At 42.6% G+C, this 109,709-nt stretch overlaps 1 protein-coding gene and 1 long non-coding RNA gene across 3 annotated transcripts; both read right to left on the bottom strand.

Annotated features, from left to right (window-relative positions):
* Positions 1 to 214: 214 nt before the first annotated feature.
* LOC116978611 lies at positions 215 to 81,101 on the bottom strand. 2 transcript variants are annotated; one of them, XR_004413479.1, is made up of 4 exons: positions 80,859 to 81,101; positions 34,961 to 35,105; positions 6,912 to 7,001; positions 215 to 1,822 (listed from the first exon to the last, which is right to left on the bottom strand). It is a non-coding gene; the product is annotated as an uncharacterized LOC116978611 (long non-coding RNA). The 2 variants fall into 2 exon arrangements; XR_004413478.1 differs by lacking the exon at positions 34,961 to 35,105 and having other exon boundaries at positions 80,859 to 81,091.
* Positions 81,102 to 85,175: 4,074 nt separating this feature from the next.
* On the bottom strand, positions 85,176 to 87,063 carry pou4f3 (POU class 4 homeobox 3). Its single transcript, XM_033029884.1, has 2 exons — positions 86,840 to 87,063; positions 85,176 to 86,604 (listed from the first exon to the last, which is right to left on the bottom strand). Exons 1-2 carry the CDS (start codon positions 86,957 to 86,959, stop codon positions 85,717 to 85,719), a joined length of 1,008 nt encoding a protein of 335 aa, XP_032885775.1. The 5' UTR covers positions 86,960 to 87,063; the 3' UTR covers positions 85,176 to 85,716.
* Between the last annotated feature and the right edge of the window lie 22,646 nt (positions 87,064 to 109,709).

The following is a 109,709-nucleotide window of genomic DNA, read 5'->3' on the forward strand; positions in this document are numbered from 1 at the left end:
AGAAATACAAATCTCATTAATCTAAATTCATTGAAAAGAAATAGTAATTTGAAATTATATTTTAAATTGAGAATCATTTCAACGCTATTTGCTATTTTGGTATATTTGTTCAATGTACAAGAACTCAACCATCTTACTTCACATTGTGACTAAACCAATGGATTGCAAGATGAAAAGTTACATTATTTTTAAAAGTTTTTAATTTGTCTTTGTATAGTGTTTTTTTCTACTTTTCTCTCTTTTCGTCCAACTGCAATTGTTTACCTTATTCAGCCAATAGTTTTAGGTCGTCGAGGATGACAATTACAGGATTACTTTGAGATCATTGGACAGGAGAGATACACAGAGGACCAAACCTGCTTCATTTTGATAATGTTGCATTGTAACTTATTACATAATTGTTATCAATTAGATTCAGGTCTTGTATCCATGGAAAAGATATATGAGACAATTTCTGAAGCGTTATCTTTTGTTGGTGATGCTCCTTTAAATGTAATTACGTCATGAGATTAGTTCTCTCCAAGGTAATCACTATTATATCAAGAGCATTGCTTTCAGCAGATCAGAACCTCTTATCCAGCTGTAGTAGTACTGACATTGTAGTGGATAGCATGTTGTAAAATAGAATAAAGGGCATTCACATTAAGGCAGTCTTGTTTGACATTTTCCAAACTGCTCCTTCTTGTGGGCACCAACTTGTTTACTGTACTTTATATTTTTGCTTCTTTAATAAGAAGTGTTTGGATTGAAGATGACTTTGGCAGTGCTGAAAATTCCACGCATAATACAGTTGTCAGCCAATTGCTGGATATTCTGTGCTCTTTCCACCCACCATCCTTTCTATATAACATAAGTTTTTGTTGTATCTTGGCTTTTAGATGCCTGAGGATGTGCCTTTCTCTCTTGAGCTATGTGGGTGTTTTCAGTCCAAGAATGCCAGGCATTTATGATGTAGTAATTCCTGATCTTCTAGTAATGACATCAAACTGGTTTCATTGTTTTGAAGTAGAACAGTAATGAATCATTGCACCATGTAAGTTGATGATTCTTACACAAAACAGATACAAGACATAGAACCTTCTTGTCCCAGCACTAAATTACCCATCCAACAATCAGGATCGATAATGAGATCTTGTAATGTGATTCATCTTCTATCAGGAGGGTCTACTGTCAGTGATGAAACCCACCAATGCCTCCAATACAACCCTCTGAGTGTTGGAAAATCAAGAATCCAAACCTGCCACCAATCACATGGTCTACCAATAAGAATGATTCCTTTTATGTATTAGAAACATGGACGACTCACAGTTAAAACTTCAAAACATTGGAGATGTACCACAATTATTGCCTGGGAAAAACCTTCCAAATCCATTTGCAGGATAGGCAAACCAACAATATCTCCAAGCCCAACTTACCTAACTTTAAAGCTCTGACAACATTCAACTAAATCCGATAAATGAGCCATATTGACCATATGCCAACTATGCCAAGGCAAAGCAATTCTCAGGTGGATGGAGAAAATACCTGTCAGCCCTTCTTATGAAGTTTGGCATCCCCAAACCAGCAGAAAAACATCCTAGAAGTCATCAAGCGCGTCAAGTCTCTTCAACAGAGGACATGGTGACAAAGTGCTTGCAGTGGAAGGGATGCACAATGATCCAATAATCTGTCCACCCCAATAAAATTCATATGTGCCACTTCTGCCAGAGTTTGCAGATCCTATTGGTCACTTCAGAAGCCACCGATTGTTGTAGAACGACGATATTCTTGTCCGCAGGAACTGCCTAAGCAAAAGGAATAAGAGTCAATTTATAGAATGTACCTTGAGGGGGTAAACACAAAAAAATTAAACTGTGCCATCATTTAATATTTAATTGAGACATTTATTTACAACCAACAATTCATGAACTTTGCTAGCATGCTTCTTTGTCTAACTGAAATGCAAGAACAGATTCATTAATTTTGAATTTAGAGATTGAGAAATACTTTGTATAAGTTCTAGGAGCAGAATTAGGCCATTTCAAGTCTACTCCGCCATTCAATCATGGCTGATCTATCTTTCCCTCTCAACCCCATTCTCCTGCTTTCGGCCCATAACCCCGGACACCCGTACTAATCAAGTTCCAATGATAACCATAATCAAGTGCATTTAAATAATTGTTAAATTCCAAAAATAGTACCCGATTTAATGTTTATCTCAATGAATCTCATGTGAGCTCTACATGAATTGGATGGATTGATTCTGCTTGGGACAAAGTGATCTTATAGCAGCTGACTGTTGAAACTGATCAATAATAATAGAAGCTTGATTTTATTTGTAACTCTTCCAAAGAGGTTAGGGTGGGAGAGGTGGTGTGGTAATGGTGGGAGCGGTATGCAGTTACGGTATCTGTGGCACATCATGACTCCTATCAATTGCACAAGTGGAGTTAAGACTGTGGATGGCTCAAATATAATCATGTATAGTCTTTCCGCTGACTGGTTAGCACGCAACAAAAAAACTTTTCACTGCACCTCAGTACATGTACAATAACTAAACTAAACTAAATTAGAATTAATGTCATATTTTAGTCAAACATTTTAAATATAGCAGTATTGGTTTGCTTGAAAAGGTGAGCAAAATATTCTGCAATAGTCCATTAAGTATATTTATGTTTACAATGTCAAGGTCATCCGAACAAAATTTAAATAAAATAAAATATAGAAAATTACGCATTTTCTTTGCATGCAAACTGTTATCCCCGGTGCTTTGAAATTTTCGTCTTAATCTTTGCGTGAATTTTCAATCTCTTCCTCACCATTAAAATGGGTGAGATTGAGGATTGAACAAAACCCAACTCCTAGTGGCGGCGCGGCTCTGGCTGCAGCGGCTCTCCGGCAGTCCTGTTTGTTTTGTGTTTTTTGGGTTGTTTATTTTCGTTTTGGTTAGTCTAGTTTTGGTTTTTAGTTTGTGTTTTTTGGGGGGGGGGTTGAAACGGGGCTTGCTGTCTCTCCCTGCGGGGGAATGCGACTTTTTTGTCGTATTCCCCTTCTCTGCCTCCGTCTGCGCTGAGGCCTAATGGCGGAGCTGGCGACCTCGAGGCTCAGGAGGCAGAGCCCGCCAGGACTCGCACAGCCGCTCCCGTGAGGACGGCCCGGCTCGGGGCTGGAACAGGGCTTCCGTGAGGGGCTGTGACGGCCGGCCCGAGGGAAGGAACGGTGCTCCCGTCGGAGTGGACGAGCTGCGGTGGAGGTACGTGCGTTTCCCAGACCCGAGGGAGGAGCGGAGCACGGTCGGGGCGGCCCAGACCCGAGGGAGGAGCTGTGCCCGGCGGGGCGGCCAAGACCCGAGGGATGGAGCGGTTCCGGCGGGGCGGCACAGCCCGAGGGAGGAGCGGCGCCCGGTCGGGGCGGCCCAGCAAGAGGGAGGAGCGGCGCCAGTCGGGGCGGCCTGCGCGCGAGGGAGGAGCGGTGACAGGTAGGGGCGGCCCAGCCCATGGGGAGGAGCGGTGACCAGTAGGGGCGGACAAGCCGAGGGAGGAGCGGTGGCCCAGTCGGGGCGGCCTGGCGCGAGGGAGGAGCGGCGGCCTGGCGCGAGGCTGAGACGGTGGCAGTACTCACGTGAGGGCGATCCGGCTCGGGGCTGGAACGATGCTCTGGGGGCTGGGACGGCAGTTCTGGTGGCGGTGGCCTGAGACCGGGGTTCGGCCGCGGGCCAGCGGCTGCGTCAGCAGGTCTGGTGAGCGGCAGCTTCGACTACCCCGGGCCGCGGTGTTTGAGCCGTGGGACAGGTTTTAACATCGCCCGGGGGGTATCGCCTCAGCGCAGAAGGAGAAGAGGAGGGAAGAGACTGCAGCCCTAAGACTTTTGCCTCCATCACAGTGAGGAGATGTTGGGTGGACTCACTGTGGTGGATGTTAATATGTGTTTATTGTTGTTTTTTTATTGTATTGTATTGTATGTATGACTGCTTCAATTTCGTTCAGACTTCGGTCTGGATGACAATAAAAGGCTATCTTATCTTATATGCTTATCTTATAAGCATGTGAGATCAGAAGCCAATTGTCACAAGTGTGCCAAATTTGCATCATTGGGTTGCCTAAGTTAACTTATCTGGAAAGGTTGACTGGGATGTTTCTGGTGAGACCCTCGTGTTTGAATCCTGTGTAGTCAAACTTGTCATTCCAAGGTCTGGGAAACTCAACAGGTCTTAGAAGGCAAAAATAACAAAACCCAAAAAGTAAACGTGTTTTAAGAAAACTATACTTGGACTAAGAAGAGAAGTGTTGCCTCTCTCCCCACTACTTGCTTAAGAGTTCTATTGGCAAACATTCTGTCACAATCAGCCTACCACCCACCTCAAATACCTATGATCTTTGCTGGCACACTGATTACAACCCTCCAGGTATTGATCTGATTGCCCTTGCCTTGCGACCAACCATTATAAAATATTCCCTAAATGCTTGGGGCAGCTCCAAAGACTTCCGCCAGTGACTTTCCAAACCGATATCTAGTCTCTGTCTGTCAGTGTCTCCAAAACTAAACTGCTTGGTGTTATTCATTTTTAAAAAAGAGTGCTTGTTGTTATGTTTCTGACTCATTCAGGCTCTCCTACCCCTCCGCTTTCCCCATATCACCCCATTGAAAACACGTTGCACATAAATATCAGGGCAATGATTTTTTTAGACTTTCTCAGTTGATAGGAGGAAACAAATCCAGGCTACATTGACAAAGATTTAGCATTTCCCAAATGCCCAAATCTAGTTTATTATTGTATGTATTCACAGAAGTAAAATGCTTAAATGATAGCTAAGTAGATTTAGTGAGAATCTTTCGGGACCCCTGTTGAAGAGATCATAAATGAAAAGCAATGAAGTCTGTATACTCCTAGGAAATTTATTGCCACAAAGGTCCAAAAGACCTTGTATTAGGGGCCTGCCTATGCCCTGAAGAGCTGAGACTGACATTGTGTATGTCTCGGTGACAACGTGTGTCTAATTGCCTTATCTTTCATGTATTTCATGCATAACTCCTCTCTTTTAAGTAGATGGTAGTTTTGTGTGTTATTCTCTGATGATTCCAAGGAATCTGAGCACATCTGTTCAAATATCAGTCATCAGGCGGAATGCTGGTCAACATTAATTACCACTTCTAGCTTTGCTGCTGCATAATCAGCATAAGATTTACTTTCAACAAGTAGTAAATATATTTTCTCAGTTTGTTTATCGGTATTGATAATAGTCCAGACAATCAATTCCAAAATGTTTTCTAATATAAATATGGAATATTAGCTTATAGAATCAGCTAAATAAATGAATGTTTAATGCATTTGTTTAATACTTCTTTATCTGATATCTTAATTTATTTTAAATGGAGCGTACCTTTGTTAAAAATGCAGACTGGGGGAAATCATACAAACCTATCATATTCAAGCATTAATATTTGTAACAGTAATTTATAATGTATGGTTAAAGTAATTTAGAGGACATGGTTAAACTATAATGGTCCATGACTGTGTGCAGGATGGTGGCGCAGCGGTAGATTTGCTGCCTTACAATGCCAGAGACCTGGGTTAGTTTTTGACTGCGGAGCTGTCTGTATGGAGTTTGTACGTTCTCCACATGACCACGTGGGTTTTCCCTGGGTGTTCCAGTTTCCTTCCACACTCCAAAAACGTACAGTTTGTAGAATGATTGGCGTCGGTAATGATTGTAAATTGTCCCTAGTGTGTAAGATAGTGCTATGTTATGGGCTGATTGCTGGTCGGCGTAGACTTGTTGGGCCGAACAGTCTGTTTCGACGATGTATCTCTAAACTAAACTAAAAGACTGATATTTGTAGAGTACTTTACACTATGCACAGCTCTGAGTCTTATCGTCAATTATAAATTGTGTCATTTCAGTGACAATGAATTGCAAAATATTCATGCTTGGACAGCTGCAAACGTCCACACCTTTTGTAGGTACTTTTCCGTATTGTGAGATTGCAAATGGTCAAGTCCACTTTCTCATCATTAAACAGCTATTCGTACTTGAGGAGAAGCCAAAATAGCATGTATCTACTCAAGGTAAGCCTGCATTTTTAGCATGAGCATGCTTGAATGTCAGCATGCCACGTTCATTTGTGAGTTATATTAGGTTTTCAATGATTTAAGCCAAAAAACACTTGCATTGATGCTAAAGTAACAGCACATTTGTGCTCAATGAATCAAATTAATCTAAATTCTGATAAAACAACAAATTAATGTTATTCTCATGTTTGTGGCCAGAGAAAGAAATCTGACATTCTATTTAAATCTCAGTGAGTGAATACCAGTTATATTGAATTGCATCCCAGCCTCAATCACAACCCAAATATGTACACATTTGCAATTGCATAGCTATGCATGATTTTGAAAATATCTTTATAAAAGTGTGAACAATAACTATCAAATAAATTACTTGGGCAATTCTTTCAGAGGTGCAGGCAGACTAGGCCAAGTAGTATTGTCTATTCTTCATTGTCTATTCTTCATTGTCTATTCTATCTAAGCATTATAATTCAGTTATTAATCTAACAAAAATGCATAAATTCCATTTTTTGTTAGGTTTTTTAAAGGAATGTTGTCGTTATACCTGGTTTTAGCAAAAAATAAAGGATTATGTTCACTTCCTAGAACAGTACAGTACAACAAGGACCTTCTGTCCATCATGTTTGCACTGAATGCGATGCCAGTCTAACTAATCGCTTCTGCTTACACAAGGACCGTATCCTTCTATTCCCTGCCTATTCATATGTCTACTTGTTTCTGAAAGTTATATCATATTGACATTGTAAACTGGCTAATATTTATCTTTGGTTAGACAAACTGCACAACTAAGAAGTTAGATATTAATCCTTATGCAAGACAGGAACAGTGTGGTAACAGCATTCAGATGGAGTTGTAAACCTACCTTCCCAATTCAGCTCCACTGACATTTCTCCTCGGGTCTTTAAATGGGTAGCTGATGCACTTGTCCAAATGAACAGGATGTTCCATTGATCTGTCCAAATCAATAACAGATGGATATAAAAACCCAGTGCTTTTTTCAATACCTACTTTAAAACTTGATCAGATACACTTCTCTGTGAATGAAAATAATGTAATTCCAGAATTACTGACCCAACTAGCGTCATGGCCTGTTATCCAAGACCTGCCCTCATTGTGCCAGATCAACCTCAGTCATAGAGTCATAGAGTGATATAGTGTGGAAACAGGCCCTTCGGCCCAACTCCCCCACACCGGCCAACAATGTACCAGCTACACTAGTCCCACTTCCCTGTGCTTGGTCCATATCCCTCCAAACCTGTTCTATCCATGTACCTGTCTAACTGTTTCTTCAATGTTGGGATAGTACCAGCCTCAACTACCTCCTCTGGCAGCTTATTCCATACACCCACCATCATTTGTGTGAACAACTTACCCTTGGATTCCTATTAAATCTTTTCCCCATCACTTTGAACCTATGTCTTCTGGTCCTCGATTCCCCTACTCATAGAAACATAGAAACAAAGAAAATAGGTGCATGAGTAGGCCATTCGGCCCTTCGAGCCTGCACCGCCATTCGATATGATCATGGCTGATCATCCAACTCAGTATCCCATCGCTGCCTTCTCTCCATACCCCCTGATCCCTTCAGCCACAAGGGCCACATCTAACTCACTCTTAAATATAGCCAATGAACTGGCCTCAACTACCTTCTGTGGCAGGGAATTCCACAGATTCACCACTCTGTGTAAAAAATGATTTTTTCATCTCGGTCCTAAAATACTTCCCTCTTATCCTTAAACTGTGACCCTAGTTCTGGACTTCCACAACATCGGGAATAATCTTCCTGCATCTAGCCTGTCCAACCCCTTAAGAATTTTGTAAGTTTCTATAAGATCCCCCCTCAATCTTCTAAATTCTAGCGTGTACAAGCCGAGTCTATCCAGTCTTTCTTCATATGAAAGTCCTGCCATCCCAGGAATCAGTCTGGTGAACCTTCTCTGTACTCCCTCTATGGCAAGACTCTTGGCAAAAGACTGTGCATCTACGCGATCCCCAGTTTGACAAGGCCAAGGGGAAGGAGAGGCGCAGGCTGGTCCAGGAGGAAGTGAGGGCAGTGGTGGAGGAGGAGAGGTCTACCAGAGCAGTTGGATTGAGGCAGCAGGGAGCCTGGACAAGGTGGGAGCAGGCCATGGACCGAAAAGTCACATGGACTGAGCTCTGGCAGGCTGAACCACAGCGCATCAAGTTCCTGGTCCAGGCAGTGTATGATGTTCTGCCCAGCCCATCGAACCTCTTCATCTGGGGCAAAGCGGAATCTCCAGATTGCCCGCAATGCTCAGGCAAGGGGACGTTGGAACACATCCTGAGCTGTTGCCCAAAGGCTCTTGGGCAGGGCCGGTACACATGGCGTCACGACCAGGTTCTTAAACCCATTGCAGAAGCCATCAGCATGGGAATCAGCAGCTGCAGACGAGAACGCCCCACCACCCAGATGATCACCTTCGTGAAGGCCGGAGTGCAGCTGCCAAGAACCACAGCAGCCAGGAATCAGTCAGGAATCCTGGCAACTGCGCAGGACTGGCAGCTTTCCGTAGACCTGGTGAAACAGCTGAAGTTCCCACAGCACATTGCCACAACCACCCTGAGGCCAGATATCCTCCTGGTCTCAGAGGCGACCAAAAATATTGTCTTGTTGGAACTGACAGTGCCGTGGGAGGACCGTCTGGAGGAGGCCCACGAGAGGAAGATGGCCAAGTATGATGAGCTGGTCATAGACTACCACAAGCAGGGCTGGAAGGCAAGGTGTATGCCCATCGAGGTTGGCTGCAGAGGTTTTGCAGGGCAATCGCTCTACAAAGCCTTGAATGCACTGGGCATCAACGGAGTGGCGAGGAGAAAGGCCATCAAGAACACCACAGAGGCAGCGGAGAAGGCCTCGAGATGGCTCTGGATCAGGAGAGGAGGTCCATGGGGAGGAGCGAATGCCACCTGAACACAAGTCGTGGTCTGATCAACCACGGCTGGGTCGCCTGGGTGAGGGTGTCTGATGTTGAAAGACCCGAAACACCCAATGACCCCAGGTTACATCACTGATGATGTGTTCAGGAGCATCTATCGATGTATTTGTATTAAGATCTCCCCTTACCCTCCTGCACTCCTTCGAATAGAGACACAGCCTCCTCAACCTCTCTCTACAGCTCACACCCTCTACTCCTGGCAACATAATCATAAATATTTTCTGAACCGTTTCAAGTTTGACAATATCTTTCCTATAACATGGTGCCCAGAGCACAATATTCTAAATGCACTCTCACCAACGTCTTATACAACTTCAACCTGACCTCCCAACTTCTATACTCAATACACTGACTGATGAAGGCCAAAGTGCCAAAATCCTTTTTGATCACCTTATCTGCCTGCAACTCTACCTTCAAGGACCATGCACCTGTACTCCTAGATCCGCCTGCTCTTCACACTGCACAGAGGCCTACCATTCACAGTGTAGGTCCTGCCCTTGTTCAATGTCTCAAAATGCAACATCTCACACTTCTCTGTATTAAATTCCATCAACGATTCCTCAGCCCACCTGGCCAATCAATCCAGATCCTGCTGCAATCATTCACAACCATCTTCACTATTTGCAAAACCACTAACTTTTGTATCATCAGCAAACTTGCTAATCTTGCCCTGTATGTTCTCATCCAAATCATTGATGTAGATGACAAACAGTAAAGGGCCCAGCACCGAACCCTGAGGCACACCACTAGTCACAGGCATCCAGTCTGTGAAGCAACCTTCCACCATTACCCTCTGCTTCCTTCCATGGAGCCAATTTGCTATCCATTTAGCTATCTCTCTTTGGATCCCATGTGATCTAACCTTCCAGAGCAGCCTACTATGCAGAACCTTGTTGAACGCCTTACTGAAGTCCATGTACACAACATCTACATCTCTGCCCTCATCAACCTTTTTGGTCACGCGTTCAAAAAAAATCAATCAGATTTGTGAGACGACCTCCCACAAACAAAACCATGCTGGCTATCCCTAATCGGCCCTTGCCCATCCAAATGCCTGTATATCCTATCCCTCAGAATACTCTCCAGTAACTTACCAATTACAGATGTTAAGCTCACCGGCCTACAGTTCCCAGCATTTTCCCTGCAGCCCTTCTTGAAAAAAGGCACAACATTTGCCACCCTCGTCTTCCAGCACCTCTCCTGTATTTAAGGACGACTCGTAAATTTCAACCAGTGCTTCCGCAATTTCCTCTCTAGTTTCCCACAATGTCCTCGGATAAATCAGATCAGGCCCTGGAGATTTGTCTATCTTCAAACACGACAGTACCTTCAGTACCTTCAGTACTTTTTCGACAGTAATCCTCAGTGTGCCCTGAAACTGTGCCAGGTTACATGCAGTGAAGCTACAGAGACAATAATTGAAATGCAATATACTGTACATGTGCTTCCCAATGGCTAAAATATGCTTCAACTTACCCTCAACCAGTTTTATAAACAACAAATGAATAAGTGAGTACATAATTCTGTTAGTGTTGGTTGGCAGAGATCTGTTAGCCAAGACACAAGTAAATTAAGCATTCATCTGAGAATAATAGATGCAAGTCAATTTATTATATTTTTCATGAGGTAATATCTCTGGCAATATAATGCTCCCTTTGTTAGGACATTGATTTGCCATTCTAATTCACAAGCTTACATTATAGTGGAGCATAAATTTAATTACTGTAAATTTGTTTTTCTCTGAACATTATTAATTTTGACCATTTTGGATATGGAAATTCATCAATTAGTTAAGAGTTAACCCATCTTTGATGAAGTCTGGTGTTTTTCCAGCTTTCAAAATCAAGGAAATCAAGATCTACCTGAGTGAAGAAGGGTTCCCTAGTTCATTGCTGGGATTGGCTTATCTGTTGAAGATGTAAGGACGTACTTTCTACGAGATTTCTTTCATTTATGGATGTTGAAATATAACACTAGCTCCTATTAATGACCCAACACACTTTTAATTCACTTTTTGATCCATGAATATGTACATTTAAAGGAACCACTGGAAAGAGGGCCCTTGTAATTTTAAGAATAATGCAGTTAACAGCATCCTATCAAGTTTAAAGAGAGGCAGGAACAAGCAACTACAAAAGGAGCAAAAACAGGACCCTGTTGAGTTTAAAGGCAACGTGGGAAATGGAATGCTGATGTATTTACAGAGAGTGCTGGAAATAGGATCCCAGTAAGTTAAAAGAGAGTATATGAAACAGGGCCCTCATGAGTTTAATGGAAGTGCAAGACAGGGGCCCAGTTACTTTGCAGAAACAAAAGAGACTGCAGATGCTGGAATCCTCAGTAAATGCAGGGAAATGGCCACAAAGAGCTTAATGGGAACATGGAAAGTAGGGCCCAATGAATTTAAAATGAGCTCAGCCAATATATACCTTCATTTTCAATTGTGCATTCCCGTCACCAGAATCAAAGGCACCCCATTTATATTTCAGATTTCCAGCACACCCCTCGATTATTTTTGATATTGAAGGATAGTTAAGGATAGTTAATGGGCATGATGGTCTCCAGATGTTTTAACAATTAAGTACATGGGCCTGAAATTGGATCACATAGCACCATATGTTTATGCTGTGCCGTTCAATTTCAATTAGCCTTAATTGCGAGAGGATTTGAGTTTAGGAGCAAGGAGGTCCTACTGCAGTTGCACAGGGACCTGGTGAGACCGCACATGGAGTATTGTGTGCAATTTTGGTCTCCTAATTTAAGGAAGGACATTATTGTTATCGAGGGAGTACAGCGTAGGTTCACCAGGTTAATTCCCAGGATGGCGGGACTGACATGATGAAAGAAAGGGTCGATTGGGCTTGTATTCACTGAAATTTAGAAGGATGAGAGGGGATCTTATAGAAACATATAAAATTCTGGGGCAGGCTAGATGCTGGAAAACTGTTCCTGATGTTGGGGGAGTCCAGAACCAGGGGTCACAGTTTAAGAATGTGTAGGCAATTTAGGGCTGAGATGAAGAAAAACATTTTCACCCAGAGAGTTGTGAATTTGTGGAAATCTCTGCCACAGAAGGCAGTGGAGGCCAATTCACTTGATGTTTACAGAAGAGAGTTAGGTTTAGCTCTTAGCGCTAAAGGAATCAAGGGATATGGGGGAAAAGCCGGAACAGACAACTGATTTTAGATGATCAGCCATGACCATATTGAATGGCGGTGCTGGCTCGAAGGGCCAAATGGCCTACTCCTGCACCTATTTTTCTATTTCTTTGTTTCTATGTAATTTTTTTAAAAGCACTAAAGAAAATCACGGCTTTCGGCATTTTCCACAAAGCCCACAGTTTTCCTTCTTGGTTTCCTTAACACTGATTTGTAACAGCACAGAGGATTCCTGTATGGAGATCAGTGTCCAAAACCTGGAAGACCCACATCTATGCTCTTCCATGATTTTAGATCACGTTGATGATTTGTGAAAATGATGCAACCCACTCATAACTAAGCAGACCTTCGCAGCATTATTGTCACTTGCAGTAGACCTGATTGATCAAATCCCAGGCCATAGCACTGGACTCTTTAAATAAGATACCTGCTTGGTGCAGTAAGAAAGTAACAAATCACTGGATGGATTTAAGAGAGAGTTAGATAGAGCTCTAGGGGCTAGTGGAGTCAAGGGATATGAGGAGAAGGCAGGCACGGGTTATTGATAGGGGACGATCAGCCATGCTCACAATGAATGGCGGTGCTGGCTCGAAGGGCCGAATGGCCTCCTCCTGCACCTATTTTCTATGTTTCTAAAGCAACTGGCCTGGATGGGCTGAGAAATCAACTGGCCTGCTTTGCCGTGGAAAGCAACTGGCCTGGATGGAGTCTGCAACCACGTCCTCACAACCTATGCGGATCAGCTGGTCATAGTGTTCCTGGACAAATTTAGTCTGCCTACTCCATTCTGAGATCCCACATGCATTAAGAAACCACTATCATAGCAAAATAAACGCCAGGTAGCCTACATTAATAACTACTGTATAGTTGCTCTGACATCCACCATTATGAAATGCTGTAAGAGGCTGGTCATGGCACACATTAACTCCAGTCTCCCCGACAGCCTTGATCCATTGCAGTTCACCTACTGTCACAATAGCGCCATGGCAAATGTCACTTCCCTAGCCCAACCCTCATCCTTGGAACATCTGGATAACAAGGACACCTATGTCAGGTTTCCATTTATTGACAATAACTCTGCCTTCACACCATAATACCAACCAAACTCATCTCCAAGCTCCCGGACGTAGGAGTTAGCATCTGCCTCTGCCTCTGGATCTGCGACTTCCTGACTCATAGAACGTAATCAGTGAGGATAGGCAACAAAACATCCTCCACGATAATTCTCAACACTGGTGCCCTGCAGTACTCTTGCTGACTAGGGTTTTATAAAGTTATCCCAATTTCTTTATTCAATGCCCCAACTAAAGGCGGCAAGGATCCCATAAGCATGTCTAATCATGTTGTCTCCCTTCATTACCATCTTCAATGATATGTGGAGGTACTCTGATGAAGTTTGTCTGTTCCTCAATATTCTCAAAATAATCCTACCATTCATGATGTATGTCCTAATCTCATTAGTGCTCCCAAGATTCTTCACCTCACATTTGTCTGGATTAAATTCCATCTGCCATTTTAAATCCATTTCACCAGAACATCAAAACATCTCTGCAGCCTAAGACTACCTTCTACATTGTAGAATACAGTATATTACAAACGACAAGGGTCCCAGCACTGATCCTTGTGCAACACCATTAAGGACAAGTATTCAATTTCAAAAACAACCCTCAACCAAGTGGATTTTCCTTTCCTTCCAAATTCTTTTGTACGGGTTAGGTTTGTCCATTAATCTAGCATTGCAGCCTATTTCATAGGTATAGGCGATGATATTTAGAATAATTTTGTTCTGTTCTTTCCCCACCAACCATCTTAGGACAGTCCTCTGATCCATTGTACTTCGATAAGTATTGTATTGTCATAAGTACTCTACTCATCTTCACCAGTTGCAATTATATTCTACCTTCAAGGGCAGCACATTGGTGCCGCGGTAGAGTTGCTGCCTAAAAGTGCCAGAGACCCAAGTTCGATCCTGACTATGGGTGCTGTCTATACAGCGTTTGTACATTCTCCCAGTGAGCTTGTGGGTTATCTCCGGGTGGTCCGGTTTCCTCCCACATCCTCCAAAGACGTACAGGTTTGTAGTTTAAATGGCTTTGGTAAAAGGTTGTAAATTGTCCCCAATGTGTAAGATAGTGTTAGTGTACTGGGTGATCACTGGACGGCATGAACTTGGTGAATTTCCACTCTCTGTGCCTAAAATCTAAGGTCTAACCTATTAGACAGAACTAATATCTGTGGGCTCAACTTCTCAACCTCTACCAAGGCTCCTTTACACATCTTGTAGTCAGTTAGAGCATTATTTTCCTTAACATGGGATTTTTTTCTGAGATTGTTTGGATGAACTATCCAGAAATTATTCCTCATTTTTATATGTTGGTGTATGTTTAGGAGATGCTCTAACTGAACATCTATGAACTATAGTAACTGAAGAAAGGGGTATTTCCTTTGACGTGGGAATCTAAGACTGTATGCTTCTGTAAAAGCTCCCAAATATTGCCCTCCCAGCACATAGAGTGCTATCTCTGGTCTTGTTTATATTTTCTTAATATTAGCCTGATTATTATTAGTTAGAATGATTTTGTTATAAAATCAGGTTGCTTACTTCAATTGCCTTGCCCTGCATGGCATTACTTGGCTTCCAGAAGATCCTTCAATCTGTCGAGGGTCATGTTACTAGAATCATAGAGATAGAGTTATGCCCCTGTCCCACTTAGGAAACCTGAACGGAAACCTCTGGAGACTTTGCGCCCCACCCAAGGTTTCCGTGCGATTCCCGGAGGTTGCAGGTGGTTGCCGAAGATTGCAGGTAGTGGAAGCAGGTAGGGAGACTGACAAAAACCTGCGGGAATCGCACGGAAACCTTGGATGGGGCGCAAAGTCTCCAGAGGTTTCCGTTCAGGTTTCCTAAGTGGGACAGGGGCATTATATATCATGGAATCAGGCCGTTCGGACCAACTTGCCCACACCAACCAACATGTCTCATCTACACTAGTTTGTGTTTGGCCCATATCCCTCCAAGAATCAGCTTTGAAAGATTGAGAGGTTAAATTGTCAACCAAATTCAAGGGGAATAAATTCATAAATCTAAAGCAAAATGGAAGCTACATTCAAGATAATTTCAACAGTTTATTGAACAAGTTCACAAACTAATATTATCTACAAAGTAACTCAATGCATGGCATTGAAGTTGGTTTTTAATTCCTTTCTCAGAATTCTACATTCAACTCATGATCTATATTTTTGCTTTCACTATCCCTTGCACTATTTAGCCTCAGGTTGCTCTCTCCACTCTTATTGACTTTCTGTAGTCAGTTATATTATTTCCCCTCGGGGGTTCATTCTCTCAAACTATCTCTCATCCATATTTGACTTATTTACAGGTATCTATTTTTCTCCTATACTGTTTCACTACAGGCTCTGCCCACACTTATTATTGTCTGAGCTGGATTTTTGGTGGAGCTACCCTCCTTCCCAGTCATTTTTATTCAATTTTCTTTTGAATGTCACTATAGAGTTTCACCCTTCCTGAATTAATATTGCATTCTGGAATAAAATGAGATTTTTTTTTTTTTTTTTTGAAAACCTGCAGATGCTCTATGTCCGAAATAACAACAGGAAGCATTGTAAATGATGGGGTAGGAGCATTTACGGAAGGCGTAAACGAGTTAACCTTTCAAGTCAATGACCTTTCATCAGGATTTAACATCTGCGACAGTGACTGTGGGTTGTGGTGTGCCAAAAGTGTCTGGGTAGATAACGTCATTCCACCGATCTTCTGATCAAAGTGGGCATAGAATAAGCATTGAGCTCATCAGGGAGGGACACGATGTTGCAGCGATACAGTCCCACCTCACTTTGCAGTGCATTATAGCATGCAAGCCTTGCCACTATCAATGGGTGGCCATGCGGTTATTCTGGTGATGAATAAAGCCAAGTGACCCCAAGAGCTGGAAGGTGATTCATCTTCTCTTGCGCTTGTAAATCTAATTCTGACTGATTCCAGAGCAAGTTTAAGGGCCTGTCCCACTTGGACGACCTAATCCGTGAGGTCTGGCGAGTTTGCCTTCAACTCATACTTGCAGCATGGTCAACACGAGGTCGTAGGAGGTCTTCGTAACTCTCCTTCATGCTCAAGAGTGGTCTCCGCGTACTCGAGGCCTTAGCTAGGTCGCGGCGGTTTTTTCAATATGTTAACAAAATGCCCGCGAGTAAAAAAAGGTCGCCATGGAAAAAATCGATACTTTTTTTACTCGTAGTTTTAGTCATAGTAGGTCGTAGTAGGTCGGCATGTTAGCCGTAGGTAATCGAGGGTAGTCGAAGATAATCGAAGATAGTCTTCATCATATCGAAGGGCGGTCGAAGGAGGTCGTCTTCATTCTCCACCATTCGGTGGCTAGTCGTAGCTAGTCGAAGCTGGTCTTCAACATAGTCGTAGGAGGTCGAAGGAGGTCTTCAACATGTCATTTTTTCAAACTCTTCTAAACTCGCCAATTAGATCGCCCAAATGGGACAGCCCCTTTTAGCACAACTTTATTTCTGCCTGAACGCTGTCTGGGAATTCTGCCAAAACTCAGGAGCATGAGTTTAATTTAGAGATACAGCGTGGAAACAGGTCCTTCGGCCCACCGTACTGATCAGCGATCACCCCCCCGTACACTAGCACTATCCTACACACTAGGGACAATGTACAATCTTTACCAAAGCCAATTAACCTACAAACTTGGACATCTTTGGAGTGTAGGACAAAACCAAAGCCCCAGGGAACACCCACGTGGTACAAACTCCGTACAGACACCACCCGTAGTCAGATTGCACCCGGCTCTCTCACACTATAAGGCAGCAATTCTACCGCTGCACCACGGTGTCGATCAAAAGAGAAATACCTTGTACACAACTTCCTGGAGAAGAAATCTAAACAGATTATCACTTTCTACAAGTTAATCCTATTGGAAACTAAAATTATTTTATTAATTCCATGTGGAGCGTGTTTGGCCATGAAGGCAATGGCAGTTGAATCTAAGACAGCTTTGGAAAGATTTCTGAAAAATCCATTTTGAGCCAATTGCACACATGATAGTAATGGAAAATGGCCATTGAAAGCCTATGTGCATTTTGTACAGTATTTACTTTGTGTTGCTGCTGGCATGTGATGAATCATTAATGCTTTGATGATTCCTTTGCAACTGTTTCTTCCTTACTAGTTCCTGCATCATATCCTGCCTACGAACTGCAACAGGATGTGGCCAGGGACCAAATGTGCCGAACCGAAGCTCACTTTCATCAATCATACGGCATTACATGAACCGGGCATGTGCTTGAAACGTCCCATTTGAACAGTGTAAATAATTAACACACGTCTACTATGCAATCAGTAAGTCTTGCATTCAAATTTATTCATCTCTCTTTTTTGCAATGTATTTTCTTGTTTCTTAGGATGACAGATATTAGGTGAAGCTCTTTCCCTTTCAGACTTTAAGTGTGTATTTTTAACCTAAATGGCTCTTCAGCACTTTTTCTGTTTGGATCCCTCTATTTTACTTCATTTAAGTTACATTTATTTATCTAAGAAATTAAATATACAACTCATCAGTTTGTACCGATTACAATTTGCTACATAATTTATATTGGTATATATTTTTATAATAGACAATTGCATAGAAATGCTACAGCATTGCAGTACACTTTAGATGGTTGTTAGAGCGGTCTTAGGGAAGTGGTTGAGGATTAATGCCTGGTTTTAGGGATGGATATTCGATACACAGAGAATGATTTGGTCCTGGGGTTTGCAGTGGAGACTGGCTAAGTTGTTGTGGGTCATGGGGGGAGGACAAGAAATCATCTGGGATTTGAGAGGTTAGAGGTGGATTAGGTATCGTCATCAGGTAAATAGTTGAGGATTGTGACTTGGGTCAGGGGCTTGGGCCTCAGTGGTACTGTGATTATTAAGAACCAGAGTTGGTACAGTATAGTACAATTTCAACTTAAGGCAGAGTAGATCACATTGGTATTGGTTTATTTTATCAGAGATACAGTGAAAAACATTGTTTAATGTGTTATCCAGTCAAATCATACCATACCACACATGAGTATAATCAAACCATACATGAATTCAACAGGTATTGACAAGAGAAAAATAAGCAGAGGTAGAATATAGTGTTGCAGAAAGTGCAGATTTTTAAAAAGTGCAAGGCCTAAACTAGGTTGGGAGATCAGATTACACCCTTAGTATATGAGCAGTCCATTCCATAGTCTAATAATAGCAAGGAAAGAAGTTGGTAAACTTGGTAAACCAGCATCTGCAGTTCCTTGTTTCTAGAAGTAAGAAATTGTTCCTGAATCTGGTAGTATGAGCTTTCAAGCTTTTATATCTTCTGCCCAACAGGAAAGGAGAGAAGAGGGGATCAAGATCACCAGGGTGTAAGTGGTCCATGATTATGTGGGCTGCTTTCCAAAGGCAGCATGGTGTAGATTGAGTTGTTTTGATGCCAAATTGTCTTTGTCATCTGAGGAAGTCAAGATATTGGTGTGCTTTCTTGGTCATAGAGTCAATGTGGTTGGACCAGGGAAAATTGTCAGTGATATTTATGCCTAGGAATATTTCGAGGTGAAAGTATGCCAGGTGTGAAAATAGACTCTCCCTTGCACTTCAAGTTATTTTACTTCGGAGTCACGTGAGTGACTACGTGAAGACCCCGCCAGCACGCATGCGTGACATATTGTCTCACGCATTGCACAGCGATGGGCGGGGGAAGTGCTCTCCCACGGCAACGTTTAAAAACGGGACCTACAGGTAAGTTTCTCTTATTCTGAGGTCGTATTTCTTTCCCTTGTTGTGATTTGTGTTATAGCAACTATGGACAAGGTGAAGAAGACAAAGAAGGTCGTGTCTCGTGTGGCTGCGGGGGACCGTGAAAGTTCCGGCAGTCGGGGGCGACCAGCGGCACCTGGACCGCAGTCTCTGCGGTCCACAGTCACCGACGTTAATCCTGCTCAGCTGAGTCCAGCGCCGCGAACTGCACAGCCCGAACCAGCGCAGCGGGCTGGAGGCAAAGCCAAGCAGAAGTCGGTCCGGCCGGTTGACTCGGATAAGTCGGACCAGGAGGACTCGCTGCCCAAGAGAAGTGGAGGTGACCGCCTTTCCCGCATGGAGCGGTTGATGGAGCAAATGCTCCAACGTGACTTGCTCCGGGAGATGGAGCAAGCTCACTATGGGAGTCTTCGCACTCCCATAACAGTACCTTATCCAGGGCTGTCCAATGCATCTCCCTCAACAGAGGGGAGCATTGCGGGCCAGGGCTGGGATGGTCCTGAAGAAGGGTCGTGGCTGAAGAAACCGGCAGTGTGCTGGGGGTGCAGGATCCTAAAGAGCTTTTGGGAGTGGTCACCAAATTTGCAGTACCACCGCAATCGGGACAACCGTTGCAGACCAAACTGGCGGTCAGCATCGACTACCTGTCCTTCCATCCTCTGCAGGAACAGGTAGTTAACGAAACTACGGAGAAGTATATGCCTCCTGAGAACTGCATTTCGTTAAATGTCCCTGCAGTAAACAGTGCGATCTGGGGGTACATTGGGACTGGCATAAGAGCCCAGGAGGTCAAACTACAGAAGTTTCTAAAGCTTCTGACATCGGGCATAACATCGTTCGCTCGTTCTGTCGATGGTACTGAGATGACGGACACTCAGCAGGACACACTGGCATTGCTCTGCAATACCCAGTATGAAATCAATTGCTTAAGAAAGAGGGCAATAAAACCTGCACTAAACCCCAAATTTGCAGGGTTGGGTAAAACAGTTGCAACACAACCACAGATACTGCTGTTTGGGGGAAACTTGTCTAAACGAGTAAAAGAGCTCGATGAAGAGTCTAAAGCCGTCGGGCTCATGAGGGCGTCATCAGGAACGAGCAAGACCACACACCCCAGACGGCAGCACCCCTATGCATCCACCAGCAGGCATCGACACCAGGATGCTGGTGAAAGCATGAGGGCCGCGCAGCATCCACAAAGGTCTTTTTTAGGCCAAGGCCCAGAGCGACCCTCATGGAAAATGCGCCAACCCCGCACTCCGGCGCCTCATCCGCAGAAGAGGCAGAAGCCGAAGAAGTGAACGTACCACCGGTAACCATGGAGGTAGGTGGGTCTGGTTCCTTCCAGAACATAAAAGGTGTAGGACCTGTACTAACAGGGGGAAGGTTACACTTGTTTTGGGAAGCATGGAGGTCAATTACCACTGATAAATATATACTACAAAGTATTCAGGGATACGAAGTTGAGTTCATCCAAAAAGGTATGCCACCAGTTCAACATGTGCCTAACCGGAAGTTTGTACTCTCACAACAGGAGAAGTTGGAAGGACATGCAGAACTGGTGAGGTTATATGCCAAAGGTGTAATAGAGAGGTCGGCACATGACTCTCTAGAATTTGTATCCAATATATTTATGTAAACCAAAAAAGATGATCGATGTCGCATCATTATTGACTTAACAAAACTGAATACTTTTGTAAAGTATACTCATTTCAAAATGGAAACATTTGTTACTGCCAAACAATTAGTTTCTGAGGGACACTTGATGGCATGCATCGATCTAAAAGATGCATACTATTCATTACCCATACATAGGGATCATCGTCGATACCTAAAATTTAACTGGATGGGGCAAATTTGGCAGTATAAAGCGTTGCCGAATGGCTTAACATCAGCCCCAAGACTATTTACCAAGATATTAAAACCGGCCTTGGCAATACTTAGGAAAAAAAAACATATTGTCATGGCATATCTTGATGATATATGAATTGTGGGGAAAACCCTGGAACTAGCTAAATCAGCAGTTTTAGCTATCAAACATTTGTTTGAAACACTAGGGTTTATCATCCATCCAGATAAATCTAAGTTGACGCCATCCACAACTATGGACTATCTGGGATTCACAATTAACACTATCCACATGTCTGTAACATTGCCAAAGAATAAAGCAGCAGACTTGGTGGAAGCCTGCAACAAATTGGTTGTTACTAATCAACCATCCATTCGACAGGTGGCAAGAGTAATTGGGAAGCTAGTAGCAGCATTTCCAGCTACTCAGTTTGGACCTTTGCATTATCAAAATTTACAAAGGGCAAAGGTGCAAGCGCTAAAACAACATGCAGGTCATTTTGATCGACCTATGCAGTTACCAGCCAAAGCAATTTCGGAGTTACAATGGTGGAAGGAAAATATTTGGCACAGTTCCAGCCCCATCCATTATTAGTAACCCATCATTCACATTACAAACGGATGCCAGCGCTCATGGCTGGGGAGCTACTAACACTATATCCAGTACTGGTGGTAGTTGGAACATACAGGAATCATCGTTACTACAAACACTGGGTATAAACTATTTAGAGATGTTGGGTGCGTTTCATGGGCAAATAGCCTACTGTTCAACAATGCACCATCTGCTGTCCGCCTACAAATTGATAACACCACAGTGGTGGCTTATATTAATCATATGGGTGGAATAAAATCGATATCATGTGACAATCTGGCCAATACAATCTGGCAATGGTGTGTCAATAGACATATTTGGCTATCAGCAACTTACCTACCAGGTCAAGTCAAGTCAAGTCAAGTTTTATTTGTCACATACACATACGAGATGTGCAGTGAAATGAAAGTGGCAATGCTCGCGGACTTTTGTGCAAAAGACAAACAACCAAACAAACTATAAACACAATCATAACACACATATTCTTTTACATAATAAATAATGGAAGGAAAATACAGTGGCAGACACCTAGCTCAATAAAGTGGCAGACACCAGGTCACGAAAATTTAATGACAGCACCGAAAGGATGTTGGACCACAAAGTATTTGCTGATATTACTATGCGATGTGGTACACCAGATATCGATATATTTGCATCTAGACTCAATCACCAGTTACCAACTTATGTCGCTTGGGAACCAGACCCTGGGGCAGCAGCGATGGACGCTTTCTCGCTGAATTGGGGGAAATTGGTTTTCTATGCTTTTCCCCCCTTCTGCCTCATCAGTTGGGTCCTACGCAACATACAAATGGACTCAGCATCAGGTATTTTGGTAGTACCCGATTGGCCTACACAGCCATGGTTCCCTGTGGTCCTCGACATGGTCTCTGAACCATATATGTCCATCACTAAATGACCAGATCCCGTGGTCCATCCTGTAACGGGCGAGAGTCATCCGTGCCATGACAGGATCAATCTGTTGGTTTGCAGAATCTAAAAAGACCATTGCTGGATCTGGGATTGGCAGACAGGACCATGAACATGATCACGGCGGCCTATCGAGAGTCAACAAGGAATCAGTACCTCTCCAGTATAAGAAAATGGGAATTGTATTGCTCAAGGACAGGTGTAGTGTATACTACAGCTACAGTCAACAATGTCCTGGAATTCCTGCCCAGCCTTCATTTTGATGAAGGACTGAGCTCCAACGCTATCAATTGCGCTAGGAGTGCCCTGTCAGCATACTTGTGGCAGGGTCCAGGACAGCATTCCATGGGATCCCACCCTCTAGTTGCCAAACTCATGAGGGGTATTTACAACACAAATCCTCCTAGAGCGAGGTACCCCCAGATTTGGGACGTCAGTATTGTACTAACATTGCTAAGGGGTTGGTCACCAGCAATGTCCCTGTCCCTGGAGAAGCTCACATTAAAAATAGTAATGCTGATGGCACTGGTCTCAGCTCAAAGGGTCCAGTCCCTACATAAACTGAGACTGGACAATATGATGGTATCAACAGACAAGATAAACTTTCGGATCTTGGAGTTGGTTAAACAAAATAGACCAGGAACATCAGGACTGAATTTGGAATTCCGGGCATACCCATCTGATACCCGACTGTGTGTAATGACACACCTTCTGCTATACCTTAAGTCTACTAAAACCTTAAGAGGTAGTGAATTGGCGCCATGGGTCAGCTATAAACAGCCTCATGGCCGGGTATCAGCACAGACCATCTCTAGATGGCTCAGACAGGTTTTGGGAGCTGCTGGGGTGGATACTGACATTTTAAAATCTCATTCCACCAGGGCAGCAGCAATATCAGCAGCTAGAGACATGGAAGTGCCTATGGACCATATCCTGGCAACAGCAGGATGGTCTAGAGAGAAGACCTTCCAACTCTTTTATAATAAACCGATAGCCAAACCTGCGGTGTTTGCAGAAACAATTTTAAATTCTGTAATATAATTTAGCCCAAGGGAGCATTATTTTTTGTTAATATAAATTGTTATTGTTTGAATTTTGATTCATGTCTGAATACGCCCTCTCCTGAAGTCCAGACACAGGGCATTCACCTCCAATGATACAGTGGCCTACATGAAGACCAGATACGACCTTGGTAAGGCCATCAAAAAGGCCAAAAGGGACTTCTGCTCCAAACTGGAGGACGAGACAGATGTTCGGCAGCTGTGGCAGGGCCTGAATGCAATCACCTCCTACAAGGCAAAACCAGGAGGCAGCTCGAATGTCGGTGTAACATCACTCCCTGACGAGCTCAATGCGTTTTACGCACGCTTTGACAGGGAGAATACTGATGTGCCTTCCCGATCCCCCATTCGCTGTGATGGCATTTCAGTCTCAGTCACAGAGGCCGATGTCAGGAAATCCTTCAGAGGGGTGAACCCCCGAAAAGCACCTGGTCCTGATGGTATACCCGGTCGTGTTCTAAAAACCTGTGCGGACCAACTTGCGGGAGTTTTTACGGACATTTTCAACCTCTCACTTCTGAGTTCTGAGGTCCCCACCTGCTTTAAAAGGGCATCAATTATACCGGTGCCCAAGAAGTGTAAGGTGACGTGCCTCAATGACTATCGACCAGTGGCACTAACGCCGGTGGTGATGAAGTGTTTTGAGAGGTTGATCATGGAGCAAATCAACTCCTACCTCGACAAAAACCTGGACCCACTGCAGTTCGCATACCGCCACAAAAGATCAACGGTGGATGCGATCTCGCTGGCCCTCCACTCCGCACTGGACCACTTGGACAACAAAAACTCATATGTCAGGCTGTTATTCATTGATTACAGCTCGGCATTTAACACAATCATCCCCTCCAAGCTGGTTACCAAACTCGCAGAACTGGGTCTCTGCGCATCCCTCTGCAACTGGATCCTCGACTTCCTCATCCACAGACCACAGTCTGTTCGTATTGGTGGAAATGTGTCAGCCTCGATAACAATCAGCACGGGAGCACCTCAAGGCTGCGTGCTCAGCCCCCTGCTGTACTCACTCTATACCCATGACTGCGTAGCGAACCACAGTGCGAACTCCATCATCAAGTTCGCTGATGACACCACTATTGTGGGGCGTATCACTGATGGGGATGAGTCAGAATACAGAAGAGAGATCGAGCAACTGTCCATATGGTGCCAGCGCAATAACCTGGCCCTCAACACCAGCAAAACCAAGGAACTGATTGTGGACTTTGGAAGGAGTAGGAGGGGGACCCACAGCCCCATTTATATCAGCGGGTCGATGGTTGAAAGGGTCAAGAACTTCAAATTCCTGGGCGTGCACATCTCTGAAGATCTTTCCTGGTCCGAGAACACTAACGCAATTATCAAAAAAGCTCATCAGCGCCTCTACTTCCTGCGAAGATTATGGAGAGTCGGATTGTCAAGGAAGACTCTCTCTAACTTCTACAGGTGCACAGTCGAGAGCATACTGACAGGTTGCATCGTGGCTTGGTTCGGCAATTTGAGCGCCCTGGAGAGGAAAAGACTACAAAAAGTAGTAAACACTGCCCAGTCCATCATCGGCTCTGACCTTCCTTCCATCGAGGGGATTTATCGTAGTCGCTGCCTCAAAAAGGCTGGCAGTATCATCAAAGACCCGCACCATCCTGGCCACACACTCATCTCCCTGCTACCTTCAGGTAGAAGGTACAGGAGCCTGAAGACTGCAACAACCAGGTTCAGGAATAGCTACTTCCCCACAGCCATCAGGCTATTAAACCTGGCTCGGACAAAACTCTGATTATTAATAACCACTTTCTGTTATTTGCACTTTACCAGTTTATTTATTCATGTGTGTATATATTTATATCATGGTATATGGACACATTTATCTGTTTTGTAGTAAATGCCTACTATTTTCTGTGTGCTTAAGCAAAGCAAGAATTTCATTGTCCTATACAGGGACACATGACAATAAACTCACTTGAACACTTGAACTTGATAACATACTTCCTCCCTTGGATGACTATGGCAGTGAGTGAAGCATGGACTCGTTCCACGGCATGAAATCACAGATCTTTAAAATCTTCACGTAGTCACTCACGTGACTCCGAAGTAAAATAGTAAGATTAAACGAGAACATACCAGTTTGAAGTTTGATCTTTATTTTATGAGGAGTTACGTCGAGGGATTACGTGCCCTCCACGCCCACCCTCCCTCCAAAGGTCAACTGGTATTCTAGTTCTTCTTATCTTACTATGTTTATTTCACTTACTGTTGCCTGTGATTTCACACCGCTGCTTTGAAGAATGTCGCGCATGCATGCTGGTGGGGTCTTCACGTAATCCCTCATCGTAACTCCTCATAAAATAAAGATCAAACTTCAAACTGGTAAGTTCTCGTTTAATCTTACTATTTTGTCTGATTTTCCCAATATCATATGAGCACGTATTTTCATAATTATTCCTGTAATGTCCATTTCTGCATTCACCAAGATAAATTGAAGTAGAAAACTTCAACCCATAGCCACACTGAATATTCTAGTTGGGACTAGTTCCATGTTGTGCTAGTTTCTTGTTTTATTTCCTGATTTAAAAGTACACTTTTCAAATATTGGGAGACCTTATTGGGCACCACCAACCATTCTCTTGTGCTTAGGGTGTTCCTTCTATAAAGATCAAGATTATACAGGTTTTTTTTAAACTTCCTCACCACAAAATCGTTTGAAGTAATCAAAACAGCTATCAGTCAAGTTAAATATTGCTGCTCACTGTTGCATCTGATTAATCAACTAAGCTTCCAATTCCCAAAGGAATTATTTCATCCACTGTTATTTCAGTGAGGAACGGGTGGACCTCAGGCACCGGAACTTTTCACATTAGCAACTGCTGATTACATTCACAAGGCCAGAACATCTCACCTTCGTAATTAGGACTCTTTTAATAAACAGGAACGTCTTCTATTCTCTCAGTGGGTAAAATGATATGGATTACAAGAAATACTTCCATACAGTGTCTAAGAAACATTATGCATCATTCATCTTGAGTGATTCTGCATTGATGGGCGTTTTCAGTACTTGGCAAAGCCCGGAGAGATCAATTCTCAGGGATAAAGTCTGCACTCTATTTCCTTGTCATCTCACACAAGTGTGCTCTCCCGACTCCACACCAGCTGAACTCAGATAAAAAAATCCTAGTACTGGGACAGTAGAAGAAAACATAAACAACATCAATTCACTATGTCTTGTCACACGTGTCAAAGAACCGTGGAGACATGATCAGTGTTTGCTGCATGCAGCACAATCTTGGCAAGCAAAGATGGCAAACAGTGCCAGAAGTAAAGCAAAGAGTCCCAGAGCCTTGAAGCATGTTCCACAGCCTGGGATTACAGCAGAAGCAAGAGGAACAGAAGGACGTGCCTTTAGAAAGGAGATTAGGAGGAATTTCTTTAGCCAGAGGGTAGCAAATCTGTGGAATTAATTGACAAAGACAGCTGTAAAGGCCAAGTCATTGGGTATTTTTAAAGCAGAGATTGACAGATTCTTGACTTAGTAAAGGTGACAAATGTTACGGGGAGAAGGCAGGAGAATGCGGTTGTGAGGGAAAGATAGATCAGCCAAGATTGAATGGCGGAGTAGACTCGATAGGCCAAATGGCCACATTCTGCTCCCATCACTTGTGAATTTATGAAGAAGAGAACTATGAGGGGATGTACTTGATCAGTATCCCAAATTTTATCTCCTATCTGAGTGGAAGACCCAGGCACTGGCTACACAGGATAATGAAAATTTGTCAACCAAATCTCCACAATATAAATAGTATCAATATAGCACACCAGGTCAGATGAAATAATGATTACCTGACTTCAATAGCTTGACAACACATTCTCTGCATTTCCTGATAAATGCAACTTTACTTGAACAATCATGACCTCTGCACAAAATACACTTCCATCAGATCAGTTTCACTCTAAACATTGATCAAGAAACTGAACATTATGAACTTCTACTCAATTTTATTATTGCCTTGTCAGTATTATAGCCACAGCAGTTAACAGTCAATAGTTCAGGCAGTATCCCTGGAGACGTTTCAGGTTGGGGCCGTTCTTCAGACTTTTTATGTTATTGTATGTTGCCCAAGTCTATGTGCCTGTGATGCCGCTGCAAACAAGATCTTGATTATAATATATTTTAGAGTTTCGAGTTTCCTTTATTGTCATTCAAACAATAGTTTGAATGAAATTGGGTATCTTGCAGTCATGACAGAAAAAAAAGCAACAGAACACACAATGAACACAGTTTAACACAAACATCCATCACAGTGAATATCCAGGCACGCCCTCACTGTGATGGAAGGCAAAAAGTCTTAAAGTCTTATCTCTTCCTTGCTTGTTCTCCCGCTGCGTTGAGGCGATCCAGGCCCTCGATGTTTGGGCCCCCGCCGGGTGATGGTCAGTCCCGCGGCCGATTCAAACTCCACGCTATATCTCGCCATAGTTGTGCAGCTGACAATAAACTCAACTTGATTTTGGCAACTAACTAGCCTCGCCTTCTCACCCTGAAATAACTTGTTTACTGTACAAAATCCAAGTCCATATATTGCCACCAATCCCATTTGTTAAATAAATTCTTGCATGAAATGTTTTCAGAGACTTTCAGAAAGACTAAATACCATCATTTCCACTAGTTCCTCCTTATTTCTTCCACTAGTTACAGCCTCAAAAAACTCCAAAAGATTTGCCAAGCATGGCTTGTTTTTCATGTGCCTCTCATAGAAACATAGAAACATAGAAAATAGGTGCAGGAGTGGGCCATTCGGCCCTTCGAGCCTGCACCACCATTCAATATGATAATGGCTGATCATCCAACTCAGTATCCTGTACCTGCCTTCTCTCCATACCCCCTGATCCCTTTAGCCACAAGGGCCACATCTAACTCTATCTTAAATATAGCCAATGAACTGGCCTCAACTACCTTCTGTGGCAGAGAATACCACAGATTCACCACACTCTGTGTAAAAAATGATTTTCTCATCTTGGTCCTAAAAGACTTCCCTCTTATCCTTAAACTGTGACCCCTTGTTCTCGACTTCCCCAACACTGGGAATAATCTTCCTGCATCTAGCCTGTCCAACCCCTTAAGAATTTTGTAAGTTTCTATTAGATCCCCCTTCAATCTTCTAAATTCTAGCGAGTACAAGCCGAGTCTATCCAGTCTTTCTTCATATGAAAGTCCTGACATCCCAGGAATCAGTCTGGTGAACCTTCTCTGTACTCCCTCTATGGCAAGAATGTCTTTCCTCAGATTAGGAGACCTAAACTGTACGCAATACTCCAGGTGTGGTCTCACCAAGACCCTGTACAACTGCTTGACTCTGCCCAATCCTATTATCATTGTGTAACACCCAGCCACCATTTCCTTAATAATAAATTCTAGTGTTTTCCCACTTGATGTTGTTAACTGATCTTAACTTCTTCTCCTTCTCCCTCCATTCTTAAATTACAGTGTTACATACCTGTCTTCCAATCTGTGGGAACCATTCTCGAACCTACAGTATTTTATTAGATGATAACCCATTCATCTTATATTTCTTTCAACACTTTTTGATATGGATCAAGTCATCTGGATGCTTAGGTTTCAGCCCCGTTTCTCTGAAAGAGATTTTAATTTATTTAGAGAAACAGCATGGAAAAAGGCTACTGTGACCAGGCCGAACGTCGTTCACCCATTCACACTAGTTCTATGTGAAGCCACTTTTTCATCCACTGCTCATACACCAGTGGCAACCTACAGATGCCAATTAACCTACAAACCCACAAGTCCTTGGGATGTGAATGAAACCCACGTGATCGCAAGGCAAATGTGGCAACCCCACGCAGACTGCTCCTGAGCTCAGGATCGAACCTGGCACTTTGGTACTGTGAGGCAGCAGTTCTACCGGTTGCCCCACTGTGTCACCCCTGCAGAACTGCAAGCTGCTTTTTTGACAAGTGATTGTTGATGAGAGCACACAACTCGTGAATAACATATCACAGCATTTTGAAATTATTGAACTGCCTGTTCAATGAAGACTTCATTGAAGACTGTTTAATGAATTCTGCTGCTCCCCGGAGTCATATTACTGTTCCCTTAGGTCTTCTGCATGGCAAATACCAATCTTCTAAATCAGTCAGATTGATACTACAAAGAAGTAGTTAGATGTATCTTGCACCAACAGGTGGTGTGTGACAGGATGATTGCTTTTAAGAAATGTGCATCACCTCCAGAACAATGGTCATAATCTCCTGACTCCACATCGCTTCCCATGGAGATGAATTCTCCCGGCTCCTTGCCACTTCCTGCATTCTCCAACAGGCTTGATAATACACTCATCTTCAAGGTGAATCTGGCATCCATCTACCTGATTATGAATACATTCAAATCACAGCCTGAATCTACTGGAATAGGTTGGATGCCTGAATCTCCTGAGAGCCCTCGACCTGATTCCCTATCCCTACTGACATCCCACTAATGCCTCGTGTGTGTCTGTGTGACATGCAGCCCTCAATGTGTGCACCTCGTGTAGTGCAAGTCTCTGAAGCACTGCTTGAGAAATCAAGTTTTGGTCATTAATATCAAGCTCCTTCTGTTACTTACTTACCTCTCTCTGCAGTCTTTCTGCCTCTTCCTTATGCTCCTCCTGTACAGAATAATGGTTTTCCTAGGGAACTCACTTCATATCCTTGAAGGCAGAAACGGGAAGTAATTACAGGTTGTGCCCCAAACTCCTTTACACTGATGCAACAGCACAGATGATTATGAGGACGTTCAGTTGATCAAATCTAATCTTTGCTCCCACAGAAGAACAAATGAGGAAAAAAACATGAAGTAAGCCTGGCTTTCCCACGTTTTAAGGCTTGAAATGAGAATGTGTTTGCCTGGGGGCAGGTAAGCATGATGTTGTGTTTGTGTGAGGGTGTGTGTGAGAGTGTTTGTGCAAGAATCTGTGGGAGTGTGTGTAAGGTTTATAATTTTAAACATGTCTGATTATGTGCCTGTGCATTGCTGCATCCTGTAGAAATTTGCTTAAGCCACGTTCTTAGAGTCTCGCCTAACCATGCTTCTGCTCTCTCCTCCATGTATACTCTTATCATCTGACTGCCGTGAGGATGTCCCTTTAAGAACCAACATTTTGCTTTGATTTGTGTTCAAGGTGTTCAAGTTCAGAAAGTGCATTTGTCTGACTCCGGTTCGATCGGGATCCGGACAGCCCCAATATAAAACACATTCATACAGTAGGTATAAATTATCCTATCATTGTTTCAAACTAGATATTGACCAAGTTGACAATTATTTGTTGCAAATCTGACTTCTTCTTGTGTAAGGCGTGCACAGCCTAAAGTTGTACACACCAAAACACTACATCTATTTGTTTGTGCACGTCGGGTTGATTGCATTAGTCGAAACGGGGTGGACCACGTGAAGGTTGCAATCTCCCACCCCGCAGATCTGACTGACTGACTACATGGAACCAAGTTTTAGCACATCACATAAAAACAGAAATCAGAAAATCCTTCAGTAAGAATTGGCACATTCATATTATTTGGAATATTGTGAGTAATTTTGGGCACCATACCTGAGGAAGGATGTGCTGGCTCTGGAGAGGATCCAGAGGAGGTTTACAAGAATGATCCAAGGATTTAGTAGGTTAACCTATGATGAGCGTTTTTCGGCACTGGGCCTTTACTCGCTGGAGTTTAGAAGAATGAGGGGTGAATAGTGAAAGGCTTGGACAGTGGGATAGAGTGGGTGTGGAAAAGATGTTTCCACTAGTGGGAGAGTCTAGGACTAGAGGTCAATAGCCTCAGAATTAAAGAACGTTCTTTTAGGAAGATGAGGAGACATTTCTTTAGTCAGAGGGTGGTAAATCTGTAGAATTCTTTGCCACAGAAGGTTGTGGGTCAAAAGTCAGTGGATATTTTTAAGGCCGTGATAGATAGATTCTTGATTAGTACAATTGTCAGACGTTATGGGGAGAAGGCAGGAGAATGGGGTTAGGAGGGTGAGACAGATCAGCCATGATTGGACTTCATGTGGGCCAAATGGTCTAAAGCTACTATCACATGACCTTATGGCATGATGTGTTATTGTCAGCAAAGTATTTTTTTTACTAAAGAGGAGACAATTGCAGATAAAAAAAACAAATATTAGTTGAAAATGACATATTAGCAAAGGTTATGTACCAAAAGACAGGGCACTAAGACAAATCATGACATGAGTAAACATGTACAATACATCTGACACCCATATTTCAGATGCTTGAGGCTAAAAATTAAAACATGAGCAAAATATAAAAAGTTAGAAAAAAAAAGATCCAGCGAACTATCTAGGTAGGATCAATTTAAAGCACCAACATTTGTTGACTGAAGCATTTCTGACAGTGCAGCAATTGAATAAATTAGTTACCAACTAAAGGCTCAATATCATTTTCTATCATAAGCTCTATAAATTTAATTATCGGTTGAAATGATAACTGGTAAGCTTACTGCAAAATCATGAATTCACCATTAGTCTGGAGTTACACCTGGCACCAAGACGTAATGTTTTACTAATTTAACATTGCAGCTCCAGGAAAACAATGTTTCTTAGGAATGTGTTTTCAAATCATTCACCTTCATCTGCTTCATCAATAATTTACTTTTGCTATTAAGGCTTCAATTGCAGTGCCGAGCTCAAACTGCAACCACTAAGACAACGTCACAGCCATGGAAGCCTCCTGGAGTACATAAGCCATATCCTGGCAGTCTGCGTTGACAAGTAACACATACCAAACAAATGCCAAGTGACGGCCATCTCCAAAATGAAGCGGACATGGGCAAGACCAGTCCAGTCTCATGAGCAATATGCCAGGTTAGTAATGAACCTGATCACTGGAGCTATGAGGCACAAGAACCATCTGTAGTTTAGTATTGATTTAGTTTAGTTTATTGTTGTCACGTGTACTGAGGTACAGTGAAAAAGTTTTGTTTTCATGTTATTCAGTCAAATAAAAGACTATACATGAATGCAATCACGCCATTCACAATGCACAGACAAAGGATAATGGGTACAACAATTAATGCAAGAGATAACACTGAAGTCTGATTAAAGATGGTTCAAATGTCTCCAATGAATGGGACACATGCCAAAGAAAGGTAACTTTGAGGGTATGAGACGTCAATTGGCCAAGATAGACTGGCGATTGATACTTAATGGGTTGACGGTGGATATGCAATGGAAGGCATTTAAAGACTGCATGGATGAACTACAACAATTGTTCATCCCAGTTTGGCAAAAAAATTAATCAGGGAAGGTAGTGCGTCCGTGGATAACAAGGGAAATCAGGGATAGTATCAAAACAAAAGATGAAGCGTACAAATTAGCCAGAAAAAACAGCCTACCAGAGGACTGGGAGAAATTCAGAGACCAGCAGAGGAGGACAAAGGGCTTAATTAGGAAAGGGAAAATAGATTATGAAAGAAAACTGGCAGGGAACATAAAAACTGACTGCAAAAGCTTTTATAGATATGTGAAGAGAAAAAGATTAGTTAAAACAAATGTAGGTCCCTTGCAGTCAGAAACGGGTGAATTGATCATGGGGAACAAGGACATGGCAGACCAATTGAATAACTACTTTGGTTCTGTCTTCACTAAGCAAGACATAAATAATCTGCCGGAAATAGCAGGGGACTGGGGGTCAAATGAGATGGAGGAACTGAGTGAAATCCAGGTTAGCCGGGAAGTGGTGTTAGGTAAATTGAATGGATTAAAGGCCGATAAATCCCCAGGGCCAGATAGGCTGCATCCCAGAGTACTTAAGGAAGTAGCCCCAGAAATAGTGGATGCATTAGTGATAATTTTTCAAAACTCTTTAGATTCTGGATTAGTTCCTGAGGATTGGAGGGTAGCTAATGTAACACCACTTTTTAAAAAGGGAGGGAGAGAGAAAACGGGGAATTACAGACCAGTTAGTCTAACGTCGGTAGTGGGGAAACTGCTAGAATCAGTTATTAAAGATGGGATAGCAGCACATTTGGAAAGTGGTGAAATCATTGGACAAAGTCAGCATGGATTTATGAAGGGTAAATCATGTCTGACGAATCTTATAGAATTTTTCGAGGATGTAACTAATAGAGTGGATAAGGGAGAACCAGTGGATGTTTTATATCTGGACTTTCAGAAGGCTTTCGACAAGGTCCCACATAAGAGATTAGTATACAAACTTAAAGCACACGGTATTGGGGGTTCAGTATTGATGTGGATAGAGAACTGGCTGGCAGACAGGAAGTAAAGAGTAGGAGTAAACGGGTCCTTTTCACAATGGCAGGCAGTGACTAGTGGGGTACCGCAAGGCTCAGTTCTGGGACCCCAGCTATTTACGATATATATTAATGATTTGGACGAGGGAATTGAATGCAACATCTCCAAGTTTGCGGATGACACGAAGCTGGGGGGCAGTGTTAGCTGTGAGGAGGATGCTAGGAGGCTGCAAGGTGACTTGGATAGGCTGGGTGAGTGGGCAAATGCATGGCAGATGCAGTATAATGTGGATAAATGTGAGGTTATCCACTTTGGTGGCAAAAACAGGAAAGTAGATTATTATCTGAATGGTGGCCGATTAGGAAAGGGGGAGATGCAACGAGACCTGCGTGTCATGGTACACCAGTCATTAAAAGTAGGCATGCAGGTGCAGCAGGCAGTGAAGAAGGCGAATGGTATGTTAGCATTCATAGCAAAAGGATTTGAGTATAGGAGCAGGGAGGTTCTACTGCAGTTGTACAGGGTCTTGGTGAGACCACACCTGGAGTATTGCGTACAGTTTTTGTCTCCTAATCTGAGGAAAGACATTCTTGCCATAGAGGGAGTACAGAGAAGGTTCACCAGACTGATTCCTGGGATGTCAGGACTTTCATATGAAGAAAGACTGGATAGACTCGGTTTGTACTCGCTAGAATTTAGAAGATTGAGGGGGGATCTTATAGAAACTTACAAAATTCTTAAGGGGTTGGACAGGCTAGATGCAGGAAGATTGTTCCCGATGTTGGGGAAGTCCAGAACAAGGGGTCACAGTTTAAGGATAAGGGGGAAATCTTTTAGGACCGAGATGAGGAAAACTTTTTTCACACAGAGAGTGGTGAATCTCTGGAATTCTCTCCCGCAGAAGGTAGTTGAGGCCAGTTCATTGGCTATATTTAAGAGGGAGTTAGATGTGGCCCTTGTGGCTAAAGGGATCAGGGGGTATGGAGAGAAGGCAGGTACAGGATACTGAGTTGGATGATCAACCATGATCATATTGAATGGCGGTGCAGACTCGAAGGGCGAATGGCCTACTCCTGCACCTATTTTCTATGTTTCTATGCCACCCATAGTCTTATTAAATGGCAGAGCAGGTGTGAGGGTTAAAATGAATGACCACTACTTCTATTTTTTATCTATTAATGTAAAGTATTGATGTATAACTGATATTATTATTTTAAAAGGTTCTTCAAACCAAGTAGACTCAAGGTTGTCCTGGCAGTATATCCTGATCTTTGAAGGAGGGGGCATGGCGATCTCAGGCTTCTTCCTGCAATTTACCCTTGCTTCAAGTGTAGGCGGTGACGGTACCGATTTCGTCCCTGCAGCTCAGCTTTGGGGTTGACGAGGAGGTACTGATGGTCTCTGGATTATCCTGGTGGCCAGTCTTTGCCTGTTTGTGTGTGTGGGCACAGTCTCTCGCTATCTGTGGGCATGAAGAGAGTTTTGCATGTCAGGCTTGACCCGGCCACTCAATCAGGCACTGGATATCTAGGTTTTTTTTCCTGGCAACCTAGTCTTGACCACACAGTGGCGCTGATGGCCCCAGGCTTGGTTCAGTGTCTCAGGTGCAGTGCCTCAGTTGGTTGACAAGGTTCAAGTGGCCAACCAATATCAGCTAATTGGCACCAGCTATTACCAACAGTGCTGGAGATTGGCCTCTGCTGGTCAATCAGCCAGTGATTGGTATCAAAGTGACACCTAAAGGAGAGCAGCAGGATGGATGTTTGCAATCGTTAATAAAATCAGAGATATTCCCTATCGGAAGCAGAACAATTATAAATTATAAATGACGAATCTTTAAAGCATTCATAATAAAATATAGTTACAACAATTTAACTAAAATCACCTACATTAATTTTTTCTTTCATTAAAAATTCCAGAATTTCACAGTCTTTCCTTTTTCTATTTAACCCGTGCTAAATTAATCAAAGTGTGCATTCTAATTATAAACACGTACTTGACTTTTGTGCAATACTATGCTCAACAACAGATTACAGATTGAAACTTTCTAGTCTGGCAACTCACATGGTCGGACATGTTTTGAATCTGCAGTACAGATCTACACTAATTAATTAAATTCTAACTAAGATCCAACAGATCTAACTAAGAACAGTGCAACCAGTACAACTGTTATGATCTTAAACAGCAGTGTTCCAACTTCATGAAACTTTGGGTTAGACATTTCTACTTACATAATTGAAGAATACTATTTAAAAAGACCAATTTTCCTGCTCATATGAAGAAATTGCCTCAATTTCTGTGGTCCGGATTTTCTGTAGATTTTCAGTTCCCGAAGATTGGGATCTGACTGGTGTGTATGAAGGAACTGCAGATGCTGTTTAAACCAAAGATAGACACAAAATGCTGGAGGAACTCAGCGGGACAGAAGGAATGGGTGACGTTTCGGGTCAAGACCCTTCTTCATTCTTTCTCTCCAGAGATGCTGCCTGGTTTCGCTGAGTTACTCCAGCATTTTGTGTCTATCTTTGTTTTAAACCAGCATCTGCAGTTCATAGACATAGAAACATAGAAAATAGGTCCAGGAGTAGGCCATTCGGCCCTGCGAGCCTGCACCGCCATTCAATATGATCATGGCTGATCATCCAACTCAGTATCCTGCCTTCTCTCCATACCCCCTGATACCTTTAGCCACAAGGGGCACATCTTAAATATAGCCAATGAACTGGCCTCAACTACCTTCTGTGGCAGAGAATTCCAGAGATTCACCACTGTGTGAAAAATGTTTTTCTCATCTCGGTCCTAAAAGATTTCCCCCTTATCCTTAAACTGTGACCCCTTGTTCTGGACTTCCCCAACATCGAGAACAATCTTCCTGCATCTAGCCTGTCCAACACCTTAAGAATTTTGTAAGTTTCTATAAGATCCCCCCTCAATCTTCTAAACTCTAGAAGAGTACAAGCCAAGTCTATCCAGTCTTTCTTCATATGAAAGTCCTGACATCCCAGGAATCAGTCTGGTGAACCTTCTCTGTACCCCCTCTATGGCAAGAATGTCTTTCCTCAGATTAGGAGACCAAAACTGTACACAATACTCCAGGTATGGTCTCACCAAGACCCTGTACAACTGCATTAGAACCTCCCTGCTCCTATACTCAAATCCTTCCTTCATACACACCAGTCAGTTCCTAATGGTTCTGGACACAAGAGCATCAATCTGTAATATATCTCATGGAAGAGAAATAGAAGTTTAATTTTGAAACTATGAAATGGTCAAAGAATGCTTGTTGCTTTACAAAATAGCATAATTGTTGTAACTGACAGAACATTGTTTCAGGGATGAGAGCCCAGACTCTTGACCCACATATATCTATTCCCTCTGAAGCAGCACTAGCTGTACTTACGGGAGCTAACCGCCAAACTTCCTTGCCTAGCTTACATCATCTTTTCCTACCATTTCCCTTATATCTTGAACTTTCCCGGCCTCTGTCTCCATCCATTTACTTTTCATTGTCTCGTCCTCTCTACTGATTCCTACCTTTTCCCCTCCACCCTGTCATCTTCTCCCATCACTCCTTTACTTTCAATCCCTTCCTTCTTTCATTTTTCCTTCTCCTCCTTCCCTTTCTCTCTGTTGTTGTTTCCAAGCACTCCACCCAAAGTGTTCCCACTCTACCCCATCCCCTCAAATTTTGAAGGATAGTAATAAACTGTCTAAAAGACTCATGATCAACCGGACTGATACCAGTTTTCTTTACTCCAGATGTATTCAATTAGAATTTTTGTTTAGAGATTTTGTTTAGAGATACAGCATGGATACAGGCCCTTTGGCCCACCGAGTGAGTCCATGCCGACCAGTGATCGTCCCGTACATTAGTTCTATCCTACACACTAGGAACAATTTACCATTTTTACTGAAGCTAATTAACCTACAAATCTGTGCATCTTTGGAGTGTGGGAGGAAACTGGAACACCTGGAGAAAACCCACGTGGTCACAGGAAAAACATACAAGCTCCGTACAGACAGCATTTAGTTTACCAAATGCCATGCCCGGATATAAATTTATGTCCCTTGATCAATAATCCACATTCTGGAACATTGAGGTCTGGATCGATACTCTTAGTTATTGGGATTGACTGAACCCAATCTGTGTTCTGGTCCCTTGACTTCGCCTGGTAATCTAATACCATAACACATAACTAGAGAGTATAATATTTTATCTTTGTTTAGTTGAACAGACTTCTCAATAAAGAGAAATTGTACTGGAAACCTGAGCTGCAGAAATGACATGGTTCTGCAGTAGACAATTCTTCCGAGCAGGTATTAAAGTACCGTCTTTTGTCTTGCAACTACCTACACTCCACAAACAAGGATAAGGTAAGATCATGACAGAAACACATCTGAAGGAATCAATTTAATTGACTTTTCACATACTGTTGCATAGAGTATACTTTTATCTCATCCCCATCCATTTCTCTCCTTTCTCAAGTGAGGAAGATTAGGTTCATGTGCCTGTATAATTTGATATGTTTTCTTTCAGGTGTCAACATAATATAGAGATGTCTTCATGAGTGCTCCAGAGGTTGTGTAGTATGTCTCAATAGGGATCAGTCCGCATGCAAGCCTAGTTAAATAGTCCTTTAAGTTTCAAAGTGACAAACCTGAAACCATTTGAATAAGTCATTATTTTCAAACTGATATTGTGTTTGTAGCTTTGAAAATGTATACATCTGTCTTGGGATATAGTCTCCCATCTCCTGAATATCTTTGTAATGTTAAACCTTTCATCCCACGCACAGAAGTCTCTGGCTTTTTTCCAGAAGAAAAATGTGAAATTCCTTTGAGAATGGCAAGGGAAGTTTTCTATTAGTTCATTAAAAGAGAGTTTGACAATTTTATACTTTGGATCCACAAAAAGCCTTTTGCTATAAAGGCCAAATCGGCACTGTTGAAGCTGTCAAAGTGAAGTTTCAGTTTCCACACCCATCCATACACATGCCAAGGGGTGAGTTGACCACACAAATCAACCCAATCTTGATGATAACAAAATTGACAAGTTGACAATTTATTTTTTCCAGTTTTCACAAAGCATGAAGCATCTTGATCTCAAAGTAGTAGTCATCAGCATGAATTATGCACAGATGGAAGTGAGTCCAACACTTCCACCTGAATGTTTTTGAGGAATTCTTGGCTTATTGGTTGGATGCCACTGTTAAAAACATCAATCGGTAGATGAGATTTACAAAACCCATCCTTGAGATTTAAAGGGATGTGGCATGGCTCTTTTTTATGCCCTGACTATAGATCATTCGTCTTCCAAATTTATATCAAACATATGGATGTTTCCAATCTGTCCAAATCTTTCGGAGGACCTTTTAAGTTAGGATTAATATGCTCCACAACACTAGACCGACAACTCAATAGCACATCTTTCACATGTACACAATAAAGAATCCAATCTTGTAATTGAATAAGAATAAGGTTTCAGAGAGATGACTCTGTCATGACTGAGTTACAGGACTCTTGACTCTGAGCCAGCTAATTATGAATTTAAGTCCCACTTCAAATGATTAGGTACCAAATGGAAGAATAAAAAGTTTACAGATGTTGGATATCTGAATTAAAAGCAGAACGTTCGGGAAATAGCTCAGCAAGTACTGATGGAGTATTAGGGAAACAAAGTTAATGATTCCGGTCAAAGACCCTTCATCAGAACGAGAAAAGTTAGAAGGTAGACAAAAATGCTGGTGAAACTCAGCGGGTGAGGCAGCATCTATGGAGCGAAGGAAATAGGCAAGGTTTCGGATCAAAACCCTTCTTCAAATACAAGTTAGTTTTAAGTTGCAGAGAGGGTGTGGATGGGTTGGATAGGGACAAAGGGAAGATCTCTGGAAAAAGTGAGGGAGAGGGAGAGAGGGAGAGAGAGAGAGAGAGAGAGAGAGAGAGAGAGAGAGAGAGGCCTGCTCTCTCTCTCTCTCGCTCTCTCTCTCTCTCTCTCTCTCTCTCTCTCTCTCTCTCTCTCTCTCTCTCTCTCTCTCTCTCTCTCTCTCTCTCTCTCTCTCTCTCTCTCTCTCTCTCTCTCTCTCTTCTCTCTCTCTCTCTCTCTCTCTCTCTCTCTCTCTCTCTCTCTCTATCTCTCTCTCTCTCTCTCTCTCTCTCTCTCTCTCTCTCTCTCTCTCTCTCTCTCTCTCTCTCTCTCTCTCTCTCTCTCTCTCTCTCTCTCTCTCTCTCTCTCTCTCTCTCTCTCTCTCTCTCTCTCTCTCTCTCTCTCTCTCTCTCTCTCTCTCTCTCTCTCTCTCTCTCTCTCTCTCTCTCTCTCTCTCTCTCTCTCTCTCTCTCTCTCTCTCTCTCTCTCGCTCTATCTCTCTCTCTCTCTCTCTCTCTCTCTCTCTCTCTCTCTCTCTCTCTCTCTCTCTCTCTCTCTCTCTCTCCTCTCTCTCTCTCTCTCTCTCTCTCTCTCTCTCTCTCTACTCTCTCTCTCTCTCTCTCTCTCTCTCTCTCTCTCTCTCTCTCTCTCTCTCTCTCTCTCGCTCTCTCTCTCTCCTCTCTCATCACGCTCGCTCTCTCTCTCGCTCTCTACTCCGTCTCTCCTCGCTCTCGTCTCTTCTCTACGCTCTCTACTCTCTCTCTCTCTCTCTCGCTCTCTCGCTCTCTATCTACGCTCCTCTCTACTCTATCCTTCTGCTCTCTCTCTCGTCTCTCTCTCTCTCATCTTCTCTCTCTATCTCTCTCTCTCTCTCATTCCTCTCTCTCTCTCTCTCCCCTCTCTCTCTCTCTGACCCACTCTCTCTCCCTCACTCTCTCTCCCTCTCTCTCTCTCTCTCTCCCTCTCTCTCTCTACGCGCTAAGCATTATCTCTTCGCGGATCTAAACCAACACCCAAAATGATGTGTAAGAGCTGTGTGAAGTACGTCAGAGCTGATTCAGAGAACTGGCTCTAAAAGAAGACTGTTGAAAATGCCCAGAACTTGAGGCAGTATCTTTGGAGATGGACTATCTTACTGCAGAACTGGCCAGTTCTTATACATCTAGAGAATCTTAATAATGTCAAGAAATACTCCTCCTTCCCTGAGAAAGTTCAATACTGAGAACCTAAAATTGACACTATCCATGACAAAGCAGTCCCTTGATTGTCGCTCTGTACATCAATCTAAATGTTTGCTCGTAGCATCAAAATGCACCTACAAACGTGCTGAAGTTGACACCACTATAAAATACAATATGAAGTACAAGGGCTGCAGACCCAAAGGATTACCACCCATATGCAGATGGTACATTTTCCTATATAACCCATATTCGGGTTGCTCACAATTCTAGAGAAGTCATGTAGAAATATTTCACTGTTTCTTCATTATCACTGAAACTTCATCCTAGAATTTCTCACACAAACAGAATGTAGGAATACCAAAGAAAGACTGAAGTGGTTTAAAAAGACAGGTCACCACCAACTCTACATGGGCAACTTGGATTGAATGATGAATGCTGGCTCTGCCAATAATGCCATATCCCTTAAATGAGAGAAAATGGAGAAAGCACTAATGACTTCACAGATTTCTGACATGAAATAGGTTCATAACATCAGGCTGCTCTGAATAATTTATTATTTTGATGCTGCAAGTAGCAATAGGGAATTGATTGAACCTCACAGGAAGATAATTTTATGTTTCTTCATTTACTTCATATAATAATAAAGTGGTTTGTTGTTCTATGTTTGGTCATTCCTCACTAAGTGCTTACCCGTCTGCCTTTCAATGGACTAACGGACAGACATGACAGCCACACAGTTTCCGATTCATATAACGAAGCATCCAGTTACCAGCCCCACAACACACGTCACTTGGGCAGTAGAGTTCACATTCATCTTATAAAGAATAAAGATCCGTTTACAGGAGTTGCTGATGATACTAAATATGAGAATATATCCACTGCATTTCTCAACTTGTAACATTAGTAAGGATCCATAATTGTAAGTAGCATAAACCTCAGATGTTGTACCTCTACTAACTGTACGTATGCATATGTCAATAAACTTGGCTTAAGATATTGGCAGATGTTTTCTTTATGTCCCAGCATTAGTGAACATTTGGAGCTTCACCCTCAATTCAATTGCAATGATGAATATCTGCCTTTAAAATCAGGCAAACCATTAGGCATATCCAAATTATGAAAATCTCTGCTCTGTAATATATGATGCTTAAAAAATAACCTGATATTAGTTACTTGCAGAATCAAACATTAATCCTTGCGGTCGCAGTGCCTGTTTCAAGTACGTTCAATGTAGACTATAATTCTTTCTGGTTTACACCGAAGATAGACACAAACTGCTGGAGTAATTATTTCTGCTTCACCTGAACTATGTGCCATAATTTAATCATCCGGCACCTTGTCAGTGTGAATTTGTCAAACGTCGAAGTCAGGTGACCTTAGAAACACTGTTCTAACTTTAGTCAGATTGCCAGGCCTATTTTAATGAACAGTGACTGGGAATATTGGGTTGCTACATTCAAATGTTGACTATTGCTATGAATGGGGCATCAATTATCCATAGCGGACCTACGTTTGCTGATGAGGACTAGGGATTGCATATTTGATACACTATTGCCATTAAATGAGGTACAAGTTAATACTATACATGAACTGTTCCTTCCTGTAGGGTATGTATGTACTTCCAATAGTGACATCGTAGCTTAGTTCAGTATAGTTTAGAGGTACAGCGCGGAAACAGGGTCTATGCCAAGCAGCGATCCCTGTACAAGAGCACTATCCTACACACTAGGGACAATTTACAATCTTCACCGAAGCAAATTAACTTACAAACCTGTACGTGTTTGGAGTGTGGGAGGATATCGGAGCACCCGGAGAAAATCCACGCAGGTCACGGGGAGAAGGTGCAAACTCCGTACAGACAGCACCCGTGGTCAGATCGAACCCGGGTCTCCAGCACTGTACAGCAGCAACTCTACCATTGCGACACCGTTGCATGTAAATGCAACATTTATATAAAGGTGTTAACATAGCATTATACCCTCAATATTTAAAATGATTTCACATCACCTGGATTGACTGAAATGTTGCCATTTTCACTGTGTCTCAGATCATTAAAAGAAAATTTCATAAGCTGGATTGGAAGTTACCACGGAATTTATCAAATAACTTGTTACAATAGTTTGCTGCATAAATTTTTTTTCTCTAAGGCAAAACATGCACACGTTATGACAAAATTCAGCATATCATCATAAACAGTTTGAGGTCTGCTTGCTGTTTTAAATTCTAACATTTCCTGTTGTGAATAGTATTAGGATAGAATAGACTGGCAAATTATACTTAAAGGGTTGACAGTCGAGATGCAATGGCAAAGAATTAAAAACCGCATGGATGAATGTCAGAAATTGTTCATCACTGTCTGGCGAAAAGATAAAACTGGGAAAGCGGCTCAACGTGGCTGACGAAGGAAGTCAAGGATAGTGTTAAAGCCAAGGAAGAGGCATATAAATTGGGCAGAAGAAGTGGCAAACCAGAGGATGGGAGAAATTTAGAACTCAACAGAGGAGGACAAAGGGATTAATTAAGAGGGGGGGCGGGGCGGGGGGGGGGGGGGGGGGGGGAGAGCATGAAAGAAAGCTTGCGGAAAATATAAAAACTGACTGTAAAAGTCTCTAGAAGTATGTAAAAAGGAAAAGACTAGTTCCCTTACAGTCAGAGACAGGTGAATTTATAATGGGAAACAAGGAAATGGCAGAACAATTAAATGAGTACTTTGGTTATATCTTCACTAAGAAAGCCACAAACAATCTCCCGGAAATACTAGGGTACCAAAGATCTAGTGGGAGGGAAGAACTGAGGGGAATCCACATTAGTCGGAAAATGGTGTTAGATAAACAGTTGGGACTGAAGGCAAATAAATCCCCAGGGCCTGATGGTCTGCATCCCAGAGTAAAGGAGGTGGCACAAGAAATTGTGGATGCTTTGGTGATCATTTTCCAAAGTTCTCTCGACTCTGGATCAGTTCCTGTGGATTGGGGGGTAGCCAATGTAACTCCACTTTTTAAGAAAGGAGGGAGAGAGAAAACAGAATTATAGACCAGTTAGCCTTACATCGGTTGTGGGGAAGTTGCTGGAGTCGATTATTAAAGATGTTATAGCAGTGTGTTTGGACAGCAGTGACGGGATCGGTCAAAGTCAGCATGGATTTATGCAGGGGAAATCATGCTTGACTAATCTTCTGGAATTTTTTGAGGATGTAACAAGTGGGATGGATATGGTAGAGCCTGTGGATGTGGTGTATCTGGACTGTCAAATAGCCTTTGACAAGGTCCTAAAGAGATTAGTGTGCAAAATGAGTGCACATGGTATTGGGGGTAGGGTGTTGACATGGATAGAGAACAGGTTGGTAGACAGGATGCAAAGAGTAGGAATTAACGGGTCCTTAGGTGCAAGACCACCAAATTCAAGTGCAGTTTCTTACCACTATGAGCAGGGTGCAAGGCCACCGAATTCAAGTGCAGTTTCCAACCACTTCAAGCAGGGTGCAAGGCCACCGAATTCAAGTGCAGTTTCATACCACTTCAAGCTGGATCCAAGGCCACCAAATTCAAGTGCAGTTTCATAACACTTTCAGCAGGGTGCAAGGCCACCAAATTCAGTGCAGTTTCATACCACTTCAAGCATGATGCAAGGCTGCCAAATTCAAGTGCAGTTTCATTCCACTTCAAGCAGGGTCCAAGGCCACCAAATTCAAATGCAGCTTCATACCATTTCATGCAGGGTGAAACCAAAAATACACACAAAACACCAAACTCAGTTCAGTAGACATTCAGTGTGTTCAGTTGATTCCCAGCTCAGACAGAGTCATGACCTCTCCCTCCCCCATCATGCAGAGACTGAGCCACACCCACCATTCCTGGTTTATTAACCCCTCCCCCTCCCACCGGAAAAGGTGTGGCTTTCAGGGCGTGATTGACAGGAGAGAGATTCTCAACTTTTTTAAACACTAATAACACTTTTATTTTCATTGATGGGAAGAATTCTCTGCACCTGCTCAGCAGAGGGGGGACTGAGTAAGATGGCCAAAAATCACAGCCGTAAGTGGTAGCGTTTTAATTAAAATCAATATACAATGCAAACAGGAAGTAAGTGCATTTGCAGTAGTGCCTTTTAACTTCAAGCCAAAGCACCCAAGCCGCCATTTGCAGTAAGTAGTGCCTTTCAACTTCAAGCCAAAGCACCCAAGCCACCATTTGCAGTAAGTAGTGCCTTTCAACTTCAAGCCAAAGCACCCAAGCCACCATTTCCAGTGCCTTTCAACTTCAAGCCAAAGCACCCGCCACCATTTGCAGTAAGTAGTGCCTTTCAACTTCAAGCCAAAGCACCCAAGCCACCATTTGCAGTAAGTAGTGCCTTTCAACTTCTAGCCAAAGCACCCAAGCCACCATTTGCAGTAAGTAGTGCCTTTCAACTTCAAGCCAAAGCACCCAAGCCACCATTTGCAGTAAGTAGTGCCTTTCAACTTCAAGCCAAAGCACCCAAGCCACCATTTTCAGAAAGTAGTGCCTTTCAACTTCAAGCCAAAGCACTCAAGCCACCATTTGCAGTAAGTAGTGCCTTTCAACTTCAAGCCAAAGCACCCATGCCACCATTTGCAGTAAGCAGTGCCTTTCAACTTCAAGCCAAAGCACCCAAGCCACCATTTGCAGTAAGTAGTGACTTTCAACTTCAAGCCAAAGCACCCAAGCCACCATTTGCAGTAAGTAGTGCCTTTCCACTTCAAGGCAAAGCACCCAGGCCACCATTTCCAGTAGTGCATTTCAACTTCATGCCACCATTTACAGTAAGTAGTGCCTTTCAACTTCAAGCCAAAGCACTCAAGCCACCATTTGCAGTAAGTAGTGCCTTTCAACCAGGCCAAAGCACCCAAGCCACCATTTGCAGTAAGTAGTACCTTTCAAATTCAAACCAAAGCACCCAAGCCACCATTTGCAGTAAGTAGTGCCTTTCAACTTCAAGCCAAAGCACCCAAACAACCATTTGCAGACAGTGCCTTTTTACTTCAAACAAACCATATTTTCATTTTCAAACCACATTAAGGGTACTCACATTTGTGTAGACATTTGTTCAGTGTTATCCAGAGCTCAGAGAGACGTGACCCTTGGCTTCATCCATAATGGAGAGACTGAGTGAGGCACACCACTTCCTGGTTTTATAGTCTCTCTCCCTCCCTCCAGCAAGGGCAGCAGAGAGAATGGTGAATTTATTAAACTTCAAGCCAAAGCACCCAAGCCACCAGTTGCAGTAAGTAGTGCCTTTCAACTTCAAGCCAAAGCACCCAAGCCACCATTTGCAGTAAGAAGTGCCTTTCAACTTCAAGCCAAATCACCCAAGCCATCATTTGCAGTAAGTAGTGCCTTTCAACTTCAAGCCAAAGCACCCAAGCCACCATTTGCAATACGTAGTGCCTTTCAACTTCAAGCAAAGCACCCAAGCCACCATTTGCAGTAAGTAGTGCCTTTCAACCTCAAGCCAAAGCACCCAAGCCACCATTTGCAGTAAGTAGTGCCTTTCAATTTCAAGCAAAGCATGAAAAAAGCCTTTGGCAACGTCCCACACAAGAGATTGGTGTGCAAAATTAGAACACATAGTATTGGGGGTAGGGTATTGACATGGATAGAGAACTGGTTGGCAAACAGGAAGCAAGAGTTGGAATTAACGGGTGATTTTTAAAATGGCAGGCAGTGACTAGTGGGGTGCAGCAAGGCTCGGTGCTGGGACCCCGGTTATGTACAATATATATTAATGATTTAGACAAGGGAATTAAATGTAACATCTCTAAGTTTGCGGATGACACAAAACTGGGTGGCAGTGTGAACAGCGAGGAGGATGCTATGAGTTTGCAGGGTGACTTGGACAGGTTGGGTGAGTGTGCAGAAACATGCAGTATAATGTAGATAAATGTGAGGTTATCCATTTTGGTGGCAAGAACAGGAAGGCAGATTATTATCTGAATAGTGTCAGATTAGGGGAAGGGGAGGTGCAACGAGATCTGGGTGTGCTTGTACATCAGTCACTGAAAGTATGCAGGTACTGCAGGTAGTAAAGAAAGCCAATCATTGCCAGCATTGCGAGAGGATTTGAGTTTTGGAGCAAGGAGGTCCTACTGCAGTTGTACAGGGCCCTGTTGTGACTGCACCTGGAGTATTGTGTGCAATTTTGGTCTCCTAATTTGAGGAAGAACATTATTGCCATTGAGGGAGTGCAGCGTAGATTCACCAGGTTAATTCCCGGGATGTCGTATGATGAAAGAATGGGTCGACTAGGCTTGTATTCGCTGAAATTTAGAAGGATGAGAGGGAGTCTTCTGGAAACATATAAAATTCTTAGAGGATTGGACAGGATAGATGCAGGAAAAAAATTCCCGATGTTGGGGGAGTCCAGAACCAGGAATCACAATTTAAGAATAAGGGGTGGGCCATTTAGGACTGAGTTGAGGAAAAACCTTTTCACCAGGGAGTGTGAATCTGTGGAATTCTCTACACAGAAGGTAGTGGTGGCCAATTCACTGGATGTTTTCAAGAGAGAGTTATATTTAGCTTTTAGGCCTAAAGGAATCAAGGGATATGGAGAAAAAGCTGGAAGGGGGTACTGATTTTGGATGATCACCCATGATCATGTTGAACGGTGGTGCTGGCTCGAAGGGCAGAATGGCCTACTCCTGCACCTATTTTCTATGTTTCTATGTTTGTATCACTCATTTTTAGTTTCCTGGTTTGGATGAAGTCCATCTGTATGTGTATCTTTTTTATGTCATCTCGCCATGTCTGTATGAGTAGAGACACAATAGACTGCTGATGCTGAAATCCCAAGGAAGAAAAACTACAAGAGGAACTCAGCAGGTCATGCCACCAGACCTGTTAGTTCCTTTTGTTCAAAGTCTGTATGAACACTTGATTATTCAAGCAGACCAACCCTCATCTTGGCCACATCGTCAACCACCACAATGGAGAAAGACAATACTGTGTGTGAATCCCAATGAGGCTATTTTCACAGCTTTCCATATGTGACCCAAGAGAAGCCTTGGCAGGAAGCTTGTGACAAATTGTTTGCCCATTCTCCCAATTCAAGTTAGAAAGAGCACAAGAGGATTTTCATTGAGGTTTCATTCATTCGTAGTCATTAACTCGGCATACACAAGTTCAAAACATCTATTTAAATAGGACGATTAAAATGACCCTGAGATGTTTTCTTCAACTTGCAGCCTCTTTAGCACAGGTTATTGTTAAAACAATCATGTATTGTTGGAATCGTTGTTCCCTGCATAGAATTATTCATGTAGGTATAATAGTTCAACTGCATGCACGTTGCCAATTTAATTTCATTAGCTAGCTCTGGTCCTTAATGTAAGGCTGGGTTCTGATGTTAATAAATAAACTAAAAACATGCAATGAGAATGACACTGTACCTAGCCCTTTCTATTCATGAATCAGATTATGGATTCATTCTGTTTCAATTCACCATGCCATTCTTTGCAAAGTTACAGTCCAATTGTAACTAAAATTAAAAAAATAAAACTAAACATTATGTCAGTGGGACCATTTTACATTGGTTTAGAATCCTAAAGGGTTCTATTTGAAATTAAAATGTAACACCCACAAAACATCATTAATATTTCATCATCTTCCACTGTCCAAATGCTCCAGCTTTTCAACAAATGCTCTCCCTTTACCTCCTGGCTGTTTTTTTATGACATTTAATAGCTGACTGAATATTCCTCATCAATAATGGAGCCAATTTAAACCAAGCTCAAAAGCATCTTAAAATATAGTGTTGTTGGTTAACAAAAGGAAACCCAAATGGTGCCTTTAACTCTTCGTGTTTTGGAAACTAAATAATGAATGGTTGGGGAGGGACACATGCGCAAAGACAAGGGGTGTGTTCTCATCATCTAAATAGTGACGTCAAAAATTAGTCCTATGTTGAACTTTGGGCCCAATGTTATTAGGCCTTGGGCCCAATGGTCACAAAGAATCCAGCCCCGGAACATCACAGTGTAAGACAGGAAGGGAAGTGTGGTGACTTGTGGGAGAGTGTTTAGGCTTTGGTACAAGTGGTATGAGATGGGTCCATGCAGATGGAGAGGTGGTAGGGGAAGGGAGTGTCAAATCAAACTTGCAAAACAGATCACAATACATCCATTATTCTTCACCCTTAATGCCACCGCATGCCTTGCTGTCTCCAGATGAAAGGAGGTCTCTTATAATCCATTATGTGTGCTGCTTCGTGTCCAGTCTATTGGAGGCTTTGTAGGCAACATGAGCTTTTCATCTGCAATGGAGCATGGTTGACTCAGTGGGTGTAAGGTTTCCTTGTGTAAGATCCATGTCGTAAAATGTAACCAGTAAGACTGGCAAAAAATATAGTTCAGGTAAAGCCGAGAGTTTCTGTGTTTCATTTTGATAATATCATTTTTTTAATATACTGAAATCTGAGGGCTTCAATTCCACACAACTCCTCATGACACATTCCAGATCTTTCTTTAAGTATAGCAATTACTAACTGCGAATTGCAGCGTTATTATTTAAATAACTGATTTTAATGTTCAATAGTGGGAGAGTTTTAAAGCCTGGGAAATAATAATATTTCAATGTCAGGTACTTAAGGAGAGCCTCCTAGATCAAAATAGCAATAAATTAGTTCCAAACTCCACCTGGTTTAGCACCCAATGTCAAAAACTGTGGCCACTATTCCCTTACAAATTTTGTCTCAAAAGTTTGAGGAACCCAAGATAAATTTGCATTTACAGTAACAATACTTCTCACTGTATTGTTTATTTTGTACTTCATGGGCCTGGAGGTTTCTGAAGGGTAGGGCATTATTGGCAAATCTGTACACAAAGGGTGACACAGTAATAGAATTGCTGCTTTACAGCGCCAGAGACCCGGGTTCGATCCTGACGATGGGTGATGTCTATATGGAGTTTGCACGTTCTCCCATGCCCACGCGAGTTTTCTCCGTGTGCGCTGGTTTCCTCCCACACTCCAAGGACGTGCAGGTTTGAAAGTTAATTGGTTTTGGTAAAAACTGTAAATTGTCCCTAGTATGTGGGATAGTGCTGGTGATCGGAGTAATGGCTAGCCGGTGCAGACAAAGGGCCTGTTTCCGGGCTGAAGCCTAATGTAGATCCATCTCTAAAGCCTAATGTAGATCCATATCAGATTAGCCAGATTTTAAAAGAATCGGCACCTGCCAATTTGGTCACCTGGTCAACACTTTACTAGTAATATTAGAACAGTGGTTATGATCGTACTAAATGAAAGGGATAGATTGAGGGGCTGAGTGGCTTTCTGCTTCAAATGCATTAATATTTCAGAGACGTGAGTTGAAACACCTGCCTTGGCACCAGGAGAATTTCAAATCAATTAAATAACACTGTAATAAAAAAGTGACCTTAGTAATTGTGTCAATTCAATTCCTGAAATATAAAATCTCAATGGGAACGCAATCCCCTGCTCTTACTCTATTCTGGGTGTATCGTTGACTCATATTGATGCGGTTCATTTTTAACAAGGTTCTGAGTTGATCAAGTCATCAGTTTAAAGATAACTAGAATTGGCAATAACTGCTGGTCAGGTGAATTTAAGGAACTGCAGATGCTAGTTTATAAAACAAGACACAAATTGCTAGAGTGAAGGGCCTGTCCCACTGTACGAGCTAATTCAAGAGTTCTCCCGAGTTTCCCCTGATTCGAATTCGAAGAATTATGGTAATAGCCGCTCGTAGGTACTCGGGGGGTCTCGTGGACATTTTTCAACATGTTGAAAAATCTTCACGAGCTTACCGCGTTTCCCGAGTACCAGCCGTTAGCGTTAAGAGCCGCTAAGAGATGTCCCGAGCTCCGACGTACCCGCTACGTACATTCTACATGCTTACCATGTGTTTGATTTTTTTTTAAACTCGGGAGAGCTCTTGAATTACCTCGTACAGTGGGACAGGCCCTTGACTCAGCGGATCAGGCAGCAACTCCAAAGAACATGGATAGCTAATGTTAATGGCTGTTTTTGAAATGGATTGTGATTGTAGAGCATGTAAAATAGTTCAGAAATGTGAACATTTAAGCTACAAACATTCAGATATTTAAATACTTATGCATAGTGTTATTTTTCTGTAATTACCTAAAACAGGAGACAACCGATTTTTTTAACTAACCAATGGTCCTAGTTTATAAACATTCTATCAGCTTGAAGTGACATTGAGGCACATGTGACCATGTCATTACATTCTACTGTTATTCCCACACAAAGTAAAGTGCAGTAGGAAATCACAACTCAGCCACTTTTCCATTTATTGCTGTGACAATTATTTTTTTTAACCTAAGAACAGATCTGAAGGATGTTTTTGTCTTCTCCGGGCTCATGAATAAATCAAATAGATGTTTTCATTTTCCAAGGCTTTTCTACAAATGGCGTCAAAATCCATCTGCAAACCAAGTTGCTTTTATTTAATAAATCTATGAGATCATCAGATATCGAAGATTCACCTGACACAGCCATACTTTGCAAAGTCTTTTCAGATTCAAAGATATAAGCACTGTTTCCTGCACAACAGTTTGAGACAAAGATAACTAAGTTATATAGAATACAATTGTTACCACATCAGTCCAAAAGCTTTGCTGACTGCCTATTCCTGACCTGGCATGTAATGTAGGCATAATTATCATTGCCAGTCTCATAATCAATCCTTGACTATCAAGGACAAGCACATTATGTTTGCCAAATCACCACCATGAATATTCATTCCATCACCATCACCCAGAAAGTTAATTAGTTCCAACATATAAATACTGTGGCTGCAACATCACCTTCTGATTCCTTAAGTTATTTCACCACTAACAAGTTATGTCAAGAGCCTGAGGGAATACGGTCTACTTCCCTAGATAAAATTGGCTCCAAAAGCACGGAAGAAGTGTGCCATTAATTCAGGACAAAGCCAATGTCTCATTGGCATGCAACCACCACATTAAAATGTACTTATTTCACCCCAGAGCGTCACGATTCCAAGACATCTACACAATGTGTTGCGGTAAATCAACGAGGTCACTCGAACAGCATTTCCTATACCCAAGACCGTTATGGTCTGGTAGCACAAGCACAGCAAGTGCATGAGAAATCCACCATTCCCCCAAGTTGTCCTTGGACACATTCACCTCGCTTCTTCTTTGTTCAGTATCATGGAACTCCTCACTGAATGACACAATGAGAGTACCTTCACTGCAAAGTCATGAAAGGACATTTGTGGATGGGCATTTTGTTGTTCGTGTTGCTTTTGACACTAATTCCCTGAGCACAACAAAAAACCTGGGGTTAAGAGAAAAATTGATGCACTTGGTGATTGAACTCACTTATAACTAATGGCACATGAACAAAGCTCTAAACTTTACTGGTGTATAAAGCAAAATGCCAATGCTCCCAGAAGAGATAAATAGAAGATGAGGCAGATGTTGGGTGCTGAAACAGAATGGAGAAAATATTTTTTTGGAAGGTTCTTGAAATTATGGAATGATATTATACCATTTAAATCCATATTCAGTCTGTGCTCTGACCAGATTCAATGTGCCTTGGACAGCCATTTACTCTCAAAGTTAAAATGTGCTGGTAATAAAGAGAATTACAATTAAAACACAAAGTATTTGTGCTGTAATTCCAGGATAAGCGCTCGACTAAGAAAACTAAGCCCAAAGCTAAAGAATTATCTAACTATCTAACTAAATATACCAACTTACAATAAATGACTCTATATGCAAAAAAACAGCTCCCTACATTAATTCTTTTTTTTTTAAACGAATCCAGTAGATGCATGTATATCATTGGGGTTATCAATGGGGTTGCCTTCACTGGTGTTTCGTTGAGTTAGGCCCACGACACCTCGGGAAGGTTCAACAGTTGGTTTTGGCATCCCAGATCAATCACTGTACCTCGGTACACATTACAATAAACCAAACTAAACTAAACACATGCTTATTACTAGTCTTTATGAAATACAAAGACAATTATAATCTTCCCCTCCCATAAATTATATGAACAACAGCACAAAGTTCCACTAATCTTTGCACAGCTTGACATCTGGATACAAAGTGTTACAATGACGCCAGGGGCAGTTCAATAATATCCATTAAAATTTCAAGAACTCTCCTATATTTTTGTTATCTCGGTTGCATCGTTTAAATAGTTTAGATGCAGTATCAAATACAGTAGACATCAATCAGTAGACAACCAACTCATCTTGTAGTAGTCTTGGTCCAGCTGCAAATAGAAATGGGTTGAGCTCAGAGAGATTCCTGTTCCCAACAGTCTTCCCTTTCATTCGCTTCCCTGAGCTATTGGCCCTCCACTTCACATCACCACACACTCCAGACGAATTCAGAGCCAAGTCAAAGAAAGGCCAAGCCAATATTTACAAGCAAGCCCATAAACTATGAGTCTATTCAAATGCTCAATCACAACAACATCAACTTGCAACCATGTAGTGCCTTTAACTTAAAAACCTCAAGGTGTTACAAGAAGATAAAGCTGCCGGCAAAAATAAAATAAAATAAAAAATCATGTCTTGTGGCCAATGCTCTCAGCTCTCTACACTTTCTATCAGAACCAGAAAGTCTGTAACGGAACTGAAGTGGAGTCTGCACCACCAGTGAAACAGACTGTTTCAGTCTGGTGTTGGGCAGTGGTTCAGACATGTTGACCACTCTTTACATGGTCCATGTATATTTAATGTGTGGTAACTGTAACTGTGATTTTATAGATAGACCTCGTTTGCATTTCCATCCCAATCTTATCCCTGGCCACCCCTTCAAGTTCCCTTTGTTGTCAGAATATGGACATCAATCTGCACTGTGCAGCATTGGAGCTCACAATATGTGAACATCGTGACGGTAAAGCTGAGCCACAATCAATAAATGTAGACATTATTGAAACCCATCTTTGGCAGTTTCACTTTTATAAATCAGTCCTTGTGCTGGGTGTTTGATTCATCTAGATTTAACTGCAGCCATTCCTGAAATATTCTAATTTACAAACAATAGTACCTGTGTGATCACACTGAATACATCTATAATCTATAAATGTCTACACCATAAGAAATGCAGAAGTAAAATATCACTGCTCCAGGGATCAACACAAATTTCATGCAGGGCTTCAAAGAAGCCATTTCCTTATGATCATTACTTCTAAGGCACTGAGGACATAAGTATCGTAAAATGATGCACCTTCTATGTTTGAGTGCAATTAATGAGCAGGATTGCCAAAACCTTGCATCAAGCACTTTAAGGCGGCATGGTGGCGCAGCGGTAGAGTTGCTGCCTTACGGGTTCGATCCTGACTATGGGTGCTGTCTATACGGAGTTTGTACATTCGCATTGTAGAAATGTAAAGTTGTGTGCAGGGTAGTGTTAATGTGCAGGAATTGCTGGTCGGTGTGGACTCGTTGGGCCGAAGGGCCTGTTTCTGTGCTGTATCTCTAAACTAAAATTAAACTAAACTCTAGATCCAACGTGGAAACAGGCCCTTCTGCCCACCATGTACGCGCTGACCAGCGATCATCCCGTACACTTACAGTATCCTACACACTAGGGACAAATTTACAATTTTACGAAACCAATTAGCTTACAAACCTGTATGTCTTTGGAGTGTGAGAGGAAACCGGCGCACCTGGAGAAAACCCACGCGGTCACAGGGAGAACGTACAAACACCGTACAGATAGAACCCACAGTCAGGATTGAACCTGGGTCTCTGGCGCTGGAAGGCAGCAACTCTACCACTGCACCACCGTGCCGGCCTTTGTTTTTGCGGCCCACACCCTCCATGGCTCACCAATCATGATGAAGTTGGAAATCGCAAGAGAAAAGAAAAGCAGTCAGAAGAATGGTCCTGACCCGAAACCGCGCCTATCCATCCCCTACAGAGAGGTTGCCTGACCCGATGAGTTCCTCCAACACTTGCTGTTCTGCTCCTGTCTATCATTCGCCTTTCTCTCCTCCTACTGGATTCAGGATTCACTTCAGAAAAGGAGCAGTGGATAAATGAAAGCAACCAATCGCTAATGTTGGAAGAATTAGATAAGCATAAATTCAAAGGTTGGTGCTTCTCACATCTATGTCACACTTTCCATGTATCTTTTGAACCAAATGTAACAGATTTGTACACCATGAATCAGCATAATCCTTTCACCAGGGAATCTCTTCTAATGGTGACCACCACAAACTGAAATACTAATGGATTTTAATTTATCTCCTTTATCTCAATCCTCCAGTTCTATCTCGAGACTATTTGAAGTAGTATGTTGTGCATCCAGAGTTTTTAAGAATATTATTTGTTTATCGAACTAGGCCTCAGTAGCAAGTCCAGCAAGTATACTCTGTACTTAATTGCTATTGAGAATGAGTTGTCTCAAATTGCTGGAATCCCTCCAGTATTCCTCCTTACTGATGGGTAGGGAATTCCAGCATTTAAAAACATACCAGATAGAAGACACAAGGAAGTGCAGATGCTGGAATCGTGAACAAACACAACGTGCTGGAGGAACTCAGCAGGTCGGGCAGCATCTATAGAGGAAATGGATAGGCAATAATTTGGGTCAGGACCCTCTTCAGAAAGATATGGGGATTTGTTTGAAAGTCAGTGAAATGTGGAAAAGAGCCATTGGCTGGTGTTTCCATGTGCCTTCTGCACCTGTGCTTGCTAATAGAGGTCATGGATTTGAAAATGCTGTTGAAGATAATTCTTCCAAATGTTCAATGAAGGAATATTGATTCATCAGCGAGGCATCCACTAGTCCAGCAGAGGCATTTATAGCTCTTCTCACATTAAATGTAGTTATACACATATGTCAATAATATTCAAGGCAATGCCATAGTCCACAGAATACTTGCAATACATTTTGTCATGATCCAGTATTAAATTAAATAAAATGACAGGAAAATGCTTTTCTCAAATGTCATCTATTATTTAATTCCCTCAAATAATATCTTGAATGAAGAATAGGGTCAGAGGTTGGAGAGTGGGAGAAAATTGTATTATTTTCTGGGGGCAATAAGATTTGGGAATAGTCTTCCCTTGGGAATGTCTATAGTGTCAAGGTGCATTTATATAGAATTAGGAGAAGAATTAGGCCATTCGGCCCATCGAGTCTACACTGCCATTCAATCATGGCTGATCTATTTTCCCCTCTCAACCCCATTCTCCTGCCTTCTCCCCATAACCTTTGACACCCTTACTAATCAAGAATCTATCAATCTCTGCTTTAAAAAATATCCAATGCTTCGGCCTCCACAGCCAACTAGTGCAATTAATTCTACAGATTCACCGCCCTCTAACTAAAGTGCCAATGCGCCACATACAGCAGGAGATTCAGGTGAGCCGTGCAAGGCAGAAGGTTTTTGTGAACCGCGTGCAGCAGATGGTTTCGGTGAGCCATACCCTGACATCAGGCCTGGCTCACCCGCCATGGAACCGGGAGAGTGCAGCTGCAGAGCCCAGCCACTGCTGGTCGACCTGGTCAACAAATTTCAACAAATTTCAACAAATTTCTATGTAAGACCTGGTGGAGGGAGTCAGCAAAGGTGGGCGTTGGACAAGGGCTGGTAGGATGCATTGGGGGCGGGGGGGGGGAGGGCTTGCATTCCATGCCTCAAGGTCGGGGCGCCCCCGGGGAACCAAGATTGAAGATGGCCTAGTATGGAGAGGAGCTATGGTTCACGGAACAACTGGATGGAGGCAACGGCTGCAACAGGCCTTTAGGGCCAGCTGCAGTTGGAACTATGAGATGGTGCCAAAACCTGGTGACTCTTGCATATAGAACAATGGGTAATAGAAACATAGAAACATAGAAAATAGGTGCAGGAGTAGGCCATTCGGCCCTTCGAACCTGCACCGCCATTCGATATGATCAGGGCCGATCATCCAACTCAGTATCCCATCCCTGCCTTCTCTCCATACCCCCTGATCCCATTAGCCACAAGGGCCACATCTAACTCCCTCTTAAATATATCCAATGAACTGGCCTCAACTACCTTCTGTGGCAGAGAATTCCACAGATTCAACACTCTCTGTGTAAAAAACGATTTTCCCATCTCGGTCCTAAAATACTTCCCTCTTATCCTTAAACTGTGACCCCTAGTTCTGGACTTCCCCAACATCGGGAATAATCTTCCTGCATCTAGCCTGTCCAACCCCTTAAGAATTTTGTAAGTTTCTATAAGATCCCCCCTCAATCTTCTAAATTCTAAAGTGTACAAGCCGAGTCTATCCAGTCTTTCTTCATATGAAAGTCCTGCCATCCCAGGAATCAGTCTGGTGAACCTTCTCTGTACTCCCTCTACGGCAAGAATGTCTTTCCTCAGATTAGGAGACCAAAACTGTACGCAATACTCCAGGTGTGGTCTCACCAAGACCCTGTACAAATGCAGTAGAACCTCCCTGCTCTTATACTCAAATCCTTTTGCAATAAATGCTAACATATCATTTGCTTTCTTCACTGCCTGCTGCACCTGCATTCCTACTTTCAATGACTGGTGTACCATGACACCCAGGTCTCGTTGCATCTCCCCTTTTCCTAATCAGCCACCATTCAGATAATAGTCTACTTTCCTGTTTTTGCCACCAAAGTGGATAACCTCACATTTATCCACATTATACTGCAACTGCCATGCATTTGCCCACTCACCCAACCTATCCAAGTCACCTTGCAGCCTCCTAGCATCCTCCTCACAGCTAACACTGCCCCCCAGCTTCGTGTCATCCGCAAACTTGGAGATGTTGCATTCAATTCCCTCATCCAGATCATTAATATATATTGTAAACAGCTGTGGTCCCAGCACTGAGCCTTGCGGTACCCACTAGTCACTGCCTGCCATTCTGAAAAGGACCCGTTTACTCCTACTCTTTGCTTCCTGTCTGCCAGCCAGTTCTCTATCCACATCAATACTGAACCCCCAATACCGTATGCTTTAAGTGTGTATACTAATCTCTTATGTGGGACCTTGTCGAAAGCCTTCTGAAAGTCCAGATATAACACATCCACTGGTTCTCCCTTATCCACTCTACTAGTTACATCCTCGAAAAATTCTATAAGATTCGTCAGACATGATTTACCTTTCATAAATCCATGCTGACTTTGTCCAATGAATTCACCACTTTCCAAATGTGCTGCTATCCCATCTTTAATAACTGACTCCAGAATTTTCCCCACCACCGACGTTAGACTAACTGGTCTGTAATTCCCCGTTTTCTCTCTCCCTCCCTTTTTTTTAAAATGGGGTTACATTAGCTACCCTCCAGTCCTCAGGAACTACTCCAGAATCTAAAGAGTTTTGAAAAATTATCACTAATGCATCCACTATTTCTGCGGCTACTTCCTTAAGTACTCTGGGATGCAACTTATCTGGCCCTGGGGATTTATCGGCCTTTAATCCATTCAATTTACCTAACACCACTTCCCGGCTAACCTGGATTTCACTCAGTTCCTCCATCTCATTTAACCCCCGGTCCCTTGCTATTTCCGGCAGATTATTTATGTCTTCCTTAGTGAAGACAGAACCAAAGTAGTTATTCAATTGGTCTGCCATGTCCTTGTGCCCCATGATCAATTCGCCTGTTTCTGACTGCAAGGGACCTACATTTGTTTTAACTAATCTTTTCCTCTTCACATGTCTATAAAAACTTTTGCAGTCAGTTTTTATGTTCCCTGCCAGTTTTCTTTCATAATCTATTTTCCCTTTCCTAATTAATCCATTTGTCCTCCTCTGCTGGACTCCCAGTCTCTGGTAGGCTGCTTTTTCTGGCTAATTTGTACGCTTCATCTTTTGTTTTGATACTATCCCTGATTTCCCTTGTTATCCACGGATGCACTACCTTCCCTGATTTATTCTTTTACCAAACTGGGATGAACAATTATTGTAGTTCATCCATGCAGTTTTTAAATGCTTTCCATTGCATATCCACCGCCAACCCTTTAAGAATCATTTTCCAGTCTATGTTGGCCAATTCACGTCTCATACCCTCAAAGTCACCTTTCTTTAAGTTCAGGACCCTTGTTTCTGAATTAACAATGTCACTCTCCATCCTAATGAACAACTCAACCATATTATGGTCACTCTTGCCCAAGGGGCCACGCACAACAAGACTGCTAACTAACCCTTCCTCATTACTCAATACCCAGTCTAGAATAGCCTGCTCTCTCGTTGGTTCCTCTACATGTTGGTTTAGAAAACTATCCCGCATACATTCTAAGAAATCCTCTTCCACAGCACCCCTGCCAATTTGATTCACCCAATCTATATGTAGATTGAAGTCACCCATTATAATTGTTTTACCTTTGTTGCACGCATTTCTAATTTCCTGTTTGACGCCATCCCCAACTCCACTACTACTGTTAGGTGGCCTGTACACAACTCCCTCTAGCGTTTTCTGCCCCTTAGTGTTTCGCAGCTCTACCCATATTGATTCCACATCCTCCAAGCTAATGTCCTTCCTTTCTATTGCGTTAATCTCCTCTCTGACCAGCAACGCTACCCCACCTCCTTTTCCTTTCTGTCTATCCCTCCTGAATATTGAATATCACTGGATGTTCAGCTCCCAGCCTTGGTCACCCTGGAGCCATGTCTCCATGATCCCAACTATATCATATTCATTAATAACTATCTGCACATTCAACTCATCCACCTTATTACGAATGCTCCTTGCATTAAGATACAAAGCCTTCAGGCTTGTTTTTACAACACTCGTACCCCTTATACAATTATGTTGAAAGTGGCCCTTTTTGATTTTTGCCCTGGATTTGTCTGCCTGCCTTTTCACCTTGTTACCTATTGCTTCTACCCTCATTTTACACCCCTCTGCCTCTCTGCTCTTGCACCCATCCCCCTGCCATATTAGTTTAAATCCTCCCCGACAGCACTAGCAAAAACTCCCCCAAGGACATTGGTTCCATTCCAGCCCAGGTGCAGACCGTCCTATTTGTACTGGTCCCACCTCCCCCAGAACTGGTTCCAATGCCCTAGAAATTTGAATCCCTCCCCCTTGCACCATTTTTCAAGCCACGTATTCATCTACAATATCCTCCTATTTCCACTCTGACTAGCCCGTGGCACTGGTAGTAATCCAGAGATTATTATCTTTGAGGTCCTACTTTTAAGTTTATCTCCTAGCTCCCTAAATTCACCTTGTAGGACCTCATCCCTTTTTTTACCTATATCGTTGGTGCCAATGTGCACCACGACAACTGGCTGTTCACCCTCCCCCTCCAGAATGTTCTGCAGCCGTTCAGTGACATCCCTGACCCTTGCACCAGGGAGGCAACATACCATCTTGGAGTCTCGTTTGCGGCCGTAGAAACGCCTATCTATTCCCCTTACAATTGAATCCCCTATTACTATTGCCCTTCCACTCTTTTTTCTCCCCTCCTGTGCCGCAGAGCCACCCATGGTGCCATGAACTTGGCTGCTGCTGCCTTCCCCTGATGAGCCATCTCCCCCAACAGTATCCAAAATGGTATACCTGTTTAGGAGGGAGATGACCGCAGGGGACTCCTGCACTACCTGCCTACTGCTATGCTGGCTATTGGCCACCCGTTCCCTTTCTGTCCTCTTACCTTTTACCTGTGGTGTGACCAACTCATTGTACGTGCTATTCACGACTTTCTCAGCATCGTGGATGCTCCAGTATGAATCCAACCGCAGCTCCAATCGTTCAATGCGGTCTGCCAGGAGCTGCAGCTGTACACACTTCCTGCAAACGTAGTCACCAGGGACACCGACCATATCCCTGATCTCCCACATGTTGCAGGCTGAGCAAACCACGGGGCCAATCTCCACTGACATAGCTTACTCCCAAATTAAATCAACTCCCTCACACTATAAAAATCTTTGTCCTTTAAACTGTACCTTTACTGAACCCTCAACTCACAGAACCCTTAACTCACTGAACCCTCAACTCACTGAATCCTTAACTCACAGAACCCTTAACTCACTGAATCCTTAACTTACTGAACCCTCAACTCACTGAACCCTCAACTCACTGAACCCTTAGCTAACAGAACCCTTAACTCACAGAACCCTTAACTCACTGAACCCTTAACTCACTGAACCCCCAACTCACTGAACCCTCAACTCACTGAACCCTTAACTAACAGACCCCTTAACTCACAGAACACTTACTAACAGAACCCTTAACTCACTGAACCCTTAACTCACAGAACCCTTAACTCACTGAATCCTTAACTAACAGAACCCTCAACTCACTGAACCCTTAACTCACAGAACCCTTAACTCACAGAACCCTTAACTCACTGAATCCTTAACTAACAGAACCCTCAACTCACTGAACCCTTAACTCACAGAACCCTCAACTCGCTGAACCCTTAACTCACTGAACCCTTAACTAACAGAACCCTTAACTAACAGAACCCTTAACTCGCTGAACTCACTCAACAAATTTCAACTCACATATCCATTATGTACTTAACCGGGATTGTATTGATGTAAAGCAATAATATTACTGAACCGTATGCAAAAAAGAATCACACTGTACCTTGGTACATAAAGGAACCATTGAAACATTGAGTAATTCCTCCTCATCTCCATTCTGAAGGTACATGAACTGAAAGCCATAAGAGAGAAAATATTGTACAGGCTAATGGAACAGATGCTCTACATCCTTTATTAATCCAAGATATCTCATTTTGTTTTGTACAGGCTGGTCCAAGCAATATCTTCATCAATAGATGAAATACATCACCCCCCTGGTGATAATTTATATAATCTCATGAAGAAGATTAAAATGATTCTCCAGGATATTAATAGGAGAAATTTATTTCTGCCATCATTCATTTGTTCACTTATCTTCCCGAAAAGGGTTGAGAATGCCATGTAGGACACTAAGAGATTCTCGTGTTTCCCAGAAATTGTTCCATACAGAACTGTTTTCCCAATGAGAATTCCAGATACTGTGAAGGGAATCAGTCCACCCATCACTTGGAGCAATTAAATCTTCCTAGAAGCTGGTTGTATAAAACAAGTTGCCTTCTGCTGCGTCATCCAAATGTCCTTTAGGTATGTGCCTGGAGGAGGAGAGTGTGGCAGAGGGCTTCTTATTTTCAACAAATTTCAATGTAAGCCATCATAGGGTCATACAGCACGGAAACAGATTCTTCTGCCCAACTCATCCATGCCGACCAATATGCTCCATCTAAGCTTTAGAGAGAGGTGCTGGCCCATTGCTGTTTGTAGTTTATATCAGATTCAGATTCAGATTCAAACTTTATTGTCATTGTGCAGTGTACAGTACAGAGACAACAATATCCAGTTAGCATCTCCCCAGATGAGCGAACATAGAATATGAGCAATATATATACGTACATACAGTCCTAGTAGTGCAATTTTTCTGGGGGAAGGAGTGTCCGGGGGGGGGGGGGGGGATTGGCAATCGCCGAGGTACAGAGTTAAGTAATGTAACAGTCGCAGGGAAGAAGCTGTTCCTGGACCTGCTGGTCTGGCAACGGAGAGACCTGCAGCGCCTCCCGGATGGTAGGAGGGTAAACAGTCTGTGGTTGGGGTGCGAGCAGTCCTTGACGATGCTGCGCGCCCTTCGCAGACATCGCTTGCTTTGGACAGACTCAATGGAGGGGAGTGAGGAACCGGTGATGTGTTGGGCTATTTTCACCACCCTCTGCAGTGCTTTCCGGTCGGAGACAGAGCAGTTGCCATACCATACTGTGATACAGTTGGTAAGGATGCTCTCGATGGTGCAGCGGTAGAAGTTCACCAGAATCTGAGGAGACAGAGGGACCTTCTTTAGTCTCCTCAGGAAGAAGAGACGCTGGTGAGCCTTCTTGACCAGTGTTGAGGTATTGTGGGTCCAAGAGTGACCCCCAGAAACCTGAAGCTGGAAACAGATTCCGCCTCCGTCCCCTTAATATGGATGGTGGTGTGCGTGCTGCTCCTAGACCTTCTGAAGTCTACAATGAGCTCCTTGGTCTTCTTGGAGTTAAGGGCCAGGTTGTTGTCAGCGCACCATGCTGCTAGGAGCTGGACCTCTTCCCTGTAGGCCGACTCATCGTTGTTATTATTATTGTTGTTGCTGATGAGTGATGATGGTGTTAGTACCATGTACAGGTGTGCAGTCGTAGGTGAAGAGGGAGTAGAGGAGGGGGCTCAGCACACAGCCCTGTGGAACACCGGTGTTCAGGGTGAGGGTTGAAGAGGTGTGCTTGTCTAACCTAACAGGCTGGGGTCTGTTGGTTAGAAAGTCAATGATTTAGATGAGTTATACATTATTAGTAAGTTTGCAGAAGACATTAAAGTAGGTCATATCGTAGACAGCGAGACTGGTCAAAAATTACAAAGGGATTTAAATCAGCCGGGCAAGTGGGCTGAGGAAAGGCTGATGGATTATAAGGCAGTTAAGTGTGAGGTGTTGCTTTTTGGGATGTCAATCAAGGGCAGGAACTACCCAGTGAATGGTAGGGCCCTGGGAATGTGCTCCCAGCCTGTCCAATCTCTCCCTGTAGCTCAGGTTCTACTCTTCACTGTGAATGTTCAGCCCCGGTTCAACTTCTCTATTCTTCAACCCACTCGCCTATCTGATAAAGATCCCACTGTAATTATTGATGACCATCTTCATTGTCCACCATTACACTTATTCTAGTGTCATCTGCAAATCATGCCTTGTACATTGTCTTCCAAATCTCACCAATGGTCTCAGGCCTTACTTTTACCACCACCCTCTTCCTCCTTGCATGAAGCCAATTCTGTATCCAGTAAGCTGGCCCTCCATGGATACCATGAGATCTAACCTTCCAAGGCAGCCTACTATGTGGAACCTTATCAAAGGCCTTGCTACATCTATGACACCACCCACATCAATTTTCTTTGTTGCTTTCTCAAAAAATCATTGCACTTTGGGTAATAATTACTGAATAAGATGCAAGTAAGGTGCCTGGATAATTTTGGGATCCTAACTCAATACAATGTACTTGATTGTAATGACTTCAATTCCCTCTCAGCAACATTGGATAACTCAACACAGACTGAGATGCACTGGTCGCAATAACTCAGTTAATTAATGTGTTAACTGGATGAAAATGACAGCAAAATGTGCCTTTTATAATGTCACCTTGACTTAGCGGCAGTATTTTCATCCCTGGTTTATAAGGTCACGGATTCCCTCCACAGACGGGATACTTGAGCACATAATCCAAGCAGTAACTTGAGCGCAGAGATGAGAGCAGTGCATCGATGGAGATGCTGAGGTAGGTTTTCACCTCCATTAACTGGATGGTAATTACCTGGACGGTCAAGAGGGCTAGAATACAAAAACAGGGATGTAATGCTGAGGCTCCAGAAGGCGCTGGTCAAGCCGCATTTGGTCTATTGTGAGCAATTCTGGGCACCACATCTGAGGAAGGGTGTGCTGGCTCTGCAGAGGGTTTAGAGGAGATTTTACAAGAATGATCCCAGGAATGCGTGGGTTAACATATGATGAGCATTTGAAGGCACTGGGACTGTACTTGCTGGAGTTTAGAAGGATGAAGGGACACCGTGTTGAAACTTACCGAATAGTGAAAGGCTTGGATAGAGGGAATGTGGAGAGGATGTTTCCACTCGTGGGAGAGTCTAGGAAGAGAAGTCATAGCCTCAGAATTAAAGGACATTCCTGTAGGAGGGAGATGAGGAGGAATTTCTTTAATCAGAGGGTGGTGAATCTGTGGAATTCTTTGCCACAGAAGGCTGTGGAGGCAAAGCCAATTTATATTTTTAAGGCGGAGATAGATAGATTCTTGATTAGTACGCATGTCAGAGGTTATCGGGAGAAGACAGGATAATGGAGTTAGAAGAGACAATAAACAATAGGTGCAGGAGGAGGCCATTTGGCCATTCGTACCAGCACCGCCATTCACTGTGATCGTGGCTGATCATCCACAATCGGTACCCCGTTCCTGCCTTCTCCCCATATCCCTGGACTCCGCTATCTTTAAGAGCTCTATCTAACTCTCTCTTTAAAGCATCCAGAGAATTGGCCTCCACTGCCTTCTGAGGCAGAGAATTCCACAGATTCACAACTCTCTGGGTGAAAACATTTTTCCCCATCTCCATTCTAAATGGCCTACCCCTTATTCTTAAACTGTGGGCCCTGGTTCTGCACGCCCCCAACATTGGGAACATGTTTCATGCCTCTAGCATGTCCAATTCCTTAATAATCTTATATGTTTCAATACGATTCCTTCTCATTTTTTTAAATTCCAGTGTATAGAAGCCCTGTCGCTCCATTCTTTCAACATATGACAGTCCGGCCATCCCGGGAATTAAATTCATGAACCTATGGTGCACTCCCTCAATAGCAAGAATGTCCTTCGTCAAAGTTGGAGACCAAAACTGCACACAATACTCCAGGTGTGGTCTCACCAGGGCCCTGTACAACTGCAGAAGGACCTCTTTGCTCATATCCTCATCTCCTCTAGTTATGAAGTCTAACATGCCATTAGCTTTCTTCACTGCCTGCTGTACCTGTTGTACTCGTTGTACTTCCCATTTTCCTAACTTGACGCCATTCCGATAATAATCTGCCTTCCTGTTCTTGCCACAAAAGTGGATAACCTCACATTTATCCACATTAAACTGCACCTGCCCACACACCCAACCTGTCCAAGTCACCCTGCATCCTCATAACACCGTCCTCACAGTTCACACTGCCACCCAGCTTTGTGTCATCTGCAAATTTGCTAATGTTACTTTTAATCCCTTCATCAAAATCATTAATGTATATTGTAAATAGCTGCGGTCCCAGCTCCGAGCCTTGCAGTACCCACTAGTCACTGCCTGCCATTCTGAAAGGGACCCATTAATCCCTTCTCTTTGTTTCCTGTCTGCCAACCACTTTTCTAACCATGTCAGTACCCTACCCCCAATACCATGTGTTCTAATTTTGCCCACTAATCTCCTATGAGAAGCTTTTAGATAGGCACATGGGTATCTAGGTAATGGAGGAGTATGGATTGAGTGCAGACAGATGAGATTAGTTTATCTTGGCAGTATGTTCGGCACAGACATTGTGGGCCAAAGGGACTGTTCCTGTGCTGCACTGTTGTTCTATGATCTAAAATATTAAAAGTGACTTTCTACATCGAAATAATTTCTGCTAAAAAATCACATAAAATAATGCTGGAAATAAATAGAGGAAATAAACATCTTCCTATTAATAAATGTTTCTCTATTACTTTACTGCCTTTTAATAAAACCAATTGTAGACATTCACTGAGTAAGGATTCCTTCTCAATGACAGGAAGAGGTCTCAGGTGCCCCTTTTCAATTTAGTAAGATCACTGTGTTGATATCCATAATTAGGGGAGAAAAGCAGAAGCTATGGTTTTGGAAACATAATGACACTTTGTGCACTGCCCCAGTGAGGTCTACTATTCTTACATTACAATCATTGTACTTTTATACTTATTTATCATCACCTCAGTGAAGTCTCCTGTTCTTATATTACAATCATTACACTTTTATATTTATTTATAATTGTGCTTATGTATAGTATTATTTTATTGAATTGTCTGAAAAGCAAAGAATGTCACTGTATCTAGGTATATAAGACAATAAAGTACCATTGAAGTATTGAACCGTAAATGATATTGATAACTAGATACTGAAACACTAAAGGTCAGGATAAAATCCGCCCGATTCCAAATACAACAGAAGAGACAGGAAATCTAATGAATAATGTTGTTCCCACAATATCACCACTTTAAATAAATCAGCACTCATTTCCTCACTCTCGGAAGTGCAATTTTACAGGTTAAATATCTCTCTGTGTTATTATTCGTCAAGACAAAGGGTAAATTCATTCGTTGCCGCACTGTCCACTCAGCTCCCTTGTGCAGTCAGAAAATATTAAGTGTCCACAAATGCTAAGTATGCCTACACATGCTGCTGACTATTGGCACCCTGGAGGACAAGTGTGTGTACACACCACAATGAGAATCCACCAATAGGTGTGACGCAAGGCTCTGGCCTTTCAGATGCTGAAAGCATGATCCCTGTATCAAATGGCTGTGGTGCAACCATTCTGGTTTGTTGCCGGTTTTAATTTGTTTCTGATACCAAGAGAGCCCCTATCGATTTTCTCCCTGCTTTTGTTTGCGTTCTGAATAATTTATGGGATAATTTTTCCATCAACATCATCTGTGAAGACAATTTTTCTATAAAATGAAAATCAATCTGATGAATGCCATGGGTCTCTTTGCTCAGTTTTGCTGCTTTCATGTTAAGCAACTCCAGGGGCTGTGTGGAGATGATATGAAATGCAGAGAGGAATCTAGATCATTGATTGCTGATAACACATCCTAAAATATTGGGCGGCATTATGTTGCTGACACCCAAAATCATTTTCAGTGAGTAAGCGAGATGTACTGTATTTAGTGCAAAGCTTCATGATCACTTCAGAATAAGATCCAACTTGATCACCTTAAGGAGATATTTCCAAAAGCTTATAGAAACATAGAAACATAGAAAATAGGTGCAGGAGTCGGCCATTCGGCCCTTCGAGCCTGCACCGCCATTCAATATGATCATGGCTGATCATCCAACTCAGTATCCTGTACCTGCCTTCTCTCCATACCCCCTGATCCCTTTAGCCACAAGGGCCACATCTAACTGCCTCTTAAATATAGCCAATAAACTGGCCTCAACTACCTTATGTGGCAGAGAATTCCACAGATTCACCACTCTCTGTGTGAAAAATGTTTTTCTCATCTCTGTCCTAAAAGACTTCCGCCTTATCCTTAAACTGTGACCCCTTGTCCTGGACTTCCCCAACATCGGGAACAATCTTCCTGCATCCAGCCTGTCCAACCCCTTAAGAATTTTGTATGTTTCTATAAGATCCCCCCTCAATCTTCTAAATTCTAGCGAGTATTATTCAATGCCCTCACCCACATCTTCCACACCTTCATTTTAGAACATTCACATTGAACATTCAACAGAACATACTGTAAAATATAGAACATAGAACAACACAGAACAACCTTACGGCCTACAATGCCTGTGCCAAACATGATGCCAAGGTCATCTCTTATCTGCCTGCACATTATCCGTATCCCCCCATTCTCTGCACATGTGCCTACCTGAAAGTCTCTTGAATGCCAGTATCATATTTGCCTCCTCCACCACCACCTTGGCAGCACGTTCCAGCCACCTACTGCCCCTGTATTAAAACAAACTTGCCTCACACATCATCTTTAAACATTGCTGCTCCCACCATAAACATATGCCTTGAAGTACTTGACATTTCATTCCTGGGATGAAGGTTCAGACTGTCTACACTATCTATGCCTCTCATAATTCTCTATACTCCTCTCAAGTCCCCCCTCAACCTCCAGCGTTCCAGAGAAAACAAGACGGTAAAGCTGCTGCCTAACAGTGCCAGTGCCTTGGCTTCGATCCTGACCTTGTCCGAAGTTTGCACATTCTCCCTGTGACCACGTGCCTTTACTCAAACATCCTAAAGATGTGGGTTTGTAGATGTAAACCAGCATCTGCAGTTCCTTCCTTCCACAGCCAGTTATGAATGTAATCCAATTAAAGAGAATTCAACAATAAAATTACATTAAAAAGTGCCTCTTTTCTGCAATTTACAGATCTAGATTTTATTGCCTGCTCAACTCATTGTCTTTATAGATTTGGAGTTGGATGAATTAGGACTAACTGTAGCAATGTTACAAAATTTTGAGATTTTAAAAATCAAGTCTGTAATTTATCCCATCAGATAAAGCATAAAAATAAGTTTAATTTGACACCTAATTCACTTTCATATCTCAAGTATTTAAAAAGTTATGGCCATTTTCATACTGGGAAATGAGCATCTTGTTCCCTATTGATTTTCTATGGACATAACAAAAAAGCTGTGATCGTGAACAGTCAAAAGCCCATAACTTTCTTAAAAATTAAGAGAACTGAATGAAATTTTCAGTTATCATAGATTGAAGCATTCTGAAACAAATATAAAATAATCTTACTTGGATGACCTGAAATTAAAGCATATAATTAGTTAGTTACCTAATTGTAGCTAATTTCAGACTTCAATTACTAGATCTAAACATCTATCCATTTCTTAATAAATGATTAACATTTTTAAATAGCCTAAATGTCCAAATAATATTCACAAATAATTCACAATAAAACATGATTTTTAAATCTCATTTACATTAATTTATAGGCCAAATGGAAGGAATTTAGTGTTTAATTGCTGTAAATAAATGCCCATTTAAATCAGCTTTCCAGTGGGTCTCTGTGGAACGCGCTGGTTTAGAACGTTCACATTGCGGTAGATTTGTGCCCCAAATGCCGAGAAAAATACTGCGCGATATAATGGGGCCAAATTGAGCTACTCGCAATATTAAACTTTGTATAAAGGGATCTTTAGAAGCCCTTTTTAATGTAAAAATATACAACCTAACTTCTGCTATCTGCTTTATGAGACTCTGCGGTTGCTGACGGTCGCGGGTTTAAAGATTGATTTTTAAACTACTATAACTATTATTCAAGGCCTTTAAACCTAATAATAGCTTTTGCGACGGGGTCTTCCAGCGATTTTTCGTTAATAATTAACTAGGCTGAACATTTTCGATTGGAACAGCTTAGAGAAAATCGCGTTTTAAACCCGCCCCCTCTAAACGGCGCCAAAATCGCGCACACCCGCAACGGAAGATTTTCAAGGACGCTTCAGGTAGGCTTTGCAACATACCTACTAACTGGTCCCATTTTCGAGTGGGTACATTTCCTGCAAATTTACAACAGGTGAGCGTGAGACTGGAGAACCAATTATTGGCGCTGTAACATGGGTTGAAAGATTCACCCACTACCAGATACCAAAAATCCCATCTGAGCCAATCTATGTAATCTTGTTTGGGTGGCACAGTGGCACAGCAGTAAAGTTGCTGCCTTGCAGTGCCAAAGACCCAGGTTCAAATCTGACAACAGGTGCTGTCTGTACAGAGTTTGTGTATTCTCTCTGTGACCACATGGGTTTTCCTCAAGTGTTCCGGTTTCCTCCCACACACCAAAGACGTACAGATTTTTTAGGTTAATTGGCTTATGAAAAATTGTCCTTAGTGTGTTAGTGCATGGGGTGATCGTTGGTTGGTGCGGACTCAGTCGGCCGAAGAGCCTGTTTCCACGCTGTACCTCTAACCTAAACTAAACTAAACTAAACTATCACAATGGAAGACTGGGCCAATTGCATTTTCTGAAGTTAGACAATAGACAATAGGTGCAGGAGTAGGCCATTTGGCCCTTTGAGCCAGCACCGCCATTCAATGTGATCATGGCTGATCATCCCCAATCAGTACCCCGTTCCTGCCTTCTCCCCATATCCCCTGACTCCGCTATTTCTAAGAGCCCTATCTAGCTCTCTCTTGAAAGCATCCAGAGAACCTGCCTCCACTGCCCTCTGAGGCAGAGAATTCCACAGACTCACCACTCACTGTGAGAAAAAGTGTTTCCTCGTCTCCGTTCTAAATGGCTTACTCCTTATTCTTAAACTGTGGCCCCTGGTTCTGAACTCCCCCAACATCGGGAACGTGTTTCCTGCCTCTAGTGTGTCCAAGCCCTTAACAATCTCATATGTTTCAATGAGATATCCTCTCATCCTTCTAAACTCCAGAGTGTACAAGCCCAGCTGCTCCATTCTCTCAGCAAATGACAGTCCCGCCATCCCGGGAATTAACCTTGTAAACCTACTCTGCACTCCCTCAATAGCAAGAATGTCCTTCCTCAAATTAGGGGACCAAAACTGCACACAATACTCCAGGTGTGGTCTCACTAGGGCTCTGTACAACTGCAGAAGGACCTCTTTGCTCCTATATTCGATTCCTCTTGTTATAAAGGCCAACATGCCATTCGCTTTCTTCACTGCCTGCTGTACCTGCATGCTTACTTTCATAGACTGATGTACAAGGACCCCCAGATCCCGTTGTACTTCCCCTTTTCCCAACTTGATGCCATTTAGAAGTTGTCTGATCAATCTATCTTGGACACAGTCCATGTACTTTCATAGCACTGATTTAGAGCCTGCCCACTCAGGGATGAGAAAATTAAAGCTTCCCTTTAAAGCAGCTGGAATTTAAACCCTGCAGAAACCTTCAGAGAAGGCTTCATTTATTCTTAGAAACTGTGAGCCAGTCCAACAAACGGCAATAGGTGGATATAGGGTTATAATGGCAAGTGAGTAGAAACTCAGCATCGTACATGTGTGGCGAACTGAGATGCTTCACAATGCAGTCACCCAGTTTGGTCTCTACCTCAGTGCAATCTAATTAATATAGAAACATAGAAAATATGTGCAGGAGTAGGTCATTCGGCCCTTCGAGCCTGCACCGCCATTCAATATGATCATGGCTGATCATCCAACTCAGTATCCTGTACCTGCCTTCTCTCCATACCCCCTGATCCCTTTAGCCACAAGGGCCACATCTAACTCCCTCTTAAATATAGCCAATGAACTGGCCTCAACTACCTTCTGCGGCAGAGAATTCCAGAGATTCACCACTCTCTGTGTGAAAAAAGTTTTCCTCATCTCGGTCCTAAAAGATTTCCCACTTATCCTTAAACTGTGACCCCTTGTTCTGGACTTCCCCAACATCGGGAACAATCTTCCTGCATCTAGCCTGTCCAACCCCTTAAGAATTTTGTAAGTTTCTATAAGATCCCCCCTGAATCTTCTAAATTCTAGCGAGTACAAGCCGAGTCTATCCAGTCTTTCTTCATATGAAAGTCCTGACATCCCACGAATCAGTCTGGTGAACCTTCTCTGTACTCCCTCTATGGCAACAATGTCTTTCCTCAGATTAGGAGACCAAAACTGTACGCAATACTCCAGGTGTGGTCTCACCAAGACCCTGTACAACTGCAGTAGAACCTCCCTGCTCCTATACTCAAATCCTTTTGCTATGAATGCTAACATACCATTCGCCTTGAGGTTGATCATTAGAGATGTGTTTGGGGAAAGAGGCGACGGGGGTTGAAAGGGGAGGCAACACCATGTGATCCTTCCACTATGGTGTACAGAAAGGTGCCATGAAAAGGGGGGCATGTATTGGCGGTGATGAAAGAGTTCTTCCATCAAGTGCTGTAAAGTGAAGTAGAAAGTAGGTAAAAAATAGAAAATGTGGGAAACACTCAACAAGACAGGCAGCATCTGTGGAAAGAGAAACAGAGGTAGCTTTTGAGGTTAATGTCCTACTCTGATGAAAGAACTTTATCCCACAATTTTAACCTGATCTGCTGAGTGTTTCCAGCACCAACAGTTCTTTTGATTTTCAGTGACTGTTGCATTCACTGCTATTTCTCTCCCACAAATGCCACCTTTGCTCAAGGTTCATTCAAAAGCAATTAGTGTGTGTTGAATGAAACAATGCGTTCAGACTCGATCTTACCTTCTCTTGCCCCCATCCGTTGGAAATATTAGCTGCTGTTCTCTCTCTCTCTCTCTCTCTCTCTCTCTCTCTCTCTCTCTCTCTCTCTCTCTCTCTCTCTCTCTCTCTCTCTGCTCCTCTCTCTCTCTCTTCTCCTCTCTCTCTCTCCTCTCTCTCATCTCTCGTCTCTCTCGTCCTCTTCCTCTCTCTCTCTCTCATCTCTCTCTCTCTCCTCTCTCCTGCCTCTCCTCTCTCTCTCTCTCTCTCTCTCCCTCTCCTCTCCTCTCCCTCTCCCTCGCCTCTCTCTCTCCCTCTCCCTCTCCTCTCTCTCTCCCTCTCCCTCTCTCTCTCTCCCACTCTCTCTCTCTCCCCATCTCTCTCTCCTCCCTCTCTCCTCTCTCCCACTCTCTCCTCTCTCCCTCTCTCCTCTCTCTCCCTCCCTCCCTCTCCTCCCTCTCCCCTCTCGCTCTCCCTCTCTCCTCTCCTTCGCTCAGCTTCCTCTCTCTCTCCTCTCTCTCCCTCTCTCTTTCTCTCTCTCTCTGACTCTCTCCTCCTCCCTCCACTCTGCGCTCTCTCCCTCTCTCTCTCCTCTCCTGCCTGCCTCCTCTCTCTCTCTTCTGGCAGCCGAGGGTCTCTATCGTCAGGGTGCCTCCGTCCTCTGCTCTTCTCGATCCCTCTCGGTCTCTCTCTCTTCTCTAAATAGTCTTCTCCGTCTTCTCCTCCTCTTCTTCCTCTTCTCTCTTCTCTCTTCTCTCTTCTCTCTTCTCTCTCTCTCTCTCCCCCTCCTCCAACCTTGTACTCAGTTACGCACACATCTCCCAATATACTTTGTGGTTATGCTCAGTGTCTATGGATTTCCCTGGAAGAATAGCAGATATAAGGAATCTGAGCAATAACTCTAGTGTCAAGGCCAAAGACCTGGTAATCTCATTGCTCAAGGCTGGTAATCTCATTGCTCAATGAATGTTTACATACTTTTAATGTTATGCATTTTCAAACTACTCATAAAGTACTTTCAAATGTAAGGAAATTATGAATTATTGATACTAGCTGTCTATAGATATTCCGATAAAGATAAAGCTCGGTGGAGAGCTACAAGATTGTAATTGAAGGCTATGGAGTTCAATAAAAATTGGACAACCTTGATGGAGAGTGGTTAGTGATTGTAAGGCTTTTGATGCAGGCAGGGCACTGCCTGGAGCTGAAAGCAAGAGCAAAGAAAACTAATGCAGCTCAGGAACTTGTGGGAATGATCACTGAATCCTAACAAGGCAGCGCCAGAAGGCCCATGAAATATCATACCATATGACGTTATGATCTCCAAATCGCCAAGGTTTCCAGATAGATGCTTAACTAACCCACCCTTCAACATTGAGCAAAACAGCTACAGATGCTGGAAATGCTGCACAAAAGCAGGGAATGCTGGAAGTGCTCGGCAAGTCATGCTGAGCAGAGGGAAACAGAGTCAACACTTGAGTTCCAACAGCAGATCACTTTTGGCACCTGATTCGAGCATTTGCAATACTTTGTGCCACCATTTCACGTCACAGACCCTTCACCACAACTGGAATAGTGAGAAAACAAGTGTGTTTTAAATTGCATGGAGGGAGGAGGAGAGAACAAAGGGGAAGTCTATGATAGAGCATACGCCAAAGTCAAGGTACTTTTGAACAAATAGTTGGAAAAACCCTCCTGAAATAACTCCATTCCATTCTCCCAGACTGCCAGTTTCCTTCACATCTGATGACAAAATTTCTATGTCAGTGCCTCTAAGATGTCTTCTAGTTCCTTAATCATAATCTTTCCTTCATTGTGGATGATCGAGCTCTCTCAACCATCTCTACCACCTATTCTACACATCTACTCTCACTATCTCTCCCATCAGCCCAATAAGGGCAGCGTTTCCTCTGTCCTCAACTTTCACCACACCTCGCTCCTCATTCAACAGAACATCCCTCCGTAATTTCCATCACCTCCGATAGTATTCCACCACCAGACACATCTACTCCCCTTCTTCTATTTCAGCATTCTGAAGAGATAGTTCCCTCCCTCCATCTGCCACTTCCCACTCTGACTTCTCCGGCTACCATTGGCCTCCTATTCTGCTCCTATGATTCTCAGCATTAGCTTGAGGGACTGCCACCTCACCTCCCTGCTGGACTCCCTACAATCCTTGGAATGTAACAATGAATTACACCTTTTCATTCACAAATGTGAAGTTGTTCCATCTGAGAGACTTTAAAGGAAATGGTTCCTTGACAACATTTTGGACTGCTTTATCACGGACATTCGCCTTATTCTTTCCAATCCTACCTTCACTGATAAATTAAGTCACACTATCCTTTCCACTTTTCCAATTTTCATGGGGGGCTCCTTGCCTCAAAATTGACTCTATTTCTTTCCCAACAGTGGCTGCCTTGCCTGCTGAGAACTTCCAGCATTTTCTGATGCCGTTTCTATCTTCAGTTTGATCATTCATTGGGCTATTTTTTTTCATAGTTTCATAATTCATTGTGGGACTTATTTTCCTGTTGAAAACCAGCACCACTGTGTCGATAATGTTTTCAATGATGATGATGACTTATGTTGGCTTGTCACCCCCTCCTTCCACGTTTATAACTGTATCCTTGTGTTGGAGACCATGCTTAGGTTATATATAGATATATTAAATGCATTGGCATTGAGTTTCATTGTTTTGAAAAATTGGATAAGAATGAATTAGTAATGGTGATAATACATGAACTTGATTTCAACTCTGTAAAATGTGGAGAGATCAGGAATAAGAGGAAGGGTCCCGACCCAAAATGTTTCCTATCCATGTTCTCCAGAGATGCTGCCCGACCCGCTGAGTTACTCCAGCATTCTGTGTTTTTTTTTGGTATAAACCAACATCTGCAGTTCCTTGTCATTACATTAGGGATCAGGAATGTCTATTTAAAGATAAATGGAAATCCCAGCCAGGAGCTACTTTGCAGTATAAGAGGAACAAATGATAAAAGTTCAGAGAGGCTTTCACATTTGAAATTGAGAGAAGGGGGAGAGTACTCTGGGAGCTCAGTGACCACATAACCAAACCCAGTTGATTCATAATTAAAACATTTTTTTAAATCAACCACTGACTTTTATGAAGTTAACAATCGTCTCTGTACTCTTGGAACATGTCAGTATTAGACTGTAACAGTTAGGGATACTGTATGAAGCTTTTACTATCTCATTGATTTACAACCATTTTAAGTGACAATTGGAAGGACTCAGTACTGAACTATGCTACTATGCCAATAACTTGATTTAACATTTCCCTTGGAAAATATAATAATAAATTAAATTTTACTGGTTACTGAATGGTAATTAAAAAAAAGACAATTTTAGGTGTAATATTTGTGATGATTTTGACAAGACACACTAGTAATGCATAAGAAAGAACTGCAGATGCCGGTTTAATTTGAAGGTAGACACAAAATGCTGGAGTAACTCAGCGGATGAGGCAACATCTTTGGAGAGAAGGAATGGGCGACGTTTTGGGGCGAGACTCCAGCATTTTGTGTCTACTCTGGTAATGTGGGTGTGTTGTTAATTTAAAATACTGGAACACAACATAAAAGCCCTCGAAACACCATGAAAAGATCTATGTAACCAAGTATTGACCTGGTATGAATCTATTTTGGTGTTTTCAAAAATACAATTAGATTACAAAGATCCCATTTAGATCAAAGAGGACACAACATGTGCAGTTAATAGCTCCCTGTACTCTGAGAAAAGAAATGAAGCCATACTCTCGACATAGAACATAGATCAATGCAACAAGAGAACAGGCCCTTTGGTTCATGATGCCTGTGCTGAACACGATACAAAAACCAACTCTTATCTGTCTGCACAATGATTCATATCTCTTCATTCCGTACATATCCATGCGGTAATCCAAAATGTCTCTCAAATGCCACTGTGTAACAAGACTTGCTCTGCATATCTCCTTTAAATTTTGCCTCTCTCATCTTCAGGCTATGCCTTTGAACATTTGAGTTCAACCTACCCTGATTATTGGCAATTAGTGAAAGCCAGAAGCAACTAGGATAATGCAGGTCTGGCCCCTCAGCATAGCCGTGTATGACGAACAGCTGTGTAGCTGTTACTGCAGATGTATCCAGTGCTAATCTGACCCATGATGATTGAGGATGTTTAACAAGGAACTGCAGATGCTGGAAAATCGAAGGTACACAAAAATGCTGGAGAAACTCAGCAGGTGCAGCAGCATCTATGGAGCGAAGGAAATAGGCAATGGAGCGAAGGAAATAGGCAACGTTTCGGGCCGAAACCTTTGGGTTTCGGCCCGAAACGTTGCCTATTTCCTTCGCTCCATTGATTGAGGATGTTATTTTTAATTGTTACTATGTGTGTCAAGATAACGATAAATATTGTATGCAGATAGTCCTGAAAGAAGTAGCACAGTGTTGTTACTGGTTCCCTACGATAAATAAAAGTTTGCTGTGCTAATAAGAGAACCTTGTTGTTAACTGGTGGCAAAGTTTGATAATACATCAGTTTGAAGAAGGGTCCCAACCTGAAATGTTGCCTCTCCATGTACTCAAGAGATGCTGCCTTACTCCAGCACTTTGTGTCTTTTTCTGATGATATATCCTGTGATTTAGGTTCAGATTTTTTATTGTCTAATGCACAGAAGTACAGTGAACAGCTTAATTTTAGCATGCTATCCAATCAAATCAGAAAATAATATACATAAATACAATCAGGCCAAACTCAAGTACAGTAGGTAGAGTGGAGGGGAAGATACAGACTGTAGAATATAGTTCTCAGCATTGTAGCACAGCAGTCCCAGAGGCAGTCCAATGTCTGCAATAAGGTAGAGGGGAATCGGACTGTATCCTAGCTTATAGAAGGACTGTCCAGAATCCTAATAATAGTGGGGAAGAAGATGATCCTAAATCTGGTGGTGCCACTTTCAAGCTTCTGTATCTTCTGCCCGATGGGAGCAGGGAGAAGAAGGAATAACCAGGGTGAGTAAAGTCTTTGATTACGTTGGCTGCTTTCCCGAGGCAGCGTGAAGTATAGAAGGACTTAATGGTGGGGAGTCTGGTCTGTGTGATGGAGTGGGCTACATCCACAACCCTCTGCAATTCTCTGTGGTCTTGGGTAGATCTCTTCCCAAACCAAGCTGTGATGCAATCTAACGGTTCTCCTGGGGACGTTTTAACAACAGAAACAGCATTTACCGCTCTTTTGGCTCTCTATCAAGTTGGCTGTTGGTGGACCATTGAGTGCAATAACGTACTGTACAAGAGTACTATATTACACCAGGAATGGATCACGGACCTTTGATGGGATCAATTAGCTGATTATATCGATGGGGTTTTTTCATGCAGCATATCTGACATAATCCGAATGCTCTGTTTTCTCCCCATACTTCAAATCACTAAATGCATTGGTACTTGGTAAATGATGCAACGTTTCCTGCTGGAAGCATTCCTTGTGCCAAAACATTCAATTTCCCCCCCAAAAATGCATTTATTTTAAGCATTTACTTCATTTAACTAACACCTTGTCAGCAACCAGAGAAAATAGAGTATTTTATTATTTCATTAAAAACATTTTTGATTTTAAGCTTACTCTGTTCCAAGATAAAAAAACTGGTGTCCTGTCTTTGCACATAACCACAGTTGACAATTCCTGGTATGCTGCTGGTGAAACTATCACAGTCAACGTTCTACTGGCTTTAATGCTTTCTTTACAAAATCTTCCCCCAGTGTTTAACTCTTGCCTAGCGGACCTCATACAGAATTTGCACATTCTTTGTTCTCATGTCAAGTTCCTATAGGCCTCTTTATGGTTTAATCTATTAGCATCCGCACTTCTGTTAAACCTTCAGTTTCAATACCGCAACTGTTTCAACAATGTCTGCTCTCTCTGACTAAGATTAATGCATCACATCAGGGGGTGTCCTCTGCCCGCAATCCATATTAACTCTTAAGTGCCCAGTCCACCAATGGTACCCAAGTGGCCATGTAAACAAACTGAGCGAACTTAAAATCAAATTAGTATATTCAACTTTTTTTAATAAGTAATATATAAGTGAAAACCAATTGTCTTATAATATCCCAGGCATCACTGTCCACTTTCCTTAACAAAAATGTATTAATAAACGCATTAATTTAACTGCAGATTATGTGTGAGAGAGTTATTGAGCAATCCTTACCAAATCCAAACTTATACAACTGCACATCTTTTGAGTGTTGGAGTAAAGGGGAGAACCTGGGGAAATCCCATGAGGTCACTGGTAGAATGTACAAACTCTGTACAGACAGCACCCGTAGTCAGGATTGAACCCGGGTCTCTGGCGCTGTAAAGCAGCAACTCTACCGCTGTGCCACTGTGCTGTCAGTGATGACATAAAGAATCAGCTGATCCATGTTGATTACGAACTGAAGTTTGGCCAAGATCCTGTTCTTTTGCTAAAAGTAACCATTTGCTTTACCTCCTCTTGAACAAAGTCAATTCAAGATTAAATTTGGTGGACAGCTGCGTAGATATTCTATCCCAGCTCTTGGGCGCTGTAAGGCAGCAACTCTACCGCTGCACCACCCTGCCGCCCCATTAGATACTATGGTTGCACACATCGACAGTATCTAAGGCACAAGTCTGTGTATTCCAGCAAGAATCAGGTGTTTTAGTTATCACATTCTAGCAACATAATTTATGCTTCTGCCTTCCCAGTGACATTCTGTCAGATTTCAGCTGAGCAGCTCAGACCCCACAAAGCTCAAAAAATTGCTTACTAGTTTCCAAGAACTGAAGTTTAAAGAATAGTTGGTGTAAAAATTGTTGGATAACTTCTTAAAACATTACCCTTTTGCAATTTTCATAAAAAGACAGAAATGAATTTGCATTTGCGAGATATAAGGGATCCTGACAAATGTTCTAGCTACCTACTAATAAGTGGCTAATTAATTCCTCATATCACTTAAACACAGATACATCACACTTTTATTAGTCAGTTAAAAACCTTTCTAATGGGCCATATAATGACAAATTTCAATTTGATTCCAGCAGGGTCTCTGAAAGGTAACTGTCTGGAGGACTTTCTGCAATTAGCTGCCTTTTATATAAATGGATTGTGAATAGAAAATAGCTACTTTTAGTGTTGATTTATGATCCACAGACATTAAATGCATAGGATAGATTATGATGGACTCGAGATAGCAGACAGGAACCAGAATGCCATGGAGATAGAGAAGAGACAAAGAGAGAATGATGAATGTGTTGGAGAGAGAATGCTAAATGTTTTATAAAATGAGAGACTATTGAATGTTTTATAAAGAGAGTGGGAGCATGCTGAATGTTTTATGGAAAGTGTTGAATATTTTAGAAAGACGGTGAATATTGAATGCCTTTTGGACTAAAAATATTGAATATCCTACTGAACGAATGTTTATAGCTTTATAGAAACAACGGTGGATGGATCAGAAAGTACATGGTGAATACATGGAGAGAATATTCCCTGCAATGTTATGTAGGAAATGACATTGAATTTACAGCAAAGAACCAGACCATTCAACCCTGGTGTGCTGAGCAGTGCAACTAATTCACAGGAGCCTTCTCCCAACTTCATTCTCTCCACGTATATATTTCTCTCTCACACACTTATCCTCTTCCCTCAAATTATCTACGTGACTCGTATAAATGTATTAAAAATCAGTTCCCAGGCTGATGGACCTTATGTGTGGTGCTCCTGGGATTCAACATCGTCATCGTTGGTTGACTTTCATAGTTTGTTCTTTCATATATGTTCCTATCGGAGTCATTGTTTTACCTACACCAGCTGCTTATGTGCAACCACTGGATTTGCTAACACAAGCTGTATGTTTACATCGGGAAAGACGATGTGGGGGGAAAATCGGAGACAGGAATGTGCCGAAAGCGTTGACCCAATGTGCTTGTGACGCCAGTGGCTTCCAATATTCATTCTCACTGAGAAAGAAAATGGACACTTTTACACTCCCTGTACCTTGGAGAGCTCCAAGCTACATTTTCATGCAACGATAAAGCGAAAGTTCCCTTGATCAAGACTTTATTCATAACTATGTTCGATAAAGACTTGAGGACACTATCTGAACTTTCCTAGTTTTCTCAACTCTTGTTTTCTCTCTCTAAACTCGAAGCTGAACTTGGAACAAACGTTAAGCAGCCGGCTAAGAAATCTTTCCATTCTCCTCTTAAATAATCGTTCAGCAAATTTAGTTTATGCTTTATAAATGGGGAACAAATAGCTTCGATTAAATCGAATCGGTCAGGATTTCTTGCTGATGATAATCGCTATGTTTGTCTGTAAAAATAATAAACTTGCAGAACCTGTTGAGTTCTTTACTGTCTCACTTTGACCCAAACTAGAGGCACGGACATCAAGGGCAACAACTCTAGCTGCAGTTGACGGAATCTTGAGCAAAGTCTGAGGAAGGGTCCGGACCCGAAACGTCGCCTGTCCATTTCCCTCGTCAACGTTGTTTGACCCGCTGAGTTCCTCCAACACTTTGTATTTTGAATGAAAATAACTCGGCAGAGTTGCCCGTCGAATGATCACAATCAAATCAAAACTCCACTAAGAAACTGAATAATAATTAGTTTAACTTAAATTATAAAAACTCGGTTAGTTGCATAGACTCCTTCAAATATCATACATTCTTTAATCCTTATCCTCAGTCAAACACGCAGCTTCTTGACACAATGGCCCAGTCTGTATAAGTAATAGTGAAATGAACTTACCACTACTGGAGGACCTCTGCCCGTCTAAGACGAAATCCTGTTGGAAATGACTGTGCCTCGGTTGCCCAACACGCGCTCTCTCTGTTTTATATCAACCTGGGCGATTAATATTGCATTAACCGTCTTCAACATTTTCAAAACCAGCAATATAATGTGCGTCCATTTATTATTAACAGCAATTTGATTAGGAACAAATATCTGTGGCAGGATTCCGGGTTGGGAGCGAGAGTGGAGAGCGAACGGCTTCACAGGAATAAGAGAGTACAGACAGAAGGGCAGAAAGTGGCAACATCTCACGAACAATAAGCTCAGATCATTTTTTATCCCAGCATCGAGGCAGGCTCATTGGAATTCTCCAGTAAAATATTCACAAGATACTTGGACTGTTGCATTAATTTTTTATCATTACAATGCTTAGGGGATTCGAGAATAGAACCATTTTAGCTGATTATAATAGTAGGTCTTTCTTTCCCTCAATATTACAAGACAACAGTTCATTAAAACAGCGGGTTTCTCATACGACAACTTTATTTCCACAATGCAAATTAACAAGATAATTTTCTAATAAAAAAATAAAGACGAAAGATGGATAGAGGAATCAAGAACTAAAGGACATACGCTTAAGGTGAGAGAGGGAAGATTTCATAGGAACCCGAGGGACAACTTTTAAATTGGGAGGGTGATGGGTACATAGAACGAGCTTAAAGTGGAGGCCGTTGAGGCAGGTACTATAACAACATTTGCAGGGACTTAGACAGGTAGATGGATGAGGAAGGTGTCGAGGAATATGGGCCAAACGTGGGGAAATGGGACGAGCTTAGATGGAGCATCTTAGCCAGCATGGAAGAGCTGGGCCGAAGTTGGCTATTTCTGAGCAGTACGACTATGACTGTGAAAGCTACGTCCAAAACTACAGAAAACACACATGCATGTTTTTAAATAATGACAAATAATGCAGTGACTGGAATCTTATTGTTGTTTATTGCAATTGCTCCTCCAATTTATTTTACATTGATGCAAGTAATTATTCTGTTACTCTGCCAACAATGCTCACACACTGAATCCAGATGCCATCCTGCCAACGTCCAGGCGCATGTCGGCGATTGGTGTTTGCGTTAGTCGGCAAGGCCTCCCTGACCTTTACTCAGCACAAGTGCAGAGCATCCAGGGAAACAGCTCTGCCGTTGTCTTGCAGAGGTTTTTCTCAGCTGGGTTACAAACGATAGAAGTTCGCCTTTGTGATCTCTCGCCTTTAGAGTGGCCTAACGTGTATAACATCGAAACAGACCATTTGTACCAACTGGTCCGGGTCGGTGTTTATACAACTGACAAGCCTAGCCTCAACACACTTCATCTAACCCATCTGAATGCCCTTCTGTCCTTTTAACTTACAGTACACGTGCCTCAATTTCCCACTATTGGGTTTCACTGTGTGAAATGGCTAGAACTCAGTGAACGTAGGCATTGATCTTGGACAGAAGAAAATGAAAGGAATCAGATGCGTAAATGACAAGCGAGCTCCTCTGGGAATCTGACGGCTCCGTGCCGCCAATATTGAGTGTATTTTTTTTGTGTATACCAAGAATTTTCACAAATTGGAGAGCATGCGTGAGATTTGAAGCCACGTTTGAGCGCAGGTTTTTAAGAATATTTCAGAGCGTCTGGGAGATCTTGGAACTGACGATTAACACGGTAACATGCAGAATCCCAACTGATACATGGTAGACCCAGAAAGCTTTCTTCGTAGAAATGGTGCTTTCGGAAGATACGCAACAGAGAGACATTGCATGGAGACGCCCTTGTTTGTTTTATGAAAGTTCCACGGCAATTGTCCATCCCTTGTAGAGAGAAAGATTGGACCAACTCGAAGCATAATTTAAATGGACACAAGAGATCTGTGGACGCTGAAACTTGTGCAGTTAATGGAAACTCTTCAGCAACCCCAGCAGAGCTCAGGTGCCTAAAATGTATTATATCTGGAACCGGGTTTAGCCACTAGAATGACGGAGGTTTCAATTCCACTTGCCCGTACAGTGGCAAGATTGTCTGTCAGCTGATGCAGGAGACCGGGTGTAGTGGGCAACAAACTCCAGGTTGTCTTTCTCTTTGTTTTAGCCATTTCTTTCTGCCAATATATGTGTGACTCTCTCGTTCCATTTGGGCATAAATGGGTGTCTAATGAACGAGAAAAACAGGCTCACTAGTTATTATTCAGGGAATTCTCAACATTTTGGATTTTATGGGCGGGTTGAATCTCATGACCCAATGTTACCAAAGACTGGGGTGACATTATCATTCCCTGAACCCGGAATCAGATTTAGATTCTGGCAATGTCTGTGATTCTCTATAGTATCTACTGAGGGTCAATCTGATGCTTAAAAGGAGGGAACTCGGAAAATTAATACAAGCAAAATAAATGTCAGGAGAACCGTCGGAGAGAGAAAATCATTGACGTTCTACCAACACAAACTGGGGACTCAAAGGCAATCTCGCACAAGGTAACACGTTATTGAGTGTTCCCGCCATGTTTTTGAGGCGAATGAAGGCAAACTATACCTTTATTTTGTGTTGTGTCACTTTGATGTCGCGCCTCAGAGGGGAAAAAGGAAACAGAACCTTCAGGAGGTAATAATGCTGGTTATTCGTCGAGAAACAGTGCCCGGGTGGATTGGGCTGGTGGATGGGACAGTACAGGTGCGAACAGGAATCCGGGGAACATTTCAGAGTTGCCAGTCTTTGAAACTACATGTAAAAAGCGAGTCGCCTATCACCGCCTGTCAACAGTGGACTGACTCTCCATGCAAAACTTGTGTTCAAATAATGTTCTTGAAAGCTCGGCGGCAGGCACATGACTTTGGCGGGAAACTGAAACGTATCCTCCCTCCATTAGTTAGTCCTGTTTCTCGAGCACACCAAACCTTGTTTACTTACTTTACCTTTATTTAAATTAAGTAATCTATAACAGTCCTTCAAGTGCTGGGTGGCTAAAATTAAACAAGATTGGTGAGCAGAGAAGTGCATTGAAATCCACGTAGAAAGGAACACAGATAATAATAACAAGAAAACCTCTTTTGTAATTTAAATAATAAAGCTTTTATTTTAAGAAAATTTCTTCAGAATAAAGACCGCACACGCTCAAACAAGAAAAAATAAATAAAGATTATAATAAGGTGTTCGAAGTTGAGAGTGTTATTGCTGACATCGGTATGATTTGCAATAAATTATTTATGTACAATATCGTCTAAATAACAAACACGCCTCTGTTTTTATTGTAAAGGCCCAGATTCAAAGGGTAAATTACAGTCCAGCGCCCTTGAGTGTACCACTGTCCTTACTTTATAGGTTATTTGCAAACCAACCCCAGCGGAAGCAGAAAATTGGGCTTGCAGGTAATAAAGACCAGACACAATTCTCTTAAAAAATATAAAGTTTTACCCTATCGTTATTTTTATCCATTAGATTCCGGCGTCAGATATTGCAACCGGCGGGTTTTCAGTGATTGAATGGCGCACTGCCAGTGTTTTGTTTTACTTTTGTGGGACCTTTTTTTAGAACATAGGATACAACCAGAATACTTCTAAATGCGAATCTACGCGTATGCAGAAAGCGACTTGAATATTATGCTGATAATACACGCGACTCGGCTTCGAATTATAGTGATCGCCTTAACTTTATTGTAGTTTAATTAACGTGGCAAATAGATCAATCGGTTGAACTTTCAGCCGTGTCGAAACCGAGTAGACCCGAATCACACCCACCATTGAATCAAACATATCTCCACACACTGAAGTTGCAGAGGACTAGAAAGTGGATGGGAGTCGAGTCCGATGTTTAAATGCACAATGTTCAACCGTTTCTTCATACCTTGTCCGGATATCTTGTCCTTTCCTCAGTAACAGTCTATGCAACCGTTTCAACAAATCGCCCGCAACTCGATTCTGGAAATCCTTTCTACAAGGCCGGGCAACCCGGTGTGAGAAGAGCAAGCGTCGTTCTAATAGACACAGTGGAGAGGCTGCGGAATCCCCCGGACCAACACGTGCCCGAGGCGACCAGAACCCGCACTTCACTGTCCATCTTAGTTCGCAGAGAGATCACATGTAATGAAATGAAAAGCGACCGAGCGAGCCTCGGAGAGATGGGGGGTGCAGACGTTTCGCTATGCAATATTCATGCAAGCTTGTCAGCAACTCGTTAAACGAGAAGGCGAGGCTGTAAAATTAATGGCGAAAGGAGAAGTGGAAATAAAAGGCGAAATCACACAGAGGACTTGTGCAGGGGCCAGTCCCGGTTATTCCGTGTGACAGACACAGTGTGTTATTCTCGCAGATCTTGGTTTGTTTTATTAACTCAGGAAATAAATAACATTAAATATTAATTTACCAGGGCAATTATCTCAGCACGGAATAGCTAAAGGATACTAATAAAACGGAAGGCTTGAAACTCAATTTCACTGAAGCATCCGGACCCTCGTGATCCCACGATGACTCTGAGACTTTCCGTTTGTTTTTGTTTGTGAAAACAGGGGGGGGGGGGGGTTGACAGTAGCTTTTCTTGGATCTTGCTCGTGGTCGGAAGGACTCTAGAACATTGATTCCAGGGCAGAGGCGTGTGGGGAGCAGCGGCCAGTCAAGGCAGGTGCCTGTTCCACAGTGAACACTCACACCAAAGCGACTGCACGGAAGGACTTCCTCCGAAGGTTCCAAGAATGGCCTTGTTACAGCCCGGCGTGGGGGCTTCCTCTGAGCTTGTTGTGATAAAAGTGTGAGAAAGTTAGTCTGATCTAAAGTCCATGGCTTAAGTCCTTAGCGAAGACACTGAAGATCCCTGCTTGTTCCTGCCATCCAACTGCACGCAGTCAGTGATTTGCAGAATACTTCATCCTCTTTTGCTTCTGTCTTTGATTGCAAAACCAAACCCTGACCACGTTTTTCTTCAGGTCTAGCTTCTCTGCGATCGCTGCGATTTTCTCCGAGGAGGGACGCGGCTGGATGGCGAAGTAAGCTTCCAGCGAGCGCTTCTCCGGGGCTGCGATGGAGGTCCGCTTGCGTTTCCTCTCGCTGGAGTTGAACATCTCCGGCTTGTTCGCCTTCTCCCTGTAAGCGTTCTCCGCCTCTTCCAGCCAGGTCTGCAGCACGGGCTTCAACGCAATCATGTTGTTGTGTGAGAGAGTCAACGACTCGAACCTGCAGATGGTACTCTGGCTGAGAGAACCCACCCCGGGGATCTTCAGATTGGCCAAGGCAGAGCCAACATCAGCCTGTGTCACTCCCAGCTTGATTCTCCTCTGCTTAAACCTCTCGGCAAAAGCCTCCAGCTCCCTGGGGTCCGCTTCCATGTCGTTTAGGCACGGCATGCTGTTGTGGGTGGCGAAGGGGTGTGGGTGGCCCATGGACATTACTTGATGGAGGTTTCCCATGGCGTTGAGGTTGTGAGAGTGGGCTTGTGAGGAGAGCATGGAGGTCGGGTCTGGACCACCCAAACCTGTCAAACTCGGGGAGATGTCCAGCAGGTCGGTGTCCAAAATCTGGTGGCCCGGGTGGACATGGTGAGAGGAGAGCGAGGATGGGTGAGAGATGGCGAGGGTGGATGTGGAGCTGCAGGGGACGCTGCTCATGGTATGGTAGGTGATGTCCGGCTTGAAGTGGTGGTGACTCTTGCTGTGAGCGACCACATCCACCGCCGCCAAAGCTTCAGCGCGGGCTAACAGGGACTCATCAAATCCGCCGAATATATTGCTCTGCAGCTGCAAGCAAGAATGCACACACATGCGGTCAGTGGGGAATTCTGTCAACTCAGTATTAAAAAACATTTTCGAAAAGAAAAATCTTTCCTCAAAGCTCAGGTCATAAAAATTAATATGAAGTCAAGAGATTTGGCTGAACAGACACGTGAAGAGGTAAAAGTGCTACGCGATTGTTCTGGTGACATGAAAAAAACATTAAGCTGCGCCTTAAAGCTGTAATCATGCACATACGTACCGGTGGGGTTGGCAAGCAAACTCTTCTCATGTGCTCTGTGGTAGAGTGTAACCCCGGGTACTTGGGCTCCTGGAGAATTGGATGCATGCTGAATTGCTGCTTGCCGTTCATGGTCATCATGATTACACACCTTGCAGGTAGACAGCCTTGACATAGACGTTACTGCCTGGTGCTTGCTCCTGCCAGCTATTTCAATGACACAGCCTCTTCCCCCACCTGCTCCTTACTCATCTTACCAGCAACAACTGCTAGCAGCGCGCAGGCGTGCTGCGGCCACACAAAAGCAGGAAATTAGCCCGAGGAGTGAAAAACCTTTTCGCGTTCACCTACACAAAGAACCCTGTCTACCTCCCATCGAAAACACCCGGCAGCGGTCTCTCCCCCCATGGCCCCGGCCGCAGAATCAGATTTTATGGGAAAGATTTGCTTATCATCTAAATTAAAGCAGGTGGGTCCCGGTAAAATGAGGACGCAAACTTTAAAATGAAAGGGTTACAAACTTTTAATGTCAAGCCATTTTTTTTTCTGCTAGACAATTACGCATGCTACTGTAAATAAAAAATTAATTGGGCACAGCATACGAATGAAATTACAGAAAGTTCTCAGAAGCACTGATCTCTCATGAAAGATTAATCCTGTGCATATTACACAAGATTCGTAGTCTAAATAATACTCAGTTATTTGTGACATGCACGCGATATGCATACATGCATACGATGTTTCCAAAACTTTCTAACCGGTTCATCTCGGATACCAACTGTAGGACAAGTAGGGGACTGATATCAATGATCATGTAACAGAGACCCGGCTTTGATTGCATGCCTTTTGCAATAGGATTTAGCTCAGACTGGTCAAAACGGAGATCAAAAAATACTTTTTTACAAGAATTAAGGTGGGAAACTGACAAAAGTAACATAAAAAACGCCCTCTTATTTGATGGAAGGCAGTCAGAAAACAATGAAGAGAGGAAGAGCATAAACTCATGAAAACTTCTATAAACAATAATTCTCTTGTGTGTTATTAAATATATAATGCAACAATTCAAAGGAAGCTCCAAAAAAAAGTTACGAGTTTCCTTTAACCTTATCTGGTGCATTGATGGATCCTCCTCCTCCCCCCCCCCCCCCCCCAAAGCTATAATCGAGGACAACAAATATTCTCCCTTTATCCAGCGAAATGCTATTGTTTAACTATTGTTAAACCCGTGTGTGCATGGTTTGACTGTACTTCGATCGCTGCAGCGGCGACTTGTCCTTAAAGTCGAAACATCAGTTCTTTGTCGGTTCTGTAGCTTCTAAACAACCCAGAAGTTACTGTAACAGGAAATTAAAAAATGATTTTTAACATGACGGTGACAACGGTGGAATCAAAAACGGATGCGATTATTGTTTAAACACTGTGCAAGCTATGGCGGGGAGACGTGGAAAAGTTATTTAACCATGAAGTTGATAAGCCGGCGACACAAGAGACTGCAGATGCTGGAATCTTGAGCACAAAACAAAGTGCTGGGGGAAATCAGCGGGGCAGGCAGCATCTGTGGAGGCAAATAGACAGAGGACATTGGGATCCCAATTCAGTTGTTGATAAGTCGACGTTTTGGGAACATAAACAACGGCCCCAGAATACTCCAACACGGTGCATTGCTCCGTCCGAATTTTAACGGTTCTCAACAACACAACATTATACCGCATTTGCCTTGATTTTACTTATGATCAAAGTAAATACGGCGCATTTGTATGAATCTAGTTTGGAAGAATGTGCAGCGTGGCATAAACCAATTTTCCCCATTGACCGATGCCATTATCAGATACGATTCCCAGTGTTATATTCACGAACCGTATTCCAACCAATATTTTAATTAGATTTAAATTATGAATGAAAAAATATCTATAAATAAATAATTTAGACGTTGAAATATTATTTAATAGCAACATATGCAGGATGAAAATTACTTAATAATATAATCTAACATATAATGCTAATGATATACCTCCAACTTTAAACAGGCTATTATGTAAGATAAATTGTATGCTCATTGTAAGGAGGATTTTAAAAATATTATACTTTTCCTGTTTGAATGTTTGGGGGAATGGCACGAGTTTAACAAAGTACCTCTCCCGTCCGGCGTGATTCGTGTACGGATAAAAGTGAGCGTCCTTGCCTTCATTCATAGATCTGGCACTCTGTAGTTGTTATAAGCCAACACCGCACTCTCAATAAGTTTCTACAGTGTGCTCACGTTGTCCGGGGGGGAAGTTGTTTTACTGACATGTAGAGTTTAGATGTAGAGTCTACATTAGATGTAGAGTGATCAGACTAAAACTACGCCTGCATGGATTGAATTATGTGTATAGTTGATGTGTTTATTCGCAGTCCAGTCGTTGTGTGTCCTTTCGCCCTGTGGGTTTCGGCATAGCTTATTTGGCAGTATGCTGCATTGGTTCTGCTTGGCAATAATATTCTTTCCGATTTCCTCCTTCTTTTCTGTGAATCAGGACAATTGGATGACAGAAAATCTTTAAATAATGATCAGCCGAGCAGCGAAATACGTGAAACTAATACCTGCAGTTTTTTTAGAGGAGTGGTGGAAGGGGAGGTGTAGACTGAATCGGGGATGCTGAGTTCAGGAGAGACCGAAATAATACATTTCCACGTCCAACTATGAGCAGTGGTTAACGGTAAACTTGTCAGAATGGGATGTTCATTCCACGAACTCATTGACGAATAACTTGCCTCAAGATGAGGACTTGGTAAAGTTATCCACGGTACTCATGGAAGTGCACCAAGCTAATATGAACACCATGCTGAGAAAGGAGCCAATTGGGCAGGTGACTAAATGGTAGTCAAAGGAATAGATTATAAGTAAATCCTTTGTTGACGTTTAGGAGTTTAGGCCTCGTGGCATTACCATCAATGGAAAGCTCCGTCTTTATGCTTTAATCGTATACAAAACTATGAGAGGCATAGATAGGGTAGACAGTCAGAACATTTTTCCCAGGGTAGAAATGTCCAACACCAGAGGGCATGGCAATAAGGCGCGAGGGGTGAAATTTAATAGAGATTGCGGGCAGATGTTTTTTTACACAGAGTGTGTTGAGGGGTTTTAACGCACTGGCAGGTGGAGGCAGACACGATAGTGGCGTTTAGAAGACTTTTGGATAGGCACGTGGAAGTACAGGGAACAGAGGGATATGGACAATGTACAGGCAGATGAGATCAGTTTCACTTGGCATCATGTTCGCGCAGGCACTGCGGGCCGAAGGGCCAGTTTCTGTGCTGTACCGTTCTATGTTGTAACAGCAATACTAAATAAATGGCCTGCTTCATTATTTATTTCAGATAAATAGTTTTTTTTTAAACTCATGATAAACCTGATCAAATTCTTGGTTTTTACGTGGCGACTGTTAAGAGCTACTGTCCTTGAGTGAAGAAATGTTCAACGGGAGTGTCCAAATAAAATAGTAATTTAGAATAATCAAAACGGATTAATTAAAGATATCATCATAAAATGAAACCGAAAGTAATGATGTGCCGAGTACGGGAAGCACCGTAACTTTGGGTTTAATCTGTATCTAATCGCAGATACACAGAACAGACAAAATGTAAAACGTATTTATAATATGTAAGCTTTTCTCAGAATATCGGAGGGTTCCGAGTGGAATTGGACTGGTTACCTGCTGCAAAGGGACCCATATGTACCAACAACGGATCTATGATATTCTTACTTGCCAAAAGCTATGGAAAGCTGCAATGCAACTTTTCTCAAATTATGACAATCGGAGGTGGGGGGTGGGGGGTGGGGGGGGGGGGGAGGGGGGGGGGGGTGGGGGGGGAGAGGGGGAGGGGGAGGGGGGGGGTGGGGTGGGCACACGACACGAGCCTGCAAATGCTCGAAATCTGAAACAAAAAGATAAGATGCTGCAAAAAGTCAATATTCGGGTCTGTGACTCCCCATTCATAGTCGACCCGGGCTGACCAGCTGAGGTTTTCCAGCATTATATGTTATGTTTCCTCGCATTATTCCTTGTTGCTGTTTTAAGAAAAAAACACTGCACAGAGCACGTGGTTCTCAGCGACACCCACAGAAGTAATTAGAGAAAGTTTGTTATCCCCCGCTGAGTTACTTTGTGAAATGTTTGTGCAAGGCTTTACCCTGGGCTCAGTTGCTGCGGTGAAGGAATGAGTTCAACGCACTTAAAACTGACTTCAGCACCATGGACAAGTCATCTCGTCTTCGCTTTATACTTCCTGGCATCCTCTTTGACGGCTGGGGCCTTAAGAGACGTTTTTTGACATCCCTAGGCGGCGACAAGGCAGGAGAGTAAAGTGCCGGCGGTAGGGGGGAAAAAACCGGCATCTTGTCATCAGTCTCAGCAACCCCGTCAAGTGACACAAATGGAACAAGAGCATTAGCGAGGCCGTGGGGAAAGCATTTCCGTCTTGTCAACGGGCGGGGGATGGTCGCGGGTGGAATCCGCGTCTTGTCGCATATATACATGCAATGATTTATTATAAAATTTTAACGAAATCATTTATATTTCAGGGGCCCTAAAGAGCTGCATGAAACTTTTATCTAAAGTGGCGCAGTATTTATAGCAATGCCCTGTCTGTGGGAAGGTAATTAATAGTTGTATAAATTGCATTGGCTGCTTTTTCATTATTCAACGTTTTCAGATGGTCCTTCTGTAAGTACGGAGAGAAGGCTCGGCCAATCTGTTGTACATAACGAGAAACATTTGGAGACATTGCCAGAAAGTTCTTCCCTCTGAAAACTAAAATAGAACGAGGTTGAACAATGATTAGTTGGCAAACGTTTGCCTCATAGATGATTACTGCTCATCAGTGCATGAATGTACATTAAAAATAATCAATATTTACATACACAAGGATGAACGATATGCAAATATTGATGGGCAATGGTTTGACATAGAAACATAGAAACTAGGTGCAGGAGGAGGCCATTCGGCCTTTCGAGCCAGCACCGCCATTCATTGTGATCATGGCTGATCGTCCTCTATCAATAACCCGTGCCTGCCTTCTTCCCATATCCCTTGACACCACTAGCCCCTAGAGCTCTATCCAACCCTCTCTTAAATCCATCCAGTGACTTGGCCTCCACTGCCCTATGTGGCAGGGAATTCCATAAACTCACAACTCTCTGGGTGAAAAAGTTTTTTCTCACCTAAGTCTTAAATGACCTCCCCTTTATTCTAAGACCGTGGCCCCTGGTTCTGGACTCGCCCAACATTGGGAACATTTTTCCTGCATCAAGCTTGTCCAGTCCTTTTATAATTTTATATGTTTCTATAAGATAACCCCTCATCCTTCTAAACTCTAGTGAAAACAACCTAGTCTTTTCAATCTTTCCTCATACGACAGCTTAGTTTAATTTAGTTTAGAAACGCAGCATGGGAACAGGCCCTTCGACCCTCCGAGTCCCCAACGACCACAGATCACCAGTTTACACTACCCTCCCATTACCAGTTCACACTATTCAATGTTATCCCATTTTCACATCCACTACCGACACACATGGGGGGATTATAGATCGACCAATTAAGCTACAAATGTGGAAGGAAACCGCAGCATCTGGAGGGAAACACGTAGTCACACGGAAAACGTGCAAACTCCACACAGACGGCACCCGGGGTCAGGATCGAACCCGGGTCTCTGGCGCCGCGGGGGCAGCGGCGCTACCAGCTGAAGACAGGAATGGACAAACTGCACTTCGCGCAATAACATTCCGAGATGCCTACAAACTTTCGCCGTAGAAAAGCAGACACGATTTAAATACCCAAAGTAAATGTGATATTCGTTTCTTTAATAGTGTTCTTGTACGCGTTATGCATGATGTGATTGCGTGGCCGTTGCGGGGGAAATGACACTTGATTTTGTGGAGGGCAGTTTCAGAGCAGAGTCATGAAATAATCAACTCGCAATACATGATGGAAGCGTGGGCTACAGGCCCGACGCCGCCTGCTCAAACCCAAATGTGTTCCGTTTTAATTAGGGCCATGAAACATTGATGAGGCTGGCTCCTGGTACTGACGTTACACCTTGAGGAGGATGCGAGACTCGGCACAGACAATAGCAGCAGAAGCGGAGCACACCTGGTGCCCGTTCGAACTGGATCACCACAAGCAAAGGCGACGCCTCACTGCCCGACCATGTTCATTCACATACAGATGCATTATTTATCGAGATGAAATCCAGGCCTAGCTGAGGAGCTGCCGAGCTTGCCTTTTCCCTGTAGACCGGGCCACCGAATAGCTCTTGTAGAGTGGGAGAACGTCTGGTCTGCTCGCGTGATATTGGGTGGAAGTATCAAATCCAATCTAATATACTTAGAGCAAACCGACGCAGCCAGGTTTTTGATGTAAGTGGTCAAAACACAAGCTGTCACACACATCTCCTATTACAGTGATGCAGCGGTAGAGTGGCTGCCTCACAACGCCAGAGACCCCGGTTCGATCCTGGCTTCGAGTGCTGTATGGTCGGAGTTTGTACATTCTTCCTGTGACCGTGTGGGTTTTCGCCGGGTGCTCCGGTTTCCTCACACATTCGGAAGCACATGCCGGTTTCTAGGTTAATGGGTTGCTGTAAATTGTCCCTGGTAGGTTTAGAACTGATGTGCATGAGATCGCGGACTCGGTGGGTCTAAGAGCTTATTTATACGGTGTAACTATTGAAGCGACCCATAACATAAGCGAATGTACCTGATTTCTGGAGATAAATCCTTTTCCCTAAAGGGGAAGGATGATTAGAATTTTAAAAAGCAACAGCTTGCTTTAAACATCAGCAGGATAGTCCAGGATCACTTGGTGGGTGGGAAAATGGTGAACATGTTGCTGATGGGAATCTTGGAAGACAAGCTTATGCAGGGTGCAGGATTGGTCCTGTTTCTAATTCTTATGGCCTCCAGTAACATGCAAATCAAATCGAGTTTATTTTCATATAGAGTCATAGTCATAGGCCCTTCGGCCCAACTTGACCACACCGGCCAACATGTCCCAGCTACACGTCCCACCTGCCTGCCCTTGGTCCATATTCCACCAAACTGTCCCATCCATGCACCTGTCTAACTGTTTCTTAAACGTTGGGATAGTCCCAGCCTCAACTGCCTCCACTGGCAGCTTGTTCCATACACCCACCACCCTTTGTGATTCATATTATATATTTTCCTCAGATTCATATTATATCGTTTCCCCTTCACCTGGTCCTCTGATCCTCGATCCCCCTACTCTGGGCAAGAGATTCTGTGCATCTACCCGATTTATTCCTCTCATGAATTTATACACCTCTGTAAGATCACCCTTCCTCCTCCTGTGCTCCAAGGAATGGAGACCCAGCCTACTCAACCTCTCCCTGTAGCTCTGAGCCGCTAGTCCTGGCAACATCCTTGTAAATCTTCTCTGAACTTATTAGGTGAGGGACGAGTACAGTGAAAATTTTGTTTGCAGCAGCGCCACAGACACATAGACTCAGACAACACATAAACACAAAAAATATACATAAACGACACCAGAAAAATCTACAAGACTGTAAAAATAAAAAATAAAACAACTGCATCTAAAATTTTACGCAAAACACAATGAGAAAAAATGTCTATGGTTATGCAACGGAATTCCATAGTGTTCCATTGTCAAGATAGGATTAGGGTTGCACGGGTTGGTTCAAGATGCTGCTAGTTCAAGACACGGCTGTTCCTGAATCTAGTGGTTTGTGACTTCAGCCTTCTGTACCTCCTACCCAATTATATTTATGAGGATGTTGCCAGGACTAGTGGGTCTGGGCTATAGGAACAGGTTGAGTAGGCTGTGTCTCTATTCCTTGGAGCGCAGAAGGATGAGGGGTGACCTTATAGAGGTGTATAAAACCATGAGAGGAATAGATCGAGTAGATGCACAGAATCTTTTGCCCAGAGTAGGGGAATCGATGATCAGAGGACACAGGTTCAAGGTGAAGGGGAAAAGATTTAATAGGAATCTGAGGGGTAACTTTTTCACACAAAGGATGGTGGGTGTATGGAACAAGCTGGCAGAGGAGGTATTTGAGCCTGGGACTATCCCATCGTTTAAGAAACAGTTAGACAGGTACATGGATACAACAGGTTTGGAGAGATATGGACCGAGCGCAGGCAGGTGGGACCAGTGTAGCTGTGACATGTTGGCCGATGTGGGCATGTTGGGCTGAAGGGCCTGTTTCCCCGCTGTATCACTCTGACTCTATGATAGCAACAAGAAGAGGTTCTGGCCCATATGGTCAGGATCCTTAATCATAGTTGTCACCTTCTTGAGGCAGCACCTTATGTAGATCCTTTTGATGGTGGGGAGGGCTGAGCCTGTGATGGACCAGGCTCAATTTGCCACCCGCTGCAGCCTCTTGCGATCCTGTGTGTTAAAGTTAACATCCCAGGCCATGATGCACTAGTCAGGAAAATTTCTACAGTACTGCTCCAGATGTTCAGTCTTTGCAGGTTACACCATGTTCTAGATGTATAGTGTTTGCAGGTTAGGCGATGTTAAGTGGACAAAAGCTTGGTCAAAGCAGTAGAACATAGAACAGTGCAGCACAGGAGCAGACCCTTCAGCAATCTCCTCTTCCTGCCTGTGACCCATATCCTCCATTTCCTGTATATCCATGAAGCTTTAAGGCAAAGTGTGGAGTGTTGACAGCTGAACTGAGTGAAGACAATCAAAAAAGATGCCAGAGATCTCATGGGGTTGTGAAGGTGGAGGTGACTATAGAAATGATGAGGAATAAAGCCATGGGAGCATTTGAAAACAACCATGAGAATTTAAAACAAACTATGGGATATATGTCTCTACGGCTATTTGACAAATGCAGGCTAAAGGAACACAGCCAGATAGTACCAAAGGAAACTGTCACATAATCAGTGGTTTTCTTTTTACAAGCATGGTTTAAGAAAATATAAGTTGGTTATAGGCAGAGCCGGGTAGTTCTGCTTGGTCATGACTTAACCCTTGACCAACTAAGAACAGGGTATCTGGTTATCAGATTTTATTTGTTGGGCCATCTGGTCAATACATTTGCTGATGTAATCTCAACAATGCAGCGATTCAACAATACCTGTGGAGTTTTACACATCATCCTGTAATTATGAAAGATGCTGTTTAAACACAAGTTGGGTTTTTTCATTCACCCATCTACCTTTACTGTGGAAATGGAAAGCAAATTGTGAAGAGAGGTTCTGGAGGCTGCAAATGAATATAGCTAGGTTAAGTGAAAGGGTGAAGATCTGGCAAATAGAATGTAATCTGGAAAAAGGGAATGTGTATATTTTGGCAAGAAAAAATATTTTAAAAACCATGTTCTAAATAATGAGAGAATGCAGAGCTGAGGTGCAGAGGGATCTGAGTGTCTTTGCAGAATTTTTTATTTTTTATTTCAGAATGCCATTGTTTATTGCTAGGTGAACTGGTAGTGGTATGGGTTCATTATTGTCACGTGTACCAAGATACAGTGGAAAACTTTATTTTGCATGCTAGCCAGGCAAATTATACCATATATCAGTACATCAGGGAATGGAAAATAGAAAACAATACCCAGCTTATAGAATAGAGTGTTCAAGATATAGAGAAAGTGCCGATATATTAAAAAAGTGCAAAGATCCAAAATGAGGTCGATTGGAAGATCAGGGGTTCATTCCTAGCATACAGCAGTGGGGAGAAAGCTATTCTTAACTGTGGTGATGCATCCTTTCAAAATGTTATTACTTCTGCCCGATAGGTGAGATGAAAAGAGAGAATGACTGAGGTGTGAGTCATCCTTGATCATGTTGGCTGCTTTCCTGAGGCAGTGTGCAGGACAGATCAAAGAACAATAGAAGCCGTCTGAATATTTTTCAGACAGAGGCAGATAGATGCTTGATAAGCTTTGGGATGAAAGGTTACAGGGGGTAGAGAAATATAGAGGTCACAATAAGAGCAGTCATGATCTGGTGGTGAATCTGTGGAATTCTTTGCCACAGAAGGCTGTGGAGGCAGTGTCAGTGAATATATATAAGGCTGAGATAGGTAAATTCCTGATTAGTACAGGTGTCAGAAGTTATGGGGAGAAGGCAGGAAAATGGGGTTAGGAGGGAGAGATAGATCAGCCATGATTGAATGGTGGAGTAGACTTGATTGGCCGAATGGCCTAATTCTGCACCTACCACATGATCTTATGACCTTATAAATGGAGAAATGCTTGTATCTACATTCTTACATTGGCGTATTTCTGATTATCCTAAATCTCAATTGTTGAAACATCTGTATAATTTCCCTTTGAATTCCCTTCCTTTCTTTGCTTTCTGGGGTTTACATTCCACCATTGATTGCCTTGTGGTGATCCAGACGCTTTCCATGCTCAAAGTCAAGAAGTTCTTCATCTGTTCCATATTCCTTTGATGTTTTTTAATTTGTAATTTTGACCACTTGGATATAAATTTCGACAGTCGACTATTTTCAATTTGTTCAAACCATCAATAATTTTAAATACTTCAAAACAACATTTTAACTTTCCCTTGAAGAAAATAGCCTGGTAGTTAAACCTTACCTACATAATTCCCTTAAGGTATCAACAATTTAGCCTTTTCAAGTACATCGTCTGAAATTGAAGAAGGGTCTTGACCCGAAACGTCACCAATTCCTTCTCTCCATAGATGCTGCCTCACCTGCTGAGTTCCCCCAGCGTGTTTGTCTACCGTCTAAAACAGAATATTCTTTCTAGAATTGGAACATACAGTATAAACACTGCATTCTAAAATCCGGTCTCATTATGGGCAAATGCATTTTTCAAAGGACCTCAGCAAATAACCAAACCAATGATGTTTTTAAGCATCCCAAAATATTTTTTGTGGAATACATAAGTAAAAGTATGCAAAAATGAATTCAACTAATTTTGCATTGCTGTGTAATATGCTCCGAAATACAATTAAGAAATGGCTTAAAATGTGGTTTGTTACAACAGTGTGCAACAGTTGGGTAAAATGTGGTTTGTTACAACAGTGTGCAACATTTTGATTGAACTAATGATTTGGGTCTTTCACACTTATAATATCAAACACTGTCACAATATTAATTAATATATTAGTGGCCAAAAGAAGCAATTAATAATGACAGATTAGATGTTTATCAAACACTGATGTTAATGTGTTTTTTAAGTCAAGTTTATGTCCATTTTTACAAGAAAATGAAAGCTCATTTTAACTCACATATATCTTTCCACCACAAATTATTTGTGTATGAATATACTTTCCCCCATAAATTGTGGAGAAGGAATCCATTCAACAGATTGAAGTTTCCCATGGATTGTTACCGCAGATCTGAAAGCAATGCATATTCACAAACTTTTATTTCATATTGACAATGGTTATTTAAAAACCCAGGAGTGAACTGATTGTACTAAATGGATTCATTTTACATTAATAAACTGTTCATTAAATCAAATGGGCTGTCTCGGTACTTTTAAAAACATTTGGTTTTGCACAATACTGCCTATCTTCTGTCTTGAGTCACTGAAGAATTTAATAATAATACAAACATTACTAAGTACCGGTGAAACCATATTGCTACAAACAGGTGAGGTTTCAGTAGAAGAAAAATATATAACAGGAGGTGTATGTTTAAGTGACATAGAATGTCCTTCTGGATACAGCGATGAAACAGTCTTTAATATATTCTGAAAGGGAAGTGTATAAATATTTTAAAAAGGAATGTTTAACAAGGTAAACACTACACTGTTCTATTTTAAATGTAGCTTAGCCCCTGTATCAATACAAACAATTGAGGAGACATCAAGAAAAAAAAGTTTGCTTGCTAGGATGAACAAAGCATAGCAAAAACGTATGGAGTGGGCAAAAAAAACCAAACTGCTGGAGTAACTCAACGGGTCAGGTGGCATCTGTAGAGCGGAATGGACTGACGGCGATTTGGGTCAGCACACTTCCTCAAGACGGGGGTAGAGGGGAGATAGCTGGGAGAAACGGGTGAGGGGAAGAGGTGGGGCAAGAGCGGGTAAGTGATAAGTGGATCCGGGTGAGGTGATGTTCGTTGGCAGATGTGTCAGGTGAGGGAGAGAAGGGTGGCTATAATCACAAATAATAGTCGTGATAAGTGGAGAAAACAAAAGACCGAAGATGTGACATGCCGGATCTCCTCAGACCTCTGAGGAAGCAGAGGCATTGGTGAGTTTTCTTTCCAGTTGCATCAATATGCTGGATCCAGGATAGATCATCAGAGATGGATACACCCATAAACCTGAAGTTGTTGACTCTCTCCACTGCCATCCCGCCAATGAAGACAGGTGCAAGGTCTATTGACCTTCCCTTTCAGCAGTTAACAATCCACCCTTTGGTCTTGCTAATGTTAACACCACTAAATTATCAATCTCCTTACTGTGCTGTGATCCATTATTCGTCTGATGACGTTGGCATCATCAGTGAATCTAAAGATGGCGCTGTGCCTGTCTACACAGTCATGAGTATCGAGAAAGTAGAGCAGGGGACTGAGTGTGTAACCAGAGGTGCCCCTGTGCTGATGGTCAGTGATGAGGAGGTGTTGTTTCCAATCTGTACTGATTGAGATCAGCCAATGAGTAAGTCAAGGTTCCCAGTAATCAAGTGAATAGTTCTTTTGCGTGGATGGGATGGCCAAAAACCTCCTACCCAAGAGTTTTAATATTCCATAATAAAAATACATCTACATCTAAATAAATCTACGTCTATTAGATTCCAGAATTCTTAAAGATTTTGCTTCAAGACTATTTCTCAGCCCAAGTCTAAAAAAAGCAAATGTTTAGTTTTAAAAATAAAGATTTTTAAGAGAGTTGACCAATTAAATGTAAATATTTAAACATACTTATATATACTGTATAAAAACTATACTTGACGTTTACAATTTAGTACAAAACTTGCTCCAAAGCATCAGTTGGAGGGAATATTATACAAACGCAGCTTGCTAATATCGCCTGTACTAATCTGTAGCCAAATTGAAGATTTATTGTGTGTCCCATTGAGAGGGAGAATGTGACTTCAAAAAAGTCAGGCAAGGTTATAAAGCCCTGTTCCATTACACAATGTGATCTGGATAGATCTAGTTTTACTCAGACACTGAATTATTGATAAGACTCTGAGCAAAGCTACAGTTACAGAGACAGATATTCCTCTTCATTAAGGAAATTAAAGAACACCACGGGTGATTTGTAGACCTGCACAGTTACTTACTTCTCAGAAAATTGGTAAGCCTTCACTTGTCTCTGGGTAATGGAAATTCAGTTCAATCAAGTTGACTTAAATAAAGAGACAATTCCGAACCTTGCTGCCACCCCTCCCCCCCTCCCCCTCCTGTTATTACTTCCCCTTTAGTCCATGTAAAGTGACTCATCGGAGAGGAAAGAAACCTAACCTGTAGCTAGTTCTGCACGGTGGGGGAGGAGATGTTCGGCCGATTAGCATAATGGTGGTGCTGATGAGGTGGATGTGATGGCATCACCCTGTTTGCTACATATCTGGTGACTGAGGATTTTTTTTTACCAATAAGAGTGTACAAGGTTAATTTAAAAAATAATGACTATTGCTGAAGATTAGTAAAAATGTCCCTAAAAATAAAAGTCCATCAAAGATTCCACGGAGTAGAGCAGATTTGTGATCCCGCAAACCTGCCCTGCTGTTCAATAAGATGCATGTTGATTGGACCCTGGTTGTAACTCTGCCTTCTTGCTGTTTCTCGAAGCACCCAAGTCGCCTTTAGCTTACAAATCTTTCCCAGCCTTGCATATATCCAACGATTCTTCTCCCATGCTTCTCTGAAGCAGAGATGTCCAATATCCACAACCCTCAGAGAAGACTTGTTTTCGCATTTCCATCTTAAATGTGTGGATGCCTTACCCTAAAACCTGGCCTCCTAGTTCGAGGTATACAATAATATTTTGGGGAGTAGTGGGAGGGCATCATGACCGCATGTGAGCTGTCAAGCACCCTCTCTTTCCAAATGTATGAATGAACAATAGTTTATTGTCACATGTACCTAGGTACAGTGAAACTCTTTGTTTTTGCATACAATCTGGTAAAAATCATTCAGCAGGATTCACTGAGGCAGTACACAAGAAGTCGCCATGGTTCTGCTGCTAATGACGTTTCAAAAGTTCTTAGTATAGCCTGATCTTCTCGCAGTGGTGAACCAGGCCAGTCACTGCATGTTCCTAGCGACCCCCCCCTACCGGGTCCCTCTCTGTTCTCGACAGCATCCCGTTGGTTCCCACGGTGTTCTCGGTGGCCCGCCTGTCAGGTCGTTCAGCTCCACAGTGCATCCCAGGAGCCTGCTGCCGCTGTGCAAAAAGATCACCTCTCATTCTTTTAAACTCCAATGAGTACAGGCCAAACTGATCAGCCAATTCATTTTCAAAATCAGCCCCCTCTTCACATTACTCCTGGTGCGGTTTCACAGTCTTCTATCTCCTCTTCAGCAGTCCATTGGGATGGAGGATGACTTGTTTCCACTCCAGTTCTGTGTTGTCTGAGATGGCTGATGAGGCGAAGGTGGGAACCGCAGACTCTTTGACAGTTGTGGTAGGAAGTGGTTGACAGGGGATCCCATGTGAGTGTGAGATCACACACACACGGGGTCTTGAGATGTCTAAATTCATGGCTTTGAGATTCAAGTTGAAATGTATTTATTCATTTTCAGTACCACCCCAAATCTCCTGTTTTAAATGGCCATGGGTTACAGAGAATCCCAGGGTTCAGTGGGGAGTTTGCACTTCTTAAATGTTTTGAGCACATATTGAATCTTTTTCTATTCACTTAATAATCTTTTCCAAGACCAAGCCCAGGGCACAGTGTCTGTTTCGGGGATCTGGTGTTGGGCATGCAAACGACATAACCATAGAGTCCTACAGCGCAGAAACAGGCCCTATGACCCAATGCGCCCATGCTGACAAAGTGATAACCAAACTTATCCCAATTTTCTCCATTAGGCTCATATCCCTCTAAACCTAAATGTCTTTTGAATGTTGTAATTGTCCCTGCATCAACCACTTCCTCTGGCAGTTCATCCCATATATCCACCATCCTCTGTGTGAAAATGTTTCCCCCTCTGGTCCCTTTTAAAATTTTCCCCCATTACCTTGAACGCTTGCCCTCTAATTTTTAATTCCACGTGGGAAAAGACTGCGGGGATTCACCTTATCTATGTCCTTCATGGCATAGTTATGCAGTACTATAAGGTCACCCCCAGTCTCCGACGTGCCAAGAAATACAGCCCTAGCCCAACCAATCTTTCTCTATAACTCAGGCCTTTGAGTCCTGGTACCATTCTTATCAATCATGGTTACACTCTTTCCAATTTAGGGGTGGTGCCGTGGCATAGCGGTAGAGTTGCTGCCTTACAGCGCCACAGACCCGGTTTCGATCCTGACTATGGGTGCTGTCTGTACAGAGTTTTTGTATGGTAACCCCGTGACCACATGGGTTTTCTCCGATTTTCTTCCTACACTGCAAAGGCATACAGCTTTGTAGGTTAATTAGCTTTGGTAAAATTGTCCCTAGTGTGTACGATAGTGTTAGTGTATGGTCACAGGTTGGCGCGGACCCAGTGGGCCGAAGGACCAGTTTACATACTATATCCGTAAGTTCTAAGGACAATTTAGTGATGCCTTTCTTATAGCAGGTGAACCAAAATCGTACAGTACCCCGAGTGCGCCTTCAGTAATATCTTGTACAACTTCAACATAATGTCTCAACTCCCGTACATAGTGCCCTGAATGATGAAGGTCAGCATGCAAAACACCTACTTCACTGCCCTATCTGTGATATCACTTTCAGAGAGCTATGCCCTTGTACTCCAAGGTCTCTCTGGTCAACAATGCTTCCTAAGACCCCTACCATTCATTATGAAAGTCATACCTGGTTTGACTTCCCAAAATACAACAGCTCACACTAACTGGAATTGATCTTGGTAACCATACCTTGGCTATTTTCATCCAAATTGTTTAAATAAATGATAAACAACGATGGGCTCAGCACGGGGCCCTGTGGCACATCACAACTCACTGGCTTCCAGTCCGAAAAATGTAAATGGTTAATTACCTGAAATTGTTGTATTCAAGATCTAGTCTTTAAGACTCCAATGTGCCAGGAAGCTGAGATGCTGTTCCTTTATTGGAACAGAGTGGAAAGCCAAAAACAGAGAGACACAAAAAGCTGGAGTAATTCAACAGGTCAGGCAGCATCGCTGGAGAAAAGGAAGAGGTGACATTTTGGGTCGAGTCCCTTCTTCAGACAGTCTGAAGAGATGCTGCCTGACCCGCTGAGTTACTCCAGCTTTTTGTGTCTATCTTTGGTTTAAACCAGCGTTTGCAATTCCTTCCTACAAATATAGAGAGATCAGATTGGGAGTGGAATGTAGAATTCAAATAACAGCCACTGACACACCACTAGCTACAGACTGCCAACCTGGAATTCACTCAATTATTCCAACCCTTCTATTATGGAATCATCAGATGGCAGATGATAAAATCTGCAGCAACTAACATCTGCTGGTGGAACTCAGCGGGTCAATAGACAATAGACAATAGGTGCAGGAGTAGGCCATTCGACCCTTCGAGCCAACACCACCATTCAATGTGATCATGGCTGATCATCCCCAATCAGTACCCCGTTCCTGCCTTCTCCCCACATCCCCTGACTCCGCTATCTTTAAGAGCCCAAGCTAGCCCTTTCTTGAAAGTATCCAGAGAACCGGCCTCCACCGCCCTCTGAGGCAGAGAATTCCACAGACTCACAACTCTCTGTGTGAAAAAGTGTTTCCTCATCTCCGTTCTAAATGGCTTACTCCTTATTCTTAAACTGTGGCCCCTGGTTCCGGCCTCCCCCGACATCAGGAACATGTTTCCTGCCTCTATCATGTCCAATCCCTTAATAAACTTATATGTTTCAATAAGAATCCCTCTCATCCTTCTAAATTCCATACAAGCCCAGCCACTCCATTCTCACAGCATATGACAGTCCCAAAATCCCGGGAATTAACCTTATAAACCTACGCTGCACTCCAATTAACTTGACTTAAATTTTACATTTATCAAATTTAAGAACTGTAAAGATGGACACAAAGTGCTGGAGTAACTCAGCAGATCAGGCAGCATCTCCTGAAATGGCTGACATTTCGGGTCGGGATTCTTCTGAAGAAGAGGAGTACCAATCCATACGTCACCCACTCTTTTTCTCCAGAGATGGTGTCTGATCCACTGGCTATTCCAGCACTTTGTGTCTATCTTTGGTATAAACCAGCATCGGCAGCTCTTTGTTTCTACATTAAAAATTGCAAACTGTCTGGTCCATAGTTCTGTTTCTCCATGTTGGTTGGGGGGGAATAGACTAGACAGTGTACTTTGGGATGGAGCAGGAGGCAGAGATCCAAATTGAGGAGCTCCTGATGGTGCTCAATGCCACTTAGTCTTTGAACCCGTCGGTATTTAAGCTCTGGATGGCCTTCACAACACTGGAGATTTGACATAACATGATTGTCAGCAATCGATGCTGAATCTGTGGACTTGCCTCCCACCATCATTCTTTAGCTCATGGCTCTGCTCTTGCAACTTGGCCTTCAGACACCTGTGGAACGATTTCCTTTCCCTTGAGGCCTGGAAACATTTTCAATTCGATACCCCTTTTTCCTGGCTGGTTCTATCTGCCAATCATCTCCCTTCTCATCAGGCTCCACCTATCACTTACCAGCCTCTTCGCACCTCTGACATATTGGTAATCATTCCTCTAGGTCCTGATACAGGGTTTGGCTATGAAATGACAACTTACACCTTTCACATTCACAGATGAGTTATAGATCTCTCTCCTCCAGCTTTCTCTTGTTGGATGGATGTGCTGGGCGTCAGAGTAAAACAATATTAAGGTCAAGACTTCAAACAAGGCACAAAGCCCCTTGACTTCCAAGACATTGTTTGCTTACAGGAGACAATTCAATGCAATGTAGAGATACCACAACAATTGCCCCAGTCAAAGCCCTCCAAATCCAATGGTGGGATATGTGATCCAACACTGGCAGGCTCTCCCAGGCCAAGATCCTCAGCACTGAATCCTAATTACATGCAGCCTGACGGGCAATAAAGGTGGCGAGCAACCAACATCAAGCTTTCAAAAATAACAAGGGATCTGTTAAAATGATACCACTGACTTCATACAACCAAAAGTAACAAAGGGCTATTTTTGAATCAACCACAAGATCGTGCATAGAGATTAGACGAGTGACAAAGTACTCTTTTATTGAGTGGAAAAACAGAATTGATTTTTAAATAAATACTCTGTATTACAAATTAGAATTTGAATTGGATCATGGATTTGCAAACTAACCTAGCAAATGACAAATCTACACAGCCGATTAAATAACAATTATACAAAACAGTGGCTTATCCAAAATAAAGATTTCAAGAATGCCAATTGTTTAGCGCTACATTAAGATTACGATGGAGTAACTGGTAGAGCTGCTGCCTCTCATCACCAGAAACCTAAGTTTGACCTCGACCTCAGCTGCTGTCCATGTGGAGTTTGCACACTCTCCCTGTGACATACGGGTTCCCTCTGGGTGCTCCGGGTTTTTTTCCTCGTCCCAGACGAGCGGCTTTGTAGGATAATTGGCCACTGTAAATTGCTCCTAGTGCATGAAGAGTGGATGTGAAAGTGGGATAACACAGAACTTGTGTGATCAGGTTATTGTTGCTCTCTCTTATATCATATATTAAATATGTCATATTATATATTTGTTACTCTCTCTTGTATCAGCTGCATGATCCTCTTTCCATATTAGTTTGTTAATCCCAAGGTTAAAGGGTCTTTCATTGTGCAGTGACCTTAGCAAATGTCTTTAGAAAACCCAGATATATTATATCCACTGACTAATAATGTCGATGTATTACATCCTGTAAGTACTACGATAAATTCATGAATGTTGATTCAGTTTTCACAAAAAACCATGTTGTTGCTTGACTGTAATGCGATTTTACAAATATTCCCCTGCTGTTACTTAATAATAGATTGTAGCATTTCCCAATGAGAGATGTCAGGCTCACGCCATCTTCTTGAGCTTTCTTGTTTCAGACTGCTGGGAGTTTTCCAGAAACTAAGGAAGGTCACAACCATTGCATCCACCAGCAGTGCAGCCAAGTTAAGACTCGAAGATGCAGATCATCAGGGTATGGTGATTTACCACCTTCGGTTCTATTGTTGTACCTAATGAATTTTCTCCAGTGATGGATTTAATGCCCTTCCCCCTTTTGCACTCAATATATGATTATTGGGGGGATGATTTTGTTGTCCTCTGTCATGAAGACAGACACAAAATAGTTGTTTTCATCTGTTTCTTTACTTCCCAATGTTAATTCCGAAGTCCTATCCTCAGGCACCAATATATAACTAAACTACTTTCTTCCAGCATATATACTTGAAGATGCACTTAATGAATCATTTTTACATTTCTCGCGAGCTTACTCTTAATCTATTTTCTTCCATCTTTGCAATACTTTTGCCAATTTCTTCACAACATTGTATGTTTTCCCTTTCACTTTGATGCCATCCTTGTATTTCTTGGATAGCTCAGGATGGTGCTTCATTTTCAGTACCTTTATTCCCAAGAGAATATATCGTTGTTGAAAATTATGAAGCATTTCCTCAATGGTCACTGACTGCTTATTGCTGGCCTTCCATTTCCATGTCCACTTTAGCCACCTCAAGATCATACCTTTGTAATCATTATTTATCCTTATAATTATATTACGTTTGACCCTACCTTCACAATGTGAAATGTTGTCATGTTCCCAATAAAACTCCAATAATCCTCTATTGGACTATTCAGAAATCCTGATGATAATCTGGTTCAGGGATAGTGATTACCACACTGAAGATAGACACAAAATGCTGGAGTAACTCAGCGGGACAGGCCAGGCAGCATCTCTGGATAGAAGGAATGGGTGACATTTCAGCTCGAGTCCCTTCTTCAGAAGGTTCCTTCCTAGTGATTACCACACTCCCTTTAACACACCAAAACACCAGCTTCTTCCGCTCCCTTTCACTCACTGGTTTGGTTTTGTATACTCCCTTGCTACTTACTGGGGTCTTGTATTTATACTTCTTTAAACCCCATTAAGTTCACTGGAAAAGATAGAATTCTATAGTGTAACATTTAACAAAAGGTGAAATAAAAGTTTGGAGCATTAATAGGAGTTACATTCAAGACTCCAGCAAATCTGCTAGTGTGGCATCAAAGTGTACTAGATTAACCATATTTTACTGCAGTCATTCTAATGGTTTATTCCATTAGTCACTGTTCTGAAAGATCTACCCAAAATGCGGTCTATAAATTTACTCAATGCTAAACTTGAGCAGATGGTATGAGGAATTAAGTCATGAGCAATCGGTGTTATAGATTTCTGAGAAGATGCTATTAATTCTTAATTGTGAAGACAATTAGACTACTCCTAACTGTGACTTCCTTAACTCACTATTTCTTATTTTCATCCAGCTAAAATGATTTCTCAATACTGCACTGATCATGTCCTTTATTAATAGAGCAACCTCACCTTTTCCTTTCCGCTTACTTTTTCAAAAATATTACAAAACCTAGAATCAATTCCTTGGTCATCTTGCAACTATGTCTTTGCAACAATTGCCAGAGAATGCCCACTTATTTCTATTTGCACCATTAATTCAGAAATCTTGTTACAAATGTGGATAAAGATAAACCATTTCTCAGGTGCATTGTTGATTGACTGAAAGATATGGCATGGAAACCGGCCCATCTTCCCACCATATCAACACCAACCATCGATCACCCATTCACACATGTTATCCTACTTTTTCCATTCACTCCCTACACTAGAGGCGATTTTCAGAGGCCAAATAACCATGAAACCCACATGTGAGAGGTAACTGGAGCACCCGAAGGAAACCCACACAGGTGCAAACTCCACACAAACACCAGGGATCAGGATTAAACTCAGATGTCTGTAACTATGATGCAGCAGGTCTACCTGCTCTTGTTTGTGTACTGTCTCCTCCTGTTACTCTTCAGTTATCATTAGCCATTTTGCAACCTTGCACTGTCACCCTTGAGTTTTCGCTTTAATATTCCAAGTGTGTTTTTGTTGAGGCAGTCCTTTCGGATAGCGGACAACTTGCTTCCACTCCTGGTTTGAAGGCTGGTTGGCGAGACAGATGTCTTCTGTAGCTGGGGCAGGTGGTGGCCATTGAGTAACATGGTCCATCCCACAGGTGCTCAGTACGCTCCTGGTGCAAAGCCTTGAGGTTCTTATCATTTTCAATGCTTCTTCTCCACCTTGTCGTTTAAAGCCCTATCTACATTCCTGGTTGTTTTGATGGTGCAATGGTCTCAAGTTATATTCTCAGCATGGGTTCTACAGCACATCCATATTAAAAGAATATGCATCCAAACTGCATTCTCTGGAAATGGGATGCCTTCAATGGCTTAACATGTGCATATTGAAATATTATTTTTCTCTAGAAGTAGTCTTTTGGAGTCCCAATCCCCTTTCATGTTTGACCAGTGGTCAAACTCAAATTGAACAGAGGATGAAAACATTCTCTGTGCAACAACGGAGAGTAAATCAACTGCGATCTCAAGAGAGAGAGAAATGTTAAACACTAATTCTGAACTAGGGAATATCATTCAGGGAATTTACAAGGGTAACAACCATCCACAATGTCCTGCACATCCAATATTGGGCCATGCTACATAGATGGGGTCCATGCCAGCAGAAAATTCCTCTCTGAGTATTAGTTAATATAATTAGCCAGCAAAATCGAAAGACAATCCCTCAATCAACTTAGTCAAGATTACAATTTTTAATATAGAAATAGTGTTTTTTTTCCCAGTTGGGCACATTTTGGATCCATGAGAAGCTATCCTAGTTCAGTACTGCTGCAAGCTACAAGCTCAAAGTTCACCAGCGGGGATTTTGAAAGAATGGCATTTGCAAAAATAAATGCCCACTTTTATTTGCTTTGAGCCTTCCTAGCCTTTTATGTTCTTGGTCAGGGTACCCATGTCACTTTTCATGAAGTGGGGCAGGTACGGCTGTTGCTGGCAGTCCTCCAAGAAATGGGGTCTGTGTGGAACGCAATTGTCAGCCTGTATTCCACAACTCTTGTGACAGATGAGGGAATCCGGAATGCCAGATACTAGATCTAAAATGGATAAATATCATTACTCGTCACTAGTCTTTTAACATCGAACACAAGTTTATCAAAAAGAAAATAAATCAAGGGTCATAAGCATAAGACAAATAACTTCTGAATATTAAAAGTTAATGACTGCTAATATAATTGCATTACATAAATCTGCTATGAAGAGGTCATTCCCCACAATGCTATGCTGTCACAAATCTTTTATGCCCTCTAAAGTGATTTCAGCTGGTGATTAAATTGTTGTCAGTGTTTGCAAATTCATGAAGGCCCACATTGTAAAGTGAGAGTTCGTATAACACCATATGATGTGCGGTTGTATTACAAGTAGACGGCACAGAACAGCCTCCTCTGCTAGTCTGTCATTCCAGAGAGGGGAATGTTCGGTGTCACAGAAAGATGAGCAATGACTGAAACACTAACAGGTCAGCAACACTATACAGCTTGCATCACAGCAAAATGGTTTAGGTTTAAATGGAAATTGTCTAATACAGTTTGGATGCATATTCCTTTAATATGGATGTTCTGTGGAAAGCATTTTATAGGGATGCATCGCAGCATGGTTTGGGAACCGCTCCATCCAAAACGGCAATTGCAGAAAAGTGTGCACACACAAATTCCAGCATATCACACAAACCAACTTGCCTTCCATTGACTCTATTT

Source organism: Amblyraja radiata, chromosome 11 (assembly GCF_010909765.2).
Source record: "Amblyraja radiata isolate CabotCenter1 chromosome 11, sAmbRad1.1.pri, whole genome shotgun sequence".
NCBI classification, from domain to species: Eukaryota; Metazoa; Chordata; class Chondrichthyes; order Rajiformes; family Rajidae; genus Amblyraja; species Amblyraja radiata.

Coding starts and splice junctions, on each gene's coding strand:
- pou4f3 (XM_033029884.1), bottom strand. CDS start 86,959: ATGATGACCATGAACGGCAAGCAGCAATTCAGCATGCATCCAATTCTC. Junction 86,605..86,839: donor TTTGCTTGCCAACCCCACCG/GTACGTATGTGC, acceptor TCTTGCTTGCAG/CTGCAGAGCAATATATTCGG.